Source organism: Nannobrachium achirus, assembly GCF_963921795.1.
Source record: "Nannobrachium achirus genome assembly, chromosome: 3".
In the NCBI taxonomy this organism is placed as follows: domain Eukaryota; kingdom Metazoa; phylum Chordata; class Actinopteri; order Myctophiformes; family Myctophidae; genus Nannobrachium; species Nannobrachium achirus.
The window spans coordinates 60,313,409-60,457,587 of record NC_137812.1 but is presented as its reverse complement, the minus strand read 5'-3'; the positions used below and the strand labels follow the sequence as shown (position 1 = coordinate 60,457,587).

Below are 144,179 nucleotides of genomic sequence, written 5' to 3'. Positions count from 1 at the left end.
TACAGGTAACCTCACTGAAGCCAATATCCAGCTACAGACCAGCTATGCCAACCTGACTGCAGATAAAGACCTGTTGCAGAAGGAGGTTGACAGACTGCATATTGAAGCCACAGGTACTGTACGAGAATACGGTATAATCCTAATGTCTGTCATCTCCCATCATAGGTTTAGTCATCCATACGAATTTAGATGGACTGTTTGCTCCATATTTTGACACTGATATTTCTCTTTTGCAGACAGCACTAGCAGACTTACAGGTCTTCATGATTCCGAGATGCAGCGTTTGAGAATCCAAATCGGAAACCTTACTGAAGCCAATATCCAGCTACAGACCAGCTATGCCAACCTGTTTGCAGATAAAGACCTGTTGCAGAAGGAGGTTGACAGACTGCATATTGAAGCCACAGGTACTGTAATGATCCTAATGTATGACATGTCTCATCATAGGCCTGCAAGTGAACTGTGAGTAGTGTACACACACACACACACACACACACACACACACACACACACACACACACACACACACACACACACACACACACACACACACACACTTGACAAACCTTGACAAACCACTTACAGTTTCGATACTTCTGGAGAGAAACTCAAACAATAATTCAACAAAATGTGTAACTGTAGGATTAACGCATTTGTGTTTTTTCTTTTTTTCTTTTTTTAATATAAATTACAGGTCTTCGTGATTCCGAGATGCAGCGTGTGAGAACCCGAAACCGTACTGAAGACTATATGCAGCTACAGACCAGCTATGCCAACCTGACAGAACGGTTCAACACCATGTACAAAACCCTGACTGCTGATAAAGACCTTTTGCAAAAGGAGGTTGACAGACTGCATGCTAACGCCACAGGTAAGAGAATACTTTATACAGACATAAAGTTTGTGGCGACTGAACCCAAACCAAGGCACAAGAGAGCAAAGGCAGTGTTGCCAACTCGGGCATTTATTGAACAGTTCTTATTTTACAACAGCATTGTAATGCAACGCAGCATGAATGAACAACATAAATGTGAATAACTGAAATTGTCTTTTAATAAATCAACGCAAGGTTTTCCCCGGACGGGGGCTGTCGTTTCTCCTCTTCGTGGGGGGGCCAGGGGGGTAGGTAAGAGTTACTTTAAAGGGGTTTCCCTCCACAGGAAACAGGTGAGTATAATTCCATTGTATAGTCTTTCTTTCCCACAGGCGCTAGGTGAGTATAGCTCTTCTTTACAGGTGACAGGTAAAGTATCTCTTCCCCATAGGTAATAGGTGAGTATAGTTCTTTTCCACAGGTGACAGGTAATAGGTGAGTAGGTGCCCGCTCTTACACAAATCCGTCTAATTCTCTATCTTCTAAATAAAATGAACACGGGGTATAATGGGCCTGGGGCCAGAGAATTTCCGGATACTAGTATGGTTTTAAGGGAAGTGAGATATACTCAACAAAAATAGGAATAGGGGTGGCTCGCTGGGGGTCCGGAAGGTAAGGCTGTGGTCTCCTTTTCCAGGTCCTTCTCCTCAGCTCGCCGAGTACACACTCTCCAGTGATAGGTACACACTCCACAGTGAGTCAGGTTTGCGCTCCTCATTGATCCAGGTACACACTCCTCAGTGTCAGTCCGCTCCCAGTCCATGCCTAGAAGTAATGAGTAGAAGGAACATTACTATAATGCACTTTACACAGTACCATGCGGTGGAGAGGGAAATATGGTGGCTCTTACCGCCTGTCTGCCCATGATCAGCTTGTCAGAGACTCCCAGCACAGACTGAAGGGGAGAGCGAGCTCAGTACTTATGCACCCCTGTGTTGGGTGGGGCCCACAGGTGCATACGCTTGTGCCTGATGAAGCGTGTGGGCCGGCAGGTAACGCCCGTCAATCACTTGGCCCACACAGTGTGTTGGTCTGCTAGGGCTCGCTCTCCCATCCAGGGTGCGCTTCTTTGACATGCAGGGCCTACCTGGCGGGCGGTGTCCGAACGAACCACCACACATCCCCCCCCTTAAGTTTGCTGCTGGTTCGCAAACTTGCCGCTCTTCCTCATAGAGCCTGGACAGGGCATCGGCATGGGGAATATCCTTCCCTGGTTTATGCTCCACCTCAAAGTTGTAATCCTGCAACTCCAGAAACCAACGTGTTATTCTCTTATTAGTGTCCTTACTTTTAGCCATCCATTTCAATGGTGCGTGGTCCGTTATGAGAGTGAAACGCCTTCCCCACAAATAATAGCGTAGGTGGTGTATGGCCCACTTAATAGCAAGAGCCTCTTTCTCTATCGTTGCATAATTAAGTTCATGCTTTAAGAGCTTTCTGCTAATGAAGACTACTGGGTGCTCTTCGTCATCAATGACTTGCGAGAGCACGGCCCCGAGGCCTGTGTTCGAGGCGTCGGTGTGGAGTAGAAAATTCTTACCGAAGTCCGGGGTTTTTAGGACCGGCTCATCGCAGAGCTTCAGTTTGAGGCCTCGGAACACGGCCTCGGTCTCCTCTGTCCAGCGCAGCATATTGGGCCGACTTTGTCGGGTCATCTCGTACAAGGGAGCTGCAAGGGTAGCATAGTTATTTATGAACTTGTTATAGTAGGACATGATTCCCAAGAATGACTTTAACTGCTTCTTGTTGACGGGTTTGGGCCATTCGCGTATACGCTCCACTTTGCGTAATTGGGGTTTTACGCACCCGCGCCCAATAGTGAAACCCAAATATTCGGCCTCATACAGACCTATTCGGCACTTCTTGGCGTTGGCGGTCAGACCCGCTCGTCGGAGAGCTCCCAGGACTGCTTCGATGTGATGGAGGTGATTCTCCCAGGTGCTGCTGTGGATCACAATGTCATCTAAATATGCGGCGGCATAGAGATGATGGGGCCTTAATACTCGGTCCATGAGTCTCTGAAATGTTGCGGGGGCACCGTGTACCCCGAACGGTAAGACAGTATACTGGAACAGCCCTTCAGGGGTAGAGAAGGCTGTTTTCTCTTTGGTTTCTTTTGTAAGGGGCACTTGCCAATAGCCTTTTGTCAAATCGAGGGTGCTTACAAATCGAGCGGGGCCCAGCCGCTCGATTAATTCATCTACCCGGGGCATGGGGTAAGCATCAAAATTTGAAATCTCATTTAATTTACGGAAATCATTGCAGAACCGGATTGTGCCGTCCGGCTTGGGGACCAGCACAATGGGACTCGACCAGGCACTGTGTGACTCCTCTATAACTCCCAGTTGTAGCATATTTGTTACCTCCTCTTTTACGGCTCCTCGCCGGGCCTCTGGGATACGGTACGGACGTTGTCTCACTATTTTCCCCGGGGTTGTTTGGATGTCGTGCGCAATAGCGTGGGTACGGCCCGGCAGTTCTGAGAACCGGTCCGCATTCCTGCTCAGAAGCTCACGTATATCTTGCGCCTGAGCTGGGGACAGTTCCTCTCCAATAGGGACTGGAGGCGGGTTCTGAGAGGAGAGAGTGGTTAGTAGGGCCGGGAGAGCGACAGGAGGCACAACGTGCCACTTTTTCAGCAGATTAATATGGTAAATTTGCATAGTTTTCCGCCGCCCTATTTGGCGCACGCGGTAGTTAACCGGGCCCAGTTTCTCCATAATTTCGTATGGCCCTTGCCATTTTGCGAGAAATTTACATTCGCTCGTGGGAATGAGCACCAGCACTTTTTCGCCCACCTCAAAGCTCCGCAGCGTGGCGCCTCGGTTGTACACCCTGCACTGGGCGCGCTGCGCTTGTTCCATGTGTTCACGAACGAGCGGCCAGATTTTCTTGGCTCTCTCCTGTAATTGTTCAACATGGTCAATGACAGAACGATGTGGGGAAGGTTGGCTTTCCCATGTTTCCTTTGCTATATCCAACAGCCCCCGTGGCTGCCGTCCATATAGCAATTCAAACGGGGAGTACCCCGTAGACGCTTGAGGCACCTCCCGTATGGCGAACAACACCAGCGGAATCAAGCGATCCCAATCTTTGCCATCTATATCTATCAACTTTTTTAACATCTGCTTTAAACTTTTATTAAAGCGTTCCACTAATCCGTCCGATTGCGGGTGAAAGATAGAGGTCTTTATTTTATCTATTTTAAGCCATTTATAGAGTTCGGTGATGACGTGAGACATGAAACATGTGCCTTGATCCGATAAAATGGCATCGGCTATTCCGACCCGGCTGAATAGCATGAAGAGCTCGTGCGCCACTGCTCTGGCTGTAGCGGCTCTCAGGGGTATTGCCTCGGGGTACCGAGTTGCATAGTCTAGTATTACCAATATATATTTGTGTCCCCGAGCCGATTTGGGGAGGGGGCCGACTATATCCATACCAATGCGGCTGAATGGGGTGGAAATGATAGGCATAGGTATGAGAGGGTTACGTTGGAAAGGACGGGGTGCGGTGAGCTGGCATACACCGCAGCCTTTGCAAAAGTCCTCTACTGCTCGTTTTATGCCTGGCCAATAAAACCGTGCATTGATGCGATCGGTGGTTTTCTTCACGCCCAGGTGCGCCCCCAGCTGGTGCGTGTGGGCCAAATACAATACTCTGGTGACATATTCTTTTGGCACGAGCAGCTGTTCTATCACGTCCCCAGTGTTGTTCCGCCACCCTCTATACAGTAAATCCCTCCGCACAAAGAAATAGGGGGAAATTAATTCACTCACCCCTTCACATAGTTTCCCATCAATCGCGCTGACGTTTCTCCGAGCATTTTCCAGGTTCGGATCGTTCCACTGTTGTGTGGCGAAGTCCCCTCTGAGCGGAGAGCTCTCATCCTCCTCTTCGGGGAAGTCAGGCCACGCCACCGGCTCTGGCTCTTCTGACGAGGTGCCCCGCGGCGCTTCCTCCGCCTCGGGTGCATCTCCCTGCAGCTCCTCGTCTGGAGAGGGTTCGCTCTCTGGTCCCTCTGATTCGGCGCGGAAGACCGGGCACGCGGGCAACGAGTTCCTCCAACGGGGGCCCGGCCGGATCTTTCTTCTTCGCCGCGGCCGCGGCGGTCCTCTGCCCCCCGGGTTCCAATGCCTCTCAAACAGCACACAGTCCGTGCCGATGAGCAGGGGGACCGGTAGGTTAGGTACAATTCCAGCTTCCACTTCGACATCTCCTTTGGTGGATTGGACGCGTATCAGCGTCGTTGGGTAGGAGCGCACATCCCCATGCACACAGCTGACCGGCATACGGCTGGAGGTGGGACGCCCGGCATGCTCAGCGTGTACCAGCGTGACGACGCTCCCCGAGTCGAGAAGAGCCTGGGTGTCCACTCCGTCAATTCTCACCGGCAGGTTGGAGTGGCGCCGCCGCTGGCTCCCGGAGTGAAGGCAGGGGCGTCGGCCGTCGGAGGCGGCGGTGGCGGATGGCATGGATACGTCCCGGTCCCGGTCCCGGTCCGGGCAGGACCATGCGATATGATCCGCTTTCCCGCAGACGTAGCACCGGCGTGATGTCTGCGGTTGGCTTCGGGCAGTCCGCTCTGTGGCGGCTCGTCTCGTAGTAGTAGGCGACAGGGAAGTAGCCGGAGGCCGCGAGCGGTCCCGGTTGTAACGTGCCTCCCCCGTCCCTCTGGGAATCTCTGACTTTGTGCTTCTCATCATCTCTGTACTCACTTGGTGATTTTCCAGGAGCGCAACCAGGGCCTCCACGGAATTTGGGCTCACCTGTGAGGCATAGCGGCGGGCATCAGGCGGCAGGGAACGTATACATTTGTCTATGACAATTCTCTCAATCAGTGGCGGGTCACCGGCCGTAGTCAGCCACCCATGAGTTAGGCGGAGGAGAGCGGCTATTTGGGGCCGAGGCGGCAGCGCCGCTTGCATGTTCCACCCATGGAAGCGCTGGGCTCGGGCCGGCATACTATAACCTTGACTAGCCAAGATAGCTGGTTTCAGGCGCCTATATTCACGGGCCTCTGCCAGGGGTAGGTCACGGCACACACGTTGGGCTTCTCCTGAGAGGAAAGGAGCGATGATGCTGCCCCAGTCGGGGACGGGCCATCGTTCCCGGGCAGCGGTGCGCTCGAACACCTCCAGGAAAGCTTCAATATCATCATCGGGGGACAGTTTCGTTAACACTTCTCCAGGCGGACGTGTGGGATTAACGTCTTGGTCAATTTGGATTTTCTCTATTAATTTAGTCACCGCTTGCTGTAATTCGGCCTGGCTCTGTAACAGAGCGTTTAGGGCCGGTGTGGTTGTCATATTGCGTCTAGGTGAGGTTCAGTACCCGTATTCTGCACACCATGTGTGGCGACTGAACCCAAACCAAGGCACAAGAGAGCAAAGGCAGTGTTGCCAACTCGGGCATTTATTGAACAGTTCTTATTTTACAACAGCATTGTAATGCAACGCAGCATGAATGAACAACATAAATGTGAATAACTGAAATTGTCTTTTAATAAATCAACACAAGGTTTTCCCCGGACGGGGGCTGTCGTTTCTCCTCTTCGTGGGGGGGCCAGGGGGGTAGGTAAGAGTTACTTTAAAGGGGTTTCCCTCCACAGGAAACAGGTGAGTATAATTCCATTGTATAGTCTTTCTTTCCCACAGGCGCTAGGTGAGTATAGCTCTTCTTTACAGGTGACAGGTAAAGTATCTCTTCCCCATAGGTAATAGGTGAGTATAGTTCTTTTCCACAGGTGACAGGTAATAGGTGAGTAGGTGCCCGCTCTTACACAAATCCGTCTAATTCTCTATCTTCTAAATAAAATGAACACGGGGTATAATGGGCCTGGGGCCAGAGAATTTCCGGATACTAGTATGGTTTTAAGGGAAGTGAGATATACTCAACAAAAATAGGAATAGGGGTGGCTCGCTGGGGGTCCGGAAGGTAAGGCTGTGGTCTCCTTTTCCAGGTCCTTCTCCTCAGCTCGCCGAGTACACACTCTCCAGTGATAGGTACACACTCCACAGTGAGTCAGGTTTGCGCTCCTCATTGATCCAGGTACACACTCCTCAGTGTCAGTCCGCTCCCAGTCCATGCCTAGAAGTAATGAGTAGAAGGAACATTACTATAATGCACTTTACACAGTACCATGCGGTGGAGAGGGAAATATGGTGGCTCTTACCGCCTGTCTGCCCATGATCAGCTTGTCAGAGACTCCCAGCACAGACTGAAGGGGAGAGCGAGCTCAGTACTTATGCACCCCTGTGTTGGGTGGGGCCCACAGGTGCATACGCTTGTGCCTGATGAAGCGTGTGGGCCGGCAGGTAACGCCCGTCAATCACTTGGCCCACACAGTGTGTTGGTCTGCTAGGGCTCGCTCTCCCATCCAGGGTGCGCTTCTTTGACATGCAGGGCCTACCTGGCGGGCGGTGTCCGAACGAACCACCACAAGTTATGTCTTCTACAACATAAAAAAAACATAATCCTAATCTCTTTCCTTCTCTCTAACTTTTAACTCAATTCTAATCGGTAGGATCCACATCAGAAAACGGTGTCTGGAAGACCTATAACGGCAAAAGCTACTTAATCACAGGCATTCAATTGAAAAATTGGTCGGAGAGTAGACAGCACTGTCAGAGTAATGGAGCTGACCTGGCGATCATAACCAGCAAAGAGGAACAGGATTTTCTCGTGAAGACTCAGAAACTCGGGGCTTGGATCGGTCTGTCTGACCAAGCATCAGAGGGGAGATGGCAGTGGGTGGATGGGACAGTCCTGCAGGGCAAACGGTTCTGGAGGACAGGAGAGCCTAATGATAGCAACAAGAATGAAGACTGTGTGACACTCCAGGATGGAACCTGGAATGACGGGCCTTGCTCTTGGAAGCTCAACTGGATTTGTGAGAAGTAGGGTTTAAATAGTGCAAGAGGTTTTGAAGTGTTTCTGCTGTGGTACAGTATTTATTTGCATTTATTAGTAAGGAAACTTAAACCGTTGGTTTTAACCCAGGTTTGGTGAGGACTATGAGGTTGAGTAATATTAAATGTAAACAATTTAAGGCTAGAGTAGACCGTTCTTCCATCGTTCTTCCATCTGGATACTTACAGAATAACAGTATTTGTATCTATTTGTTGGTCAACCGCATGTTTTTCTGTGGATTGCGTGGAAAATAATTTCTATTCATATGTTTTGCTTGCAAGGAAAAGCTATATACAATATGCCTAGATCATGCCTGATATTGCTTAGTTTATTGTCTTTAGATATCTAATCTTAACTGACGTTTTTGTGTAATTGTAATGCTTTTTCTAAAGAAATCTGATTCAAAATACATTTCTTTTAAGAACAGTCATAACACCTATTTTATTGCTGACTAACTTGTAGCCCAGAGTTTTACATCTGTAAACCTGTGATGTGACAATAAAGTTGATTCAGATTCTACTTGGTTGTGATTGTATGAATAATGTATAAGATAATAATTCTTTCAAACTATGATCTGTTTTTCTTCCTTCCTTTCTTTTTCTTTTATTTACAGTTTTTATTAATATTCATTTTTTTACGCAGCTTTAAACTTTTAAACAGATCATTTTTCATCAAGTCACTGCCATAAAGTCATGAGAAAGTCTCACATTTTTACCTCTGAGATTCAAGAAATGCTGGTAACCCTTTACTTTCCGGTACAGTAATTACATGGTAGTTACCACATAATTACAAGGTAATTACTTGGTAACCACCCCGTATTTACTGAGTAATAACTAGGTAATTACAAGGTAATTACAATGTATTTTACATAGTAATTACCTGGTGTTACCTGGTAATTCCCAGATGCATTCCTGATAACTACCAGGTAATTACTAGGTAATTTAAAGCATGTACCTGGTAATTCCATAGTAACTACCTGGTAATACACTTAGCAATTACTTAGTTTATTACCCGGTAGTTCCCTGGTATTTTCTTAGATACTACAAGGTAATTATTAGGTAATTATAAGTATTTTATTATGTATTTAGCATGTAATTATACTGTAACTACATGGTAATACACTTAGCAATTACTAGGTGTATTACCCGGTAGTTACCTGGTATTTTCTTGTATACTACAAGGTAATTATTAGGTAATTATAAGTATTTTATTATGTATTTAGCATGTAATTATAGTGTAACTACCTGGTAATACACTTAGCAATTACTAGGTTTATTACCCGGTAGTTACCTGGTATTTTCTTGTATACTACAAGGTAATTATTAGGTAATTATAAGTATTTTATTATGTATTTAGCATGTAATTATAGTGTAACTACCTGGTAATACACATAGTAATTACAAGGTATATTGCCTGGTATTTACCAGGTATTTTTTTTTGATACTACCAGGAATTTATGAGTAGTTGCTTATGCAATTACTATATAATTACATGGTAACTACCATGTAATATACCTATTAATGTCTAGGTAATTCCTATGTATTTTCTTAGAAATTACTAGGTAATTACCGTTTAATTTCATGTTAACTATCATGTTATTTACCTGGTCCTTACCTTGATAGGTAACCCATTATAATCTGTGCATATACAAAAGTACTTACCTGGTATTTACCCAATAACTCCAAAAAGTATTTACAGGGAAATTACTTAGTAGTTACTGTTGGTTTGTACTGTAAAGTAAAGCGTGATCAATTCCATGACCTTACCTGGTAATTACTCAGTATTAACCCAATAACTACAAAAAGTATTTACAGGGAAATTACCCAGTAGTTACTGTTGGTTTGTACTGTAAAGTAAAGCGTGATCAATTCCATGACCTTACCTGGTAATTACTAAGTCCTTACCCTGTAACCAGAATAATTATGTGCCTTGCATTTAGCCAGTGTAAGTGCAACTACTGAAAAATAAGTACTTCTTTTTGGGGACCAAATGGCATCATGGCCATGGGTGGATAAAATAACCAGGCCTCAAAAATGACCAGTGTCGTTCATTTGTGTTCAGTGCATGCTTCTCCGGTGTCCGTGAGTCTGCTTCTCCCCTGGACAGCACACTGCATCTGAAATCCAGTTCCCACCCCAAGCACCAGCAAGCAACCCCACCATAACCAAGGCATGATACAACACAAATATAAATTCATTACATTAACACCTCCTCAACCACCACCAACCTTGACATAACACGCAAAAAAACAGATGAGCTGGCAAAGAGATTTCTTTATAAAATGCTGTAATGCTTTTCAATAAACAAACAAAAAAAAATCACATGTTCGACAGTGCAATACTATAAAAAAACTATTTACAAGAAGTACACAAAATGACAGTTGATTCTTCACACATTGGTTGCCAACCCCGAGTGCCCCGAGTTTATAATGGTACCCCCCAATTGCCAACCCCGAGTTCCCCGACCAAAAAAGAAAAAAACATTTTTGGACCTCTAGAAATGTATTAGGCATGATCGCGATTTTGCATGTTTAACCCCCATACAACCCCCATACAACTCAGGTAGCAGACCTCCAAGCTCACAACCGTGTAAAACATAATGGCTGCTATCTCATGAATGCCTGAACGGATTTCCAATCGGATTCTTTTGTTTGAAAGCTGGGAGCATTGTGCACACACATGGTGCATGATCTAGGCATGGGCGTGCATGATCCGTGCACTATGAATTACATGGAGTCTATGGAGACCTTGGCAACTTGGACCCTCAAGAGATTTTTTTTTTAAGGCAACAAATGTGTTCATATACATATGAGTCGAACCGCTGAGATAATTTTAACACGGTTCTTATATGAAATATATGAAAAGGGTCTAGGGGAATTCAGAATGGGGGAAGAAAATGACGAACCAGCTAGGATGGGTAAATTACGTCACGCTTTACTGTTCTAAGGTTTAAGGCGCTTATGAGACCAGATGAGACCAGATGCAAGTCACTTGAGTTGGCCGGCTCAATTTTATATTGAATGAAATATAATTAGTAGGAGTAGAAATAATAGAAAATAAAACAATGTGCACAAACATACAGTACAATAATGAATGGAGATAGGTATACCATGACTCAGTGAATCCGGTTTTCAAGATTTTCTTTTCTGAGGGTTTTAATTCCTAGGGTGCACCCAACTATACTGTATTACTGACTGAATAATACCTCTCTGCCCCTGCAGAGCAGAGAGAATGTGAGTGTGAGGGTACTAATTGAACCACTAATTGTCCAGTCCTGCACTGTTCCTCACAGGGCAGTGTATGTGGTGAGTATGCGTTTGTCAAAAAGTCCAGTTCTTCTGTGTGCAGTCTGTGTGTATCACCGACCAGTACTGCACTGCCAGGGCAGTTTGTGTGTGATAATTTCCTACCACGCTGGGGACACAGACTCTGGCTCACTGACTATGGCTCTGGGTCTGCCCAAGGAGAATTCTTAGATCAGGTCTGGGTCCTTCCAATCTTGGGTTGCTTGCCACTCCTTGGTTGACCAGAGTCAGGCTGAATCAAACAGATGTGTAAAAAAAAAAATGACCTGCATAAAGCAAGGCCAGAGGCATCTCTGTGTTAATGTCTAAAACAATATCAGTGACACAGTTGTCGTTACATAAGGTTTCACTTCAAATACTTAATACATAAATTCAACAGTTGTTCAAACAACAAAATAAAAAATAAATCTTCCTGTATTGAGTGGTAATTCTGTAAACAGAACAAGACAATAGAATCATTACTTAAACAGTACTTACATCATTGAACAGGCTTTAAATGCATTAGTATTACAGATTACAGAATGCATTACATTAGAGAAAGAAATGCTTTACAGAAATGCATTAAAGTAAATTGCATTACACCAGGGAACTAGCATTCCATATTATGATAATGGCATAGGACAATCTGCTCCAAACTAGCTAGTTAGGCTAGCGAAAATTTGCATATGAACTAAACAACACAATAGCAACCCAGCAATTGACTACACATTGTAATGCTCCCAGCTAGCTGGCCAGGCTAGCGAAATTAGCATATGAGCTAAGCAACACAATAGTAGTACAGAAATTCCCATTACCTGACCTCTGAAACACCAGCACAAGTTAGCCACCTAGCAGCTAAGGCAAAACACTGCTTGTCACTCACCAAGGCCTGCACATGAATTCAGCACCAGCACACCAGTGCTATTCAGATGACTATGTGTTGCTCCTCACAGCAAGATAAAGTCATTAATGTTGTGCTTTCCTGCACACAACTGACAAAATAATACATAGTCTTAATCTGAAATTTGAATGCTTCTCAGCAGCTTCTCCTCTGTGCTCTGCTGTGATCTCTGCTCTCACTCTGATTGATTGGCATTAGTTTCACCTGGTGTCCCTGCACAGGCAGCAGGCTGTCATTCAGGGCAGACAGGTTTGGGGAGGCCCCTTCTGGTTGAAGGATCATTTAGCCCAGTTCCAGAAAATGGGTTAAAATGAACGGAATTATACCCTTTACAATAAATTAGTAAAATGGGCTATGTTATAAATTCCCCTCCTTGTGTCCTCAGTTTATTATTATTATTATTATTATTATTATTATTATTACCCTTATTATGTTTATTTTGTTCAGGCATTTTTTTGGGCAGCTCAGTTTTCTACTGAGTGTTTGGGGGGCCTGATGTTTCAGAGGTCAGTGAGGAGTGAGGACAAGTCAGGACATAAACACTGTGCCTTAATCCTGCAACTTTCAATAAGAGTGTGTTTGTGAAGAGTAAGTTCTTACTGCATTGTTTTCTATGTGCAGAGAATGCTGTATAATGTAATACATGACGTTTTGGCCATAATGTGTCTAATGGGAATTTCTGTACTACTATTGTGTTGCTTAGCTCATATGCTAATTTTGCTAGCCTGGCCAGCTAGCTGGGAGCATTACAATGTGTAGTCAATTGCTGGGTTGCTATTGTGTTGTTTTAGCCTTACATTAATCCTCCCCTGTAGTTGCTTCCGCATTGATGACGTGGGATGGCTACAGGGGAGTCTTAACGCTTTGACTGACAGGTCGGGGTATGGTCTGCAAAACTGCTACTGCGGCTCTACACATGCACGCATGCGAGACATATCTTCCTTACAAGTTCTGCAACGTGTATGCGACTTGTAGGGTAGCCTTGTTTATTGTATAAGTCCGGATTGTTAAATAAAATGAGTTTTTACCAAGTCTGTGTCTTTTCCAAATCGAGCTGCTCTGGTTTGGTTAAAGATGGCTGCACTTATCACGTGACGTTCATCCATTCCCCCATTCGCTCATACAAGGACATGACGTAAGTGTATACGGAAGAATGCACAATAATGCTTCCAGCCACCAACGGGCGCTGTTGCAGCTAACATTGTAGCAAACGAGGAAAAGTTGTACACTTGGTAAAAACTCATTTTATTTAACAATCCGGACTTATACAATAAACAAGGCTACCCTACAAGTCGCATACACGTTGCAGAACTTGTAAGGAAGATATGTCTCGCATGTGTGCATGTGTAGAGCCGCAGTAGCAGTTTTGCAGACCATACCCCCGACCTGTCAGTCAAAGCGTTAAGACTCCCCTGTAGCCATCCCACGTCATCAATGCGGAAGCAACTACAGGGGAGCATTAATGTAAGGCTAGTGTTGTTTAGTTCATATGCTAATTTTTGCTAGCCTAACTAGCTAGTTTGGAGCAGATTGTTCTATGCCATTATCATAATATGGAATGCTAGTTCCCTGGTGTAATGCAATTTACTTTAATGCGTTTCTGTAAAGCATTTCTTTCTCTAATGTAATGCATTCTGTAATCTCTAATACTAATGCATTTAAAGCCTGTTCAATGATGTAATTTTTTAAGTACTGTTTAAGTAATGATTCTATTGTCTTGTTCTGTTTACAGAATTACCACTCAATACAGGCCTGTCACCTGTACTGGAAGATTTATTTTGTATTTTGTTGTTTGAACAACTGTTGAATTCATGTATTAAGTATTTGAAGTGAAACCTTATGTAACGACAACTGTGTCACTGATATTGTTTTGGACATTAAAGCTGGTTGCACACTGCTGCGTTTTTCGGGCCGAATATCGGAGTGAATTTCGGAGCACGCAAATAAAAAAATCAACCTCACGTTATGTCAGTCACGTTTGCACACTGCCGCCCGTTTCGCGCACCACTCGGTCCCTTGCTCTCTCTATCTCCCTCTCTCTCCTTGTCCTGAAAAACGCATTTCGCAACGAAAAACGCAGCAGTGTGCAACCACCTTAACACAGAGATGCCTCTGGCCTTGCTTTATGCAGGTCATTTTTTTTTTTTTTTGATTCTGTTTGATTCAGCCTGACTCTGGTCAACCAAGGAGTGGCAAGCAACCCAAGATTGGAAGGACCCAGACCTGATCTAAGAATTCTCCTTGGGCAGACCCAGAGCCATAGTCAGTGAGCCAGAGTCTGTGTCCCCAGCGTGGTAGGAAATTATCACACACAAACTGCCCTGGCAGTGCAGTACTGGTCGGTGATACACACAGACTGCACACAGAAGAACTGGACTTTTTGACAAACGCATACTCACCACATACACTGCCCTGTGAGGAACAGTGCAGGACTGGACAATTAGTGGTTCAATTAGTACCCTCACACTCACATTCTCTCTGCTCTGCAGGGGCAGAGAGGTATTATTCAGTCAGTAATACAGTATAGTTGGGTGCACCCTAGGAATTAAAACCCTCAGAAAATAAAATCTTGAAAACCGGATTCACTGAGTCATGGTATACCAATCTCCATTCATTATTGTACTGTATGTTTGTGCACATTGTTTTATTTTCTATTATTTCTACTCCTACTAATTATATTTCATTCAATATAAAATTGAGCCGGCCAACTCAAGTGACTTGCATCTGGTCTCATCTGGTCTCATAAGCGCCTTAAACCTTAGAACAGTAAAGCGTGACGTAATTTACCCATCCTAGCTGGTTCGTCATTTTCTTCCCCCATTCTGAATTCCCCTAGACCCTTTTCATATATTTCATATAAGAACCGTGTTAAAATTATCTCAGCGGTTCGACTCATATGTATATGAACACATTTGTTGCCTTAAAAAAAATCTCTTGAGGGTCCAAGTTGCCAAGGTCTCCATAGACTCCATGTAATTCATAGTGCACGGATCATGCACGCCCATGCCTGGATCATGCACGCCCATGCCTAGATCATGCACCATGTGTGTGCACAATGCTCCCAGCTTTCAAACAAAAGAATCCGATTGGAAATCCGTTCAGGCATTCATGAGATAGCAGCCATTATGTTTTACACTGTTGTGAGCTTGGAGGTCTGCTACCTGAGTTGTATGGGGGTTGTATGGGGGTTAAACATGCACAATCGCGATCATGCCTAATACATTTCTAGAGGTCCAAAAATGTTTTTTTCTTTTTTGGTCTGGGAACTCGGGGTTGGCAATTGGGGGGTACCATTATAAACTCGGGGAACTCGGGGTTGGCAACCAATGTGTGAAGAATCAACTGTCATTTTGTGTACTTCTTGTAAATAGTTTTTTTTATAGTATTGCACTGTCGAACATGTGATTTTCTTTTGTTTGTTTATTGAAAAGCATTACAGCATTTTATAAAGAAATCTCTTTGCCAGCTCACCTGTTTTTTTGCGTGTTATGTCAAGGTTGGTGGTGGTTGAGGAGGTGTTAATGTAATGAATTTATATTTGTGTTGTATCATGCCTTGTTATGGTGGGGTTGCTTGCTGGTGCTTGGGGTGGGAACTGGATTTCAGATGCAGTGTGCTGTCCAGGGGAGAAGCAGACTCACGGACACCGGAGAAGCATGCACTGAACACAAATGAACGACACTGGTCATTTTTGAGGCCTGGTTATTTTATCCACCCATGGCCATGATGCCATTTGGTCCCAAAAAAAAGTACTTATTTTTCAGTAGTTGCACTTACACTGGCTAAATGCAAGGCACATAATTATTCTGGTTACAGGGTAAACACTTAGTAATTACCAGGTAAGGTCATGGAATTGATCACGCTTTACTTTACAGTACAAACCAACAGTAACTACTGGGTAATTTCTCTGTAAATACTTTTTGTAGTTATTGGGTTAATACTGAGTAATTACAAGGTAAGGTCATGGAATTGATCACGCTTTACTTTACAGTACAAACCAACAGTAACTACTGGGTAATTTCCATGTAAATACCTTTTGTAGTTATTGGGTTAATACTGAGTAATTACCAGGTAAGGTCATGGAATTGATCACGCTTTACTTTACAGTACAAACCAACAGTAACTACTAATTAATTTCCCTGTAAATACTTTTTGGAGTTATTGGGTAAATACCAGGTAAGTACCTTTGTATATGCACAGATTATAATGGGTTACCTATCAAGGTAAGGACCAGGTAAATAACATGATAGTTAACATGAAATTAAACGGTAATTACCTAGTAATTTCTAAGAAAATACATAGGAATTACCTAGACATTAATAGGTATATTACATGGTAGTTACCATGTAATTATCTAGTAATTGCATAAGCAACTACTCATAAATTCCTGGTAGTATCAAAGAAAATACCTGGTAAATACCAGGCAATATACCTTGTAATTGCTAAGTGTATTACCACGTAGTTACACTATAATTACATGCTAAATACATAATAAAATACTTATAATTACCTAATAATGACCTTGTAGTATACAAGAAAATACCAGGTAACTACCGGGTAATAAACCTAGTAATTGCTAAGTGTATTACCATGTAGTTACAGTATAATTACATGCTAAATACATAATAAAATACTTATAATTACCTAATAATTACCTTGTAGTATCTAAGAAAATACCAGGGAACTACCTGGTAATAAACTAAGTAATTGCTAAGTGTATTACCAGGTAGTTACTATGGAATTACCAGGTACATGCTTTAAATTACCTAGTAATTACCTGGTATTTCTCAGGAATGTATCTGGGAATTACCAGGTAACACCAGGTAATTACTATGTAAAATACATTGTAATTACCTTGTAATTACCCCGTATTACTCAGTAAATACGGGGTGGTTACCAATTAATTACCTTGTAATTATGTGGTAACTACCATGTAATTACTGTACCGGAAAGTAAAGGGTTACCGAAATGCTCTTAGAACCTGACTTAAGTTGTAACACACATACGCTAAGTGGGTTACACTTGCTATTTATAAATTAAATAAGAGATCAGAAATAAGAGATCTGCTCACAATTTTGGCTATGGGGAACAAACTATTTGTTAGATTTATTAGTTTATTTGGATGGGACACAAACTAAACAGGCAGACAGTGGAGTCCACTACATTTATTACTCAGGAAAACATGGCATAAAATGTAAATATAAGAACAAGGCTACAAAGGTGCAGCGTATAGCTATTTAAGGCTAAGAAGACTAAATCGAGTGGAGTTCCACTTGGTCATGTGGTATTGCACAGGGTGATTAGCAGCGTTTTTAGAGGGCAAAACATATTAGTAGACCTATATTAAGTGAGGTGTGTATTAAGTGCAGTATTAATTTCAAGTAGTACAGGATACATTGTCAAAACCTTGGGCTATTTGTTTTTTCGGGGGAAGGCTGAAACTGAAAGGTTATGAAATAGATGTCTGGTTTATCTGTATCTGAATGTCACTGTAAAAAAAATGTCTTTTATTTAGCATACTGTTTTTGTTGTTGTCACTTCCTCACTCGTTCTCTAATTTCCCTTCTCACATGCTGTCTCTATCTTACTCGCTAACCCCATCCATTAACCCCACCCACCATAGTATACAAAATACTTGGCAAAAGCTTTCTAGTTCAATTCAAGAAATGCGTCCATGGGTTGCTTAAAGGGCCCAAATTCATAGCTGACACAGCACAAATACATTTGAATGCAGAAGTGGAAGTAAACACCAGCACTTCCAGATAATATTGAAGATAATTCTCTTTAATGCAAGGGCAGCAGACAAATGGTACAAAAGAACAGAATTGCACAAACATACAGTATGTGTTTCCGTACAAAACCATCATCAGCTTTCCATACATAGAGACATTGAGAGTTTCTTCTACCCTCTGTTTTCTGAACTACTGTTTCCTGATTTGTTGAAATATTATGTTTTGCACTTCCAGGCCACTGTAGACACGAGGAATTTCACTATTTCACAATATTCGAGACAGGACTATGGAGCAATAAAGTGAATATCAGTGAGGAGGGATCAGGCACTCTGCAAAAACGTGTCCAACATCTATGACACTGTAATTAAGAAAAAGAGAATTACATCAAGATTGTTATGTTGTTAATGTGTTAAGGTGGTGATAGTATGACTTATCACTATCAAAGGTTATAGTTAGCAAAACAGTGAATTCCATTTGATATTTCCATGTTAAGATGCAATGGTACATTTCTAGAAAAATGTGTTTGAAAATACAGTTGCTGCCAGATGTGTTTAATCTGTGATTTTCTGTGGCCTAAATGTATGTGCATTGTGTGGATATATGTTTTATATATGTTTGTATGTGAATTTATCCCCTTGACATGGTTGACTTTAAAACGATCACTTTGTAGAAAAAGTCTATACTCACAGGTGATTGGTCCAATGGTGAGTGGTTTGAAAGCAAACGATTTAGGGGCAGACCGGGCTTTCCTTTTACTGCAGGCCTAAAGAAATGAAGTTATTATGTTCAGTACATTGAACTACTTCAAAGTAACCATATTCATGTGCATTAACTTTGTTGTATTAGAAACACTGCACACTGCAAACCAAACTTTGCGATTTGTGATTAATCAATGTTTCCCTAAAGAAAGTTGAACATTAAAGTTGCAATCCTCAAAGTGTAATGGTGGAAAATTAGGTTGAGTCGGCAGATAAAGTTAAATAGCTATTCAAAATCTCTCGACTGGAGGAGGCATCATGTCATCTTAATTTGCCCAGAATTTGGAGGAAGTGTGTGCCCTTTAGAAAGATTGACTCATAAAGACTTACAGGAGAGCATGAGGAGGTCATCTGGTCACACAGGTTGAGGCTGCAGTGAAGGAAGACATCTCTGTAGTCTCCCTGGAACAGGAAGAGCAGAGCAGAGAAACGAGCCTGGAGGGACGATCCACTCTCATCCACTGTCACCTGACGACGGTCGCTAGGACACCTGGAAGAGCATTCATTAACACAAGGTTAAAGGAGACAGAATCGCACTTGATCACATGACTGTAATGTCACCAACAACGTACTTGTTCTGAACGAGGAAGTATCTCATGGGGTCATCGGGGTTTGAGGAGTGAGTGGCGTAGCAGTCGTCCAGAACGACCACAAAGCGATCTGTCTCCGTCTCCTCTACAGACACTCCTACATGCATGGCAGAACCCAGTGGCAGGGTGACCTTGCCTGATGGATAAGGCTCTGTGTAGTTGGAGTTCTGGAACAGAGACATGGAGGCTCTGGCTTGATCACCAAGTCCTACAATGCTCCTTCCTTCCAGCCTGTAAAGAGGTGAAATGCACTGTAAGAAATGACAAAGTAACTCATCCAATCCTGCTGTTTTAATTGAACGATTATGTCGTCACAAAGAACTGGGTCCCAGGTCTTCAAATTTGAACCAGGAGACACTAGTTTCTAACCCAAACTAAGAAAACTAACTAACTGAATAACTGACTAACTGACTAAGTAACTAACTTACTAACATACTAATCAACTAATCAACTATGAACACAAAATGTAAGTCCTTACCATATGTCTTACACTAAACTGTATGCTATACTATTTGCATTATTTCAATGATCAGCACGAGCACACACGCTGCTGTAGAACCTTAAACATTAGCTGCTACAACTTCTGCTGAAGTCTAGAAGTCAAATATGGTGAGGCTACGTTCCAAAAGTCCAGTGTCAAATTCTGTGTTTGATGATGCTGTGTGCCTGCACTTACTCCAGGTAGGGTTTGATGGCCACATCCAGGCTAGCGTAAGTATCCATGGGGTAGACACAGGAGAAGGGGACGTCCACGGGGGTGCTGAAAGGTCTCTGACCAGCAGGGTAGATGAACAGAGTGTTGGAGTAGGTTGCATGGGTGCCGTTGGTCTGAGTTTTAAACACAGAGAGGGGAGAAGGACAGGAGGACTGGTTAAGAGTTGGGCATCATATCACATAATAATACTGTTCAAACAAACTGTAATACAATCCCACAAAGCTAGTTAATTTAAAACCACGACTATACTGCTATACTATACCAGCTCAGTGGCGTTGTGTGGTTAGAAGTGACCGGGGTTCGATCCCCGGCCGGGTCATACCAAAGACTATAAAAATGTCTTCCAAAAAAGTCCAGGGGTAACTCTGGTCCATAGTATTAGTATTAGAAGGAGTTAAGGAGAACTCCTTCTAACGCTATGGACCAGAACTACTCCAGGGGGTTTAATTGTACATCAAGTTGCCTCACACAACTACAGAAACGGCTCCTGCATGCAATATGGGCCGGCCACATGGCCATACACCAGTACACATGTTTGTGTACTGGTGTATGACAAATTGTGAAAAGAGCTGATCTAAAAGCTCACAAGATGTCGCATCGCATTGTGAGCTTGCAGTTCTACTATTTTTGAAATATATATATATTTTTTTATCTTTGAACAGATTCACCCATAATGACACCAGATCTATTTCATTTAGAAACGATTCATTGTGTTTGATGGTGTTTGTCAGGTAATTTTCTCAGTCCCTGATATGAGAGAATGGACTCTTTTACAAGGACATTTGACTGAGAGTATTGTACTGTGTACCTGCAGGGTGTTTCCACAGCTCCCCTCCTTGCGCTCCACCTGGTACCACACGGTTCCGTTGTGTTCCTCATGGGTGGAGCAGCGATGGTCAGCCAGGTGAGCTGTGGAGGCGTCCAGACCTGCAGGCTCCAGGCTGGACACCAACAGACCAACCTCCAGGTAGTTCCTCCCACATGACAACTCTGGAACTGGAGGCACAAACCCAGCATGGGTGTATTAAGTGTTATACATGTATGATGAACGTTCTTTGCAATGTGAACACAAATATTTGTTGATGTATGTACAAAGAAAACCCCTAAAATTATAAATACAGAGACCTAGTTCTCCAGTAGGCTACTTCATTTGGGTATAGCTTTTTCTGAATAGTATTCTCTCTGATTCATGTGTTGATGCATTTTGCATCTCTGAAATATTGGCAATATTGTCACAAAGACATACTTTTAGTTTGTTTCTGACTATGATTTAAGCAATGGTGATGACTACAACTGTGGTAACGTTCTGTAGCAGAACGGGAGAATGTTCTTCACTGAAAATGAAGAAACTTGACCAGATCTTCTCACCATATTTCCCACAGCTCCAGGTCACTCCATCTCTGTTCAGCAGACACATCTCATCTGCCTTGCAGGTGTCACAAGAAGGCAAACCAGAGCCCTCTTCTATTTCTATAGCTGAGATCAGCAGCACCAGAACCAGGACACCACATGACGTCTTCATCTTTCAGTTGAGTGAGTCACAGACTGTAAAAGACCACATATGCACATTTTGCTTTAAATATGCATATTTTGTCTAGTTTTCACTTCAAAACATATCATTCTCTTATAGACATTTTCTTAATATGCAAAAAAAATCATAAACCAAGTTGCATACAGTTACCTTAACGTGAATAAGTGTGGCTGATGGAATGTGAGGTAGATGTTGAACCAGAGCTCAGAAGAAGTGTGAATCTGTGCTGGAGTTGTCCCTGCTTTTAAAGGGTTAGCAGGTAGTAAATCATTAAATCACAACAAAAAGAAATACTTGAGGTTTTTGATCATTTTGTGTAATAATGTCGGCAAAGTTGACATGCAGGCACTCCTGAGAGGCCAAGAGTTCAAATGCCACACAAGTATTGTTTCTCAAGGTACGGTCATCAGTCCTTCTTTCAAGATGACAAGGTCATTAAGGCAACATAATTAATCAGAAATATACACAACAAGCTGAATGAATGGTGAGGGTCATCACATTATGTAACCACTAGCAAAGTTGTACAACAGCTTTTGTTCCATATCACATTAATATCACAATATCAGACAGTATTTACATAGAGGTACCGGTACTGTTTAGTGTGTGCTGTGCAATCCGTTCAGTGCATTGTCCATGTCCATTGGCTTTAACCTACAAGAGCAAAACCACTTTTAACACTGGGTAACTGTTATCTTTAGTTCAGCCTTTGGTCAACAGGCCTGTATGGTAACTAAGTCAGGTCTGGGGTCAGGTGTATGTACTGTAAGGTGGGTGCAGGGGATTACATAATTACAACCCACTTTACTGTACATGTACACCTGACTGTGGTCAGTCATTAGATACAGAACCCTTTGCTGTATGTGGGGAATGGTCTTAATGCTGAATATAGGCAATACAGTATTGTACCAAAGATCACAAGACATCATTATTATGTCTCTATAGCTTTGAGATTACACTCACCTCATCAGTGGTTAATTGTATGATTCAAAATAGAAGAACCATCAATTTCATTAATCCCCCCCAGGTTATTAAAGCCTTTGCTGGTTGATTTCTGTTAGTTTGTGACATGATGTGCTGTGAGCTTGTATATCTGCAATTTTTGAGTAGCCTAAAAACGGCACTGATGCGTTCCCTTCCCGGTTTATCTGGTTTAAATGTAGATTCATGCAGATGCAGGTCAGTAGGCCTAACGTTTATTCATTACATGATGTTTTGCTAGTGAATAGCACATGCTGGTGATTGTGGCCTTTGTGGGTGATAACAGAGGTGACCTGTGCATCTCTAGTGTGTGAATGCTTCCACATCTGAGCTTATTTTCATTTCCATATTTTCATGCAGCCCAAGGACTTGTACGCAAATCAAGGTGAAGATGCTATCTACCAAAACACACAAGTGGCATCTGAATGCCAGAAGCCCAAACATACAGTATGATGTGGAGAATCGTGGATTTAAGCTTATTCTGGTGGCACATGTTACCTGGAGCGCTTTTTGATTATTTTAAATTGTAGCTTTCTGTATTCTTTCATCTCGCAAATCAAGATTTGGTGTGCACTAACACCTTTCAAGGTGAAGATGCTATCTACGAAAACACATCTGGCATCTAAATGCTAGAAACCCAAACATAATGACGACTTGTGCAGAATAGTGGATTTTTAAGCTTATTCTGGTGGCACATGTTACTGTATCTGGACGTCTTTTAGAGTATTTTAAATAGTATTTCTGTATTCTTTCATCTCTCGTTTGTAATCTCTATTTCTCCTACTTTCCTTGTATCACTATTGATGCCTGTTTAGATGCTATGTTAACCAAAATGTGTATACTGTATGCTGTTTACTTTTCAAAGCAAAATATGTGTGTGTGTGTGTGTGTGTGTGTGTGTGTGCGTGTGTGCGTGCGTGCGTGCGTGCGTGCGTGCGTGCGTGCGTGCGTGCGTGCGTGCATGCGTGTGTGTGTGGCCAAATGTCCATTGTGATTAGGTGGATATAACATTTTGAAATAAAACTTACTGTATGCCAGATTGCCAGTTCTTGCATAATGGAGTGCCACATTCTTTGGAGGGGTGACATGTACTACTGAGCTGTGGCAAGCACTAGGCTATAGGCTTTTTTATGTGATATGAGCGTTTACTTGGTGAACTACAGGGATTAGTCGAGGGCCTTAGGGAGATAGAATGGTATTTCGTGCTAATCAGTCTAAAAGTGCTTAATTTTGCACAGATGTATCCCAGGGCATGCTCTAATGATTTAGCTGGGGCGCCAGAGTCGGCGACCTTCGGGGTCGCCACAGCGGCCAAATCAAGTTGGGCTCCCATCGACTTTCTATACAGGAGGAAAATACCAATTTATGGGTATTTAAGTAGGGCGTGAGGGGTCAAACTAGGGGTTTGTCATGATGCTGAATCCATTGCAAGCATTTGTTTTTGCACAAAAAACATTCCTTGGGTTACAAATGGCCCCAGAAAATGATGGTTTAATGATGAAGAGTGATGAAAAGTGATGAGTCATCACTTTTCACAGTTTTCTGGGCGTTTTCTGGGGCCAAATGCTTGCAATGGATTCAGCATCATGACAAACCCCTAGTTAGACCCCTCATATCCTACTTAAATACCCAGAAATGTTCCTCCTGTGTGTGTGTATATATATATATATATATATATATATATATATATATATATATATATATATAAAAAATCGATGGGAGCCCAACTTTGGCCGCTGTGGCGACCTAGCTAAATCATTAGAGCAAGCCCTGGGCTACATCTGTGCAAAATTAAGCACTTTTAGACTGATTAGCACAAAAAATCCCTAAGGCCTCCGACTAGATGCCCTCAATTAGTGCCACATTCTTCTGGTGTAATGACAGAATTACTTTGGATCTTAGGAAATTAAAAAACTCAGATCAGATCAATGGTGATTCTCTCCTCATGACATACTGATTGCAGACCAGTGCATTCAAACCATAATACTTTCCAACTAAGAAATGCTTTTGTCAGTCAAAACCCGTAAGCAGTATTAGGATGGAAAGACTGCCCCTCAGTGGCAGAATTCCATGCATGATACAGACAAGTACTGGGCCTTACAGTATGTCAGTGTGTACTGTAAATAATAGGACTTGATTGGCTATAAGTTGCCACATGAAACATAGGACAATGACAAGACAAATTTAGACACTTTACAAGATAAACAACAACACTATTTAGACAGGGCAAATAAACCTTCTCGGCCTGTATGTCCTGCTATTGTATACAGACTAGTACTCTTATTACAGATGAAATACATAAATAAAATAATACAGATTAACCATAGTAGGTGATAGCTTTCTAGTTCTGCATCAAGTTTTCACCTGGAGGAGCACATGTTGTTAATAGGGTGATAATATGCAGTGTGACATGAAACTCTCCCACTTGATCACATGGCAAACAGTTCAAAATCATTTCCCACTGCTGCTTCTGTTTTAGTCGAGTTTCTTCTCACTTCTTAAACATGTCGAGCCTACAAGACCTAATGCTTTTCATCTTTGGTGGTAAGTGCTTTAGCTTATCACTAATGGGTTTTTATTTCATTTTAAACCAATATGATCTGGTCATCCGTGATCAGGCTGTCAAGAGAGTTGATAGCATTGTTATATTGTAATACATATATGCCATTACAGTATGTACTCATTTTGGGCTGTAATGCATTTATTGTAGCATTGTCCATTTTTCTCATCATTTCACATTTTGGTGGACAAGGCCCCTTAGTTTGTATTTGATAGACTGACTGATCAGCCTCAATGGACTCATATCCTCAAGCAGATAAAAAAAAATGTTTTGGTCATGATTAAACAAAACAGTTAAAGATAGAGAATATAGTCAACAAACTATGCCCACCTTATTAATTAATCATCATCGTCACTATAGAAAAAGGAAACAAACATGGACGGAAAAGATGACAAAAAACATAAAAAAGCAAGTTATAGATGCTTTTGATTTTTATCACCAACTCCATGTTGAAGTGTTACAGCAACAACAACAGTAAGTCATCCAGTAGATCATATCTTATACAAAACTTTGGCTCGGAATATCTTAAAGGTGCTATATAATATAGATAAACCTTATATAGAACCATTAGAGGTGCCTAAACTAAGCTGAATAATTAGTAGAGAAGTGTTAAAGAACCATACAGCAGTTGAACAGGTTCTTTGTACAGCAGCCGTGCTACATGGTTGCGTAGCGTTGTTCCGACATGTCACCACCACTGTGTTAGAATGGACAAAAAAGTGGCAAAAATGATTAGCCAAGGCAAATACAAGAGATTAAATTCAGTGTAACTAATAAGGTCACAAAGCAAGAGTGTGAGTGGAGGACCTGAGGCAGTCTGTAAGCATATTTATAACACTTGGATTCTGAAATGGGTCTGAAAATAATCAGAGACCCCTCTCATCCAATGAACTTTTTGTCCTGTAACAGCACATCTCCTTAACAGTGGGCGCCCTTAAATTCGGGTCATTAAGTTCCCTTAGTGCTATGCTATTCAACCTATGCGGCCCCTGCGGCATGTCTTTGCGACCCGTCATGGTCATACCAATACAAATATATTTTGTCAACTTTAGAGTGTGGACAAATCCTTTCTGAAGTCATTCTTCAGTTTTTCTCCAAAACCACTATAGGAAAGACTTTTTTTGTGCTATTTTGCTTGTTCCAAAAGAAGAAACTTCATTTCATTCTTAATCATTCCATGACAATCTTTTTGTTCAATGAGGTTTGGCCTTATAGATGGAAATGTGTCTGTTTTCTGTGTGTTTCCTTCATTTGTAGTTACAAAATCATTGTCTAACCGTCCAAAATAGGACCGTCATTTCTAGCTTGTGGCTCTTGGACTTTTTGTATTTTGCCGAGTGGCCCCTGAGCCATCTTACGTTGATTAGCCCTGCCTTAGTGTGTGCATGTTTATGCTGTTGTGTATTTGTATTGTATTGTCTTTTGAGCACCAAACACCAATTTAATTTCCAATGTTTCATTGAAATATTAATACATTGAATTCTTGAATATTCTGTGGCAAATTCCCCTACTGGATTAATTTGTATTCTCTGCCATCAGTGATGTCAGTAAAGCAGACACTAGATATGTTGGGGGTAGAGGTTGGGAAAACATTTAACACCCCATCCTACATCTTTTCTTTTGCGATTTTTTCTTTTTCTTTTTTCTTTTCTTTTTTCTTTTCATTTTTTGATGCAAGACATTTTCTGATTTCATGTCTGTTCTCTCCCTACAGCTGCTGTGTGTTGTTTAAGTGCAGCAGAAGTGATTCGTGTTGCTGGATACCGAGGGGGTGAAGTTCAAATTCTCTGTCCCTACCAAGCGGGCTATGGTTCTGCATACCAGTTCTACTTATGTAAAGGAAGCTGTAGCGATGCTGATGTTCTTATTGAGACCAAATATTTGTATAGTAGTGGGCACTATTCTAGCTACAATAATAAGGGCAGATACTCTATTAGTAATGAAAACAGAGGCTATCAGGTCACCATCAGAGGCCTTCAGCTGAACGATGCAGGACAATACTGGTGTGGAGTGAGCAAGAGTGGGAAAGACCTCTACACTGAAGTACAGCTGTACGTAGCCGTAGCCCCAGGTAAATATCATGATATACCGGTAACCTGAGTCATATGACAGTGCTTCATTAGCATTGATTACACATGTGAGGTTGCAGACTAGCCGACACCAACCCTCTCACTCCTACCCAGCATCAGTGTCCAGAGCTCTGTCTGCATGTGTTGCTGGCTCCACTGTCATCCTACAGTGTGTCCACGTACTGGGCCACCTTCATCTTTTGATTGCAATTAGTGCAACCATAGTCTGGTTGCACTAATAGTAGTACTCTGACTTTATTTCTGGATATGCTAAACATTATTTTGCCACGCTACTCCTCCCACAGTTTTGGTGGCACACACGACTTGGGCCATATGTCAAATCGTCTGCTTGCATTTTGCTAAGAGATACTGTACATTATATATATTTTAATGTATAATATATATAATGAATACATTTTCTCCATTGACTTGAATGGGAAAATGTAAAAAAAATAAACTTTTCCAAAATATGGAGATGACTGACACTGACATCATAGATGTCTGAAGTCATAGGCCACATGATACTGACACAGTATGTCCATTCAGTATATGGGCTTAATATTGATGACAGGGACATAGCCGCCGCCGCCTATGTTGCCAGGGGTGGGATTCTAACTCAAGTCAGGCTGTGCATGCCAGACAGTTCCTCTTGAAAATGTTCAAGTGGCATTTCTTCCTCGGCCTTGTGGGAATGTGTGTCTAAAATGTCATGGAAATCGCATGCCATGTTCATGATTTGATGCATTTTGTTCAAAACGGAGCACTCCTGCAAACTTTGGAAGCCATTACCCGTTTCAGAATCACTGAACAGTTAAAATGAGTTTGTAAACAAGGCTGTGTTTAACATTTCATGACAGTATTTACATCTGGAGTGATTCTGTACAAACTAATTTAGCTGGCGACCCCTCAAGGCCCCCCGAGGGTCCCCAGGCCACACTTTGAGAACCCACTGCCCTACAGTACCGTGTGAGGTGCAATTTACTTTAAGTCATGGGTATTCAACAAGCGGCCCCTGACCCATAGGGGGTCCTCCGAGTAGACTAACTGCAGGGGGACCACCAAATTATTATTTGATAGGAATGTTTTTTTTTACTTTTTTAATTTATGTCAGACAATCTGCATGAAAATGAATTAAACATCTATACTATAATTTTGCGAATGTCTGAGTGAGTGAGTGAGTGTCTCTGAAACAGCGTTTCTCCTCAGTGGCTGGAGCAATTGATCTGAAATCGCATCACCATTAGCATATGAACACACATGGCATAACTGTGAAGCCCGTTTGTCACTTTCACAAATCATATGCTGTATATTAGCATTTGTATGGTGTATCTACTATCTATTCTGCATCTAGCATGAGGCACATCTATTCTGCATCTAGCATGAGGCAAAATGTTTAACCAGCTCTGTGTGTGTGTGTGTGTGTGTGTGTGTGTGTGTGTGTGTGTGTGTGTGTGTGTGTGTGTGTGTGTGTGTGTGTGTGTGTGTGTGTGTGTGTGTGTGTGTGTGCAGGCAGGCGGGTGTGTGTGCAGGCGGGTGGGCGGGCGGGCTGGGGAGGGGGGGGGGGGACAGTATCTCTGTAGCCATTAAACTAAACGGGTTTCTTACATTGATGCTCCTACATCATGCAAGCACCAGTTAAAGTTACTTTCCATCCCTCATATACTGTGTGCACAGTGCACATCACATAACCCACACACTGCACATAATTTTGGAGCTCATATCTTTGAACGGGTAAGGGCTAGTATTATTAACTCATCTAGTGCCGATCCCGGACTAGTTCGGCTTTATTTCAATCCAATACAATCTTTTTTTTATTAATTCACTTACCCCGAGCTGCTTGTAGAGTCGTGGGTGGTCCTGGCTCGCTAGCCGCTAGCCAGCTAGCCATTCTACTCTGTCCGACGATATATTCCATTAAAAATGGTTTAAAATACATTTTTGAGCTCCCCAATGTTCACCCGATGTTCGGCGCCGCTTCCGATGAGTACACGAGAATGCCGATCCCGGAGTAGTCCGGCTTTATTTAATTATATGAATAAAATGATAAGAGGCCTTCTGAAGCCTGGCTTGATTTTTGTAGCTACTAGCCGAAAGCTAACAACGTCCCGGCCGTCCGTAATTTGCGAACGCAATCGCCAATCTCCGCCTAATCCAATGAAAGACCGCATCTTTAAAGGCTTATATCTCTTTTTTGTGTTTTAGGAAAGCGGCGCGAGGTTTATTTACGGCGAAATCGCCCAAAAATGATCTTTTAGATGACAAAATGGGAATAGCCATTCTGTTAGCATCTTCATCCGGGACATTTCCATGCAGTGCATGAACGTGAGCACGTCAGGTCCTGGAAGCTGAAGTCCTGGAAGCTAAAGCGCTCGCCTATGAGAGATGCGCTGGCATTCTTTGGCCCCTAGAGGGCGCTGGCACGCAATGAGTTAACTCATACCCTGCCAAACCCGAGGAACCCGAGAATTTCGCGATGTCCCTCCCTGCCACGCCCGAGGAACCCGAGAATTTCCACCATTTTGAAAAAAAAAATGTTTTGGGACCCCAAAAACGTTAGTAGGCATGATAGCGATCGCGAAATTGCTTGTTTAACCCCCATACAACCCCCATACAACTCAGGTAGCAGACCTCCAAGCTCACAACAGTGTAAAACATAATGGCTGCTATCTCATGAATGCCTGAACGGATTTCCATTCGGATTTTTTTGTTTGAAAGCTGTGAGCAATGTGGACACACGTGGTGCATTATCTAGGCATGGGTGTGCATGATCCGTGCACTATGAATTACATGGAAGTCTATGGAGACGAATGGCAGTTAAAGAGTACGAAGGTATTGTTAAATGGCAGCATATGAGTTAATAGATGAGGCAGTATAAGCCGGTAAAAAGCCTGTCAGCAGAACCTACTGTAGCAAATTCACACTTTGAAGTGTGACTTGCATGATGGCGTATATTATGAACCACACTTAACACCCTTATAAATGTGTCTATTTACTTCTGCTGACAACCTAATTTGTTACTTTAGGGGATTTTGTTCTTTTCAGTTGAGCGCGGCAGTTTTCTTGTTTCTGGTTAAAAGCACACTTATCTAGCCTAGTTCCAGACCCTGAACCGCCGTACCGTACCGTGCATCGCGTCGCGGTAAAATGGGGGTAAATTGCGGTAAATTGCGATCGTATCGATTTCGCTATGAAACACCAGTAGCAGGCATTGTGTTTGATTCCTAGTTCATAGTGCTCCTATTCTGCCTGTTCTTTGGTTAGCAAGTAGCACTAGCAAGCAACAGGCTTGCCACTAGCCACTAGCCAGCCACACATAACAACGCGTGTTTCCTAAACCCACCAGGCTTGAGTTAAGACCCGCCTCGCGGAAACGCGAGAACTTCCAGGAGTGGCTGAACTCCTTGCCGGACACATGGAGGGTGGATAAAGTCAGACCTAGTAAAGACATGTCACATGAAGACATCAATCTTGTACTGAAAAAAGCCTGCATTTGCACAATGCACAGCTATTAATTTGTCACTACAGTGCTCAAAATAAACTGTGCTAAAAAAAGGGAACACTTTGTTTTAACTTTGCTAAAGAGAAAAACATACTGAGAAAGCTATTAATTTGTCACTACTGTGCTCAAAATAAAAACTCTTACTGATTATCAGTTAAATTGTTATAGTTTGGATATGGCTTTGGGCATATTATGCTGCTTGTATTATTGTACTGGATCAGTAGGTAGTAGGTAGGCTTTGCACTAAGAGCACTATATGTACTTTCATACTTAAGATTATTGAGAGAGGCGTTTCCGCGAGGCGGGTGTTAGCTCAAGCCTGGTGGGTTTAGGAAACACGCCATAAACAACACTACGTCATGTGCTTTGCTAGACGGTGAACCAATTGCAGAAGACTGCCTCTTTGGCAACGCCCATCCCAGCCCTGGGTGGAACCAACTTCAGACTTAATAATGGAGTGAAACGAAATGTCAATTCAGGCTCAGTGTCAGGCTAAAGGCCCATTCCCACTGGGCCAGATAACAGATAAAAAAAATCTCTTTCTCCAGATATTTTTCCATTCAAAGTGGATGGTAGATACAGATAAAAAATATATCTGCCACAGATATTTCTTTTATCTGTGGCAGATTTTCTTTTTTTATCTGTATCTACCATTCAATTTGAATGGAAAAATATCTGGAAAAAGAGATGTTTTTATCTGTTATCTGATCTGTATCTACCATCCAATTTGAATGGAAAAATATCTGGAAAAAGAGATGTTTTTATCTGTTATCTGGCCCAGTGGGAATGGGCCTTAACACTTATCAGGAAGAATAAATAAATGATCTAAACTGAAGAGCATGCAGGACGGAATGCAACTCAGTCAGTGGACCCCTGGGGGTCCGCGGACTTCGGCCTTTCACGGCAATCGGACACTGCATGCATGATTTTGTTCCAAAAATGTGTTTTGCATAAGTCCACCTGCTGGTGGCGCTATAACAGGCCAATGTGAAAAGCGAGGAGCGAAATCGTCTGAGGTTTTTGCCAAAGTTGATGAAAACCTCAGCCGATTTTGCTCCTTGCGCGTGAAAAGGGTGGCATTTGTTCCTTGACCTAGTGGGGATGTGCGTGCAAAGTTTCACAGAAAGCGTAAGCTGCGTTCATGATTTGCAGAAAATAGCTGATCTAAAACTCACAGCGTGAGGCGTTGTGAGCTTGTGGATCGGCTATTTTTGGCTAAAGTTCTCAGAATATGGATGCTAGGGTTCAGGTGGTTCACACAAAGATTTGGAGGACCCCCTGTAGAAACTCTGTGGACCCCTAAGCGTCCCGGACCCCCTATTGAAGATCCCTGCATTATACTGCTTGTGTTATAATGTATTGTAAACAAGGAAAGGAAGTCACTGAGAGAAAGGAGACATTTAGTGCGAAAGTTTTCATAATAAGTATATATTTTTGTAATATGTTTTATAGAATGGTGCTGTGTAAAGACGGTGGAGCTGAAAGGAACAGAGGGACAGCCTATACATATACAGTGTCCTCATCCACCAAAAGACAGGTTCAAAGCCAAGTTCTTCTGTAAGGGAGAACACCGCCACAGCTGTGGGGATGTTGTGACCAGCGAAAGGACACCTCATGACCTCAGGTTCTCACTGCAAGATAACAAGTCTGATTCCAACCAATTCCTGGTCACCATCACAGCGCTGAGAGCACAGGATGCTGGGACATACTGGTGTGGTTCAGATAAGGGATGGAGCACTGGCAACCTCTATACCAACATTCACCTGTCAGGTATGAAGACAGAGATATAGCTATTCAGACTGTGTGATCAGTCCTATATTGTGTGACTGGTGTGACTATTGTGGTGTAGTGTGTGAATCAGAGCAACGGTGTGCCTTGCCAGTCAGGATGTTACGTTTGCAACGACGTCCACCGTTCTCCATCTGTCCACCATCCACCAAACCTCTAGGCAATGTGTATGTGGGATGTAGTATCTAAATTAATCTATGTGAATTAAAATGTAATGGGTTCAGTCATATGGATTTAAGAGCTCATTTATATTCACTGTGTGTTCACCCAAAACAACAGGTTTTCAAATTATAAACGTAACACAATGTGTCTGTTCTCCAACAGTCTCCTTAGCAGAGACTACTACTGTGGACACGACCTCTTATGAAGCCTCTGTGACACCTGTAACAGGTACACTGTACTCGTTATTCTTTGTTGTCGTTCATTTTGTATTTATCTTTTGATTTAAAATAGTGAAAATAGACGATCGACAAGCACACTGCTTGCAGATCTACCATTTTCACTAGTCTTGTGCAACAGTCTTGTTTGATGAAGCAGGGCTTTACTTTTACCGGTACTTGTAACCTTGGAGATACTATACAAGGTTACTGCCCGACAGTGTGAGTCACCAGTCAAAAAACTTTAACATTTAGACTCCCAGGAAACCACATTCAAACCTGGCGTCAGGTTACGGATAAGACGTCAAATGAACGTCATTTAACCCTCAAATTGCTGAAAGGGCAGTAAGCTGGGTTGTACAGCACGTGGCCCTCAGGGGCCCCTGACACAGCAGAGTTGTACAATGTGGTCCCTGGTGTAAAAATTCTCATAGCAGACCTCTGAACAGTGTCTGTGCCAAGCTTGGTGCGGATCAGAGCAATGGTGCACCTGGACAACATGTGGCCCCTGACACAGTAACCTGGGTTGTACAATGTGGCCCCTGGCATGTGACTATTATCATGGCAGACCTTTGCCCTGATAGTGTTAGTGCCAAAGTATATTTGTATTTATAACTGTGTGCCCACTGAAAACAACAGGTTTTCAAATTAAAAACGTGACACAATGTGTATGTTCTCCAACAGTCTCCTTTCCAAAGACTACTACTGTGGCCACAACTTCCTATGAAGCCTCTGTGACAGAGAGGGGACGTCCTGGGACTCGTCGCAGGACGGGGACGGTCTCGGAGCTCGCCCCTGCTGCTGTGACACCTGTAACAGGTACACTGACTGTACTGGTCATTATTCGTTGCTGTTGGAAGGAACCCTTGTATGTACAAAACCGTTCGCTTTGGATTTATCATTTTAAAAATGATTTAAAATAGCGAAAATAGCCGATTGACAAGCACACAACGCCTCGCGGTGTGTAGATCTGCTATTTTGACACAATATGATTGTTCTCCAACAGTCTCCTTAGCACAGGGGTCTTCAACGTTTTCAGGCCAGGGACCGCCAAACTGACGGTGAAATGGAGCAGGGACCCCCTACCACCTCGTAAAGGTGGAAAATGTTTTAAAAATATTTAAAGACAAATGGACAAATCTTTTGAATCAACTTTTTTTTCCCCAATCAAGCAACAATTTCACAGACCACCTGCAGTACCTCTGCGGACCCCCTGTTGAAGACCTCTGCCTTACCACAGACTACTGTTGACACCTCCTATGAAGCCTCTGTGACACCTGTAACAGGTACTCTGTACTAGTCATTATTGGTTGCTGTCGGGTGGAAACCTTTTATGTCCCAAACTGTTCACTTTGTATTTATCATTTTAAAAATTATTTAAAATAATGAAAATAGCCGATCGACAAGCAGACCCCTGCCCTGACAGGGTTTTTGCCAAGTGATATTTTCATATACAGTATGACTGTAAGGATCTCAATGGAAATAAGCCGCAAGGCTAACCTGAGTTTCCTTTTAGTTGACCCTGTAACAGTGAACTCTACTGTCGTGAAATTATACCTTTCCCTTGTAATAAATACTTCAATCAATGTGTGCTCGCTCAAAACAACAATATTTCCTAATTAAAAAAGTGACACAATGTGTATGTTCTCAACAGTCTCCTCACCACAGACTATGGGCACAACTTCCTATGAAACAGGTACAGTATGTCTTTGTACTAGTCATTAGTGTGTTTGCCTAAAAGACAACCACAATCGTATAACCTGGGTGGAGGTTATGTTTTTTGCTCCATACAAAAAGATTAGCACGATATCTTGATGAAATGTTTGTCATTGGAAAAATTATATTTTACTATGATGACTACACTAAATGAATACTCTATATACAACTTAATCATTACAATTTATGTCATTTATGAACATAAATTATTAACATTTAATTACATTTAACCGGCTTTCCCAAAAGGAAAGGTGGCCTCCTTTGTAGAGATCTGTGCTGCACTGAGCAAATATTTTCTAAATGTACTTATTTTATATTATGTTTGTCTCTGGGTTATAGGCCTTAGTTAGTTTAAAGTATTGTCAGTGAACCAACTATTATCTATTTCCAGATGGTCTGCACATGAATTATGCAGCATACATAGTTCCTGCTGTTGTTGCTGCACTGGGTGCAGTAGTGACACTTGCCCTGGCCATTATATACAAAAAGAAATGTAACACGGTCACTGATGAGGGTATGTTTTATTATTATTACACACACACACACGCACGCACACACGCACAAACACGCGCGCGCGCACACACACACACACACACACACACACACACACACACACACACACACACACACACACACACACACACACACACACACACACACACACACACACACACACACACACACACACACACTCACACACACACTTGTTGCATGTGTGGTCTAACATTGTTTTTTTTTGTTTTTTGTTTTTTGTTTGTTTTTTCAGATGAACCAGTCTATTTTAACACACCCAGGAGAACTAAGGTATGATGCAGTGATTGGTGTGGCTTATATATGTTATCAAAATACTGTTGTCATAACGTAATGTTCTTTAACACAGCCTAAGGTTGACAAATCCACGTGTGGTCTACAACTTACAAACATGCAACTTCTACAGACTCAGGTCAGAGCAATGTAACTTTCTCAATAATTGTTCATTGACTATACATGTTCTTATAAGTACTTCATAACCTTTGGTTACATTGGCATAGAGTAGTTCCACATTATGTTTATCTGGTTTAACCCTTTAAGGCCAGAGGCTGATTCTACAAATGCCTTCTAAACCAGTAGTTTCTAAATCTAAAAACGGCACAGATGTGTTCCCTTCCCGGTTTATCTGGTTTAAATGTAGATTCATGCAGATGCAGGTCAGTAGGCCTGACATTTATTAATTTCATGACGTTGTGTGAGGGAATAGCACATGCTGGTGGTTGTGGGTGATAACAGAGGTGACCTGTGCATCACTAGTGTGTGAATGCTTCCACGTCTGAGCTTATTTTCATTTCCATATTTTCATGCAGCCCAAGGACGCAAATCAAGGTGAAGATGCTATCTACCAAAACACACGAGTGGCATCTGAATGCCAGAAGCCCAAACATACAGTATGATGTGTAGAATAGTGGATTTAAGCTTATTCTGGTGGCACATGTTACCTGGAGCGCTTTTTGATTATTTTAAATTTTAGCTTTGTTGTATTTCTGTATTCTTTCATCTCTTGTTTGTAATCCCTATTCCCCCTACTTTCCTTGTACAGTATCACTATTGATGCCTGTTTATATGCTGTATTGTGTACTGTATGCAGTTTATTTTCCATAATGCTATACTATTTAGAAATGTCATCTGTAACTTAAAGGAGTAGTTCACCACTTTTCAACCTGTCTTCATATAATAGGTCCTCACTAATGTTCATGATAAAATATCACAATTTTTTTCTACTCAGTCCAAGTATCCTAGGAGAGCTGTGGGAAGTTCAGAATCCACTGTCTTGTGACATCATCATTTTCCAAAAAATAAATAAATTAATCAATATTTTTGAAAAGAATATTTAGATTTTTATTATCGCCAGGAATAGAAAGCCTGCAGTTTCTATAATCTAATTGGCAATCGATGATGTCACAAGACGATGGGTTTCTGACCTGCCCACAGCCCTGAGGAAAAAAGAAAAAAAAAGCTATTTTTGAGTGAGGACCAATTATATGAACATAGGTTGAAAAGAGTGCCCCTTTAAGTTTTATTTTAGTTGTCAAGAATGTTAAGCTGCATTATCTAGAATCTTACAAGCAATGACAATGTTTTGGCCATATACCATTTCAAAGCAAAATCTGGGCAACATTATGTCTTTACATACAGTATGTCTCATCTTACTGTATTCAAGTATGGTTTTAGTTTGTTGACATGGCAGTGTCAAACGCAGATGAAGAGTCATGGTTACAGTTCATAAATAGGATCGGAAGGAAATAAGCTATGCACCTATTGCCTATTTTAGAGTGTCTTTGACACAGAGCCCTAAAAGTATGATGTCAAGGCATAGAAGCACCTTTGCCAAATTCAGATGTTGTGGAGTTGCTCCTTTAGCTGTTGAAATCGGTAGATACACCAACACCCCAGCTGTCATCTGATAGTTGTGTAGTGTACTGTGCAATGATGGTACTATTGAAGCACATGTTTATTTTAGAATAATTTCTTCACCTATCAAAGTATGTTAAACATTTTAATTGATTTTGATGATATAAATAAACTGTGTGTAATTTTAGCTGGTTGATATTGTGCCAAAGCCTGCCACCTCATCCTTAATAGACGACTGCCTTCTATGAGTTCCGGAATATAATTATAATCTTTTTGGTACTATAATTTATGTTTTATTATTTGTTTGTCTCACAACTCCTTGTGAGTGGTCCTCAACTCATTTACTCTGGTATGTGCATTTTGTATTTCAAATTTTAATCTGTGTTTTGCAGAGTGAGACTTTAATAAATATATCTATCCATCTATCTACATTTATGTGGATTTTACATTCAACTGCATGATACAGTAACGGTAATGTTATAACATTAGAGGTTTGACTCGGTTCAATAACAGGGTTCTGTGGAGACCGAGCTCTTTAATAAACAAAAAATACATTTTCAGATGTGTTGCCAATTTCATTTAAACTCTCAGGAAGATTAACAGGTGGTATCTGACCCTCTGACCAATCAGCTTCCTCTACTTATAAAACAAAAGTCTAAAAGCTCCTTCCGGCAGCAGGCTATTATAGTTAAATGGTAACTCAAGACATTTGAATGCAGAAGTGGAAGTAAACACCAGCGCTTCCAGATAATATTGAAGATAATTCTCTTTATTGCAAGGGCAGCAGACAAATGGTACAAAAGAACAGAATTGCACAAACATACAGTTTCCATACAAAACCATTGTCAGCTTTCCATACAGAGAGACATTGAGAGTTTCTTCTACCCTCTGTTTTCTGAACTACTGTTTCCTGATTTGTTGAAATATAATGTTTTGCACTTCCAGGCCACTGTAGACACTAGGTACCCAGTGGCCTGTAGACACTTGTGTGGAAGGTTAGTCCATAGGCTATTACAGGTTTTTCAAATCTGTAATAGTTAGTCATCCCCAGAGAAAGAATGATAAAAATGAAATCTGAGAATGATTTCACTGTTTCACAATATTCAAGACAGGGCTATGGAGCAATAAAGTGAATATTTGTGAAGAGGGATCAGGCACTCTGCAAAAATGTGGTGAGTCCAACATCTATGACACTGTAAATAAGAAAAAGAGAATTACATCAAGATTGTTATGTTGTTACTGTAATGTGTTAAGGTGGTGATAGTATGATGTCTGAATCTTATGGCGGTGAGCTGGAACTTTGAGCTATCAAAGGTTATAGTTAGCAAAACAGTGAATTCCATTTGATATCTCCATGTTAAGATGCAATGGTAAGTTTCTGGAAAAATGTGTTTGAAAATAGTTATTACCATGTTGGCAGATGTGTTTAATCTGTGATTTTCTGTGCCCTAAATGTATTTGCATTGTGGATATATGTTTTATATACTGTATATGTTTGTATGTGAATTTATACCCTTGACATGGTTGACTTTAATACGATCACTTTGTAGAAAAAGTACTCACAGGTGATTGGTCCAATGGTGAGTGGTTTGAGAGCAAACGATTTCGGGGCAGACCTGGCTTTCCTTTTACTACAGGCCTAAAGAAATACAGTTATTATGTTAATCCGTACATTGAACTACTTCAAAGTAACCCTATTCATGTGCATTAACTTTGTTTAGAAACACTGTACACTGCAACCCAAACTTTGCGATTTGTGATTAATCAATGTTTCCCTAAAGAAAGTTGAACATTAAAGTTGCAATCCTCGAAGTGTAATGGTGGAAAATGAGGTTGAGTCGGCAGATAAAGTTAAATAGCTCTTCAAAATCTCTCGACTGGAGGAGGCATCATGTCATCTTAATTTGCTCAGAATTTGGAGGAAGTGTGTGCCCTTTAGAAAGATTGACTCATAAAGACTTACGGGAGAGCATGAGGAGCTCATCTGGTCACACAGGTTGAGGCTGCAGTGAAGGAAGACATCTCTGTAGTCTCCCTGGAACAGGAAGAGCAGAGCAGAGAAACGAGCCTGGAGGGACGATCCACTCTCATCCACTGTCACCTGACGACGGTCGCTAGGACACCTGGAAGAGCATTCATTCACAAACGGTTAAAGGAGACAGAATCGCACTTGATCACATGACTGTAATCTCACCAACAACGTACTTGTTCTGAACGAGGAAGTATCTCATGGGGTCATCAGGGTTTGAGGAGTGGGTGGCGTAGCAGTCGTCCAGAACGACCACAAAGCGCTCTGTCTCAGTCTCCTCTACAGTTACTCCTACATGCATGGCAGAACCCAGTGGCAGGGTGACCTTGCCTGATGGATAAGGCTCTGTGTAGTTGGAGTTCTGGAACAGAGACATGGAGGCTCTGGCTTGGTCACCAAGTCCTACAATGCTCCTTCCTTCCAGCCTGTAAAGAGGTGAAATGCACTGTAAGAAATGACAAAGCAACTCATCCAATCCTGCTGTTTAATTTAACGATTATGTCGTCACAAAGAACTGGGTCCCAGACCTTCAAATTTGAACCAAGAGACACTAGTTTCTAACCCAAACTAACAAACTAACTAACTGAATAACTGACTAACTGACTAAGTAACTAACTAACTTACTAACTTACTAATTAACCAACTATGAACACAAAATATAAGTCCTTACCAATGTCATATGTCTTACACTAAAATATAGCGTCGTTGTCGGGACTGTCCAAAACCGTTTGTTTTGTATTTATAATTTTTTAAATGATTTAAACTCGTGAAAACAGCTGTTTTCACTACTTTTGTGCGACGGTCTTGAGTGATGAAGCAGGGCTTTGCTTTGCGAAAAAATGTACACTTTTGAAACTTGGAGATACGAGGTTGCTGCCCGACAGTGACGATATGCTATACTATTTGCATTATTTCAGTGATCAGCACGAGCACACACGCTGCTGTAGAACCTTAAACATTAGCTGCTACCACTTCTACTGAGGTATAGAAGTCAAATATGGTGAGGCTACGTTCCAAAGGTTCAGTGTCAAATTCTGTGTTTGACGATTGCTGTGTGCCTGCACTTACTCCAGGTAGGGTTTGATGGCCACATCCAGGCTAGCGTAAGTATCCATGGGGTAGACACAGGAGAAGGGGACGTCCACGGGGGTGCTGAAAGGTCTCTGACCAGCAGGGTAGATGAACAGAGTGTTGGAGTAGGTTGCATGGGTGCCGTTGGTCTGAGTTTTAAACACAGAGAGGGGAGAAGGACAGGAGGACTGGTTAAGAGTTGGGCATATCAGATAATACTATTCAAACAGTGATAATTTGTAAAATAATCCCACAAAGTTTAGTTAATTTAAAACCACTTGAGCACTATACTGAACCAGCTCAGTGGCAATGTGGTTAGAGTGGCGATCCCAAGACTATAAAAATGGGACCTGATGTCAAAGGGTTGGATTAGAGGTAAGTTCCTGCGACTAGCGTCATGTCCAGGGGTAGCTCAGGTCCATAGCGTTAGAAGGAGTTATGCCCTATGGGCCACATGGCTCGGCAAGGCTTAATATAAACTGTGTTTGTGTACGTGAAAATAGCTGATCTAAAAGCTCACAAGATGTTGCGTCGCAGTGTGAGCTTGCAGTTCTACTATTTTCAAAATGTATATATTTTATCTTTGAAAAGATTCACCCATAATGACACACGGTTGGGAGTGGTTAACTCTACTTTATTTAGAAACGATTCATTGTGTTTGATGGTGTTCGTGAGGTCCTTTTTCTCTGTACCTGATATGAGAGAATAGTCTCTTTCTTTGTACTGTGTACCTGCAGGGTGTTTCCACAGCTTCCCTCCTTGCGCTCCACCTGGTACCACACGGTTCCGTTGTGTTCCTCATGGGTGGAGCAGCGGTGGTCAGCCAGGTGAGCTGTGGAGGCGTCCAGACCTGCAGGCTCCAGGCTGGACACCAACAGACCAACCTCCAGGTAGTTCCTCCCACATGACAACTCTGGAACTGGAGGCACAAACCCAACATGGGTGTATTAAGGGTGTTATACATGTATGATGAATGTTCTTAGCACTGTGAGCACAAATATGTGTTGATATACAAAGAGAACCCATGCAAACATAATAAATACAGAGACCAAATAATTCTCCAGTAAGCTACTTCATTTGGGTAGCTTTTCCTGAATATTATTTTCTCTGATGTGTTGATGTACAGTATTTTGCATCTCTGAAATATTGGCAATATTGTCACAAAGACATACTCAACAAAATCCAGAGTGTTCGTTTAAATCTTGTGAAAACTGACCCATAAGTATCCATTTAAATTGGTAAAGTGCTAATTTACAGTGAATTTTGTTTGTTACTGACTATGATTTAATCAATGGTGATGACTACAACTGTGGTAACGTTCTGTAGCAGAATGGGGAAAAACATGTTCTTCACTGAAAATGAAGAAACTTGACCAGATCTTCTCACCATACTTCCCACAGCTCCAGGTCACCCCATCTCTGTTCAGCAGACACATCTCATCTGCTCTGCAGGTGTCACAAGAAGGCAAACCAGACCCCTCTTCTATTTCTATAGCTGAGATCAGCAGCACCAGAACCAGGACACCACATGACGTCTTCATCTTTCAGTTGAGTGAGTCACAGACTGTAAAAGACCACATGTGCACATTTGTTTAGTTTTCACTTTACAAACATACATTATTCTGTTATGAACATTTTCAGTCAGAAACCAAGTTGTATACAGTTACCTTACTGTGAATAAGTGTGTCTGATGGGATGTGAGATGTTGAACCAGAGCTCAGAAGAAGTGTGGATCTGTGCTGGAGTTGTCCCTGCTTTTAAAGGGTTAGCAGGTAGTAAATCATTAAATCACAACAAAAAGAAATACTTGAGGTTTTTGATCATTTTGTGTAATAATGTCGGCAAAGTTGACATGCAGGCACTCCTGAGAGGCCAAGAGTTCAAATGCCACACTTGAGAAAGTATTGTTTCTCAAGGTACGGTCATCAGTCCTTCTTTCAAGATGACAAGGTCATTAAGGCAACATAATTAATCAGAAATATACACAACAAGCTGAATGAATGGTGAGGGTCATCACATTATGTAACCACTAGCAAAGTTGTACAACAGCTTTTGTTGTATATCACATTAATATCACAATATCAGACAGTATTTACATAGAGGTGCTGTTGAGTGTGTGCTGTGCAATGCGTTCAGTGCATTGTCCATGTCCATTGGCTTTACCCTATAAGAGCAAAATCACTTTTAACACTGGTTAACTGTTATCTTTAGTTCAGCCTTTGGTCAACAGGCCTGTATGGTAAATAAGTCAGGTCTGGGGTCAGGTGTATGTACTGTAAGGTGGGTGCAGGGGATTACATAATTACAACCCACCTTACTGTACATGTACACCTGACTGTGGTCAGTCATTAGATACAGAACCCTTTGCTGTATGTGGGGAATGGTCTTAATGCTGAATAGGCAATACAGTATTGTACCAAATATCACAATACATCATTATTATATGTCTCTATAGCTTTGAGATTACACTGTGGTTAATTTTATGATTCAAAATAGAAGAACCATCAATTTCATTAATCCCCTGCCCCCCCAGGTTATTAAAGGCAAGCCTTTGCTGGTCGATTTCTGCTCTACAGGAAGTCTACTTTAGTCTTACTGTAGAGATCCCACATGAATCTGGAAGTCAAACAGAAAAATGAAAGGTAATTTGGGCTTCTTCTAGGGGAATCATAAATATGACTTTAAATACGTAAAATCACAGTACATCACCCCTTTGGGACTGTATTTCTGTCCTCTCAAAACGAGCAAATTACAGTGTAGACTGACCCACGTAAAATAATATGGTCTGAAACAAGTGGCAGTGAGCTAAATTTGGACTCTTGTTGTTGTCATACTTTTGCTGTGGTTCAACAGGGAGGCCAACAAAGCTCACGGTTTCGTTTGTTGACTTACACCCATGTTCTGATGTTGTCTTGAATCCAAAACGGACTCTAACTTAGGAGTGCTGCCCCAATACGCCCTTTGATTGCATGTCTTTGTTGATCTGACAGAAATATGAACTCCTCCAGGTTGTAAGAAATGAGAGTTGTAGCAGCATGAGTTGGCAGACCTACAGTTTATTGGGAGTTTGTTTGTTCGTTCATTCATATCCTTTATAATAACAAGGTCAAATTCTAATTGTTTGATAGATTATCAGATTATTAGTTCATATGGTTTGTCTTGTTTACTTGAAAATAGCTGTCAGAGCGTTTTAGTTTGTGGGTGTTACTGTAGCTTGCTGAGATGATGATGAAGTGTGAAGAGCCTCAGCAAAGCCGATGGTGCTTCTTCTTTCTTTTCTCCCTAGCATGATTTTGCTTAACCAGAAAATTGCACATTAGTGCTATAGCAGATTTGTTACATTAACGTGAACCAGAAGATGATGAGGATGATGATGAAGTAGGATGATGATGACGACAACAACAACAACGATATGTCTGATTTATTATTACAGAATTAAAATAAGCATTGCATAGTTGTCTTGAGGCATGATGATATAATGATTGTTAAGGCAAAACGGAATATCGGACACTTCACGTTATAGGATAGAAGTTAAATACATGAGCTCATGGGAAGTACATTGAAGTACATTGAACATTCATGGTGGTGGTACAATAGTTCTCTCGGGTAAAGTAGAGAGAGATAGCTTAGTTATTATATATACAAAGATAAGCGAGTCCAACTACTTGTGTCACAGGAGCAAGTTGTACCCTTAAACAGGTGTCTTCAACGTCTTTCAGGCCAAGGGACCCCTACTACATATTGTATACAAATTGTTTTGCATATTAAACATTTTAACCATAGATTTCATATATAGTTTCACAGACTTGTTTGACAGCAAGAATATAGGAATGCTGGGGTTCAAGTGGTTAATGCAAAAAACCCTGAGGACGCCCTAGGGGCCTGGGACCCCCTGTTGAAGACCCCTGCCCTAAACAACAGATACCAGGCCTGTGCCATGGAGTCTTGACTCCAAAAGGTGAACAATATATAACAATATAAAATATAATTCTACCACAACTCCCCCTCACCCCTCAATATATACGGTATTTTTAGTAGGCCTATCATCATCATCGTCGTCGTGATCATACTCCTGGTTCAAAATGGTACGTCAAATGTGCTACATTTTTGTTATCGGGCTTTCCTTGTTGATACACTCTGCTGTTTTCGGGTGCCATATCATATTAGGGAGAGACAGAAAGAGGAAGCACAATCATTTGACCAGAGCGCCTCATGTCTGTCACTCAAAAGCATTAGCAGTGGTTCTGCACACTTGTCAGTCATCTTTAACAAGTTGACACCCGCAAAACTATAACACTGTGACAGCTATTTTCAAGTGGAGTAAACAAGACAAGTGAAGTGAGGAGAGCTGAGTGCAGCACTGTGAGTGAGAGACAGGGCTGTCTCTCACTGTGAGTGAGAGACAGTGGGCAACAGTGTGACAACACTAAAACCTTGTTGTTGCTGCACACAGTGGAAGTGAGTATAAGCGCAATGCCCACTGAAAAAGAAGTGGGCCTTAGATCTGTCCATGAGATGCAAATAAAACCATGCAGAAGGACATCCATTGTGTGCTGGCTATTTCCTCACTTTCATTAAATTTTTGTCTACTCAAATTATTGGCTTAGGAATGCAACAAAACACAAAGACTCTCCATGACGTGAGCAATCGATAGAAAAAGTCAATTTGGGGGTGAACTATCCCTTTAAGACTTTTATTGAATCTGGAGTGTCGCGGGCTTTCCACTTTGCAGTCATTCCTCCATTTCTCTCTGCCTATAGTATATACCTTCAAGGCTACTACACCATGATCTGGGATCCGAGACATGCTATACCTCTGCACAGTTAAACTTTAGATGTAGTTGAACATGTTTCAATAATAAAGTATCTGTCAACTCAAAAAGTGATCTCAGATATTGTTACTTCTTATACCAAGATTCATTCAGGCTCACATGTTGCAGAAATGCTTTTGAATAGTTCCAGATGTGAATACAGTATCCAGGTAACATGCAAAAGTGAACTAAAATGGTTTAGATCAGGGCAACTTAACATGGTTCAGGGGCCCCAGCAAAAACAAAAACAAAAAAAACAAAAAAAAAACGCTGTGTCCAAGGGCCTTAACCTACAATTTAATTTTTTGTTTTTGTTTCAAGAATCAAGACACATGGATTAGGGATGTGTTCAGCTACACGACTAGTCTAAAATTAAGGAAACACATAAAACAGCCACATTTTGATATAAGGCTAAACCTCGTTGGTCAAAAATATTGTCATGACTGAATGATATGAAATGATTAGGTTACAAAACGAGTAGGCTTTATTCTCAAAATGTGAAACGAACAGAACAGTGGGCACTGGGCAGATTGCTGTTGCAATAAATCAGAGAACATTATTACCGGTATGCTCAGGACACCAATTTTGTTCTGGCCAAAAAGGTAGCTCACAGGCATGTTATTTACCTCCAGAATGTTTGTAATGGTGTAATGTTCTTTAATCATTAATGTTAATGATTTTTCTGTCCATGAAAGGTCCATAATAAACAATTATAGAGGGTATGCGCATGTATAAAGTGAATGGCAAATCGAGTGGCAAATCGAGTGGCAAAGTGAGTGGCAAAGTGAGTTTAATGTCGTTTAACATTGTTTAATGCAATCAGAGGACTTTTCTGTTGGGCCCATACGTCCCAACAGAAAAGTGTAAAGGCCAGAAAGTAGTTTTTACCACTCAGTAGGTGTCACACAAAAATGTGCTAAACAAGCACTCTTATCTTACAGTATATTGATGTTATTGGTTTAGGCACTACAGTAGAAATGATTTTCTTTCTTTTTGTATTTTTTAAGCACAGTTATTTTCTCATTCATCCAAAGCATGATAACAACTCTTGCATAAGGTTCCTCTTTCTCCATATTGACAAAGGGCTGTGCAGCATTTTCTTGAAGTGCCCGGTTTTGTTATAATTTTGAAAATTATGAGCGTTCTCAGTTATCAATTAGTAACTTAAAGCCATGACAGTAAATACTAAACTGTGTACAGTGGTTATGTAATTTCTCTCCCGTCCAACTTGCGTATATATATTCAGGGATTTGGAGCTGTAATGTCACTCACATCGACTTGGTGGTAAGGGAGCACCTCTTATTTCACTATAGTGTGCGTACTGCAATTTAAAGGTGTGAATTGTTTGTATTATCTTATTATTATAATTATGTTAACGTTATATTTCTTCCTCAGGTTTCTGGTGAAGCTGAATGATGCGGTGCATGATGACATCACAGGTTCTTCTGCTTGTCCTTTTGGCATACTCCATCAGAGGAGACGACATCTCTGGTACGTTGCAGTTTTATCCTACAAAAAAGGGGGGGGGCATTGCCCTCACAGTATGATAGAGTCTGGCAACGAGAGTCTACAAAAATAGCAGATCTACAAGATCACTGTGAGCTTGTAGATCTGCTATTTTTGGTAAATGTTTGCCCATTAAAAAAAATTGGATGCTGGGTTTAAGCAGTTAATAAAGGTTCCTCAAATAACCAATATTTTCTATTTATCTGATTGAATCATTTGCTTTTGCTAAACAGGTTTCAATATTCTATCGGATCACTTCATTTTTTTATATTTAAGCAAGCAGCTGCACTTTCATGCATTTGTAAAAAAATATATATTTCAAGTAGACGAAACAAAGTCCCTTAGGTTTAGTAATTTCTGTACCCAATGCAGTGACAAATATATGAAAGTCACAGCAACTGCAGCAGAGCAATAGAGTTGGACACATAATGTCACAGTTGTTATTGTTCTTCTTTCCTTGATGGATTGGCTAATGGCTATGAGCTCATATATTCCAAAAATAGCAGACTTAATATAGCTGACTCAAGAACACACCATGACATCAGCTCACAGGGGATGTGCTTGCTCAGCATTTCAGACATTATTTCAACATAATGTATTAATTATCTAACAATATTTACAGTCACATTGTAGCCTATGCTCACATAAATGTACAACCCACTAACCCTGGCACCCCTGTTTTAGGCATGCAAACATTTCCCAAACATTTTAAAATAAATATATGTTCTACTTTACAGGCTCACAATGTTTTACAACAGGGGTCTTCAACAGGGGGTCCGGGACCCCTAGGGGGTCCTCAGAGTTACTACAGGGGGTCCTCCAAATCTTCCAATCCTTTTTTATTCTAACAACTTGAACCCTAGCGTCCATATTCTGAGAACTGTAGCCAAAAATAGCAGATCTACAAGCTCAGAACGCCTGTGAGCTTGTAGATCGGCTATTTTCGGCAAAGAGGTTTGTTGTAGAGGGGAAAAAGAGCAGACTAAGTACAGAGTGAAAGGTCAAGTTTATTAATTATTGACGGTTCAAGTGGTTACATATCTGAAAACACAAATTGACATAAATCCAAAATACGATGACACACTATATGCCATGGTATCTATGGGTTGTGGGGGTCCCTACTTCATATCTCTCTCAACTAAGGGGTCCTTGGCCTGAAAACATTGAAGACCCCTGTTTTACAATGTTGGGCTTGGTCAACAATTTACAAACACCAGATAATCGCACACATTCATATGTTCATATATGATTCCTTTGTCAATTGGTATTCACCAGACATGTATATTATCCATCTCTCTAGCTTCAGAGGACATGGCAAAGCAGCCTGCACCCCGGACTTCAGCCTTCTATTGCCAGGCACAGAACAGGTACTGCGACTATGGGCAAGACTGTCTCCTCGTCAACGGGACCAAGGATTGCGTCGACCCCTGTGAGCACCACACGGTACTGGACGACCCAAGGCGGTCCGTCACCTTCGAGAGGGACCCGAGAGAGCCACTCAGCGACAACTCCTTCGGGTGGAACGGGTGGTACCGGCTCAGCTTGGGAGGGGTCAACGCCAAGATGCCAGAAACCTGCGTGGAAGAGTCCATGTGCGGGGCCACCGTTCCTCTGTGGCTCAGCAACACTCATCCCCGTCCCAACGAAGGAGTGGTGCGATCCAACGTCTGTGGGGCAGGGAGGGGCAGCTGCTGCCGCTACAACGCTCAGCAGATCCACGTCAAGTCCTGCCCCGGTGGCTTCTACATCTACAAGTTTGTGTCGCCCAAGGTGTCAAACTCAGCTTACTGTGCAGGTAAGCTCCTGTACCAGGAAATATAGAAACGCACAGGACATTGGATTGTTTTCTAGTAGACCTATGTTCCAGACAGTGGAGACCCCTAGGGCTATGGTGAGGTTTGTCTGAGTGAAAGAAATGAGATGCACTGCTAAATGTATAAGTACAGCAAGGGTCTTCAACAGGGGGTCCGGGGCCCCTAGGGGGTCCTCAGCAGCTGTTGTTGGGGGGCGAGCGGCAGATTGAGTTTCAGACTATTTCAGACCCTTTTCAGAAAGACCACGTGACCTACTGTATCATACTATTATAATTTCGGGGCGTGTCAGCGGGCCTTTAAGTAATCTCTGGAGGATTTTAATTTGCAACACAATTTTATACAATATTTTTTGCGGGTCCCTGCTTCATCTATCTCTCATGTAAGGGGGTCCTTGGCCTGAAAACATTGAAGACCCCTGATGTACATACAGTATCACAGAAAAAGTAAAGTTGCCTTTAAACAAACTTCTTATCTTCCAGATATCGCAGAACTGGCAACCACAACAACAACCACCACCCCGCCCACAACAACAACAACCACCCCACCACCCACAACTACAACAACAACTCCAACACCTACTACAACCACAACCACCCCCTCACCACCGAAAACAACAACACCCACCACCACCCTGAAACCCAAGCCCACCACAAGAACAACGAAGGCTCCCGTTCCAGATGCCACAACCACTGCAAGAAGACCAAATCCTGGCACCGCCACCAGTGCCACCACAACTGCCGTCGGCGTCACCCACGATCCCGAGGCCTTGGTGCCTGAGCTGGTTTGTGGAAGGCTTGTCATGGAGCTGGGTCTGTCCAGCTCTCGGCTGTCTGCCGCTGGCCTGGACGCCTCGTCTGCTCACCTGGCCGACCGGCTGTGCTCCACGCGCGAGGACCGCGGCGGGACGGTGTGGTACCAGGTGGACCGCAAGGAGGGAAGCTGCGGGAACACCCTGAGGGTAATGATGGATGTCAGCCGCTGCACTGTAAAATAAATACTAAGTGTTCATTTAACCACCGTATATCCTTTGTATAGTTTGGGCCAACATAGGGTCGGCAGGGTCAATCTGAGTGAGTCAAGAATTACCCATAAGCAGGCCTAGAACTAGTCTTTTTAGGGGCAAGGCCACTTGGCCTTTGGTGTTGTCCATTTTTTGAGGGCACAAAGCCCAAATGCCAGGGCAAGAAGGCCATCAAATAAAACAAGATTTTAGTCCTTTGAAATAATTAATTGAATTTAAGGGTTAAAGATGATAATAAATTATGGTATATTTACAATCTGATCCATGCTCGACCATGCACCAATCACTGGTTTGGTTTAAAGATGTCGACTCAGGGGAGTTAGGAGTTCAGAATCTCAAAAGAAACTGGTGTCTATATATTGACCAGACAGAGACAGAGGAGAAAGTAGTACAAATTAACACTCAGAATTTCAGCTGTATAGCAGCCTAGTACCATTATTATTACGCAGGAAGAAATAAAGAACTCTTTCTAATTGCACTGTTTTCCTCTCTTTACATTCCAGACAAATGGTTCTCACGCCATCTTCTCCAACAACATATTTGTGTACCTGCTGAATCTGACCTCTGGCTTTCTGCCACTACCAGTCAGAATTCACTTCTCCTGTATCTATCCAATGGACACAGAGGCCAGTCTGGACGTCACCATTGTACCCCACCTGGCGTGAGTACATGTAATAGGCTGATTCAAAAGCCTTATTGGTCCAAAAACAAAATGTGTCAAATTACTCAGTAATGATGGCAATATGACCAGACATTTGATTATGAGAACACATTAATGATCACATATTTCATTATGTAACTAATTTTGTTCATTCATATCTTTAGTCTTGTTTTAATTCATATTTGTTCATGACAATCATATCGTCACTGTCGGGCAGAAAAACTTGTATCTCCAAGTTTCAAATGTGTACGTTCTTTCGCAAAGTGAAGCCCTGCTTCATCATACAAGGCCGCCGCACAAAAGTAGTGAAAACAGCAGATCTACAAGCACCACAACGCCTCGCGGTGCGAGGCGTTGTGTGCTTGTTGATCGGCTGTTTTCACTAGTTTTTAATCATTTTTAAAATGATAAATGCAGAACGAACGGTTTTGGACGTATAAGGTTTCCACTTGACAACAACGATATGTGACATCATTCAATACGGTTATTTACCCCAACACATTCCCCTTCTCGGCAGGCTGGAAGGACAGGGCGTTACAGGAATTGGCAACCAAGCCAGAGCCTCCATGTCTCTGTTCCACAACTCCAACTACACAGAGCCTTATCCATCAGGCAGAGTCACCGTCCCAGTGGGTTCTGCCCTGCACGTAGGAGTATCTGTAGAGGAGACGGAGACAGAGCGCTTTGTGGTGGTTCTGGACGACTGCTACGCCACCCACACCTCAAACCCCGATGACCCCATGAGATACTTCCTCATTCAGAACAAGTACGTTGATATTGTGCTACCGAGAGTGTTTTGTGAAAGCATGCAGTGTTTCTTTCACTTATTTGTATGTATCACATGGCTCTTAGACCAGTGGTTCTCAACCTTTTCAGGCCGCGACCCCCAAAATAATCATATTTTAACTGGGGACCCCCCCAACCCTACAAGCACTAAGAGTTGAGGTATTACATTTTGTTTAACTTGGTTCTATTGTGAAAATAGTCGATCTACATGCTATTTGTACAATTTCTGGCTCTAATATTTTACAATTTGGCCAATGTTTAATTTGTCCTTTTAGAAGTATTAAAAAGTCCTTAAATTGTCACTTTAGAAATGTGCAGATACCCTCTATACTCTTAAACTTTATGTTGGTTTGTTTACTGTTGAGTGAGAAAACAATGTTGCACATTAAAGGGGAAGACCACCCATTTTCAATATTGAACTGTGTCATTAATTTACCTTAGAGGAGTTGTGTGGAAATAGAAATAAAGTCCCCCCCCCCCCCCCCTTTTGTGTTGCCTAGAACTGGAGGATTGATTTTGGGGTTTGTATTGTAAAGTACAACTTGATGACATCAAACATTGTACTTTACAATACAAACCCCAAAATCAATCCTCCTGTTCTAGGCAACACAGAAGGGGGGGAACGTTTTTTCTATTTCCACACAACTCCTCTAAGGTATATTAATGACATATTTCAATATTCAAAATGGGTGGTCTTCCCCTTTAAGCTAATCTTCTGGGGACCCCCAAAATAATTTGGGGACCTGTCTGGGGGTCCCGACCCACAGGTTGAGAACCACTGTCTTAGACTGTTGAATGCGATGTTGCCTGTCGTTTTATTTTGTGCCTGACACGAAACACAAGCATGTCGGTCTAACTTGTCCTGGACCGCTATAACCCCCCAGGTGTCCTAGCGACCGTCGTCAGGTGACAGTGGATGAGAGTGGATCGTCCCTCCAGGCTCGTTTCTCTGCTCTGCTCTTCCTGTTCCAGGGAGACTACAGAGATGTCTTCCTTCACTGCAGCCTCAACCTGTGTGACCAGACGACCTCCTCATGCTCTCCTGTAAGGCTCACTTTACTTTGTCTCTCTTTTTGTGATCGTTTACTTGTTTATCTGTTGCTGCCTCTAGCTCAGTGGTTCTCAAAATGGGGACCCCCAGGGGTCCTTGCCGGAGTCCACGGCAAAATGAGTTAATATAGCATCAAAATCAGTTCAACCACTTTAGCTCTATCGACTATTTGAAAATAGCAGAACATTTTAACGACACACACATCCTTTATGGCCATGGTTCTCAAAGTGGATTCCAGGGACTCGTTTAGTGCGTCTAAATTGACCCAAACAAGTCTGTAACTGTAACTCTGGCAGTGTACAAACGGAACTTAATGAACCCTGATGGGTTCATTTGAAATTTGAAAGTTTGAGAAACCCTGCTTTATGGGCCCCCTTATTGGCAGTACATCTTTAAAGATGGGAGTCGGCATATTAATTTGGAGGTCATTGACATGAAATGTTTGAGAATCACTGCTCTAGCTGGTCTGTGTTCAACGTCTCTGGTTTCTCTCCACAGATGTGTTCCAGAAGAGCAGCTCGTTCTGTGGCCAGCTCAGTTCACATCAAGCCCATCACCATCGGACCAATAAACTGTCAGTACACGATCTACTCTATCTGTTTGTCCTTTATCTTACTATATCTGTTTTAGTTTTAGATTTCAACAGCAATCCATATTACAAACCACTGAGTGCACCATTCTTCTTTTTCAATTCCAGGGAACTAAAAACTGGACAGCAACTGGAGATTCTGGGAGTCTTAAACCGATATTACGACTTATTTGTCATCTTTGTCATCATACTGACATCATGATATCCTTGGCAGTGACAATAAATCGAAACTTCTTTTTTGCAATCTTGTTTCAATCCATGACTCATAAGTCCCCCCCCCCCCCCCCCACAAAGAACCACAGTTAAAACAAAAATGTCTATATGTGTAATATTCAAATATTATAGGCCTACTTCACAAGTTTGCACGAAATTGCAAATAAATATAATAGGGGAACATTGGACCAGTCAAACAATGGTGAAAGGTATTACAAAGAGGAACATGAACGATATGATTCAATGGCTATTTATTTAGAGTGTTTATTTAAACTTCAGTGGAACGCTCTTAGCAGTTGTAGTTTGCATCTATGCCACTAGAGTGGGCTCATGAGCCTCAACTTTGGCTGAACCTCAGCTGTTCACAGTTCAACCTCATTACCAGGCTGTTTGCACACCACACAGGCAACATAAAACGTACTGTAAAGCTTGGGATCATATTTTTCCTTCATGATTAAAACAAAGAGCTTAGAGCAGTGAGTATCTTATATAAAATCCATTCTGAGGCTTGTGATCACATGTTTCCATTTTAATTTAATAAGCGCTCATGTCAGAATAGTGAAATGTTGTAGGCCTGCAGGAATACATTTTATATCTATGCTAGGTCTATAATGAGACTGTGGTTAATTTAAACCCACTTGGAAGTCAGGTCTCTATAGAAAAGAAGGTAAAGCTGACTATTGCAGACAGTCCATCATAAAGCAGGCCTATAATACACATTATGACTGGTAGCATATTCAATTAGTACGTTTTGGAAGGTGATTTTGTAGATTACATAATCCGATATTAATTTAGAGGTAGCTCTGTTAATAAATGACTAATTTGTGCAACATTTGCGAATAAATCGTATTTTAATCCTCTAATAAGTAAGTGCAAGCTGGCGGGACCGTCAATTGAAGTGAAAGTGCCACGAGTAGGCCTATGGCTGTTATGAAACTTTACATTATGCAAGATGGAGATGAGAGAGAGAGAGAGAGATGGAGGGATGGAGGCCGGGGGAGAGAGACAGTGAGAGAGAAGGGGAGGGAGACAGACAGACAGACAGACAGACAGACAGACAGACAGACAGACAGACAGGGAGTACTGTACAGTGCACTTTATTTCATGACCACTAATTGTGGGTACATGAAGTCGTGCCCTAGGGTCTGCCATTACAATTGTGTGTGTGTGTGTGTGTGTGTGTGTGTGTGTGTGTGTGTGTGTGTGTGTGCGCGCGCGCGCGCGCGTGTGTGGGTGTGGGTGTGTGCATGCATACAGTATGCAATATGCATGTACAGCCTATTCCATGAAATCAGCGGCTGTCTCTGCCATTACAAATGCGTGTGTGTGTGTGTGTGTGTGTGTGTGTGTGTGTGTGTGTGTGTGTGTGTGTGTGTGTGTGTGTGTGTGTGTGTGCGTGTGTGCGTGTGTGTGTGTGTGTGTGTGTGTGTGTGTGTGAGAGAGCACACGTGTGCATCCATGTATGCATGTACAGCCTATGTCCAAATCTTGCCACCTCTCACAATAAGGCTTACTGTAACATCCCATGTACTCCTGCAAAGCTTGGATCATCAGACCTGTTTCCCAAGCAGACTGTACAGAGAGGAATATTCTGGGTTAAGTGCTAAGGTTAACTATAGATTGGCTAAACTAAAGGATATGGTAAGGCTTGTTCAATCAATGTAGAGTAAAAGTGAGTGCATGAGTTTGAATTGAGTGTGATGTCATGTTTGGTGGTTGCTCTGTGTTTCTATTATGTTGTGACCGTGTTCAGTCCAACTGTGGCTCCTCCAGAAAGTGGTCATCCATGAGGAGCTTTTAATGAGCTGTGGTCAGAATTAGCACTGGCTTTAGTATATGGGTAGCCTACTGGGAGGAGGTTGGACAATATAGATCAAGACAGAGAGTCACTGACTGAGAGAAAGAGAAAGTTGAGTAGAGAGAGTAGAGAGAGAGGAGAGGGATGTGTGTGTGTGTGTGTGTGTGTGTGTGTGTGTGTGTGTGTGTGTGTGTGTGTGTGTGTGTGTGTGTGTGTGCGCGTGTGTGCGTGTGTGTGTGTGTGTGTGGACATCATAGAAAGAATGGTATAGGAAGAGTAGGGCCTACAATCACAGTCCTCTGTAAGTTGCACTCACGTCAGTCACGTGTCCCAGTGGACCAGTGCACGTGAACAGCTTGTCTAAAAGCAGAGCGAGTGGTTGACCGAAACAGGTAGGCCTACACTACACGGATAACAAGCACCTACAGTTCAATATGGTTCACATAGGTTACTCTCACTGCATATTGCATAACAGCTCTAATTGGTTGTCAGGGCTGACAGTGCACCACAACCTAATTACCGGTATGTCCTTTTCTTAAGGATTTGAGAACAGTGGTTCTCCACCCTCCAACTTTTAAAGTTCAAGGACTGAAGAGTGTACATGTTCAATTTGTGCTGACCTGCGAGGATCCCCTCAAGGAACCATGAGGGTCCCCGGACCCCACTTTGAGAACCTCTGATATTTCTTTCCCCTTCTTCTTCTGCTCCTTTTTCTTCTCCCTCTTCTAATTCTGGTAGGTGACTGGTTGACTGGTAGGTGGCCAAAAGGACAAAAGTGGCAACCCCCAAAAAAAATAAAACAATAAAACACTTTACATAAAGGGAAAGTGGGAGGGACGAGGGAAGTGTCAGATGTGAGGGAGTGACAGAGAAAGAAAGGAGGAGAGTAAAGAGGAGAATAGGGAGACAGAAGGACCAAGTCTCACTGCCTTCTTTTCCCCTGGCTCTCTCTGTCCCTGCTTTTCTCCCAGTGAAGGGGAGGTACTGACTCTGGCCTGAGATCAACAAGATAGGTGAGTCCCACTTTAAACCATGTCTCTTTGCACTGATTTCTACCTTTTCCTCACGCTTTGTTATCTTTTTTGCATTGCAACCCAGATTTCTCTAATGTACTGTACCACACTGCAAAACCCCCAGTTTTCATTCATTTAACAGTGATTTAAATGTGGATGCTTACAGGTAAACCTTTTACACCCTCAGAGTTAAATGAATGCTGAGGATTTTACTTCGTATAAATAATCCAACTCAACTTTTCTCCGCTGGTGACCTCTATGCTTCACTGCAGCCATTACCACAGTATATTAGAGCGTTGGATTCCAGGGACTCTGTGGGTTCCTTTAGTTGGGTCTAAATTGGCCCATACAAGTCTGTAACTCTGACAGTGTAAAAATGTTGGTTCCATTTGTACACTGTCAGAGTTATGGGGAGACCTTGACTTTTGAAAGTTTGAGAAACAACCAGGGACTCTGTGGGTTCCTTGCAAGTCTGTAACTCTGACAGTGTACAAATAGAACCAAATGAACCCTGACGGGTTCATTTGGTTCCATTTGTACACTGTCAGAGTTATGGGGAGACCTTGACGTTTGAAAGTTTGAGAAACACTGTATTAGAGTAATTTATATTTGTTCTTAATTTGACTTGTTTGAAGTGTGAATATGCTTTGTGTGCGGAGCAGAAATTGACCTACCATTGAACCCTCGTGGGTTGAGACTTTCCCACCCCCCATATCGCCTCTCTCCATCTCCTCACTGTCCTTTAAAGACATGTTAAAGTTGATGCGTTAAGGAGGATATCATATCAATATTGGATGTTATCCAAAATGCCCCTGCAGGAGCAGGCCCCCTGTGGCCTTGTTTACGCGTGAGAAACATTTTTTTTTTTATTACGCTGGTGTTTATTTGCTTGTGTGTCTGCAGACTTAAATACATGCAGCGATGCCTGAGGCTTTGCGGAGAGCCCAGATTTCCATATAGGCTGGACGGAGGTGCTACTTTTAGCACTGGTTGTTACAAGTGCTCCCGGCTGGTTGAGACTAAAGGATTCATTCTCAGTTATTTTCTCTCTCTCTCTCTCTCTCTCTCTCTCTCTCTCTCTCTCTCTCTCTCTCTCTCTCTCTCAGTGGTGTTTATGGCTACAGAGCTTAGTATGAGCAATGAAACAAAAAAAGAATCATCTTATCAAATTGTCGTTCTAGTGTGGAATGTCCCTTTAGGGCTGCTAGGGTAATTGCAAATTATAAGTTTTGTCAGGAGCTGGAATGTAGCTTTGTGGCTTTGCATGATTTCTGGAATGTCATTTTAGAGATTGCATATTTATTCACGGTACACTGAGGGGAAAAGATCCTGGGAAAAAGGTTTTAACACCATATTACGAGGATTGTTTGTGGTGTAATAAATTTATTCCTATAAGAATTCATTTTGATTCATTTATATTTAGTTTATGAGTAATTCAGTCCATTGTTTCTCTTTTGACGTTCTCTTTTTGGTTGTCTCATACAGTAATTTGTCTCATCGTGTATTCATGTTAGTGGAACATACTCTGTGACTTTGGCTCACCTATGTTAACCGTTGTTTATAATCCCATGGTGACTTGACTTCTATATCTACTTCAATTGACAAGATTCTCTAAAGAAAAACACATGAAACTGCCATGCAAAAGCTAAAGGAGCACTTCACCAATTTTCAGCCTTATGTTCATATAATTGGTCCTCATAATGCCCATTATAAGATGTCAACTCCCTCTGTGTCTCATTAGTGGGATATGGACAGTTCAGAAACATGCCTACCAATGACATTATTGATGGGGATTCCAAGCTGATAGAAAATGTAGTCTTTCTCTTCCTGGGAAGTTTAGCGTGCTGACATAGAAGCCATTGTTCATGCTTTTAAACAAGAAACCAGCCTAGTGCCTACCAATGATGTCACTAAACAGGTTTCTGAACTAAATGATGCCATCTTATATTGAGCAATAGCCAGGATTATGGGTGGGCGATATGGTGATAATTATCGTTGAGACGATACAATGTCTACACGATATGCATTTTCAGAGGTATCGTATATATCGTGATACAATTGAGGGAGCCTTGTAAAACATCCTGTTTAATCGGTCAGTGACGTGACGCCCCAAAAAATGTGTTTTTAAAAAAACTTTAAATTGCAGGCATAAAAGTTATTTACTTTTGTTCTACTCACTCTCAACCTTATGGAAATACATTTTGTTTTTAGATATTTTATTGGAATCAGACTTTATTCAGCAGTTTGTTGTACTTGTGCCTAAAATCGTCATATGGTGTGACATGAAAATAATTGTTCATAAAATGAAAATGGAGTACATCTTTCTTAAGTTACTCACTTTATCAAAGTCCTTTATCATAACTAACCAGTGATCCACTATAGTTTTTTGAAAATTAATTATATCTGTATATTTTTTTCATAATCGACACTCTGTGTGAGGCCCATGTTCATGATCTTACAACATATTTTAAATGTATTCTGTCAAAACTTTCTCTAAAATTACACAAATATTTGTGACTCTTCCTGATAATATTCTCTATGTAATCCATAAACATTTTTTTGGTTTAATCATTAATAAAGGTATGATTTCTCACTATTTGGAATGTCACACCAAATGATTTAGTGTCACACCGTATGATCATATCTTCATGTGTCAAAGCAAACTGTGTTTTAACCTACCTATTAGTGAGTACTGAACTTTACTGATTGATTAAACAATTACCCAGGATAACATGGCCTTAATATTTCTGAACAGGATATTATTGTAGGGCTTTAACATGGGATAAGAAAGAATTGTAGTAGTAGATGGATGATGAGGATGTGCACAGGAATGCTACGCACACCTAAGTCTTCTGCCGGCCCACGGCAGAAGGATCCTAAAGGGACAATAAGGCGCATAGCCACACTTGGAGCCAAGGCATTGAAGGCAACATTTTATTAACACCAATTAGTGGAAACAGAACTCAGCATTCAGGTAAATTGCTTTTTTCCGAAGTCTCCTGAACTTGAACACAGCATTTTGTGTTGAACAAATGTAATTAGGAATCATGACATTACACCACATCTCCACTAGCTAAAGAGTGCTGGGTTGCGCAACTCTGAAAATAGCTGATCTACAAGCTCTCGCAGCACAACGTGTTGAGAGCTTGTAGATCAGCTATTTTCGCTAGTTTTGTCTCGGGTCCTACCTTAACACTGTCCACTGTCCAGTCCAGTGAGTCAAAGTACAAAAGTATTAGATCAGATTAGATTATACATTTAGACTGTATTGTACATCAGCCAGTCGTATTTGGTGAGGGTAGCAAACCGGCTGCCTTGTTGCGGTTCTGCTATGCCACAGACAACCTCCTGCTCTTCGTAGAAAATGCAGTCTCGCCCCTTTGGCTCCTCTCTCCTTGCTGGGTCATTGTTTAGTTTCTCCCTGTACTTTCTCGTTCTCTCAGCACTTGTCATTTTCCAGCTGACAAAAGAAAATGGAATGTATAGTTTAAGACAAAGAGAAAATATTGTTTAGATTGAAACAATATGTTAAGGTTTCTGTGAAGGGGTTTCTGCTCTGTCTGATGAATTTGAAGTATCACTGAATGAAGCTAAATTACATTTTATGTAAAAATGTTTAAAACAAATGTTTAAATGTACAAAAGAAACATGGAACTTTGTTATTTGTTGTTATATCTGTAGTTAAATACAGTATAAATCATATGGTGTGACAGTCAAGTCATATGGTGTGACAAGCAGACATGTCACACCATATGATTAAGTGTCACACCATATTACTGTTTTCTCCATTTAGGTTTACCTTGAGGCTACTATGTACACATTAGCATGCTAACAGCATGCTAGCTATAACAAAGCAGCCTAGATCTACATGGAAATATGACCAAAACTTCAAATAACTTAAGCTTTTTTTAAAGAAAAGGTGTCACACCAAAAGACATCCAGAATGGTGAGTTTGTCAACGTTTCAACAAGATGGCATTTCATGAAAATGTTAAAATCATAACTCACCTCAGACACCTGTCTTGCAGTTGTGCTGGGAGTGCTGAATAGCCTTACAGAAGAAGGACCTCTCTAGCCAATAGGTGTCCAAATAATTGCCTGTTTAATTTTTCCAAACTAGTGTCACACCAAATGATTTTGGGTTGGGGGACAAAATGTTTTTGATCAGAAATGACTGAAAACATTATGCTTTGACTTTGAAAAGATATAGGCTCAAAATAGACATTTTTTTTAGCCTAAATTCATTTTCAAATGATTTTTAGCAATTCTTTTTCTTAGTTTTATTCAAGTTCCCACTTTGAGAAACAAGGTCAGGACAGTCACACCATATGAGTTTTGCCATGTTTGGTTGAAGATTCTGAAGAAATGAGGAATGAAATGTTTTAATCTTGAGTAAGTTCACATAAAGCTTAATGTCCTGCACAATATTCAGAAGGTTTTTGACAAATATATTTTTTATTTATACATGTTTGACGCCGAGGACAGCGAAAACGTTACGTCACGTCACCCACCCAACAGAGATTCATTGCATAATTCAGTTTAAACCTGCATTTTGGTCTAAATCAGTAGTTCTCAAACTTTAAAATGTCAAGGTCTCCACTTAACTCTGACAGTATACAAATGAAACCCAATGGACCCGTAAGGTTTCATTTGTATACTGTCAGAGTTACATACTTGTAAAGTTCAATTTAGACCTCCCAAAAGGAACTCAGAGAGTACCTTGAAAAATAACCATAAAAACCAACGTGAAAAAGAATGTGATAAAATCGTGTATCGTGATACAGCTTGGGAAAATATCGTGATATTGTATTTTTCCATATCGCCCACCCCTAGCCAGGATCAATTATATGAAGATAGGTTGAACATTGGTCAAGTGGTGCTGGCACAAGAAGGTTCATCAAGGTGCAAATCAAGCAATCTGATGTGTTCGCATCTTCGGGTTTCTGTGCCTTTACAAGATCTCCATTGCTGGGATTGCCCCATCCATTTCTGCATATCTGACATTTCCGTGCCCACGCCACATCTCCCCCCTCCCTGATCTATGTTTGTCCAGGATGTTGGGTCGCCTGCTGTGCGTGAGCTCCCTGTCCCCGCTCCTCCTCCTGCTCTTCCTCCCCCTGCTGTCTGCCCAGGAGGTGCTTGTACGTCTTGCAGGGGTTGGCCGACGCGGTGCCAACGAAGGGCGAGTGGAGGTGTACTACAACGGCGTGTGGGGCACGGTGTGTGACGATGAGGTGGACCTCAACCTCGCCAACGTCGTGTGTCGGCAGATGGGCTTCGCGCGCGGCTACACGTGGGCACACAGTGCCAAGTTTGGCGAAGGACAGGGTATGTCCTAGAAACACGACAGTCTTTGAACTTTGGTAGTATCTGCAAGACCATAAGTATGTTTTAGAGTCTCAGTCAAAGATTTGATATAGCCACAATTTGAATTATTACACAACAGGAATTGAAAAACTATTTGCTGTGGATGACTACTGCAAACACATGTCTACTTCCATACAAGCAAAGCACTTTGTCTGACAGTTCCTGGTCATCTTACAACTATTGTTTATGCAACATCTGTGGTCGTGAGGACTGAATCAGATGCGTTGTAGGCCTACTGACTGGAATCTCAGCGGGTGAAGGTTTTCTAATGGAGTGGAATTAACCACTTAAACCCTCTATATTTAGTCATTTAATAGTAGTGGCCAGGGTCTTGCAACACGTGGTGAGCTTGTAGATCGGCTATTTTCTGGGAATGTTCCCCAGAGAATAGGGATGGTAGTATTCAAGTGGTTAACCCATTAATTTACTGATATGGGACTGTGGTAACTGATTGTGTTTTATGACTTTCCTTTCCTGTGCTAGGTATGATCTGGTTAGACAACGTGCGCTGCAAGGGCACCGAGCTCTCCCTGGCAGACTGCCGCTCCAACGGATGGGGGGTCAGTGACTGCACCCACGGTGAGGACTTGGGGGTCATTTGCAGCCCTGAAAGGAGGAGTGGCTTTGCCCCTGAGGAATCCCACTCACATCCGGCACAACAGGCGAACCAACAACCCGCGAGAACCCAGCAACCCCCAGCACCTGTGGCTCAACCGGAACCTCAACCGCCTCCCCGGCCGGCCCACGCCCCCCCCTCGCCCGAGAGAGGCCACGCGATCGCCCTCCACCGCGGCCCCGCGTCCTCCGGCCGGGGCAGCAGCATGCCCCGCCGCGACGGCCACGAGATCCAGATCCTGCGAAGGAACCACGGCCGGTCGAGTGCGAGACAGCCGGGATACGCGCCTGTCCCGCAGGGTCACCAGCTGCCCTCCCACCTGGTCAACGGCGCAGCCTACAGGCAGAGACAGGAGGCGGCCAGGACTAGTCCACAATCAGTGAGACGAGAGGCCGAGCCCCAGCCTCAACCTCAGCCTGAACCTCAGCCCGAGCCTCAGCCCCGGCCCCAGCCAGAGCCCCGGCCTCATCCCCAGAACGAGAGGCGCCAACAGCCCAGTGGAAACCATGCTGACTTTGAGCCAGATTTCCCAGATCAAGGATTGGAGAGTGATGCCCACTACACCCAGGTAAGAAAGCTTTTGTTACACGCAAACATGCATATAATAATATCGTCGTTGTCGGGTGGAAACCTTGTATGTCCAAAACCGTTTGTTTTGTATTTATCATTTTAAAAATTATAGTGAAAACAGCCGATCTACAAGCACACAATGCCTCACACCGGGAGGCGTTGTGTGCTTGTACTGTAGATCTGCTGTTTTCACTACTTTTGTGCGACGGCCTTGTACGATGAAGCAGGGCTTTGCTTTGCGAAAAAATTTACAAATTTGAAACTTGGAGATATGAGATTTCTGCCCGACAGTGACGATATGTGTGTGTGTGTGTGTGTGTGTGTGTGTGTGTGTGTGTGTGCGCGTGTGCGTACGTGCATGTAATTTTGAATTATATCTGCATGTACGTACGTGCACACGCACGTACAATGTACACACACATCCACACAAATATATTCCGTATCCAATACTGCACTGTCCCTGTGTTGTCTTATGTTGTTGTTCCATACACAAATCCCATTGGTGGAGCCACAGGCCAGTAGACAAGCATAATTATAGACAGACCTAAAACCAAGCCTCCTCCGGATTCAATTCATATTCGCTCGCAGGACCTGGAGTTTGGGACCCAACCACCAGTCGTTAAATAGCCCCAGCTCCTCAAACATGCCACTATTTCAGGCCGAGGCCTCTATACAGTGGAAATAACAAGACATTTATCACTCTTGCTAGGCTCCCCAGCATGTAATCTCGCTCAGTTTACACTTTCGTTAACCATTTTGTAATCACTATGACACTCACCACGGCCCACTGAACACACACCCTGTTTCTATGTTTGTTTCCTTCCGGATGCCTATGTAATATGGATGATTAGAGAGGGACATGTGCATGATTAGAGGCGCACCATCTTGTCTTATATTGTTATTCTTATCCTAATTGCGGGCGCTCTGGCACGATGTGGGTAAACACTAAGACAAATTTGTTGTTACAACGGCGGTGAGGTGATCCTTATCAACCAGACCCCCCTATCAGAGTGTTGGACAAAGCCTTTATACCCATGAAGAGGATGGGGGGGTAGGATTGGATTTTATTTGAGATACAAGAGAGTTGTCAAAGCAGAAATGCAGCAGGGGATGAGACACCCTTTGTATAATCAAGAAGAATCAGAGAATCATGAATAATTTATTTGTCACTTATTGGTACGGGGTACAAGCAGCTGAATGTTGTGACATGTTCAGCTGAGACTATGGTAATGCAAAATATAACAATAAATAATACCATTAAGAAAAAACAATATTTTAAAGACATTTGCCGTGATTTTTCCCCCCTACAACATAATCGTCAGGTATTAAGATACGTTTCAAAAAAGTGTAAAGAAAGTGTTAAAATTATGTTTTTATGTGGGCACACCCACCTGCTCATTAAGTATGCCTGGTTGTCAGGTGGGTGGTGACCCAGCTGAAGTTAGCCACACCCACAGTGTTGTTGAATGGTAAAAAGGGGAGGGGATGATATTATGATGTCATTGTAGCAGTGTATTTCAGTTGGGCCTTTTGACCCAAGAGGCTGTCAGCTTTCAGGAAGTAACCAAAAATACACAGGGAAGACATATTTGCGTGTTATAACCACATCTGGGGGTCTATTAGAGCAGTGTTTCCCAACCTTTTTACTGACAGGGCACACTTTTCATAGCCAAAGGCACACCTAAATATACGGTGTGTGTGGCTATTTTCAAAATGTTTTCCTCTTTCTTATATTATTTTACAATTTGGCCAAAAGTTTTTATATAGATTGTTGATTACTTTACTACATTTTTCAGCATCTCAAAGGGCACACCAAAGGTCCACGGCACAGTGGTTGAGAAACACTGTATTAGAGTAATGTTAACTCCATAGACACATACAAAACAGAAAAAGCACATAACTATGGCACCACCTCTTTAACCTCTCCCAGCTATTCTATTGAGAAATTCTGACCATGTAGTCGTCTAGAACCTCTGCTGGTCGACGACTTCGACAAGTGGTATTGCATGAAGCTCAAAGTTTAATATCTCCCCTACCTAAACAGGCTTTCTGTCTTAGCTCAGTAGTCAAATTTCCAGTGCTCATAAGGGGGCACCCGGGTTGGAATTCCGGGCCCTGTAGGACAGTGGTTCTCAACCTGTGGGTCGGGACCCCCAGGGGGGTCCCCACATTAGTTTGGGGGGTCCCCAGAGCTAAATGTTAACATTGTTTTCTCACTCAGCAGTAAACAAACCAACATAAAGATTAATTGTATACAGGGTATCTGCACATTTCTAAAGTGGCAATTTAAGGACTTTAAAGACCTTTTTAGTACCTGGTGAAACATTGGTAAAATTGTCAAATATTTGAGGCAGTAATTGTGAAAATAGACGATCTACATGCTCACAACGCCTCGCAACGTAGATCGTCTATTTTCACAATAGAATAGATCGAGTCAAACTAAATGTAATGTCAACTCCTACAATTGCTTGTGCAAATACAAGTGCTTGTGCTGGATGGGGGGAGAACTAATGCTGTAGGACATAAATGTTACAGATTCCAGCTTTAACCCTGTTTTATACTGAGTGCCACGAGTATACATTAGGCCTCCTGAAGTTAAGTTGTGCGTCCATTCGGCAGGGCACGGACAGGCTGCGTTTGGACGAGGTGCGCCTGAGGCCTGTGCTGTCCAGCAACGACGGTGGTCTGGTCAGTGAGGGTGTGCTGGAGGTGAAGTATGCTGGGAAGTGGCGTCACGTGTGTAACCAGGGCTGGGATGAGAGCAGCAGCCGCGTCGCCTGTGGCATGCTAGGATTCCCTAGTGCGGAGCCATTGGACCAATACCCTTACAGGTGAGTGTGTGTGTGTGTGTGTGTGTGTGTGTGTGTGTGTGTGTGTGTGTGTGTGTGTGTGTGTGTGTGTGTGTGTGTGTGTGTGTGTGTGTGTGTGTGAGAGAGAGAGAGAGAGAGAGACACAGAGTAAGAGTGTACATACTGTATACCTTTATTTGACGTGTGCGTGCGTGCGTGCGCATGTGCATGCATGGGTGCGCATGCGTGCCTGTGCATGCGTCTGTAAGGTGCATATAAATAGATATTAAAGAAAGACAGAAGAGAGAGAGAGAGAGGAAAAAGAGAGTGGTGAGAGGGGTACTAAAAGACAGAGAGAAAGTGTATGTGACAGAACACAAGAGAGATGGGAAAAAATGGAAAGGAGGTAAGGATTAAGCATGGGAAAGTAGGAGGGTGTGTGTGTGTGTGTGTGTGTGTGTGTGTGTGTGTGTGTGTGTGTGTGTGTGTGTGTGTGTGTGTGTGTGTGTGTGTGCACGCGCATGCGTGCATGTGTGCGTGCGAGCGTGAGTGCGTGCTTGTGTGAAATAACTGGAAAAGTGATGCTTGTGGTCTCACATCCCACACAGCCAAAAACGGGTCCGTTTTTACCCTGTCAGAGTTAAGTTGACACTCAGGGCTGTGCCCGTGCGCCGTGGCTTATATAGGTGGACCTATGGGGTGGACGGCCGTTCCACTCTGCCCTGTAGTAGAGGTTAGCCACAGCGGCTGTCATTAGCGCAACCACACAGGGCAGCTAGCGCTCTGATCCCGCGGTCCCCAGGACACACTGTGGCATCGCCAGCCAAGCCAGGACGCCTGCCCATCCCGCCCGTCTGCCTCGACGGGCACAGCGGGGCCTCGTCACAGACTTCTAAAATAGTTCCAAAGAGTATGTTATTAAGCCATTTAGAACGGGTACACAACATTATAGTGTATCATTATTTTATGCTTTAACTATTGAAAAATAGCAGATATACAAGCTCACAGCGCGGCACCGAGTGCCACGCTGCGAGCTTGTAGATCTGCTATTTTTGAAAAAGTCGTGAAAATGTGTGCAAATCTTTGAATATATGTATTTTTAAAGCAAATGTTTGTAACTCAAATTTTGCTTCTGGGTGGTCCCTGGAACTAAACATTTTGAGATGCGGGTCCGTGGCCAAATAAATATCAGTTTGGGGGTCCTTCACATGAAAAGGTTTGAGAACCACATGGTAGTCTCTCAAGATTAAGAACAGACTAACTGAGCTCCAGTTAAGTGAAAAGGACCTTTTCTTTGGCGATGGCTGGCCAGATTGCTGACATAGAAACATAGGTTTTACAAAAAACCTTAGAAGGATTCAAAAGACACTTATAAAATCGGGTCAAAATTCCAATTTTCACGATTTTTCTAAAATAGCAGATCTACAAGCTCGCAGCGCGGCACTCGGTGCCGCCCTGTGAGCTTGTATATCTGCTATTTTTTAATAGTTAAAGCAGGGGTCGGCAACCGAAAATGTTGAAAGAGCCATATTGGACCAAAATAACCCAAAACAAATCTGTCTGGAGCCGCAAAAAATTATAAAAGCCTTATATCGTCGTTATCTGGTGGAAACCTTGTATGTCTAAAACTTCGTTTTGTATTTATCATTTAAAAAATGAACAAAACTAGTGAAAACAGCCGATCTACAAGCACACAACGCCTCGCACCGCGAGGCGTTGTGTGCTTGTAGATCGGCTGTTTTCACTACTTTTGTGCGTCAGTCTTGAATGATGAAGCAGGGCTTTACTTTGCGAAAAAAAAACATACAAATTTGAAACTTGGAGATACAAGGTTTCTGCCCGACAGTGGCGATAAAAAAATATTTTTTTCCCCCCCATCTTTTTCCATTTTCAATTTAAAAAAAAAAAACTCCAGGGAGCCACTAGGGTGGCGCTAAAGAGCCACATGCGGCTCTAGAGCCACGGGTTGCTGACCCCTGAGTTAAAGCATAAAATAATGATACACAATAATGTGTACCCGTTCTAAATGGGTTAATGTCAGACCCAGACATTATCATCATTATCGTCGTCATCATCATCATCATCATCATCATCATCATGGACGTGGGTCATCAGATGAAGCTCTTGTGGAATGTCCTCCAGGATCATGTCATTACGAGACGAGACGCCCCGTTGAAAACTGCCTGCACCAGCAGTCCTTGATGCAGCTTGCTGCAGTACATGCTGCGGTGGAAGAATTACTCACGTTTCTTAAAGGACAACTTTGGGTTTTTACAACAAGAGTTCATATTTTAGATTGTAATTTGAGAAAAGAGAAGATGAGTGTTATAATGTTTTCATTTACTACTTTCTATTGTTTTAGCGATTTTGATTTCAGTGGGTGGGGGCATGCGTACAAGTGGCTAAATGTGTATTTTTAGACACAATAAGACGGCAATTTCTTTGTTACTATTTACACCAGCCCCCATAAGTCACATCTGCCCATGACAGACTGCGGTGCATCTTGGGAATGGGCTTATTGTGTCTAAAAATACATAGTTAGCCACTTGCATGCCCATGAAAGATTGCGGTGCATCTTGGGAATGGGCCTATTGTGTCTAAAAATACATATTTAGCCACTTGCATGCAAATCAAAATCGTTAAAACACTTTTCTTTTCTCTAATTACAATCTAAAATATGAACCCTTGTTGTAAAAAAACGAAGTTGTCCTTTAAGTAAAACTATCAATGCTGCAATGTAATACTAGTAACAAGTAAAAGTCCTGTGATACATATTTACTTGAGTAAAAGTACAAAAGTATTGGCATTACAATTTACTAAAAGTACCAAAAGTAGAAAGTACTCATTATGCAGAAGGTCCTATTTAGCAAGTTTCCAAATGTATAACAAAATGTATACAAATCTTTTAAACATAGAAAAGTCGAAAATGTGTGCAAATCTTTGAATATATCCACGAGTTTCCAACGCCCCATAGTGCATTGCGCAGACGTCTGTACCGAGCTTCCGGCGCCGATTTACAAGCTCACAACGGGTTGCATCTGCGACGCGCCGTGAGCTTGTATGTCTGCTGTTAAACCCGGAAGTTTGGTCCCGATAGTCTCCAGTAAACTCCCGCGGAAACTTGTGGATATATTTTTTAACATTTTGAGATGGTGGTCCGTGGCCAAATAAATATCATCTTGGGGGTCCTTGACATGAAAAAGTTTGAGCACCACTGACATGGAAACATAGGTTTCTGGCACACATTTTCACAAACTTTCTAAAATAGCAGATCTACAAGCTCGCAGCGCGGCACTCGGTGCCACGCTGTGAGCTTGTATATCTGCTATTTTTCAATAGTTAACATTCATGGGGGGCCTGCAGTGAATCCTTGTACCCAGGGCCCAGAATTTGGTGTGACGTCCCTGGCTACAGTCCTCAAAGTATTCAACCATCAGACACCCCCGATCCCTTGCCAAGTCCCCCACGGCCACCTCTGCCAATTGCACTACAGGTGTGCGCAAAGATTGCCATGTCAACAGTGGGCGTTTTGTACTCCCTGTCTAGTCTGTGGTCACTTGTCTGCTCGGCTGCATGCCCACTGGTCACCTACAGGTGTTGTTTGTTCTAATCGTCAAAATGAGAACAAATTACATTAATTTACGGTTAATCAAACTAAGTGATTTAACTGATCTAAATATAATTTGATAATTTAATAAAATAATCGGTTAATAATCAATCCCTATTTGGGGCTATGTCAGCTTGTAGATCAGCTATTTTCACTAAGTTTGCTCGACACCGTTGTGCGACAAAGTATAAAACCAGGGTTAAAATGGTTAACTGATACATTCTAATTAAGTATCTTTAAAATAAACTTCTTGATTATTCGATTAATCAAATCATCAATCAAGTAATTGATAGAATAATCGCTAAGAAAAAACAATGGATAGGTGCAACCCTACATTCATTAACCTGATATTGTCTTGCAGAATTAGACCCATAATTACTTTGTGTTTGTCACCAATTACCAATTCAGCGATTATGAAATGGCTAACTATTTCATCAACATGAATGTGTTCATGAAAATTATACGGATGAATGATTCTCTCAGTAAGGAAGGAATGGCAAAACAGTTCTTCCACATGACATTTCTCTTTCAAAGGGTAATAATTTGCTCTTCTAATGGAAGGCTGCTATCCTGATGATGATCCAGCCCTGTCCGTCTGACCCAAGCTGTAAATAACCTCCAAGGCACACACACACAAACCCTCAAAGCCCTAGCACAAAGTACCTCAAACCCCAATACACACACAGCGTGTGCGCGCGCGTACACACGCAAGTGTGTGCACATGCAAATGACAGTTTACACATACTGTACAATATCCCTCCCTCCCCTCACACACAGGCACGTGCACACATAGACATCAAGGGGCTCAAGCTCCTGCCCTTTTACCCATCTGTAAAAAGTGCCCTCTCCAGACCGTAAATGCAGTTTTCACTATGGTGAAAGAAATGCAAATGCCTTCTTTCCATGCCATACCTGAAGGCAGCATTCAAGAAACTTGAACTTGAATGCAGCATAATATGTTGAAAGAATTGCCCTTTCTGTGTCGAAATTATGCGTATGAGTGGCATAACGCACCGAAGAAAGCTGACCTCCAAGCTCACAACGCTTGGAGGTCTGCTATTTTCTATATCTCCATCAAAGACCCCTTTAGAAAGTTCAGCCCCTGCATCTCTGCACGTCCCTGCTCACACACTTTTACAAACACACAAACACACATGCACACACACACACACACACACACACACACACACACACACACACACACACACACACACACACACACACACACACACACACACACACACACACACACACACACACACACACACACAGCCCTCCTCTGTGTGTCTGCCTGTCTGCCCCAGTGCCCACAGAGGTCTTTTTATGGGCTGGCTTAACAGGACGGCTGTACTACTGACCACTGGACTGCCCTGCACCATCTGTCCCTCCACGTGTCTCCAATAATTACACCTACAGCCTGGCCTCTTCTCCTCAGCTGCCCTATTCACTGTATCAGTGCTTCTCACAACGTTTTCATTTAAAGGATCCCCAAACTCCCCCAAAAGGTTCCAGACCTGTATTGGTCAATTTGGAATCCCCCTGCCTGAGGGTCCCTGGATGGTCCCCACTTTGAGATCAGCTGCACTGGAACAATCATTCAACCATTAACCTTTACATCAATATCGCCGCTGTCGGTGGAAACCTTGTACAGCAGGCGCGTGCACACATAGATATCAAAGGGGGCTTGAGCCCCTGCCCTTTTATCCGTCTGTAAAAAAGTGCCCTCTGCAGACCATGAATGCAAGTAGTGAAAATAGCCGACCTCCAAGCTGGAGGTCAGCTATTTTCAATATTTTCACAAAAAGGCCCTTTTAGATATTTCAGCCCCTGCCCCTCTAACATTCTCTGTGTTTCCCTGTTGTAGAGTATGTCCAAAAGTAAGTGTAACATTGAATGTAATTATGCTTTCAACTTGTCTCAACTTATACAAAACCCACAGCTTTGACCACTTTCACTTTGAAAATGTTTCACAAACAGATAAAATAGCTGTTTTAAGCTCAGCCAGTCACACCGACCATGAGACAGTGTGAGCTTATAGATCAGGTATTTTTGCCACTGTAAATGTACTGTTGTAGTAGGGATGAATACGACATTAATTTATGAAAGAAAAAAGGCTTATATGGAGATACAATGTTTCTGCCCGACAGCAATGATATGTTATTAATAGTTCTCCAATGATTTGTATCTACATTCATTCATTTTAGTTTTAGTGTGTGAGCAGGAAGGGATTCAGTGTGCCAGGGACACTTCAACAAGACAGGCTGCTACTGACAAAGCCATCATCATGACCTTATAAACCTTTAACCTTTATTGGCCAATTACTCTGAACAGAAGGCCTTCCAATTGCGTTTGTTACAGCGCCCGGCCAAGTCGGAGGCATCAAACCTCAGTTTTGGGGTGTGTGTGGAAAATAAGGGGAAAACAACCAGTCTGTCATGCGACAAAGTATGAATTAGCCGTAGCCATCCTCTGTGGGTGAACGTAGTGCTAATCTGGACACCAACAAATATTGAGAGTATTCCAACATCCCAAGGCCAAGCCCAGGACCAAGCAACAGGTTGTTTAGAGACTGGACTGGTGTCAGGAGAGTCTTGTTTATTTTTTGTCTACCTCCACCTACAGTAACCACGTACAACACGAGCTCGGCAGCCATTTCTGTCTCCATAGTAAATAGCTGTGGGCGGGGGGGTGTGGGGGCTGCTTTTTTCAGCAGAGAAGGAAGCAACAGAAACCTGATGTGTTGCATCCGGCGCTTCATGTATGGAGAAAGTATTTTGAGGCTGATATTTGGGTTTGTGACCTCCTCTAAAAATATTTAGAGAATCTACATGCTATTGAACGGGGGAAAAAAAGGCTGAGACTAAAATGGGCGCTACATGGAACATGTAGTAATGTTTCCTCTTCACTCTTGCCAGTTGCCACCATCTATTTTAATGAGTTACTTTACCAAGGTATAAATGTTTACGACAGTTACTTTACTAAGTCGGTCTTTATTAATAAAAGGCAAGACATCTTTTGTGTAATGAACTAACCATTTGGCACACAAGCAGAAGTGCAGTACAGATGCACAAGTGAAGTGAGCATGTGTTTCAAATAAATGACAGATGAAATGATAAATGAAAGCTCTTTGACAAAATTAACAAAGAGTCATGTCAAATAACTAAACTTGTGCATAGCCAGGGCATAGCTTATAGTTTGCTCCAAAGAAATATTTCAGTAGGAAACTTTTTTTTTTTTTTTTTTTTATAATTTTTATCCCACAATTTTGTAACCCATTTTTTCACCCAGTGCCAATTGCCTATGTAATCCTGGGCTCTGCTCTCCCTCTGCCAACCTGGGGAGGCAACGGACTGACCTCATGCTTCCTTCTATGCATGAGGAGTCCAAGTTGCTTCTTTTCACCTGACAGTGGAGATTTCCCTGGTTTGGACGTAGCGCGTGGAAGGAACACGTTATTCCAACCAGTTCCTTTCCCCTCCATCAGGCGCCCCGGCTGGCCAGGGGGAGGCATTATTGAGACCAGGATTACGTGCATGTTTTTGTGAGGGTATCAACCCTAGGAGACACGGGGAGAACATGCAAACTCCACACAGAAAGGCCCTATCGCCAACCCCACCTAGGGTGTGGGCGCTGATGACGCGGAGGAGGAACACGCCGCCAGTGCCCACAGCGTCCCCCGGCGGGAATCGAACCCAGGACCTTCTAGCTGTGAGGCGAAGCGCTAAGGAAACTTTGATCAGTTACAGAATATTAACAACTAGTATAAGACGCCTCAGGGCGACAAGCGACCTCGCCCTAAAGCCACAGAGATGTGGACATCAGGGATCTCCATATATGGGCATAAAAGGGATTTGTTCCCCTTGCATCACAGGAATCTCTATATCTCCATATATGGGCATAAAAGGGATTTGTTCCCCCTGGCATCACAGGGATCTCTCTAACAGGGCATCATTAATATTGATGACATCAGGGAACTCCATATATGGGCATAAAAAGGATTCTGTGTGACATCACAGTGAAGCTGGAGCGTGATGTCAGAGCGGAAAACCCATTCTGTTAGAATGGTTCCCCTGACATCACAGTGACATCAGAGCATGATGTCAGAGTGACAAACCCATAGACCGTAAAAATTTGTACAAGTCTACACGTCCGGACGGACACCGACAAGCTGTGCCGTTTATCATTATATTAACTAAATGTAAGGGGACAAAAAAAAGAGACTACAGCAGACCGTCTTGGCCAAAGTGTGAGCATGCCTAAATGCAGAGTTGCCGCCATGTAATCGACTGGTAGGAAATCTTTCGTTAGCGTGCAATTGGACAGACAGGCGTACCCGATAAAGTGACCAGTGAGGGTGTAAATACTCGTGTTAGAGAGTAACACACTGGCCCAAAACCTGACCGTGTGCGCCTGGCCCCCCTGCACGCCCTGTCCCTGTCAAGAAGCAGCCACTATAATTATGGTCTGGACCTAGGAAGAGCAGGGAGAAGCTCTTCTAATCTTGTATAGTCCCTGGAGTGGACGTGCTACACACCCTCTGCTGCGTCAGCACCTCGCTTATTGGGCGGCTGGCTCTTGGTGTGACTGCCTTTGTCTCAGCCTGTTAAAATGCTTTATGTAGTTTTACAGACATTTACAGTAAATACTCCCCCACTTTGCTCTGCTTGAAAGAATAGGCAAGTGCTAAAGCCATTTGCACTCCTTTCACTGTGACCCTGAGAGTCATTTCTTGAGTTCACTTTCACCCGCTGACCCCATTCCTCTCATTCTAGTTCTAACCTCCTCACTTAATGCGTTGTTGTTGATTTGTTGCTTTTTAAAGGGCCCTTGTATGCCTTTGTAGCAGTTGGGACGACCGCAACATCCTAAAGAACAATTCATTCTGTGAATTCATTTTAACCACTTTCAACCTGGTGTTCCTATTTTGGACATGTCATTGTAGGGGAACACTTTTGAATGTACAAAATAATGTAGGGCTTAAGTGTTTAAAAGTAAGATACAACTGGATATCTCATAATGGAATGAAGTTCAACTTATCACCTCACAAAGGCAAAGTGTAGACTATTGGCTCACTCTGTTTCCCTTTGTTTTAAAGGTTTATTAAAAGCCCCCATTCCACTGGAAAGAACATATTATGTGGCTGTGACTTCTGGTAAAATGATGATTTTTGGGAACTGGATATATAAGTTAATGTTGCTAGCACAGGAACCTGAGAGAGCAGATTGTTCCACACATGCAACTTTCCATCGTATAATGACAGGTTCTCTCTGACAGTCAATCACCCCTCCAGGCTCCAGTGTGGCTTATGGAACCATACAGGAAGAAGTGCTTCTGAAAGAGCTGGTGTCATGGCCCCCAAAACATCCACAGAAACAAGAGAGGGCCTTGTGTTGGTGAGGAGGATACAGTTACAGTCATAGTGAGTATAGGATAAAGTTGTAGAGTGTAGACTGAGGAGGACACAGTAAGCCACTAGTGAAGAGAATACAGTGGTCTAGTGAGGAGGATAGTTATAGTCAGGAACGTGCACACATAGACACCAAAGGGGGCTCGAGCCCATGCCCAAATGCCCTATTTCCATGCCATACCTGAAGGCAGCATTCAAGAGAATTGCCTGAAAGAATTGCCCTCTCTGTGAAGAGGTCCATGGTGTACGCCATATCTCCAGTATTCACTTGATTATGCTTAGTTCAGTGTGGCAATAGCCGACCCCCAAGCTAACAACGCGTCTCAGCGCGACGCGTTGTGAGCTTGGAGCCGAGGTCTGCTATTTTCGATATTTTCACCAAAAGGCCAATTTTAGAAATGTCAGTCCCTGCCTCTCTAACATTCTCTGCACGTCCCTGATATTGAGGAGGATAGAGTAGTGTTGTAGTCAGATACGGATTATGGTGCAATGTATTTCCTCTAATCTGAAAGAAGCTTTCCCTAGGTCACGTTATACTTCATCAAAATAAAAATATAATCCTTATATCAAAAGTATATTTCCAAAACGCCATCCATTTGGGGGCAGACAATTATGTGTTCATTATTCAATTATTGTAAAACATAAATTATCTCATGTTACAAAATCATCATTAGCTTTCATTTTCAAGCAAGGTATCACTTTTTAATGTTTTTATGAATGTAATAGTTGAAATCTAATCTTGGGACAAAGCTCTCCAAATGCATCATACAGTAGCACAAAGGAAAACTGTGATACTTAAAAGAATATTTGTTCCGCCTCGTGTGAGGTTATAAAAGCCTTGTAAAAGTTGTCCAGTTTGCAGAAACTGAGCTCTTGCATCACTTGCTCCCTCTCAGCGGTCATAATGTCGGCTCACAAAGCAGGGATTAGAGAGGAGCCTTATTTTACAGTAAGGAGGCAGGGAAAGCTGATATGTACGTGCATATTTCCATGTCTGCTGTGTGTGAACCAACATGCTACTGCTCGACCACACCGCAGACACTGCCAAGCAATTCGGGCAATTATATGGAAAGCATGTCTCTCTCTCTCTCTTTCTCCACTTCCTCCCCCATTCACTCACACCCCCATACAGCCTGACTCTCTCTCTCTCTCATCTTAATTCACCACAGATTTATGAAGCGTGTTCCCCTCCTGCATTTTCACACAGACACAGAAGGTCACATTCAGTGATGAAAGAAGTACTCTGACTAAAGGTGGTTGCACACTGCTGCGTTTTTCGGGCCGAATATCGGGGTGAATTTCGGAGCGTGTGAATAAAAAAATCAACCTCACGTTATGTCAGTCACGTTTGCACACTGACGCCCGTTTCGCGCACCACTCGGTCCCTTGCTCTCTCTATCTCTCTCTCTCCTTGCCCTGAAAAACGCATTTCGCAACGAAAAACGCAGCAGTGTGCAACCAGCTTTAGTGAGTAAAAAGTAGCAATACCATAATATAGAAATACGCTGTTGAGTAAAATTCCAAATTGTGCTTGAGTAAAGGCATTAGTGTCAAAATATAAACTACCAAACATAAAAGTACTCATGCAGATTGCAGAATGGTCCATTTCACAATCAATATTATTGGACTGTAAATAGTAATGCATTCATTAAGTGTTCATCACTTTGATGTTGCAGCAGGTAAAGGTGGAGCTGACTGTAATTGGGTTCATGTGCTGCTATGTAAATTTAACTAGAATAATGATAATATTCATTTATCAGTTAATGTTTTGTAGTGAAAATCTAAATCTTCAACTATCTTCAAAATTAATTTAATAAATTGTGGAATACAAATGACAGTACTGGCCTCTGAGATGTAGTGGAGTAGAAGAAATACTAAAGTCAAAGTTTCACAGAACTGTACTTAAGCACAGTACTTGCGTAAATGGACGTAGTTCCGTTCCACCATTTGCTCACGTTCACATGAATGCTCACTGCCATTGAAAACAAACGTTATTTGTCAGGACAGAATGTTCCAAGAGTCTTCCTGCTGCCTCCGTTCACTACTCTGCCTCTCCTCTACCATTTCCATTGTGTCTGCTTTTCTCTACAAACGCTCCATAGCAGGCACGTGCACACATAGACATCAGAGGGGGCTTTTGAGCCCCTGCCCTTTTATCTGTCTGTAAAAAGTGCCCTCTCAAGACCATGAATGCAGTTTTTACTATGGTGAAAGAATTGCAAATGCCCTCTTTCCATGCCATACCTGAAGGCAGCATTCAAGAAAATGACCGTGTCCAAACTCTCCTGAACTTGAATGCAACTTCCCAAGTTGAATTATTGAAAATAGCTGACCTCCAAGCTCACAACGTCTGCTATTTTCAATATTTTCACCAAAAGGCCATTTTAGAAATGTCAGCCCCTGCCCCTCTAACATCCTCTGCACGTCCCTGCTCCATTGCTGCGCTGGCTTGGCCTTCCTATTGTGTGGTTTCCCTCGTAGGGCCCTAGTCAGCAGGCATTTGCTTGGCCCATGCCGTAAATGAGTACAATGAGCTGTGGAATAGTAGGGGGCTGGGGTTCTCTTGGAGAGGACGTGTGTCTCCAGATTTAGCACGGCCAACATTGAATGCAGCGGGCTCTTTGTCTTGCTGTCTGTGTACAGTGCTCGGATGATGTGACTCATTTTCATTTGGACACGTTCATAGAGGGCGTCACTCACACACTGCACCTGTCTGTGGTCACACTGGGTGATGCAAGTGGTCAGAGAGAGAGAGAGTGTGTGTGTGTGTGTGTGTGTGTGTGTGTGTGTGTGTGTGTGTGTGTGTGTGTGTGTGTGTGTGTGTGTGTGGGGTGTGTGTGTGTGTGTGTGTGTGTGTGTGTGTGTGTGTGCGTGCACGTGTGCGCGTGTTGGCGCGCGTGTGTGTTTATGTGTATATGTGTGTGACAGAGAGGGACACTTCCCAGACACTGCCTGGTTTGTGAATCATGGTTTTTATTGAATTCTACCATTTTTTCCTTTAGCCCCTTTAGGTTTTAGTTCATCCGTTTGCGGCCGGCTTGTGTGGTGTGTGTGTGCATAGTGCATGCGTTTGTGTCTGTGAGAGTGCACATGCAGTGGGGTGTGTGTGTGTATGCGCACGTATGTGCACCATTGACCGTATATAAACACCACTTTGTGTGTATGTATGTGTGCGCGCGATCATCATGCACTGCAGATCTAAACATGGGCTCGAGCTCTGTAATCCATACGTTAGTTGGCACCCGTCAATAAGGCCTGTTAGCTTGGGCTATAGCAGTGTTTCATTTACCGTATATTTATAGGACCTTTCCACACATATGTCCCAAAACGCAGACATCTTCTGCAGACATATAGGCAGACTTCTGGACGGAAATACCCATGAATGGAGGGATGAAAAAGACACATTGCGCGAGGAAAATTACGATGGTTTGAGTGGGGGAGAGGAGATGCAGAGTAAAGGAGACAGACAGGGACAGAATGTTACCGTCGTTGTCGGGTGGAAACCTTGTATGTCCAAAACCGCTTGTTTTGTATTTATCAATAAAAAAATGATTCAAACTAGTGAAAACAGCCGATCTACAAGCACACAACGCCTTGCACCGCGAGGCGTTGTGTGCTTGTAGATCTGCTGTTTTCACTACTTTTGTGCCACGGCCTTGTATGATGAAGCAGGGCTTTGCTTTGCGAAAAAACATACAAATTTGAAACTTGGAGATACAAGGTTTCTGCCCGGCAGTGACGTTATGTAATATCATTATGAGACAGGGAGTCTGTCTATCTCTCTTTCTATCTACTACTTTCTTACGCTCGCGATCCCTCCCTGTCTGACTCTCCCTCTCTCTGTCTATCCCTCTCTCCCATGGGGATTTGTGTTTAACCACAAAACCACAGGCTCTCTGTGGTATTTACTGCCTGGTATTTACAGCGTTCTGTTTATTTACCTATGGCCAGAAGCCCGGTGAGATAGGGGGTGAAGTGAAAGGAGGGGCAGGGGAAATAAATGAACGTGCCGAGATTAAATGAGTAGTAGCTGGGCTTGAGAAGGAGGGCGCGGGGTCATGTCAAGAGGGAAGGGGTTTTCATGATTCCTGCATGCGCACACAGGGAACAGGAGAAGGATGTGGTTGGGTCTAAGATGAAGATGTCGAAAAAGCAAATGAGAGACAGTATGGGATATATATATGACTGTATAGGATAAGTGGTTGTTTTGTCAGAAGCAGACAGCCCTAAATGGGAGGGCGTGAGGCATTCCGTAGAGTTATGATATCATAATCAAAGTTCTGGGGAGTCGCTCTCCATTCCGACATGTCGCCACTCCGAAATTGACTTCTTATTGTCGTGACTTCTTAGTGGCGACACTTCCATAGAGGTTAAGTTTAGGGTAAGGGTTAGAGATAGGTTTAGTGTCGGAATGGAGACATGTCAGAAAGGAGACATGTCGGAGTGGCGGGGTGTAACCAAAGTTCTGATGCGTGACATTGTCTGTGTCTTTCAGGAAACTGTGGGAATCTAAGCTAGCAGACCCTTCTTCAAGGTAAAATGAGTTCCATTCTTTTGGACATGTCATGATATATGTTACACACACTGACGAATGTGACAATCATCCTAATTTCAGTGGTGGAAAAAGTACTCACATTCTTTACTTAAGTAAAAGTATCAATACTGCAGTATAGAAATACTTTGTTACAAGTAAAAGTCCGGAATTCAAAATGTACTTGAGTAGAAGTATGAAAGTGTTGGCACCAGCATGCACTTAAAGTACCAAAAGTACAAAATGTTTGAAAATAGCAGATCTACAAGCTCACATCGCGTCGCAATGTGAGCTTGTAGAGCGGCTATTTTCAAATAGCCTAGGTATAAAATAGGGCTAAAGTTGTTAATGTATGTTTTGTGAGATTATAATTTATAATCTATATCTGCAAAGTAACTATAGTAACTAAAGTGTTCAAATAAGTAAAAGTACAATATTTGGATCCCAGGTGTAGTGGAGTAGAAGTCAAAGTATTGAAAATTGGAAATACTCGAGTAAAGTACAAATACCTCAAAATTGTACTTAAGTACATTACTTAAGCACATTTACTTAGTTACTTTACACCACTGCCTAATTTCATAATCACAGTTATGATCATGATTGCAATGCCACTTGTATCGTTTACCCATGTTCTACACCCACTGCCAACCCGGCCCCCCTCCACTCCACTCCACTCCAAAGGCTGAGGTCACTGTCCAGTAAGAAGGCTTACTGGGTGGAGAGGGTGCGGTGCCAGGGCCTGGAGGTCACTCTGTCCCAGTGCCTGACGACACTATCCCTCGCCAGGAGTGACGTACCCTGCCAGGGAGGCATGGGCGCCGTGGTGCGCTGTGTCCCGGGACCCCAGTTCACACGCTCCGGCAGACCCCCTGCGCCACCCGCCGTGCAGGTCAGCATAAGATCGAAACTCATTTAAAAAAAATGAATACCAGCCACACAAAAAAGGCTCAGTTAGAAGAGCAGAGTGGGTGTAGAGCAGGGGTCTTCAACGTTTTCAGGCCAAGGACCCCTTAGTTGAGGGAGAGACGAAGCAGGGACCCCCACAACCTTTTCATAGATTCCATATAGTTTCATTGTTTGACAGCACGATCATCAGTGTATTTTGGATTCATGTCAATTTGTGTTTTCAGATATTTAACCACTTGAACTGTCAATACTTAATTAAACTTGACCTTTCACTCTGTACTTAGTCTTTTCCCCCTCTACGCCAAACCTCTTTGCCGAAAATAGCCGATCTACAAGCTCACAACGCCTCGCAGTGCAAGGCGTTGTGAGCTTGTAGATCTGCTATTTTTGGCTAAAGTTCTCAGAATATGGACACTAGGGTTAATGGTTGATATAAAAAAGGAGAAAAATAGTTTCAATCACACAAAGATTTGGAGGATCCCCCTGTAGGAACTCTGAGGACCCCCTAGGGACCTGTTGAAGACCCTTGGTGTAGAGCAGGGGTGCCCAAAAGGTAGATCATGATCTACAGTACCAGTAGATCACCAAGGGTGTGCAGGTAGACCACATGACATGCCACTAAAAATATATAATTAAAATATAAAAAGAATATGTCAATATGACATCAAGAAGGGCCTGTCAGCTCCCATCATGGCTTCTAAAGTAGGCAAACCTCCAATGCAATACTTTGTTCAAGACCAAGAGTCAGTAGCATTACAAAGAACCCCAAAACCTAGCACTTCCATACAGAATGGGATGAAGACATTTCCCATTTATTTCCCCCTTACAGTAAGTGTGTTTGTCTAAAATGTAACGCCAGTGCTGCTATTCCGAAGCCCCCCTCAGGCCCTCAGCTAAAACATTTTGGATGGGTAGATCATGTCGAGCGAGTCATTTTGAAAGTAGATCACACGTCCAAAAGGTATGGGCACCCCTGGTGTAGAGGTTGAGGAACATAGCTTTCCAGCCCTGTTCATTTAGAAGAGTACAGTATGTTGATTAAGTGAAGTTATACTTTGATCTCAACTGTCTATCCTCATCCTTTCCTTGACACCCTCCATCCCTCTCTATCTTTCTCCTCCCCCTGGCAGCCAGTGGTCCGTCTGAAGTCCGGGCCGCGGCTGGGTGAGGGCCGCGTGGAGGTGCTGAGGGAGGGGAAATGGGGGTCCGTCTGTGACCACCTGTGGGACCTCGGCGCTGCCAGTGTCGTGTGCAGGGAGCTGGGCTTTGGAACGGCCAAAGAGGCCCCCATCAGGGCGCAGCTGGGGCAGGGTAACCAGATTTCACACTTGCATAATGCACACACACACGCACACACACACGCGCACACACACACACACACACACACACACACACACACACACACACACACACACACACACACACACACACACACACACACACACACACACACACACACACACACACACACACACACACTCACACACACGCACGCACACACACATACACGTTAGGGCATTCACGAATAGTTATTTTTAGTATTCGAATTATTCTACCTCAAAGTATTCGAATAGTCGAATATTCATATATTTTTTAATACAATAAAAACAAGCAATTCTCGGTCTAGTAGTGACAGTTGCATTAGCTGGCTCTTCCTCCATCATGACATCGAGTTTGCCAGCTGGCCGCTGTTTTTCCCACTGATAATTAGTTCCGGGAGACGAAACGTGACGCATGACATAAGTATAGAACATTAACCAATTCATCCACCAGGGTCATTGAAAACTCATTCTTATGACTTCTTATCTAGCCAAGCTGTATAAACCATGAAGAAATATATATATATATATATATATATATATATATATTTCTTTTTTAAGAGATAATAATATATAGTTCCCTCCATCACACACCCACGCAAACACACTCTCACACACATTTGTCATTCTCACTCTCAGCGGTGGTCCTCTGGCTCTGTAAGCCTTGATTCCCATGACCAAAAGCTGGGTTATACGGTCGAGGATTGGTTCTAGGCTATGGTTGGGGAGAGTGTGTATGCCCCAGGCAGCAAAGCATGCAAACCTATCATTAGGCTTTGCCGCTTTCCACTGTCCCAAATGATAGCATCATTTCATTCAGGAAAATAATATCCTGGGTACAAATGTGAAAACATAGGATTTGGTACCAGAGGCATAACACTGATCAGTGGAGTACCAGAGTTGACCATGAGAGTGAATTCCAGGTCATCGCGTCTCTCCAGTTTAAACATATCGTCGTTGTCGGGCAGAAACCTCGTATCTCCAAGTTTCAAATGTGTACGTTCTTTCGCAAAGTAAAGCCCTGCTTCATCATACAAGGCCGTCGCACAAAAGTAGTGAAAACAGCAGATCTACAAGCACACAACGCCTCGCACCGCGAGGCGTTGTGTGCTTGTAGATCGGCCGTTTTCACTAGTTTAAATCATTTTTAAAATGATAAATGCAAAACGAAAGGTTTTGGACATACAAGGTTTCCACCCGACAACGACGATATTTTATCAGGCTACGCACCACACAGCCCTCACAGGACCAACAGCCGAGTGGACAAATAAACCAGACTGAACATGTTTACAGCCTGCTCTCGGGCTCCTATCCGAGAAGCCGATTGTTGTGGATTTCTACCCATGACCAATTAAACAAGTGTAAACTGTGCTACCACCAGTTGCAGTGACACTAAATAACTGCATGTGTCGTTGTTGTCAAAAAAAGAAAGAAAAGAAAAGCGAACAAAGCTTTGAAACCAAGATGTCAAGCAATCAGCCGGGGAGCTTATTTGGCAAACCTGAGTGTTTGGACAGATTGTGACCATTTTGGTGCTATTCGTGGACATGAGCACGTAGCCACTTAGCTGTCTAATAATTCTACGTATAAACATACTCCTAGGCCCAACTTTCACACACTCTTTCTGTGCCGTATTTTGTTTGCTCCCAGCACCTTGGCAGTACCTCTGTAACCACATTCATTTCCCCACCATTATTTCAATGCCCCAGCGAGCACACAGTACGTCCTGTAAAGGTGGTCGCATTTCCTCCTCTCCGTTAGTCTCAAACAAGTGGCTCATGGAAACAATTTTGGTGTTGCTTTTTAGGGCTCTATAAAAGAAGGTGCTATGGTGCTATTATGTCTAAAAAAAGGACATGAGTGCATGTCAGATGGAGGATTTGAGAGTGATTCAGACCGTAGGCAAGCCTCACGTTAGGTGTAGCTAGCTACTGACGCTGGGTGCACAACATTAATGGAATTCCACGATCCCCTTTCATGCATAGAGCCGATGCTCTATCGAGAGCGACAGGCAACTAATGCAAATAAAGTATAAAGCCAACAACGCATCACTGTTGTAAATCAATCTTTGATGAGCGGCACGGCCGTATAGCAAAGTGTACATTTTCTTTAACCCTAGTGTCCCTATTCTGGGCTTGGGATAACAGGCACTTGTGATAGGAGGCAACATTTGGCAAAAATAGGCAAAGCTCTAAAAGCTCACAACATGCATTGTGAGCTTATACATTGGCTAATCTTGCTAATTGATGTGGAAAGTTAAGTACCGGCATATAGAGTTTAAGGGGCTAACCAAGTCGTATACCCTAATACCTAGTATATACTTAGTTGACCGAAGGTCTCTATAGGTCTGCACCTTTTTTTATTTTAATCGTTATGCCAATTGATTCCTCCCCACACACATTTCTGTGCTGTCACTGCTGTTGTTTCATACTGACTCACGTGCCAGTGAGGAGCCCCCACCAGGAGGACGTATAGAGCCTTCGAACTACTCCTCCTGCCCAACATTCCCCACTGACAGGTGCAGCCCCAGCCCAAAGGAGTACATGACCATTATCACCGTCCCATCCGGCTTCCCTCCCCCGAACATGGGCCAATTGTGTTCGCACAGACGCCCGACAAAGCCGGCTGCACCCCGGTGGATTCGAATCCACAACCTCCATGGTGGTGCATGGGCAGGGACTTCCCCATGTGCCACTCGAGCGTCTAGGTCTGCAACTTTTTGCCCCCAACATCAAATCTCTTCGACAAAATCGTATTTTCTTTTCTTTTTTGCCAAAGGTTCACCCCAGAATAGGGATGCTATAGGCTCAAGGTTGGGTCACCATCATCATAATGAAACAACAGCTGTAAATCGTAGATTATAATCCTTTGATCCTATACTTGTCCATGACAGAGCAAAGAAGCCAGTTCAGGAAGCATACCACATGTACGGTATGTGGGTTTGCACAGAGCTAACTGTACATGAACACTATACTGCACATGGAGACTGACACGGAGAACAGTAAGAAAAGATGGCTAACGGACGCCAACGACCACAGTGACACATCCTTGATGACATCATTAGCTATTTGTGCCCCAAATTACAGGGCCCGGACCCGAGGGCCCTCGCACACAAATACATGGCACAGGCAAACTCACATAGGCATTCAAGCTTTTTTTCCCCGTAAAGGGCAGCATCTATATTTGGTGTATTAAACGTAGCCCTGATGTGCAGTGTGTAATATACAGTGTAATTTGGACAGAGAGCCCTATGCTGCTCAGCTGTCCCACAGCCACATCACAGAGCCTGATCATGTCTGGCCTTTTAATCCCTCCCTGCGGTGACGCTGTGTGCCTGAGCTGCCAGGAGGGCCCCAGGAGGGCCCCATCCCGTACTCTATTACACCGTTTACCAAACTAGGAGTCGGGACCCATTTTTGGGTTGCGGAACCATTTTTATAAGTCTCAGAGAACTATATTAAAGAAGAAATTTCCTACATAAAATAAATATAATATATATATATATTTCTAAACATTCTAAAGAAAAGCAGACATTGGGGTTTAACATTTACCCACTCCCCAGCAGCATCCATATACAGCTAAAAACCTTCGCAGAAAATATCAGATTGACAAGCTCACAGCGCTCTGCTTTTTTCAGCAAATATATTTAATGTAGAGTGAAAACTGAAAATACACTAGTATAGAGCTACAGTCAGCCATATACTGTAGGGTTTAAGTGGTTAAAAAAATTTAAGAAATGTCCATACATTTTCAAAGATTTAAACGAATGATGAACATAGACAGTCCACACGCGACGCATTGTGACCCATAGATTGCCTATTTTCACTATTTTTGTGTGGTGCAAGTGCTCCCATGCTTAGAGTGTGCATGTCCCTATGTTTTCAGTATACTCATATGCCTCGTAGTAGTAGCAACCAAGTAAAATAGGCCTTCATAATGTATTTTTTGTAAGTTTGGGTCCCGGGAAGACACCGAATGTATCTTTTGGAGTCTCGAGCTGAATATGTTCTATGACCAACCACTGGGAATGAGCAACTTGTGTGTGTTTGCTGTGTGTGTGTGTGTGTGTGTGTGTGTGTGTGTGTGTGTGTGTGTGTGTGTGTGTGTGTGCGTGCGTGCGTGCGTGCGTGCGTGCGTGCGTGCGTGCGTGCGTGCGTGCGTGCGTGCGTGCGTGCGTGCGTGCGTGCGTGTGTGTATGTAATACTGTAAGTCTACTTACATGCTTGTTTAATGTCTTACCACCAGGCACGTGAGTGAAAGTCTTCCCTCTTCCGTAGGTACTGGCCCCGTGCATATGAACAGTGTGCAGTGTACAGGCAGGGAGAGGTCCATCATGGAATGTGGTTTCCGCGAGGTTCCCTTGTACACCTGCAAGCACAGCCAGGATGTATCAGTCCGCTGCAACGTTCCCGACACAGGCCTCCAGGCCACGGTGAGACACAATGACAGTCAACATATATTCTCCATACACAGAAGCATGCACAGCACACATGGCACGTTTCCAGTGTCTTCTTTTCCGTTATGTAGATCTCCAAACATGTGCAACGTATTCATTTTGATGAGTCGGGTCGACAAGAGGTTCAGGAAATCAGATGGGATAATAATGAATGAATGATCTATGCTGGCTTGGATATACTGTGCCAGATGTTCATGTATATCGTCATTGTCGGGTGGAAACCTTGTATGTCCAAATACAATTTGTTTTGTATTTATCATTTTAAAAATGATTTAGACCACGAGGCGTTGTGTGCTTGTAGATCGGCTGTTTTCACTACTTTTGTGCGACGGCCTTGTGTGATGAAGCGGTTGCCTGGCGTTGCCAGCCTCTATCACACACTTCGTTTTGGGAAGAGAGTCTGGGATTTCAGGAAGAGTTTATATTTCTGGGGTTTGCCCCAAACCACATGCCCCAAGCCTACAGAAACCATGTGCCCCAAGCATACAACCCTGATTGGCCAACCCAAGAAGCTGGTTGAGGAAATAGAATCTCAATGGATCGGGGCCAGACCGTACTACAACACCACTACCGCCAGGGGTTGTTGTTGTGTTCGGTCTGGTTTTAACCAGGCAAATGAAGCAGGGCTTTACTTTACGAAAATACACATTTGAAACTTGGAGATACGAGGTTTATGCCCGACAGTGACGATATGTTATATACTTTAAAAGTACAGTATGTTAAGTGATGATGCAAGGCTTTTGAGTAAACTGAAAATGCACTGACAGACACACACAAATGGCATCTCTTCATAGCACTGTTTCCCCCTCCCATTCCCCATCAGGTGCGGCTGGCAGGAGGCAGGGAGCAGGCGGAGGGCCGCGTGGAGGTGCTGATGGAGGTGGGGGGAGTGAAGCGCTGGGGGTCCGTCTGCAGTGAGAACTGGGGCATCAACGAGGCCATGGTGGTCTGTCGACAGCTGGGCTTAGGATTCGCTTCCAGAGCTCACCAGGTGAGGGGGTGAGGGAGGGAGGGAGGGAGGGAGGGAGGGATGGGTGCAAGCGATGGATTTTCTGTGTATCTAGTTCAGTGGTTCTCAAACTTTTCAGGCTGTGACCCCCAAAATAAACATATTTGAACTGGGGACTCCCACCCTGACAAGCACTTGGAATTGTAGGTATTACATTTAATGTGACTCGGTTCCACAGATAAATATTGTGCAAATAGTGTTGCGCACAATGTTCGCCTCTTGCTTACTTAATATTTGACAGTTTGGCCAGTTTGGTATTTAAACAGTCTTGAAAGTCCTTAAATTGTCACTTTAGAAATGTGCAGAAACCATTGTATACACTTATACTGTGGGTTGGTTTGTTTACCATTGAGTGAGCTGAATAAGAAAAAACTCCACGCACGTCTTCAAATGCACAAGGGGATTTAATAGGGAATTACAACGTTTCGGTCGTATTTATACCATTGAGTGAGAAAACAATTACATTAAGCTAATCATCTGGGGACCCCACAAAATAATTTGGGGACCCCACTTGGGGTCCCGACCCCAAGTTTGAGAACCACTGATCTAGTTTAATGAGGCACTACACTGTCTATCTGCATTCTATAATGCGTGTGTGATAATTACCTAAATTCTAAATTGTAATTGTAGGGGAGTGAGGTGATGAAACTGTGGTATATTTTGTCCCTACTCTTATCTCTGGCACCGTTGCCCCTATCCATGCCAAACTTTGCACACACACTCCATGGCTGCCAAACCACAACCCCCGCCCCTGATTTCTTATATGCCCCTCTTCTGGCGCCACAATGAGGTTGCTTTTTGCAGACACCATATCTCCGGCACCGTTGCCCCTATCCATGCCAAACTTTGCACACAAACCCCATGGCTGGCAAACCACAACCTCTGCCCCCTGATTTCTCACATGCCCCTCTTCTAGCGCCACCATGACGCTGTCGCTGTGTGTAAACATGTGACCTGACGGTCGCTTATACCCCCCGATTAGGGAGTCTTACTGGTTACATTTTTACATTATGATATTATCAAACATCAATATCAAACATGTCAGAGAGTCAAATATTTATTTTGCTATTTGACCACAGAAGCAAGGGTAGAAACATGGGCACCAACCAATATTGGTGCATACCACATACTAGGGAGCATACCACATACTAGGCTATGATGCCTGCTGGCGTCGCCGGTTCGATTCCCGATCCGGACGACCTTTGCCACATGTCATTTCCCATCTCTCTCCCCACTTCCCGTCAGTCTACTGTACTATCAAATAAAGGAATAAAAAGCCCAAAAAACACATCTTAAAAAAAACTTGAAGTAACAACATTGGACAACGCATGTTAGGGCGTTGGAAGGTCGGAAAAAAAAAGTCATTGATGTGTTTGACACTGGAGTTTATTGCTTCAGAATCAACAATATTATCATATTGTTGGTTTCTGTCAGCTTTCTCCCTTTGTTCTCCCTCCGTCGGCCATTCTCTCTCTCTCACTCTTCCTTCCCCTCCGTCACGTTCTCTCTGCTGCGCTGCTGTTTGTGTGCCTCTGCTGTGTTATTACCGAGGCCTGAGGTAATTACAGGCTTCTCAAACGTCCACTTCCAGCAGAACCAAAATAAGAAAGGGAAAGCGAGGCGAGTAGAGACGGGGGGGAAAAGGGAGACTTTCGGCGAGCAAACAATCTCAAAATAGACCGTGTGCTTGGAAAGGGCAGTGTGAGAGTATTGTGTACTGTATGCCTTGAGGGGGAGTTAGCGGGGACCTTTCACAGGGAATTTTAAAATGTTGAGATGGTTCAAGGTTCAAAGTTACCAGGGGTGTAAAGTAACGAAGTAGATTTACCTAAGTACTACTTAAAGGGGGCCTGTCACCTAAAGGGTTACTGTCACTTTAAGAATTATCATAAAAACAAGTTAATATTTTTATGATGTCATTGTGGGGATGCGCAATTATAAGCTAATCAAATTTATTGTCTGTATAGCCTGACTGTATGACTACTTACTGTACTGGTCAGCTGTTGTTGGGGGGTGAGGGGCAGATTACACTGTGACATGAGCTTCAGACTGTTTCAGACCGTTTTCAGAGAAGCTCATGTCACAGTGTAATCTGCCCCTCAACCCCTTTAGGTGACAGTACCCCTTTAAGTACTGTAAGTACTTTAAGTACAGTTTTGAGGTAACTGTACTTTACTTGAGTATTTCCAATTTCCTTTACTTTTACTTCTACTCCACTCTATGGGTGCCATCACACCAAAATACCTGTGAGAGTGGAATCCGTGTTCTGCCAATGCATTTCAATGAGAGTGAAGCGGTTTCCGGTTTCATGCCAGCAGAGGATTTCTGCAAAAAACGCTCCCTTATCATTGAAATGCATTGACGGAACGCGGATTCCACTCTCATAGGTATTTTGGTGTGAGGGCACCCTATCTCGGGTTTTGCTCCACTACAATTATTTGAAACCTTTAGTTGCTAGTTACTCTACAGATATAAATTATAACATTATAAAACGTACATAAACCACTTTAGCCCTATTTTATACCTTGGCTATTTGAAAATAGCCGATCTACATGCTCACAACGATGCGATGCGTTGTGAGCTTGTAGATCTGCTATTTTCAAACATTTTGTACTTTTACTTTCGTTACTTTAAGTACTTTTTGATGCCAATACCTTCGTACTTTTACTCAAGTACATTCTGAATTCTGGACTTTTACTTGTAACAGAGTATTTCTACCTTGCAGTATTGATACTTTTATTTAAGTAAAAAATATGAGTACTTTTTCCACCACAGAAAGTTACTTTATGTGCCTCTTAGGGACATTTATCATCACATGGGCTACCACATGAAAATACACACAATTATATTGCATAACAGACATAACTTGTGTTAAAAACAAGTACGGTACATATGAATGCATTCAAGTACAGCCCCTCATTTAACACCCGTCTAGTTTAGAAGATTCACTTAAAGGGATGAAAGGGCGTTTAGACCTATATTTAGGTATCTTTCCCTGTATTTAAATAAAACCTGATGGACAAATTCCATATTCTCAGTACAGGACATATAACTACAGTATAAGGGGCAGCGATCGTTTTCCTTGCCTGTTTAACTAATGTCTTTTTGAGCATTTGGACAAAGAGTGATCATGTGCACTAAACCACTTTAAACCTGGCATCTCTATGTCATGGTCTGGTGCAAATTGTCAATAAGTGTGAATGTGATAGGTTTTCACCTTCACCTCCTGCATTGTTTCCAGTGGTGGAAACTAAAGTGTTTTTTTTAGGCCAAATTGTCAATATCTTTGTACTTTTACTCAAGTAAATTTCTAATTCTGGACAGAGTATTTATGCATGGCAGTATTGATACTTTTACTTGTAAAACAAGTAAAAACATTTGAGTACTTTTTCCACCACTGGATGTTTCCAACGTCAGCCTGACTGTGTGGGTGTCTCTCGGTGCAGTAGACTTGGTACTGACTAGGGATGAGACGATAAGCGATATTATCGTTTATCATGATAAAAAAAAAAACACTCACGGTAATCGTGGAGATTTAATTTATCGTGAAAAAGTCATGCACTGGGATCAATTTACCTTTTTATTTGCTGAGCTGCATATCCGGGACCTTTTTTTCACTCTCTACCAAACCTCTTTGCCAAAAAATAGCCGATCTACAAGCTCACAACGCGTTGTGAGCTTGTAGATCGGCTATTTTTTGGCAAATGTTCCGCCCCAGGATAATAGATGTTGGGGTTATTTTGATTATCACGATTTCTTTGGCCACAATAATCGTGATATGACATTGTCATATGGTCCCATCTCTAGTACTGACTGTGTGGGTGTCTCTGTGCAGGAGACCTGGTACTGGCCCGGCAATCCAGATGCTGCTGATCTGCTCCTCAGTGGGACCCACTGCATTGGTACAGAGTTGTCCATCCAACAGTGTCGCCGCAACACCAACCTTTACTGCCCCAGAGGAGGAGAGGGCAGGGCCGCCGGAGTCACCTGTGTGGAGAGTGAGTGTCGTGTGTGTGCACCCAAACATTTGCCTTTCTCCTAGCATGTGCTTTTTTTGTTGTCACTAGTCAGTGAAGTCTCCGCCTCAGAAGCTCCAAAGTGAAGGGAATCCTAACATTTACGTTTATTATAAATGTTCAGCAAACATTTTAACATGACATTCACATTAAGGCTGGGCAATATATCGGAAATTATCTATATCGAGGTATCAACATGCAAGGTATACATATCGACGAAGACAGCTTGAAATGAGGTATTGGTGTATGTGTCAAATTAACAGACACACTATGTATGCATGTAGCACATGTAAAAAAGCAGTCCATCTGTAACCAGGTGTGGTTATTTCAATAAAACCTACCTAACCCTTCTGTGTGTACTGTGCAGTGTCCATGCATGGATATGCTATTCTGGGTTAGGCAGGCAGTGGACCTAAAGCAGAAAACATAAAAAAATATATAATGCTGTTGTTTTTACTAATATCGCGAGTAATATCGATATCGAGGTATTCAACAATGTTATCAAATATCAAGGGTTTTCCTAATATCGGCAGCCTTAATTCACATGCATTATATGACGTTGATCCCATGAACCCTAGTGCAGATCTCGACAATGCAGCTGGTAAAGATGTCCACACTCATAAACTCAACACCAGCAAACAAGTTAAACAAGCAGACATGTTATATTCAAATATACTGTAGGAGGCGGCAGTGTTATAGTGTCATTGAGAGTCCCAACTGCTCCCAATGCTGCTGCCCTGGCATGGTTTCCTCCACTGTCGCTGTGTGAATGTAACACACATTGTAAAGCACTTTGGAGAAAGGCACTACAGAAATGCACCAATTTCCATTTATATTCATATCCACATGTATATCTGTTGAACAGTCGGGTCCAGTAAGGGCCAATTCGTATAGCCTGGCATGGCCAGACTAATATCACTGCATAGATATTAGTCTGAAATCTCTACTCTGTGTGGAGTAGTCCAATGGGGATAAATAAATAAAATGCCTCTGTTGATAAACTCGCAACATATTTGCATACTGGGCCCTGGTTGGTGCCCCACAACTTCGGTGGCAGGGAAATCCAGTCCCAACCGATCGGGCCAGACCACTTTTTTTTCTTACACTCTCTTAGTATATGGAGTGTACCTGAGTACTTTGTGATCCTGACCTGAACGAACCCCTTCAACGTTCAGCCCAATGCAGCTCTTAAAGGCATCTAGAGATCGTTATGCATTAACAAAAAATTTATTCATACATCCCTAATTATCTCTTTTTTGTATAAATACTAGGGATGGGACGATATGAACACTTCATATCACGATTATTGTGACAAAAGAAATCGCGATTTACGATATTTTCACGATAATCAAAATACATTATCCTGGGGCGGAACATTTGCCAAAAAATAGCCGATCTACAAGCTCACAACGCATCACAAATGTGACGCGTTGTGAGCTTGTAGATCGGCAATTTTTTGGCAAAGACATTTGATAGAGTGAAAAAAGACTGTATCAAGTAAGTATATTATAGTGCCCTTTACCAATTATTGAGGGTTTAAGTGGTACCAGCTCGGCAAATAAAAGGTGAATTGATCCCAGTGCACGACGGAGGACGATATCACGATAAATTAAATCTCCACAATACAATTATCGTGAGTGTTTTTTATCACGATAAACGACAATATCGCGTATCCTCCCATCCCTAATAAATACTACATAAAAGTGGTTAGATAAGTAGTACAGATATTCTGTACTATTTATCCGTGTTAACCCCCGATCCCTTGACCTCTTGCAGCTGCCCCTGACCTGGTCTTGGACGCGCAGCTGGTCCAGGAGTCTGCCTACCTGGAGGACCGTCCCCTCCACCTGCTGACCTGTGCCAACGAGGAGAACTGTCTGTCGTCGTCCGCCGCCAGGATGAACTGGCCCTACGGCCACCGCCGCCTCCTGCGCTTCTCCTCCCGCATCATGAACATGGGCCGCGCCGACTTCAGACCCAGGGCCTCGAGAGAGAGCTGGACATGGCACGCATGTCACAGGTACACTGACACTAGAGGGAAAAGTACTCGCATGTTTTGCTTAAAGTGCCGGTGACACGCCCCACGCAACCATGGTTTTCCCGGTGAACCTGAGCGCAACGGTGGGGGCCAATGGGCAAGGAGGGTTGCGAGCTTATGAGAAACAACTAAAATAAGACCTTAAAACCTGGCGAAAACAGTTGCGTGCCTTAGCGCAAGATGACGATAAAAGAAATCATTAAATGGAAAACATTAAATTAACTTCTGAAAAGCCTACTAGGCTTTTAAACCTAAACAGCTGCGTGCATTTGCGCAAGATAGATGAGGATAAAGGAAATCATTAAATGGAAAACATCAAATTCACTTCTGAAAAGGCTTCTAAGCCTACACTAGCCTACAAGTAAAACTAGTGGAACTGCGATCTTTCCACACGTGAATAATTGTGGTTGTAAACAATAACACAAACAATATAAATCCTTAAGAAGAGGTTATCTTCATGGCCCCAAATAACTTTTAAATATCTTGCAATTGGCGACGAGTCTCTTACGAAATCGGCAAGAGTGGCTCTCATTTCATAAAGCTATATAACCTCTCCATCATCGGCAATAGTCAGTGGTGTGTTCCCCACACTCCCGCGTCTCCACCGTTGCGCTCAGGTTCACTTGACTTTTTGACTTTTAACAACGCCAGGTTCGGTGTAACCACAGCGCTAAATCAAACAGTCCAAATACTGTCCCACAGCATGCAAATACAAAGAAGGGCCATGAAATAATGAATGATTTAAAGACGTTTTAGAATGGCATGAAACACCTACAGTACGTACATTGCTCACAAAAAGGCGTAATATTCAGGAGACACATTAAATGAAATGGAGACATCAAATAAACAATTGAAAGTGCAGCAAGCGACCCAAGTTGACGGGGGTGGTATGGGCTGGGGATTTGGTTCCAGACGAGTAGGTTTAAAGTATGTTGGACAAATGGGAATTTCAGTCTGTTAGATTCGACTTGGTTACAGATGAGTAGCTTTAGAGTATTTGGACTGTTTGATTTAGCGCTGTGGTTACACCGAACCTGGCGTTGTTAAAAGTCAAAAAAGTCAAACTCAAAGTGAAGGGTTTCATCCTAAAAATGCCATAGATCCACTTTGAGAAACATTGCTTAGCGACTTTCATCAATCAATGTTCCGCAGCACAGATGATTATATTGTCAAACATAAGACCAACTGTTACTATTTTGTAAGCAAAGATTTACAGATGACTCATAAAGTAGCTTTCATGTCAGACATTATTTTGTGGGCATCTATTTTTCACAAGTGGTGGATATTATTAGACTAAAAGTGGGCTCTAAGAACAAAACATTGCTATTCTTGAAAGTACTGTAATGTTCTTTGGTTAGTACTGTTTATCGTCGTTGTCAGGCAGAAACCTTGTATCTCCTAGTTTCAAATGTGTACCTTCTTTTGTAAAGCCCTGCTTCATCATACAAGGCCGTCGCACAAAAGTAGTGAAAACAGCAGATCTACAAGCACAACGCCTCGCGCCGCGAGGCGTTGTGTGCTTGTAGATCGGCGGTTTTCACTAGTTTAGTTCATTTTTTAAATGATAAATACAAAACGAACGCTTTTGGACATAAAAGGTTTCCACCCGACAACGACGATATAGTAGGTTAACCATTTTCAAACCGACATTCCCATTTGGGCATGTCAATATGTCAAAATATTTGAACTTTCAAAAAGAAAAGTCAAGTTCAAAATGCGTCACTAGGCGATTATGTTGTGAGCCTGTTGATTGGCTAAGTATACAGTATAGGGTTTAAGTGGTTAACAGCATAGGGAAAGTACATTGCTATACATGAGGAGATCTGTACGGTATGTAATCAAACTCCTGACACGCAGATGTCTGTAATTTAACTGAGATAAATTGGTCCCCTCATCCACCAAAAACAACGGCTTACAATAAACCGTCTTTTCGCTGGTCACCCAGTTGTTACCGTCATCACAGTCATGACAGCCATGACAGCATATGGGTTCAAACTGGTGTGGCTGATCTTATCAAAGTGGGTTCTGTGGTTCTGCGTCCCAAAAGGAGCAGCAGAGTTCGGCGTTCAGAGCACTCCTCCCCACAACGCTATCGCCACCTCCTTAAACAAATACACGGTTTGACTTTCACTTTATTGCTGCCCTTGTCCATCTGGCGCCCTCGCAACGGTAGCAAGAATTATGGATGTCATATGTACTGTATGTACAGTACACATATTCTGGGCTTTTGTGGTTTTGGGGCCAGAGTCAATTGTTATTCCTAATTTCCTATGGGAATCATTCAAGAAAAAGAAAATGGGAAAAGGAACAGTAAAACAGCCATAACCACTGTCTAATGATTCAGTCAATGGGGAATATACTTACTAGTTACTTTGACCACTTCTTTCTGACATATGCTTTCATATCCTTTCCCTCTATCTTTATCGCGAGGAGCTCAATCGGCTGAGGTTTTGGACAAGGTTGACGCCCCCCTAGGCTCGTGATGCAGAAGGGAGAGGGAGACTGGGAGACCTCTTGTCTTGTGTCAAGCGCCTCTCTGCTGAAAGCACAGTGGTAGCGGGCGACGTGAAAATAAAAAGAACACTTCTTTGGTATTGTCCCCCTTTTTTCCTGCATAGTACTGCGTTTCATTTGTCATTGTCATTCTATGTTAAATGCGCGTCTCCGGCTCCGAAGAAATCACATTGGTAGCGAGCGATTTGTAAAAAAATTTACTTCTTTTGTATTTTCCCCCTTTTTTCCTGCATAGTAGGCCTACTGCATTTTATTTGTCTGTCATTCTATGCGCATCTCCGCTGAAAGTACAGTGGAAGTGGGTGACATGTAAATAAAAAAAGAAACATTTCTTTGGGTATCTTATGAAAATGTTGCTACACTCAATGTTCCCTGCCATGAAGCTTCAGCATAGAAGCCGCAAGTGGGCGTCAACCTTGTCCAAAACCTCAGCCGATTGAGCTCCTCGCATCTTTATCACATTGCTCTCTTCTCTCTTTGCTGCTCTATCCTGTCCTGTCCTGTCCTGTCCTATCCCACCCCGTTGTCATGTCCCCATCTCATCCTCTCCTGCCATTTCCTCTCAGGCATTACCACAGCATTGAGGTCTTCACCCATTATGACCTTCTAACCTTGAATGGAACCAGGGTGGCTGAAGGTCACAAAGCCAGTTTCTGTCTGGAGGATACCTACTGCCCTGATGGTAAACGTTCATTCAATTATACATGTTTTTTTATCTATCCTTTATTTATCTGAAGAGTGATTTGAACCACTTTAGACAATAATCACATACAAATCATACACACAAATAAATGCAATGCCAAGTCAACCTTACCTATATCTATATATATATAACTTATATCTATATCTAATCTATATCTACTGCATAGTACTGTGTTCTATCCGTCTTTCATTCAATGTTATATAAGATACTTCAGTGGTTTCCTATGGAAATAAGCTTAGTCTTTTCTAGGATCTCCTTTTAGTAGACCTTGTACCAGTGAACTGTACCGTCGTGAAACTGTACCTTTTCCTATGCAAACTTCTAATCAAATCAAACCACCACACGTAAGCACAGGCATGTCCCTGGTGAGTCTCAAGACAAGAGCCTTCATTTTTTAATTCACAAAGAGATGCCACACTGTCTGTTTTAAATGACATTACAACAGGGTCCTTTGCAGTGGCAGAAAATGGAATCTCTTCTTATTTCACTTTATTCTTGAAGAAAACAAAAACTATAGAAACATATTACCCATCAAGCCTTAACGATTAGCTAAATCACAGTCTTCCAAGGTAAAAGTATCTGTTGTTGTTTGTTCTTCAAGGACTAAGTAAGAGGTATTCCTGCTACAACATGGGGGAGCAGGGCATCTCAGTGGGCTGCTGGGATACCTACCGCCATGACATCGACTGCCAGTGGGTTGACATCACAGACATACGCCCCGGTGAATACATCTTCCAGGTGAGCTGGCGGGGGTTAAAGACTGATTTGCAGTACGACAGTCTGACGTGTTGTGAGCTTGTAGATGTGCAATTTGCAGCACATGACACCATCGTACAACAGAGTGTAAATTAACCACTTGAGCCCTATATACGTACTTCATCGCGACAAATAGTGTAAATAGCCAATCAACAGTTTCACAGGTCAGCTTGTACATCGTCTATCTGAAAACATTTTAAGACATTTCTTTTTGAAAAATCTACATTTTTGACACTAAAATAGTGACTCCAGGATTAATTCGGTAAACCTTAATTACTGAATCCTTGTGCAAAGCAACAATGTATTTGAAACCAAAATTAATTCCTCAAAGGCAATTCTGAAGTCAGCCATAATAAGTATTTAGTTAAAGTGCTGCTTATTCTGTCACAAGCTACTTAACAAAAAACGTTAATGATAAGAAGTTAAATAAACTCATCAAGGTGAAATAACGTCCACTATTTAAGAAGGGCGGCTGCGTCTTAAATTAACCGTGAAATGCTTTTAAAGCCAAGAAGGTGCAAAAAAATCACAAAAAGGGAGCAAAAACAAAGGTTAGCGTTGCACCATTTCGAAACGAACACAAGATAAAAAGCAATGATAGAGACTGTAATTTCAGCTAAATGGGTCTTGGCTGGGCCTGCAGGCGTTTACGTGTATGTATGTAGTTTACGGGTGTGTGCATATTTAAGAACAGGGGATTTAACCTGCATTTATAGCGAAAGTAGACCTACCATTAGTCCAGCAGTTCAGAGAAAGGGCTGACTTATTGACAGTGGAAAGAAACCTGTCAGCATTTCCCAGTCATATAGAACAGTATGGTTCTCAAATAGTTTTACGCCAAGGACCCCCAAATTGATTGATATTTGGCCGCAGACCCCCGTCTGAAATGATTTTGTGCGATTCCTGTGCCAGGGACCCCCATAACAGAAGACTTTCAAACTATTTCAAGCCTGGGCTGATCTAATGATCTCACTCACAACTTCCAACTATTCGAAAATATCCAATCTGCAAGCACACAACTGAGCGTGTAGGGTTAAAAATGCTTAAACTGATTCTGATGATATAGAATGCATGTGGAAGGGTTTGTTAGAGCAGTGGTTCTCAACCTTTTCAGGCCTCGACCCCCCAAAATAATCATATTTTAACTGGGCACCCTAAGAGTTGATGTACTTAGATTTAGTATAACAAATTGTGAAAATAGCAGATCTACATCTGCTTAAACTGATTTTGATGATATAGAATGCATGTGGAAGGGATTGTTAGAGCAGTGGATCTCAACCTTTTCAGGTCGTTGCGAGGCGTTGTGAGCATGTAGATCGGCTATTTTCAAAGTTTCCGCCCCTAATATTTGACAATTTGGCCAATGTTTGATTTGTCATTTTAGAGTTATTAAAAAGTCCTTACATTGTCACCTTAGATACCCTCTATAAACTTAAACCGTGTGTTGGGTTGTTTACTGGTGAGAGAAAAAACAATGCTGCACATTAAGTTAATCATCTGGGGGACCCCCTGGTGTCCCCGACCCACAGGTTGAGAACCACTGTGTTAGAGAGGCTCAGGTCGGCTGCCCGGCGGTTGAAACGTCCACTGTGCTTTCTCCTCAAAGCCGCTCTATTTCACTCTGCTCAAATCTTCACGTCACATCTGCTGTGTCACAGAGCTGCGTGTCCCCTCTCCACCCACCGCTGTGTTCTATTTGTGTTCTGATAATATGATGATGTTGTTCACCACCCCTCATAACGTTATATATACACAACGGTTTATGCAGTATATATAGAAGTTTTATTTGTGTGCGCGTGCGCGCGTGCACGTCTGTGTGTTTTGCAAGAATGTAACTCTCAGTGCTAAGCTAGCATTGAGGATTCTGCAGGGTACACGTGCATTTGCATGCACGTGCATAATTCGTCACTGTCTGGCCAAAACCTCTTATCTCCATTTTTGAGGTTTTAGATTATTTGGCATAAATCAGGGCTATTGAACACCCTTTACATCTGAGTGTTGGTTAAAACAATATTGAACCAATGGAAAATAGTAAAAAGCCCTTCGGTCAAAACCTCATAACTCCACAATGTTCATTTTCCCGAAAATGAACATTTTGGAGTTAGGAGGTTTCGGCCCGACAGCAGAGATATACAGTACGTGTGTGAGCGCTCCATCAGGACTATATAGGGCTCCAGTGAAACATGCTGAGTCATGTCCCAGGAGACAATCACATGCATGTCAAAAAACCAGTGATCCCTTGTTGCTGTGGCAACCGTTTGCTCCGACACCCTTTTGTGGTCGCGGTGGAAAATGTGGTGCAACAGTAGTTAAGTTGGTCATAAATTTGCATTAGAAGTGTGCGATTGAGGGGAGGGAGAGTGCATGTCTGGTGGAAAAAGTACTCAAATGTTTTACTTAAGTAAAAGTATCAATACTGCAATGTAGAAATACTCTGTTAGGGTTAGGGTTAGGGTTAGTATAGGCTAAGTAAAAGTCTGGAATTTGAAATGTACTTGAGTAAAAGTACGAAAGTATTGGCTTCAAAATATACTTACTACCATTAGTAAAAGTAGAAAATGTTTGAAACTAGCAGATCTACAAGCTTGTAGATCGGCTATTTTCATATAGCCAAGGCATAAAATAGGGCTAATGTGGTTTCTGTATGTTTTATAATATTACAATGTATCCACGAGTTTCCAACGCCCCATAGTGCATTGCGCAGACGTCTGCACCGAGCTTCCGGCGCCGATTTACAAGCTCACAACGGGTTGCATCTGCGACGCGAGCTTGTATGTCTGCTGTTAAACCCGGAAGTTTGGTCCCGATAGTCTCCAGTAAACTCCCGCGGAAACTTGTGGATATCTGCAAAGTAACTAGTAACTCAAGTTTTCAAATACATGTAGTGGTGCAAAAGTACAACATTTGAATCCGAGATGTAGTGGAGTAGAAGTAAAAGTATTGGAAGTTGAAATGTACAAATGTACAAATGTAAGTAAATGTATTTAGTTACTTTACGCCACTGGCGTGTCTTTCGTGCAAACCGGGCGTCTCTCTTTGTCTCCGTGCCAAGAAGAAACGTGGGGCAGCAGCCATTTTTAGGTGCCGCGCATTTAAACCAGTGAGTCACGTCCACCTCAAGCTTGATTGCCCCTGATTGCGCCGTCATTTTAAACATCAGCGACGCGACCTCACAGCGTTTTTTATATGACAGTGACAAGCTTTCATTGTGCTGTAAAAAGAGACTGCAGGCCTTTTTGTTTCAGATTATTGCCTGAAACGTTATAGCGGGCATCTTACTGGAACCCAGTTAATATTGTGCTTTTAACACCGGGACAATAAAACTAAGCGCCAAAAAAATCATGGGGTCCCTCTAAACACACTGTGCGGACACGAAGCTGACCGACACAAATTGGCCAGAAAACATGATGAAATGAAAAAAGATGATAATTATGAATATTTTAACGACTTAACTCTCTCTCTCTATAAATATGACCAGAACCGCAGAATTCATATATGGAAAATGAAAGACAGTAGCTTTATTGAAAAATGTGGTCAGGTTATCTGTTTGATGTGTATATCAGGAAAAAGCATTTACGTGTGTGTGTGTGTGTGTGTGTGTGTGTGTGTGTGTGTGCGTGCGTGCGTGCGTGTGTTTTTATGTACGACAGACAGACAGTGTGGAAAACAAGCAAACATAGCAACCAACCATCGGCCATGACTACATTGCAATCATAGGCTGGAACAAAACAAAAGAAAAGTGTCCCCCAACCCCCCACGTCTCTCTAGGAGAAAGGATAGGATTAGACAGTGATGTCATGTCATTCCAGAACACCCACCACCCCCCAACACACACAATGTCTTACACAACCCATGCGGTGGCTTCTAAGCTTGTCACATGGCTAGCTGGTTCCTCGCTTGTAATTCAGAAGGACTGTTTAGAACAGTGTTTCTCAAACTTTAAAATGTCAAGGTCTCCCCTTAACTCTGGCAGTGTACAAATGGAACCAAATGGACCCGTTAGGGTGCATTTGGTTCCATTTGTACACTGTCAGAGTTACAGACTTGTACGGGTCAATTTAGACCCCCATAAAGGAACCCACAGAGTCCCTGGAATCCACTTTGAGAACCACTGGTTTAGAATCTAGCTTCGTTTCTCATGACGTTGCCAAGGGGAACGGTACATTCTCCATCAGTGAGCTCTGTTGACTGTTAATTCCAGGTTTGTGGAGGACCATACTGAGCACCTGTTTCTGAATAAAATAGAAGAGAAGAATAATTCGACAAATCACTTCTCAGTCATGAACATTATATGAATCATCATAAGTAATCTTTCTTTATCATCATTGATATAATCATTCTTTGTTTATGTAAATAGCATACATTGGAATTGGATCTGCTGGGATGCTGGCATGCTGTAGGTCACATACATAAACAACACTAATATAAAAGCGGTATAAGGAAAATAAAAGTCAGAATGAGGTGTGTGTGGAGTGTGCGCAAGACAATTGATCTATGCATCCTGTGTCTAACATCTTGCTATGTGTCTCTATGCAGGTGGAGGTGAACCCATCCTTGGACATGGCCGAGTCAGATTTCCATAACAATGTTGTGCGATGCCGGTGCAAATACGACGGAGCGCGAGTCTTCATGTTCGGCTGCCACGCAGGTACAAAGACCCATGTCATCTCTGTTTCTAAAAACCACTCCAAATTCGGGCTAGTCCCAGTTGGGCGGTGTCCCAGTTGGGCGAACAGACTGTAAAGCAAGCGATCTTCATCCCATTCATGCGTTTATCGTGCGCTTGCCCAGGCCTTACGGCCTGGGCATAAATATAACGATTGCATTCACCACGGCTTCGTAACTCGCGCGGCGCTCCGCTTGCAATGTCGTGGACAATAATTACAGTCTGTTCGCCCAACTGGGATTTTCCCTCCAAATTCCACTGTGTCTTGTCTGCTCAGCTGAACCATCTCTAGGGCTGTTACGATTAGGACATTTTACGATTAATTGTCACTCTAATAATTGCGATTAATTACATTTCTGTTTGGCTTGTAGGCTTTGAAATTGGACATGGCAATCATGACACATAACTTAAATATACAAAGAAATTACTGACATATTTGACAATTTTATACTTAAAAAAGAACATCCATCCATCTTCAACCGCTTATCCGGAATCGGGTCGTGGGAGTAACTGAGATTTCCAGATTTCCTTATCCCCAGCAACTTTCTCCACTCCCTCAGGGAGTATACCGAGGCGTTCCCAAGCCAGTTTGGAGATATAATCCTTCCATCTGGTCTTTGGTCTGCCACGGGGTCTCCTCCCAGTGGGACGTGCATCGAGGACCTTCCTAGGAAGGCGCTCGGGGGGCATCCGTAGTAGATGCCCGAACCACCTAAGCTGATTCCTTTCCAAGTGTAGGAGCAGCGGTTCTACTCCAAGTCCCTCTCGGGTGACTGAGAGGGACTGATTGTGGAAATAGCCGATCTACAAGCTCACAGCGCGTCGCATGGCGACGCGTTGCGAGCTTGTAGATCGGCTATTTCCACTACTTTTTGAAAGTGTAACTATATTAATATTTCTCAACATGGAAACGATTATGACGATTATGCAAAATAATTGCGATTAGACGATTATGTCATAATCGTGACAGCCCTAACCGTCCCATTATCTCTCTCCATCCACTCCATCAGGTGATGCTTACAGCGCTGAGGTGGAGGACCTGTTCGAGCACCGGCGCCAGATCTCCAATAACTTCCTCTGAATGGAAAAACACACTGAGTCAGAACTCAGAGCAACTTAACATCTGAACAAGCCCTCGTCACCCCTCAGCCAATCAGGAGGACGTACTTTCAAGCACAAGGACTATTCCAAGAAATGAGGAAGGAACATCAAAAAGACTTTCAAGGCGTCTGCCTTGTCCTGCTTTGAACATTTGGTAACAGTAGATGGGGGAAAATGGGGTTGAGCGGTTGGGGAATGGGAACGAATACGGGAAGGACACTGAGGGATTTCATGAATACGTTTTAAAAACACAGATCAGATCACAACCATCTACTGTTTCTGTTAGAAAGATTCGGAGAGAGAGAGAGGGATGATGTATGTAGAAATAGGAGACAAACAAACAAAGGAGACTGACCACAAAAGGACTTACAGGAAGTGGTCAAAAGCATCGGACGTCACCATGGTAACAAAACCTAGTAGTAGTTTACAGTTTTAGAATGTTTTATTTTTGAATTTTACTTTTTATTTCTGAACCCCGTTTTAATTAGAATGTTTTATTTTTAATTTTACTTTTTTATTTCTGAACCCTGTTTTAATTTCCCTTGATTTAAGTGTAACCACAGTTATAAAGTAACGACATGAAGGCACATGAGTACAATACAATACAAGCCATATGTTTACAGTACCGTACATGCCATCCATTGAAAGCTTAATTTACAGTGTACTCCATTGCACAACAATGCTTGCTGGTTTCGGCAAGCATTGTAGGCCTACCACAGAGTATAAATTAGGCTTAATAAAGACACTTTCTAGACTATACAAACTCTCAGTTTCACTTGTTTTTAGACTGTACTTCCTGTGCTTTCACTGTTCATTTTACAAATGCAGTGCTGTATTTACTGTAAAGGAAACTGTGTGCTTTATTTTCAAAGAATTGAGACTTGATAGTGTTTCATGGTGCTACTTGGCTTCATTTGAATAAATATTGTAATGTATTGCAAATGTATTGTCATGTACAGTTTTATATGACCTCTTTAGGCCAATAATTTATACAGAATTTCATGTACATCTTTGACTTGATACATAGCTGTGTTTTGTACTGTTAATTTTATTATGGCAAATATTTTTGTTTGTTCTTTATCTGTCATACATCAACAACTTTAGATGAGATCTGGTTGTACCACCGTGTTGAGCCTTCAACACTACTTTGCAATGGTAGAGAAAGAATAAACATCAGATTGTCAAACGATATTATATTTGGGGCATGGTTATTTGACTGTATAGTGTTTGAGGTAGCACCGTAGGGTGGAAAAAAAGTCTGTTTTGGTTTCTTCCGTCAGTCTTTTTGAAAGAGAAATAGCTAGGGAAAGGTTATTTAAAGAGGTGGTGCCATAGTTTTGTACTTTTTCTGTTTTGTATGAGTCTATGGAGTTAACATTACTCTAATAGACCCCCAGGTGTGGTTATAATATGAAAATATGTCTTCTCTGTGTAACTTCAGCTGGGTCACCATAAAACATAATTTTAACACTTTCTGTACACTTCTTTGGAAAAATCTTCCTCCTAGTATAATCATAATACACCTGATCATCATGTTTAAGGGGGGAGAAAATCATGGCACCCCATCTTTATCTGAACAGTAAAAAGAATACTATGGAATTAAATCATGGTTTTACCTATCGCAAGTGGACACATTGTTTTAGACATTAACTGCTACAGCATATGGCAGTGTTTCTCAACCTTTTTTCTGCCAGTTTCAAACGTGTATATTTCTTCGCAAAGTAAAGCCCTGCTTCATCATACAAGGTGTCGCACAACAGTAGTGCAAACAGCAGATCTACATAGATCGGCTGTTTTCACTAGTTTAAATCATTTTTAAAATGATAAATACAATACTGGCTTTCAAGCAGTTTCAAGGGGCACACTTAACCCTTCTCAGGGGCACACCAAAGGTCCCCAGGCACAGTGGTTGAGAAACACTGGCATATGGTGGACACTGAGGGCAGTCTAATGCTATCCTTTTTCCCTCAAAATGTTTGCACATTTACTCTACTGGCTTCAATTGGTTCAAAAGGCCATGGTCTTCACCAGCAACTCGCTTCCCCATCCTTTCCTAGGGATCCTGAGCCAACAAGTGTTTTATGGTTATTTCCAACCTCATTCCCACTCTGACGAACACACACAAACACACACCACACTGTGGAAACTCTCACAGCTGCCTGCCGTTGCTAAATAAATGCGTCCACGCTGTAAATATGCTACTTATTTTGGTCTCACCCCCACCCCCCCACCATGTGTGACTTGGAATGGAATGTACAAATTGATATTCACAGACGAGACTAGAGGTAAATGGCAGTGTAAAGATTTGGATTGATCATCTCACTTCCAGAATACCCTAAGGCAGGGGTCTTCAACAGGGGGTCTGGGACCCCTAGGGGGTCTTCAGAGTTACTACAGGGGGTCCTCCAAATATTTGTGTGATAGAAACCTTTTTCTCCTTTTTAACCACTTGAATCCTAGCGTCTGTATTTTGAGAACTTTAGCCAAAAATAGCAGATCTACAAGCTCACAACGCCTCGCGCTGCGAGGCGTTGTGAGCTTGTAGATCGGCTATTTTCGGCAAAGAGGTTTGGTGTAGAGGGGAAAAAGAATGTCAAGTGTATTAAGTATTGATGGTTCAAGTGGTTAAATATCTGAAAACACAAATTGACATGAATCCAAAATACACTGATGATTGCGCTGTCAAACGATGAAACTATATGGAATCTATGAAAAGGTTGTGGGGGTCCCTGCTTCATCTCTCTCTCAACCAAGGGGTCCTTGGCCTGAAAACGTTGAAGACCCCTGCCCTAAGGAAAGGTGACGTCATTTCTTGTTATTTTGAAGCTGCAATCATTGTTATTTTCATGCACAGCAAACCGTTGGCTGAACTCTTGTGTCTCGTTTAAAGGGAACATACAGTATTATCCTGAAACCACTCTGACGCTCCCACTCAAAACAGTATGCATGGTATTCTAACTCAGACACTGAGCATAATTACGCATTTACGCCTGATTTATACTTCAATCATGACAAGATTGGAGATCTGCTATTTTTGTCGAGCCACATCATCTCGCTCTTGCTGCAAAGTATAAATTAAGCTTTCTACTGTACTTCGTAAGCCCAGACATTTTGAATGTAATCCACTCTACCGTGTTTCTTGGCTGTACTGTGAAACAAAGAGAAACTCTAAAACGCTCTAAGAGCGAGCTTTAAAAAGTAACACATAAAGATAATCACATAGGATTGATCATTTAAGAGTGGTGAGATCCCATGCCAGCAGTAGGGATGGGACGATATGAACATTTCATATCACGATTATTGTGACAAAAGAAATCACGATTTTCCAAAAAATAGCAAATCTACAAGCTCGAAGATCGGCTATTTTTTGGCAAAGACATTTGATAGAGTGAAAAAAACCTGTATCAAGTACGTATAAAGAAAGACTGTATCAAGTACGTATATTATAAGTACCTTTTACCAATTATAGAGGGTTTAAGTGGTACCGGATATGCAGCTCGGCAAATAAAAGGTGAATTGATCCCAGTGCATGACGGAGGACGATATCACGATAAATGAAATCTCCACGATACGATTCTCGCTTATCGCCCCATCCCTAGCCAGCACATGGACCACTACAGAACCACCAGAGCTCTTCCTTGTGGCAGGATGTTAGATTTATGATGCCTTCAATTTGAGAATGTGTGTGTGCGTGTGTTTGCGTGTTATCCTAAGCTCCTCAAATATTTCATTTGCTCCGTGACACAGCAGCACCTTGGGGCGGCTCTTCGTTTTGGGCCACGCTGGCACTTGAAACCGCCATTTGCTTGCTTGTGGTTTGTGTCTGTGTACTGGTCTAATGATTGTGTGTGTAGCACCCAGGCAGGCAGCGCTGTGGTACATCACCTCCTCATGAAGCCACAGTAAAGCTTGAGATTATGGGAAGGGCTCAGATCTCACACGATGCTGGTTAAGAGCAGTCAAGACTAAAGAGCAACTCTGGGCGGGAGGTTGGGATGAGGCTGGCTGGCTGGCTGGCTGGCTATTTAGTAGACCTACTAGTTGGTTAGATATGCGTCCACTAGAACCGTGTTTCTCAACCTTTTTTCTGCATGGGCACACTTTTCATGTCCCAAGAATCCATGGGCACACCAACATAATACGGGGGTGTAAATATCGTCACTGTCGGGAAGAAACCTTGTATCTCCAGGTTTCAAATGTGTACGTTTCTTCCCAAAGTAAAGCACTGCTTCATCATACAAGGCTGTCGCACAACAGTAGTGAAAACAGCAGATCTACAAGCACACAACGCCTCGAGGCGCTGTGTGTTTCTAGATCGGCTGTTTTCACTAGTTTAAATCATTTTTTAAATTATAAATACAATACAATACTGGCTTTCAAGCAGTTTTAAGGGGCACACTTGACCCTTCTCAGGGGCACACCAAAGGTCCCCAGGTAGTGGTTGAGAAACACTGCACTAGAACAGTGGTTCTCAACCTGTGGGTTATTTTGAGGGGTCCCCAGATGATTAACTTAATGTGCACCATTGTTTTCTCTCTGAACAGTAAACAAACCAGCTTAATGTTTAAGTGTATACAGGGTATCTGCACATTTCTAAAGTCACAGTTTAAGGACCTTTTAATTAAGCTTTAAAATGACAAATTCAACATTGTCATTGGCCAAATTGTCAAATATTAGAGGCAGACAATTTTAAAATAGCCGCTCACATGTTGATCTGCTATTTTCACAATAGAACCGGGTTATACAAAATGTAATCAACTCTTAGTGCTCGTCAGGCCGGGGGGTCCCCAGTTAAAATCTCATTATTTTGGGGGTCACGGCCTGAAAAGGAAGAGAACCACTGCACTAGAAGGACACTACAGCGTACAGGAAGGTCCACTTCTGTGAAATCAAGGGCTGAACTTGGAAGAGCACATGCTCAGCCTCAGATATTCCTTTGGAAGAATGAGATAAGCTTATGCAACAGAGTTAACCACGTCAGCGTTGAGACCTACCAGCTGGATTTTGTAACTTTTGAATAGACCAGGAGTATTCACAGGATCGTCAGTATTTAAAATGATTTATTAAATTACAATTGACAAATTATAGGGACACATCTGACCACTTGTTATTGTCAGACAATTAAAAAAAAAGAGACAAACACATAACACCATCGAAATGTTTAACAAGTGTTTGGTTTCCTCTCTAAAGTTAATACCCGGTGATCAGTTTGAGTTGTATTCATAGTATCTGGGGGTCAGGTAGCTAAACATAATTCATAATATAAAACAGACACATTCCTTAAATGCCATATCTAGCCTTAAATCAATACAAAATTATTTAAAAAAGAAGGTATGCTTCTAACATAATTTTCAAACACATTCCCAAATGCTTTATCAGCTGGGTCTGCACGCAGAGAGACCCTAAACAGTACATATAAAGAAACAGTGGTCAAATGACAAAAAAAAATGACCATCTCTGGGTTTCATTGTGACTAGGGTGCTGGCTGGCTGGCTAGGGCTGCCTAGTGGCTCAGCTACTGTAGTTGGTACACAGATAATATACTCCTAGTGAGCACGAGGATCCGTGGTTGCCTCCAACGCGCCTTGTCTCGCGTCTCCCTACACCAGGGTTCCCCAATTAGTTTTCCCCAAGGGCCAAATTATGTCTATAGGGTACCAAGCCGAGGGCCACAGCATTGCAGGGGGCGACCGTGGCGTTCCTGCTACTCCAGAGACAGTTCAGATATCGTTGTTGTCGGTTGAAAATCTTGTATGTCCAAAACAGTTAGTTTTGCATTTATCATTTAAATAAAGAATTAATAATAATAATAATAACTTGGATTTATATAGCGCCTTTCAAAAAACCCAAGGCGCTTAAATTAATTAACTAGTTAAAACAGCCGATCTAAAAGCACTCCAACGCCTTGCACCGCGAGGCGTTGTGTGCTTGTAGATCTGCCGTTTTCAATACTTTTGTGCGACGGCCTTGTATGATTTGCCAAAGAACGTACAAATTTGAAGATACGAGATTTCCACCCGACAACAACGATATACTAGTGTTGTTGCTGCTCTTATACCACCATTATTACTGGGGTTGGTGTGGGCCAGACAGTAGCCCCTCACGGGCCGCCTATTGGGGAACCCTGGCCTACACACTGACCTATGTGAAATATAAATGACATAATAAATATTACATTTCACTGACTTAATCCGCAAATAGGACCCATATTCCAGGAAGAAATGTACATACAGGTTTTCGTCATGTTGCTACTAAAATTACTGTCCGTGGGATATATTGGTCTAAGAAATTCTGGTACAATCACAGCAGTTCTAGGAACTCTACACATCAAACAGGGTTATATTATTGTGAATATGGAATTAATAGTAAAAGTACAGTATCTAATATCCATCTTGAGGTTAAGTGATGCCATTGGACTATCATAAACACATCTAACTGGACTGCATATCATGCTATACACAAAAATGTCTTTGGAAAATAGTGCGTCCATTTTACTGTCACTAATGAAATGGGCATGTTCTACTTGATGGATTAAGGCAGCGTTTCTCAAAGTGGATTCCAGGGACTCTGTGGGTTCCTTTATGGGGGTCTGAATGGACCCATGCAAATCTGTAACTCTGACAGTGTAAAAATGGAACCAAATGAACCCTAACGGGTCCATTTGGTTCCATTTGTACACTGTCAGAGTTAAGGGGAGACCTTGGAATGTAAAAGTTTGAGAAACACTGGATTACGGAACTGGTTGATGCAAGGTAGTGCATCAGGGCTCAATAGTATTTTCTGTTTTTGTTCTACATTAAATGTCTTCTCTGAAAATTGCTGATTTACTTGTACTTGTATGCCCCTCGTCTCACGCATTGTGAGCTTGTAGATCTGCTATTTTTAGCTCAAGTTTCCACCAGAATATGCATGCTAGGATTTAACACTGCTCTTTGAGGATTTCCTGATTCCTCTTCCACTCAATCTGAATCATAGCTTTCAGTTCAAGAACTTCTCTATACTTGATGGGGAAACCTACATTAAAATCCGAAACTGCCGCAGATGTCTGATGTGCTGAAGCAGAAATCAGTTTCTAAATCAACCAATATAATCTATACCTGCGGTTCTGAAAGTAGGGTCCTCCTGGGACCCTCAGAGTTCTTGGGGGGAGGGGGGGCTAAAATGAACCCTTACAGTCCATCCGTTCTGTAACTCTCATAGGGATCCTGTTGAAATGAAAAAGGTGTGAGAACCACGGATCAATACCGTATACTGTGTGTGGCAAGCTTTGCACCAGGGCTCAGTGTGAAAATGCATGCAAATTAGTTCTTTAGAAGTTGACTTTAACATATAATGAAAACAACGTGGTTAAGTACAGAATCATAGACGGCGTGTCAAATGTGAAAGTGGCTCCGACACGGAATCAGCGTGGACAGACAGTGTAGCAGGTGACTGCAGTGTCCCTGTTGCATTTGGCTCATTCCTCCACAAGGTAGACATCAGCTCCTCAGGGAAGTGATGGGGAGATGAGGTTGAAAGAAGACTGGTGACATCTGGTGACTAAAGCTGGGCACAGACTGCAGGATCTGGGCCAGATTGACCGCACCGATTACATTTTATGATCGGGAGGAAAATCCTAGATCCAGGGAGATGATCCAGACGTTTGGTCGGGACCACGGCAATGTAAGCAGCTCAAGGAGAAGATGCAAGCTGTCGCCAACACGCTCTGTGAGGTTAAGATCTTTTTCTTTTCCACTGGATTGTGTGTGTGAGTGTGTAGTGGAGTTTTGACGTACGCCAGAACTGGGGTGCATGGCAATGGCACGCAGGGGTATTGTTTGATTCATTTTAAATACAGATTAGCTAATTGAGACCCTAAAGAATATACAAAATACATTGTGTGCATTAAAAGGAAATGACCCATCTCCAGCACCTCTGGTGTTACAAGCACCATTTCATAAGCCTAGTGTGTTGGCATTCTGCAGTCTGAACCCAGCTTAAGAGACTACAAGGCTGGACTGAAAGTGGGTGATGAGGTTGGTGGAGGAGTCTGGATGGATGGATGGGCGGGAGGGGAGGAGTTACTGCTACGGGGTTGAGAGAAACAATAGAGTCAGCAGCTCATTGTCCAGTGTAGAGGAGTAAACAGGGATCACTCTGGTCCCTGCTGGGTCCAGTCATCGGAGGAGAAACAAAAAGCAAGCAACCCTCATCACTCTCCTCCTTTCCCCTCCCACGCATCTTCCTTCTGCTTGGCTGCCAGGCGCTTTTGCTCTGAAAAGCAATAGATCCAAATAGATCACAATGCATTTCCATATATCCATCTGCAGATAGGGCTGTCACAATTATTACATAATCGTCTAATCGTGACGCGCTGTGAGCTTGTAGATCGGCTATTTCCACTATCAATGTTATTTTTTATGTAGTAAGTTGTCAAATATGTCAGTCATTTCTTTGTATATTTAGGTTATGTGTCATATCTACCATGTACTACTTCATAGCCTAAAAGCCAAACAGAAATGTAATTATCAACGACAAATACACAATTAAATCGTTAATCGCCAATTATTTGAGTGACAATTAATCGTCATGTAAAAATGTCATATCGTGACAGCCCTATCTACAGACACCCCCCCCCCCCCCCATCAATAAGCAAACAACTCTAAATCTAGTGATTGTCACCTCCCATGACACATTGCGAGGACTCGCACATGGGAATACTAGGATGTACACTGGCAACTTTGACAGATGTCTGTTAAAGATAACTGTTGACTTGAGTGCTTGTACACTACACATATTCACTCATAGCCTGTTTGATTGATGACTGTACATATCTTCATCCAGATTCCAGATACTCACTGCTGACCAAGTGACTAATACGGACACACACATCATGAGATTCAGTCACAAATACTGTACTTCCAAACTGACTAGTGTTTCAACAGAAATAGCGACAACTATTAAGCTTAAAGCTTAAGCCGTGAAACTTACCAGGATCTCCTTTTAGCTGACCTTGTACCAGTGATTTGTGCTGTCATTTTTCTATTGCAAACTGCTAATAAACTCTTCAATCACAACAACTGCATTTCAATCTGGGAAAGATAGGTAAAAGGGGTCGGAAATGCTATGGGGTTGATGATGCTCATGCATTAGTGCGATATGTAAGGAAAAAAAGGTGACTCAGAATGTCAGCAAGAACAGTTATTTGACAACTATATAGAGAAGGATGTTATAGCAGGGTTGCAATGCATAAACCACTCATTACAAAGACAAATGCACATTTAAGAGTTCAGTGGCGGAAAAACCATAGGCACTGGTCTTCAGAGATGTGGGGGAAAAAGTTATATGGTCAGATGAGTCATCCTTCACCATAATCTCCACAAGTGGGCGTGTGTGTGCATATGTGGCATATGAGAACGGTACAGGCCTGAATGCTTGACCCCTCCAAATCCAATGAAGGGGTCTGATGGCTCCGTTATGTTCTGGGGGCATTTTTAGACAGAGGATATTGAGAGTGATCACCTTTATTCTATGATGAAAATGTACATCCTGATTGAAGCGGTTACAGGATGACAAACAAATCCACAATAAATGAGGTGTCACAGATTGGTTTGACGAGTGCTGAAATTATTTGAATCATATTCTATGTAGGGCTATGTAGTCACGATATGACATTTTACATGTCGATGAATTGTCACTCAAATAATTGCGATTAACGATTTAATTGTGTTTTTGTCGTTGACAATTACATTTCTGTTTGGCTTTTAGGCTTTGAAGTTGCACATGGCAGATATGACACATAACCGAAATACACAAAGAAATTACTGACATATTTGACAACGTACTACTTAAATAGCCGATCTACAAGCTTACAACGCGCCGCATCGTGAGCTTGTAGATCTGCTATTTCCACCATTTCTGAAAATGTATGAACATTGACGATTATGACAAAATAATTGCGATTAGACGATTATGTAATAATTGTGACAGCCCTAATTCTATGGCTTTCACATCAATCAAATCTCAACGCTTTTTTTTTTGGACTGACATGTTCAGCGCTCCCTACCACCATCATCAAAACACCAAAGAATGGGGTTCCATCCCCACAGTGTACTTCCAGAGACTTTTACAATCTATGCACATTGAATCTGCTCTGGTGGCTTGTGGCGGTCCAACAACGTCTTACTAAGACACTTTGTTGGGTTTTCCTTGAAAAGATTCACTTCTCAGCATTCATTGTTGACAGACGGTACATCTATCATTCATATACTCAGTGTTGACAGGCCGTGCATAATCTACTGTATGCACCATAGATTTGTTGTTGTAAGACTTTCATATATTTCCTGCCAATTGATGTATACTATCTCTATATTCATTCAATGTACTGTGCATTTCTATTCATTCATAAACTGTACATTATGTTCACTCAAGCAGATATCCAAGAACGGCAGCATATCCTTTGTATTGCATCTTATTTACCTTGGTTTGGTTCGACTCTTTAGCTTTCCTGAGTTTAATTTTCACTACTGTTGCTGCTATGACACCAGATCTTAAACGCATCTTATCTTCATGGACCAAAGTGTCAGTTGTAAACCGAGCCCTGCGTAGAACTTGACGTGGCAAACGTGCCTAGCACACAATATTCATTTACTGTGTGTTGTGATCTCGCAAAAAGATCACACAATAGTGCGTGTTCCAGTGCCAGGAACAAAGGACCTATTTTTAGTTTGTTCTTTTCAAGGCCCTAACTTCAGTGCTGACTGGCTTCTTAGTGGACAGCCACTTGTGGCTTTCCGTGCCCCTATATACTTATGTTCCTTCTGCGAAGGGGAAATGACTGCTACACTGATTATAGACTTGCTATGATCTGCACAGCAATACAGAACAGAAGGGATGGACATCAATGTCTCAAAAGTAACAGCTTGCAATACTGCTCTCATTTTATCTGTTAAGGTTAACAACGGCTCCCACTTGTGGCAGAAAACGTGCAACACAAGTATGAGGGAAACGTGCAACACAAGTATGAGGGTTGTCAGTTGTACTGACAACTGCTTTGTATTTTTTGTGCTAACTGAGTGTGCAAGGTCTCGCTACCTGCTTCACATGCCTAGAGCAATTTGGAGTTAATGCTTTTGTTTGTTTGTCACTGAATAGAATTGAAAACCATCCAGTGACAGGCCCATGTTGCCAACAACATGTCTATTAGATTCCGGGGGTGACTGTACACAGCCTGACAGTATTTCATTTGACTGCTGTTGACCACGGTGCAGTCCCAAGTGCTAGCCAACATTCTAACACATAGACATCTAAAGGTAGACACCTCCTCCGGCTCTGGGGCGTTGGTAAAAGAGGACTGGCAAGCTTCCGGAATTCTGAAGGACGCTTCCTTCTGCGTCACAGAACGGGATGCTCGGTAGGCCAATCAGATGCGAGACTCCCTCTTTCCCACTACAGTGCCTTCCACAGTTCCGCCAGTTCTGTTTTACCAGTCGCGCCAATGAACTGCAGCGGCGGATGAGGTATCTAACTTTGTATATCTATGTTTAACATCTACCATGATATGTCTGTGTTTACCTCTGGCCTCCTGGAGCTTCTTTTTCTCAGACTCACGGTCCTCCTTGGTCTGGTTGCTCTTCACACCCAGGGCTCCGATCACCAGCCTGCGGGCCAAAGCTGCACTTGTTTGGGGTCGCTCCTTAGCAGGCAAGAGGTAATCTGGAGGTTGGTTTAAAAGACACGATTGTTTTTTGCTGTTAATACGGATGCAATAGTGATGCAATAGTGATGCAATAGAAATGGGCCTTACGGTCCCATCCACTTAGATTTTTCTCCATAGTATAGTTTCCCCATTCGCCCATTGAAAATCAAATGTATGGCCAAACTGCATCATTTATAGGTTCATAATCTTTGATACAGGAACAGATTACCGTAATACATTACTGTCACAACCAATACATTTAAAGCAACAATACACATAAGTCAATATGTAACCAATAGTGATGCTTTTTTTCATAGCCCGCACCACCCACAGACCGCACGGAACGTAACCCGCCCACGCCGCAGAACAATCTACAAATCAACGAATCCGCCCGCCCCGCAACCTGCATTTAAAAAAAAGATGGCATATCATCTCCACAATAGCTCATCTTTATATACGGCTCTTCTAAGTACCCAAAGTCGCTTTACAGAAAGGTCTACAGACAGTAGCACAATATTGTCATAGGCTAAATAAACAAACGTGTTGTTCAAATTCTGGGTTTAGCCTATTTGACAGCATAAAGACATTCATTCAAAGACGTTCATTCTCTCTAAATCGCGGGGGCATCGTCGGGGTAAGAATGGCGTTTCAGGTTTTATGTCAATCATATTTATACAGCGCCTCGCACTTCAAACAGACAGCAAAAGACGGACATTATTAAATCCTGTTGGTTATTGATTAATCACCAGATTGGAGAGATTCGAGGTGAGCGTGGTTCATTCAGAAATCCGTCTCACTAGTGAAAGTTGTGTTTCAAATCGTATCCGTTGACTGGCTGCCTGGTTATATAACTTGACTGACACAAAATATTTATAAACAGACTTAAAACTTGCTCGCTCATGCTCGTATTCAAAACGTTGTATTCTTATTCTTATAGGCCTACTCTTATTAAGAATAAAAAGCAAATAAGAGCAGGTGATTATTCTTATTTCTTTTTTGCACATGAGTGGTGATAACTCGCCCGCCACCCACCGAATTGAGTCTGAAACCTTGACCCACCCGCCTGCATGCGGGCGGGTGGGGGAACCGGGTCGGCCCGCGCATCACTAGTAACCAATCACAAGAGTGCAACAACTGATGTTTTGTTTCGGTTGCATGCCGTGGCGCCTTGTTCAAGCTGCGATTTCAAGCTACAAATTTCAACCTCCTGCTATGTGTTCCTTAACATTCTGCACTGCAAAGTACTGCATATTAGATACACAAAAGGCTGTCCTGAAGAAATTAAGTATTTCACCATAAAACAATGATCCACCCTCAATCAATAGAAACGCAGAGCCGCTCTGGACACAGGAGCACTGATAACATCATGTACAAAACCTTCTACCATCGCTTGCTCTTGACTTTCACTATTCAACCGTGGGCGGTGCCTAGCCGCAAATTGCAACACTAGATATTTTATAATCGGATGAATCTAGGGTTGCAATACCTCCCATAGGCAGCCAATGCATCAAAACAGTTTTTTGCTATCTGATTGTATTAAACGACTTCAAACTCACCAATATTGTGGCTCTATGGAAAGCTTGGAATTTACTCTTTCTATCTGCAAAGTGTTTGTTTCAGAAAAATCCACAGTAGAAATGTTATGAGTTACTTTCTATCCAAGAAATTTGCTTCAGGTGCTAATTTTTTCTAAGTCCTGGAGTTTGGAAGCGCTCGTGGAAAATCCCTCAATCTAGTGTTGCAATTTGCGGCTAGGCGGTGCCTACACTCAAAGCTATGATGCCTAAATCTAAGAAATTGTAGTCATCACCACCTCACTTTTGGCGAATAGGTAGTCTTGTGTATCCATGACATTTGGAAAAACACAATTCTTATTCAATTACCTGTACAGTTATAATCCCTGATCCTGTCAAATGTCAGAGCACTTGAATAAGTAAAACCAGGTACCTTGATGAAATGTGTCAAGGTCAAGTTTATTGTTATGTCCTAAACTGGGCAATTTATGTTACAGCAGATAATAGAATCTCTAAAACACAGTTAACATACTGGTACATAAACAAGATCCAGATGGTATTATTATCTGGATATTGTGACCATGTCTATGTATAGATTTTTGTTTTGTTTTAGTGTATTAGAACAGACATAATTCTTCCAGAACCACAAGGGTCTCATAATTATCACATGCCAATGTCTAGGTACGATGTGAGCAGAATATCACAGCATTGAAGGACCAATAACCATTAGGATAGTATACTTATAATACTTTGTTTTTTAAAAGCCTTAAACTCTATATAATGTTATTTAACACTTAAAAACATACTCTTTCCTACCAAAGTTGGCATAGAAATTAATCAATCTGAGCTAGCTCACAATATGCTTAGAGAGAATCTCTGAATATGTTTAAACCAATATGTGATGCAAACCTGAGCAGCTACGAGCTTTGGCCTTGGTAGTGGCAGACGATTTGGAGAGAGGCCGCACCTTCATCAACGGATGTTTGGACTTCAGGGCCTCACGAGCTGACACCAAGAAGAACAATTAATCATACATATCATTCAGTGATGTTAAGCGCCTCTCAATATAACGAGTGCATTTTGAGATCATGTACAAGTCTACAAGACTATATAATAGAAGAGAATTACACTTCGTTACATTCGAAAAGTAACTGTTCAGTCCTTTTTATACCAACCTGCTATGGGGCTGGAGAAGAGGCCCAGCGCATGAGAGTCATCAATCCATTGGATGTCAAAACCTCTCTGTCTACACACACACACGCACACGCGCACACACACACACACACACACACACACACACACACACACACACACACACACACACACACACACACACACACACACACACACACACACACACACACACACACACACACACAAAGAGGGCATAATTATGTAGATGTGCTTCTCCAACAGCAGTTAAGGGAATTCTGCACTTGCGTACACTTGAAGCCTTGTGAGACATGAATGCTTCGATTAGTACAACCAAATCATCTTGTACTTACTGGTAGGACTGAAATGACTTGATGAGATCGTCTATCTTGAACTCAGCTGGGAAGTCGTAGATCTCTATGATGTGAGACAGCTCGTCCTCTCGGAGGTCGATGTCTGCATCTTCATCTCTGTCCATGTTGTAGTAGTCAAACCTGGCCTCCTGGATTGACTTTTTCTTCCTGCCCTCCATCACACCCACCTGAATGAATGATGAGACAACAAAGGACAGATAATAATAATAATGGATGGCATTTTTTATTTTGCTTTTCTAAGTAAGTTGAGAATGAGCAAGTTGAGAAAGAGCTTTGGGTCCATTCATTCATTCATACATTGGGAAGTGAAGCAGCGAACAGTCGACCCCAGCGTCCTCTCTTCCCACATTCCCACACCAATGGTGGAAAGCTAGCACCGACCTACGCATTGGAGGTAATGTGGGGTTCAGTGTCTTGCCCAAGAACACTTCAACATGTGGACAGGAGGAGTCGGTATTCGAACCGCCGACTCATAGATCATTAATTGCGACTGTAGGTCGCAAGTTTACTATGAAAACCGGCACATCTTGTCCAGGTATCTCTGTCTGTATGTAGGTCACGTCTGACACTGTAGTTTGTTCCCCTGACACATCACTGTGTAAAAGTCCATATATGGGTATTCCCCAGAATACCTTTTATGCCCATATGCATATATGAAGATCCCTGATGTCATCGATATACATCACTGGCCAGATGGCCAAGACATAGCCCATATCTGTGTGGCTGGTTCATATAGGGATCTCCATGTATGGGCATAAAGGGATTGTATGTTGTGATGTCATGGGAACCACTCTAACAGATTCCCTTTTATGCACATATATGGAGATCCCTGATGTCATCAATCATTAAGCCCATATCTAACAGGACTTCAAATGGGAATGCCCATATATGGAGGAAGACAGCCCATATCTGTGTGGCTGGTTCAGACAGGGATCTCCATGTAGGGACCGTTTCGCTGTTACTACGTGACGTACGTGTCATCTTTTCGACACCCAACTCTAACCCTTACCCTAATCCTAACCTCCGTGGGGTGAGTCGTTAACCCTCCTGACGCTCCTTTGTCGAAATGACGGTTGTTCGAAAGATCAAGATTTCCCCCTCCATGTATGGGCATAAAACGTTTAGGGATGTACCATATAGAGTACATGGATCTCCATATATGGCTACCAGGGGTATATGGTTAACTGGTCCGATATACATCACTGGCCAGATGGCAAAGAATTGGCGCGACCTCGAGGTCGCATGTCGCCCTGAGGCGTCTACAGCCCTGGGGTGTGGGATAACGGGCCATGACATGTGTATGTGTATACAATTTGCAAGGATGAAGAAAGAGACAATGTTCAGCAAACCTCCTAACAAACCGTTTTCTACTAGTTTTACAGTCAGTTTTCTCTTCCACTTTGCATAAGTCAGATTGATCACTGGAGTCTTTCACCTGGCACCACTTAGTAAACTTAGGTAGAGCACTCACCTCTTCAAGAAGATGTGGCTCCAGACAGTCCCCATCATCGTTGAACAGCGTGTCCCAACTCTCTCCCTCCTCCTCTTCCACTTCCAGACGTGAGCTATCCTCCGCTTGTTCTCCCTCACCGGCCGAGGCGGTCTGTCTGGGCTCATCCTGTACCCGCTCTGCGTCCTCAGCAGGTTTGGCATCACCATTCTGCATCCCTCCCTGTTCTCCTGCTCCTTCAGACTCCGCTTTATCCCCAACCCCAGCCTTGCTCTTCTTATTCTTAGCATTCTTCCGCGCCTTGTCTGTGTAACGAGGTCTGGGTTTTGGTTTGGCTTCTCCCTGGCTTTGGGGTTTCTCCTTTGATGCTTCCTGGCGCTGTTTGGGCTCATAATACGCTTTATCTGGTTTCTTTGAGCCTGAGGGAGTCACAGCTGAGGGAGTCACAGTTGAGGGAGTCTCAGTTGGACCACTGTCTTCCTTTGGTGCTTGCTGCTCCATTGTCAAATGATGATCTATAACACAGCAAACAGTCAGTGGCCATTATGGGAAGATGGTGAAAACAAGGTATAGAAATGACGTCATTATATCTCATGTTACACAATTGTTTTTCTAACATTCTGTTCTAACTCGTTATGCTAGTCTTTACTTTGGTGTTCACATGTTTTACTTTCATTGAGATTTTACTATTTGACCGAAACCCGACGCCTACATTCGAAGCTGGAGCAGCAGAAATGACACATCATGCATGATAGCCGATTACAATGCTACGCTACTTAGCGATTTAAGATCCATCAAACACAAACGCAATTCATTTGCAAAGCACGTATGCTTCCTTGCGGGCTTGTGCCCTCTTACCGATTGTTATTTAGATTATTTCATTTCAAATCACAGGCATTTTACCAATAAATGAGGGAAGATGTGTGACTATCCAGCATCCACCTACCGCTGTTTGTTTGGAAGCAGATTTTTCCGTCGCGCTGCTGACGCATTTCAGGGGTGTTTCGCAATGGATTGTGGGATATGGTGTTATTTTAGGAAGTAGCCGGACTACAACATTGGGCATGTGATATTAATGGAGTCTATGACATTTTGGTGCAGATGATTATTTGGCCGTGCATAGAAACGAATACGTTTAATATCAATATTAACTATTCTAGTTTAGGTCTAGTATAGCCACACATCTGAAGCCACATGACTTTCCGCAATTTTGTCATCATACTTGTCTGTCCCACATCATTTGACATCCCATTATGTTTTAGATGCAATTTCATCCACTTGAAAAAAGACCACAGAGCCTACATCCCCACAGGCCTGGACACTATCAGTCCTCAATCAGTCCTTTTCATTAGCATTTATTACTTTATACATTTGCATGCTTGTTTCTTTGACTGAGAATGTCTACATCTATCTGGGTTTAAGCTGAACTTCAGGGTGGGGCCAAAGGTCATCTCTGAATTCAGCATTCACAGAATGATGTCTCTTTCAAAATCTTTTCTTTTTTTTTTCAGAGAGACAAAATGTACAAACCTTTGGCCTCCCTACATCTTCATGATGTCACTGATCACTGATCACATGACCCCACAAGGGCCACAATCAATCTTCCAGTTATAGGCTAGGTAACACTGAAGGGGGGGGGGGGGGACTCCCAATGTATGAATGAATGCAGGGACAGATTAAACCCCGCGAGGGCCCTTGGCCGATAATGTTTTAGGCCCCCCCTCCCTCCGGACACGCACTACCCAGCTCGGATTTTAAGCCATGATGATCATCTGTGGGCAAAGAAAGCACCTGTAGACAACAGAGGAGGGGCCCACACATTTGAGTTTTAATTAACTTTAGGAAATTGTCAATGACTACGTGGCCAAGTTCTCCCAAGGGCCCCTGAGAGCCAAGGGCCCCTGGAAACGGCCCCACCGGCCCAATGGTTAATACAGCCCTGAATGAATGGACCATTGTAAAGTGCAGGTGTCAGGCAAATTCTTCTAAAACGTATTCACCTAAACACATTTGGTCCTTTCGCCTGGCACTTTCGCCTGGGAGGTGAGTCTTTTCACCGCCGTTGAAGAGCCATTTCGCCATATACCGAGGTTCAATACTGCTGTCAGACTGTCCTAGTTGCATATTATCCCTTTGTCATTTAAAATGTATATTGGACCTTCACTTAATTCTCGCGTTGCAATGCTAGATTGCGTTGCTATGCCACGCGTTGTGAGCTTTTAGGCCGGCTACAGACCTAAAGGCACAAAAACGAGTGCGTGTCGTGTGGGGGAGGCGGGGGGCAGGCACAGCGCAATGCATTCCGGATGGGAGTCGAGTGGTTTGAAGTCGAGTGCGAGTCGTGTGGTGTTGTGTGGTTGCGTCCAACTTGCTCACGACTCGCACTAGACTTCAAACCACTCGACTTCCATCCGCAATGCATTGCGCTGTGCCTGCCCCCCGCCTCCCCCACACGACACGCACTCAACTTGTGCGTTCCAGTCTGAGTGCAGCGTTAGATCTCCTATTTTCGGCACACAACACCCAAGCAGACAGACTGTGTGAGAGAAAGTGGATTAACCAACACTGCTGCCTAGTGGTTAAAATGAGAAAACATCTAAACGTGTGCTGTTATAGGTTTCCACAACTTTCCAGATATCTGTTATCCATTATTGCAACATTAACAGAGATCACACTGATGTGATGCCTCCCCTGCAAACATAATATCCATGTGAAAATATTTGTTGTGTATTATGAATGTTGTACCAAACCTTGATATACCACCCAAAGTGAGTTCGAAAACATGACCAACGACAAAAAAAAAACTCCCATACCTACGAGAAATACAACAATGTGCAAACATAGCAGCAAGATGTGTGAACTGTTGCGATAAATGAAGGCTAGAGACTGGAACACAACCACCCAAACCATTGATTGACAATGACATCTAGACCTACTGCACATACAGTATTAAATAAAGCTGCTAGCTTTAAACACATTTTAAATCAGAGTTTTTCTTTTTCTTATACTACCGGTATTTAAATCGTATTGAGAAGAAAATCTGCTATTTGTTCCAAAAGCTTTATACCCTGTATAAAATGACAATGCGACATAGCTCTGTTTACACATAACAATGCTGTACCCCCTCAAACTGTATATATGTTCCCCATTTTCAACTGTTTTTATTTTATTTTGACGCTTGCTTTGGCAATGTAAGCAACATGTGTTGTACATCCTTTTTTCTTGTTGGTTTGACATTTTTAAACATCTGTATGGGGTCCCTGGCACTAAATATGTTCAGATAGCACAGGGGCCCGTGGCCAAACACATTAATGTTGGGGTCCGTGACATAAATCAGAATCACTGCTGTACATCTTTCTGTCAGTCCCTTGCTGCTTGTCCCTTGTTTTGCCTGTCTGTCTGCTTGTCTTTGTTGTACAGTACATGCATCTTACAGCAAGTATTAAAGCTGTTCCTGTTCTCTATTAGAACAGAAACGTATTTTGGAAAACGTTTACATGATTATAGAGAGTGAAGGAGCAAAAACTGGAAAATGCAATAGAGCTGGCCAATGCCTCTGTCTGAAATAAAACCTGTGAAAATTGTAGTTTATTATGCTGAAACCTTCATATGATAACATGCACTTCTCACTTGTGGAAGTAGAGTGAATCATAACTTGATATTTTTATCCAAGCAGTTAATCCTGGAAGATCTTTTTATTCAAATTATTTTATTTGAAGTTAATACTAAAATAAGAGCACACTCAGCACAGTGATTGCTTCTTCCATAGATCTCACATTATATTAATTATGTTTGGATATTAATGTTAGTACATTCACTATGACTCCAAACGCCAAATGAAATGAAAAAGAAAAAAATAAATAACTTTGTTTAAAATATATGCATTTACAATATGTACATAATGTATTAAAAATGTACTGATTTACATGACATTTTGAAAAAAAATATTGAGAACTGAAAATGAAATGTGAAAATTAAAAGTCAAAGCCATCTGTTGACAGGACAATAACTTGCCTTTTGGCTGAGGGAAAACAGCTCTTCCATCTGCTCCTGCAACATGTCCAACAACTGCATTCTGCGCTCACTCTTCCTCAAGCCCATGTCTGCTGACTGCACTGCTCTCCATCTTGCCATCTCCTTGTTCAAGAGGGTAGAGAGAAAAGACGTTTTGGGTCAGCTAAACACAAAGGACCCCAGAATAGGACATTGATGTAGGGGTGCAACAGTTAATGGAATATTTCACCATGAAACATGTTTGGGTCATTTTAACAACTACTCAGGGTTTTGTGTGCACCCCAGACAGTTTTTAAGTTGCTTGATTCAATATTTAGATATTTGATATTGATTTTTATCAGACAAGCCCCCTTCCTATAACCCATAATTCAAACTCCATTTTAACCATGTTGGATTCACTGAATAACACACATCCTTGGTTCTGTTGACTGATATGTCTTTCCAAGTAATTTCTTTGTTTATTTTAGTAACAACACACAGGTCCCTTAAGTTAGAAACGTTATAAGCCAAGACTCACCCTGAGAGCTTTCCGACCAGCAATGGAACCCGTCTTTCGTACAGGCATCAACCAGAAACCTGAGAAAGCACACACATGAAAGGAAATTTGCCAAGAAATACAACTTTTTAACAGGAACATTAACAGACATCATTTTCTGCCTTTTTAAATACGCTGTCTCCACTTACCTAGGTATGTCCCCATGTGTTCAGTATTATACTGAGGTAGGCTCTCTAGTGGTACTCTGAAAACCTTCAAAAATACATTAAAACAGAATTTTAGACAAAGACAACTGGACAAATTATATAATCAATCACATTGATTGAATGCGCAATTGTGCATTTTAGACTCTCAAGCCCAATCAAACATGTGATCTTTAATTGCGACCGCAGATTAGCATGTGAACGGTCACAGCTTGTCCGTATGTAGGCCTATATATCTCTGTCACGCCTGACACTGTAATTCTAAGGGTTTGCCGCTCTGACATCACGCTCTGGCTTCACTGTGATGTCACACTAACAGAATCCCTTTTATGCCCATATATGGAGTTCCCTGATCATCAATATTAAGCCCATATCTAACAGGACTTCATATGGGAATGCCCATATATGGAGGCCACATCGGCCACATACCACACTAACAAAATCCATATATGGCCAAGACAGCCAATATCTGTGTGGCTGGTTCTACAGACAGGGATCTCCATGTATGGGCCTAAAAGGGTATGGTGTCAGATGTCATGGCCTGGACACGGAACACCATATGTGGGCATAAAAGAGAGACAGGCAGACAGAAACAAAAGTGCTCCATATAATGTATGGGCATGAAATAAATCAATGCCCATGTCGGGCAGAATAGTCCTATATAGCTCAAAACCAGCAGTACTGTGGGTCCTCTCCTCATGATAGGAAGAAACCCAGCAGCACGTACTGGTGGTCCAGATTGGCAGATTGTTATCACATCAGTTGAGTAAAAACCAGTATGCTGTGATCATCGTTGTTCAACAACTAGTCTTATTACTCAGTGTGTAATGCAAACTAAACGTTGAGTAAAGTAAAGCAAGCATTGTGAGCTTGTAGATCTGCTATTTTCAAAAGATTGTTATACAATGTATTGAAAACTTGAAATGGGACATTCTGCATAAATTAGTACTTTTTAAAACATTGGGTAGGCCTAGCCGCAAATTGCAACACTATATTTTTTTATACTCGGATGAATCTAGGGTTGCAATACCTCCCATAGGGATCCAATGCATGAAAATTGTTTTTTGCTATCTGATTGTATTAAACGACTTCAAACTCACCAATATTGTGGCTCTATGGAAAGCTTGGAATTTACTCTTGCTATCTGCAAAGTGTTTGTTTCTGAAAATTCCACCGTGGAATTGTTATGATTTATTTTCTGTCAATAAAATCCGAGCAGCCATGTTTTTTTTCTAAGTCTTGAACTTAGGAAGCGCTCGTCTTCTATAACACCACGTCCCGCTGCCTCCTGCATTAGGCTATGTGACAGAACCAGCTGGTACACAGGACTGCTGAGTGACTTCCCACGAGCGCTTCCAAACTCCAGCACTTAGAAAAAATAATCACCCGAACTGAATTTCTTGACAGAAAATAAAATCATAACAATTCCACGGTGGATTTTTCAGAAACAAACACTTTGCAGATAGCAAGAGTAAATTCCAAGCTTTCCATAGAGCCACAATATTGGTGAGTTTGAAGTCGTTTAATACAATCAGATAGCAAAAAACAATTTTCATGCATTGGATCCCTATGGGAGGTATTGCAACCCTAGATTCATCCGAGTATAAAAAAATATAGTGTTGCAATTTGCGGCTAGGGTAGGCCTACTTTTACCAGTGAAAATGACAGTTGCTGGTCACTGTCATCTATTAGAAGATTGGAATAGAAACAAGTACAGTTTCATGACAGTACAAATCACTGGTACTGGTACTGGTACTGGTACAGGTACAGGGTCAACTAAAAGGAGATCCTAGAAAGCTGAGGCTTATTTCCACAGGAACCACACTTTAAGTATCTCATATAACATTGAAAGACAGACGGATAGAACATAGTACTATATCTAGACTAGGATAATATCAATTTCAAAAGCATACAACATACAACTCACTTGGTATATCTTGACACGCATTTTAATCCCAAGTTCTCTGGGAAAATATATTATTACTACTACTAATAATGGCTAAACAGTGTTGTCAAGTGTTGTTAATGTTGACGAACATCTTCCAGTTGAAAAGTACCGTGCTATATGCTAACCTGACTCCGCCAGATGGGGAGTGTTTTCTGCTGGTGTTTCAGTCCGAGTGTTAAAGGGTGCGTTCGGAAATGCGCACCGGGTGTGTGCTCAGTGTAGTGAGTGCCTAAACGCTAAACCTAACCCTAATCCTAACCCTAACCTCAGTAAAACTATATGCCTAAACCTAACCCTAACCTCAGTAAAACTATGCCTAAAACTAACCATAACCCTAACCCTCACCCTAACCAGAACGGGTGCGCATTTCCGAACGCACCCTTTGATACACTCGGACTGAAACACCAGCAGAAAACACTCTCCCCCGCCGGATGGTGGCAGCAGTGCGTACCGCCCTGGTAAGGAGCGGTACGCACTGCTGCCACCTGGCGGAGTCAGGTTAGCGCTGTATGCATTATGGGAAACAACCGGAAACAACATGTTGCATTTTAAAAACAAACATCGCGTTAACTGCGCCGAGAACACAAAAACAGCAGATCTACAAACTCTCAAAGAGGTGCAGGTGCAGCACGTTGTGAGCTTGTAGGTCTGCTGACTCGCTCTAGTTCTCTCGGCACGCGACGGGGGCGGTTCCAGATGTGACTGACCAATCACAGCGGGTCGTAGCTGTCAAATGGACCAATCAGACGACGGGTCGTCTCCAGCGGATAATATTAAACTGTCAGATCTCTGGTGTTTCCTCAGTCTAATAGTCTATCATTTTGACACCTGCGGACTGGACGTTCATTTTTTCAAGCAGTTGGCAACTGACTAGGCTACTTTTCACCACTACTTCTACTTCTCCTCTTACTACTACTACTCCTACTACTACCACCACCAGCACTACTACTACTACTACTACGAGTTCTTCAACGACAACTGAGATCACGGAGATGGTTTGTTAACGTTTATTATTATAATATGTACTGTAAACGTGTAATTATGTTGTTTTTAGCGCACGTCGTTGTTTAGACAGACGGTTTGTTTAGGCCCTATCTGGTATTAGGCTAATTTGAAACTTAGTTAGCACACGGTATGCTAGCAGAGACGTTATGTTAACATAATATAGGCAACAGTAATGTAAACGTGTAATGTTATTTACAGCACGTTTTACAGACGGTTTGTTTTGGCCCTATCATCTGGGTACGGCTAATTTGAAACGTTAGTTAGCATGAGGTTGTTTTCGTTCGATGTCGTTTAGATTAATGTCGGTTTACCTTTTTCGTTTACTAAATGCCTTCCTACATTGTAAAATGTAATAATGAGTCGTGCATCTTGTACTGCATCTTTCAAGTGAGTGTTTGCTCGTTTCATTCAATGTTAATTTAACTCTGGAAAACAAATTTAGCCAAAGGGACTGTCTGGTTCAAACATTAATGTTACCGAACGTAAACGGTTACATTAATGACTCTTCCGGTTTGGAACCGATTCACTCGGCTGTAGAGTGAGGTTCAAACGGCTAACTGACTGACTCTCATTGTTACAAACGGCCATTTATCACCGAACGAGGATGTTACCATGTCCTGTCAACGACCCCCAGATTATTATTAGGCTATGTATTTGGCTATGGACCTCCCCATCCGTAAATATGTTGGGTTTATTTTCAAGATTTGTGTTAAAATTCATCATTTCTTTCAAGCTGTCTTGAAAATAGCAGATCTACATGCTCACAATGCCTATAGCAGCATACTGAGTCATGACACATAGTGAGTTTGTACATCAGTTATGTATTAACTGATTTTGTTTGGCCTACTATATTGTGCTGGGGACCCCTTCAAGGACCCCTACAGTTCTAACCAATGGACCTGTAAACGTTTACAGTTACTGACCCTCTCAGAGTTACAAATGAACATGAGGATTTTACTGTGCAAATAACCAACTGTATAATGTTCTATCCATCTTCAACTGCTTATCTGGAGTCGGGTTGAGGGTGCCACAGTTCCACCAGAGAGTTCCAGACTCTTCCCTGGCACCATTCCCAAGGTTCCCAAGGCCAGCGTGGGGATATAATCTCCTCATCTGGTCCTCACCTCGTCTTCTCCAGGGTCTCCTTCCAGTGGGACATGCCCAGAGCAGCACCCTAAGGAGACCCCTCAGAAACATCCATGCCTGAACCTTTTCCACCTGAAGGAGCTTATGGCTCCTGGCTAAGTTTCATTCATGCATTCTTTCTAATCATTATTGTTAAAAACAAAAATGCTGTCAGTCAGAGTCCTCTTAACTTTTAGTTTTTTTACCCTACTTGATACAGCTTCACACGGAACCGAAGAATCAAAAATAGCAGATCTACAAGCTTGAAGAAGCGGCGTGTTTGATACATTTATCTATCTATCTATCTACATTTGAATCCTGAGAAGTATCACTTTTGGACATTGATTTAGTACTTGAACTCAATTTACTAATGTCTCCATTTTCTCCCATAGGATGCTGCAGCAGCTACCAGCTTCACCTGGACGTCTGCCCTGATCCAGGACCCCAACAACCCATCAAACACCAGGGTGGTCCTGAAGAGGGTTTGGACCCAGCGCCGTCAGGACACTCAGGACGACAGGACGTGTACCCTGGTTGATGACCCCCGGAATCCCAGGGTGACACTGAGGAGGAAGGAGCCAGAGAAGGATGCCTCAGCAGGAGCAGCAGCCAAGCCACAGGTGAGTTGGTTTCCGTGTCTGACCGACAGTTCAGACACGGAAACTGACTCTCCTCTTTCTTCTCCCCCACAGGTCACCACCAGGAGGAGAGTTGCCGTGGCCAGGAAGAAGCGTGCACCCATGACTGGCTGGTTGAAGTAAGTTCATATGTTTCGGTCACTTGTTCTCATGGTTTTGTTATTCTTGACCACATGTTTAAGAATCATGTTTAGATGGTATTTAGCATGTTGTATTGACAGATGCTGGGTTAATTGGTTACCTGAGGCACTACATTGTTCTCTCTGTGCTAGTCTGGGATCACTTCACTTTTCGAGGTTTGATCCGGTTGGGAGAGGAAACCACTTTAAGTCATGTTGTAGTACTCAAAGGACTACAATTTGCCGGAACTATCAAACCGGATTCAGTTTTAACCCAAAATAATTCCCCTGCGCTCAAGGACATACTTTTAGGGCCTACCTAATAAACTCCTTGATGCTGCGTAGTTTTGCTTTTGAAAAATGTGTTTGGGATATGCATCTTTTATTCCAACTCGTAGTAGCCGGGGAGCCACTGGGCCAAAATGAGAGAGGACCTGTGATGTCATGACATACTCCAAATTTTTGTTTGTCCTATCAATTTGGTCAATAAGGTACACAGAATGAGAGGCCTGCTCTGCCGGAAATCCTGCGAAAAAAAGTTTCCCATTGACTTCACTATACTGGAAAAAAACACACCAAAAAAAGTAGCATGTGAGGGGTCAAACTAAGGGTTCTTCATGATTCTGAATCCATTGCAAGCATTTGTTTTGCATGAAAAACATTCCTTGGGCTAGATTTCAGCCTCTCAAACCTGTGAAAAGTGATGAGTCATCACTTTTCACCGTTATTTTGGTCTGTTTTCTAGCCCAAGGAATGTTTTTCATGCAAAACAAATGCTTGCAATGGATTCAGAATCATCAAGAATCCCTAGTTTGACCCCTCACATGCTACTTAAAGCATATTTCTTTTGGTGTGTTTCTTTCCATTATATTGAAGTCGATGGAGTGAATATACAAATGGCCATAACTTTTTTTCGCAGGATTTCCGGCAGAGCAGGCCTCTCATTCTGTGGACCTTGATGACCAAATTAATAGAAAAAACAAAAATTAAAAGTATGTCATGACATCACAGGTAACATCCTATTCTTTGAGCTTTTGGGCCTGTGGCTCCCCAGCTATGCTATGAAGATAAACTAGTAAGACGCCTCAGGGCGACAATCGACCTCGCCTGCACCATGTCTTGGCCGTCTGGTATTTGGACCAGTTACCCGATATGGAGACCCCTAGTACCCATATATGGAGATCCATGTACTGTGTATGGAGATATGCTGTGAGAGCCCAAACATGCTTACTCAGTTCTTGTGAAATAAAATCTTGTCAAACAATCATCAAGGATGATGATACACGAAAGAAGAAGAAGTAGTTATTCGTTATGTGAAAGTCCTATGATGTCTATGACATCCGATCTGACATCATACCCTTTTATGCCCATACATGGAAATCCCTGTCTGTAGAACCAGCCACACAGATATGGGCTGTCTTGGCCTTATATGGATTCTGTTAGTGTGTTATGTGTCTGGTGTGGCCTCCATATATGGGCATGCCAAATAAAGTCCTGTTAGATATGGGCTTAATATTGATGACATCAGGGAACTCCATATATGGGCATAAAAGGGATTATGTTTGTGTGACATCACAGTGAAGCCTGAGCATGTTGTCAGAGCGGCAAACCCATTCTGTTAAGAGTGGTTCCCTTGACATAACAGTGATATCAGAGCATGATGTCAGAGCAACAAACCCATAGAACCACAGTGTCAGGCGTGACAGACAGACAAGACACACACATACAGACAAGCTGTGACCGTTCACATAATAATCTGCGACCTATGGTCTCAATAACATAGGATTGGACAAATACCCCAAAATAAGCATAGTTGTTGTTATATTAGCTATGCCAAGGCGATGATCTAAAACATATTATAGACAAACATCAGTGGCACACTGGCAAAGAAGCAGCGGGCAGCGGTGGCCTGTCATAACACAAGAATACAGTAGAAACTAGTATGACGCCTCAGGGCGACAAGCCAAGACATGGCGCGACCTCGCCAGTGATGCATATCGGACCAGTTACCCATATATGGAGATCCATGTACTGTATATGGAGATGCCGTGAGACCCCAAACATGCTTACTCAGTTATTCGCAGTGCTGTTCTACCTGTCAAACGGGTATACAGCGTATCCTGTGAAGATTTCTTTTTGTTGAAAAAGTGTATGCCCTCATGAAAATGTCAAAGTAGCGTATCTGATAGGCATTATGCACTGGTGTATGCGCTGGCCACACTAATAGCTGTGGATCATAGGTTATAGTATGCACTCAAAAAAAAAAGTCTAGAACTCACCATTGGTTGTTATAATTGCGACACCATCAAAATGATTTTTGTCATCTGTCTATGAAACTGACCGCTGGCCTGTATGTTCCTCAAATCAAATCAAATCAAATCAACCTTTATTTATAAAGCACATTTACACAATCGAAATTGACCAAAGTGCTGTACAATGGAACACAAAACCATCACCAACATTAGTGTAAACAAAAACAATGTTAAAAACAATAGAGACAAAATGTACACATCAGAAACAATAAGCAACTCCAACATGAGTTTAAGTGTGAGTAAAAGCTAGAGAATAAAAGTACGTTTTAAGCCGGGATTTAAAAGACTCAATGGAGTTTGCACTTCTAATAGAGATGGGCAGGCTGTTCCAGAGCCTCGGGCGGCTGAGGCAAAGGCGCGGTCGCGCCTACTTCTCAGCCCGTTGGGCCTATTTGGAACTTCTAAGAGCAGCTGGTTGGCTGACCTCAGTGCTCTATTTGGGACGTATAGATCCACCAGTTCAGACAAGTATAAGGGGGCCAGGCCGTCAGGGGTGACAGCACCAACACCAACCTGCAGAGCATGGAGCCGGTCTGAGGCCGACCAGGAGCAGACACCAGAGGACCTGGGGAAGCTGACGGTGGTCGACAAGGCCCGCAGTTTTTCAGATCTTCTTCAAAAGAACTCACAGTTCTTTAAATAAACATTTACTCATCCCTCTCTTTTCAAGATGCAAAACTGAACAATTTGAAATGGGCAAGACAGAGTATACCACAGGAATTCTCCACCCAAATATTTGCACATTAGCTGAGGTCGACTGGTGTTTTTGTTCTTCTCTGAAACAGGTGAGGTTGGAGATGTACATGGAGTACTTCAAGACCATTGGGCTGGCCCTCATCGTTCCCATGCCTTCCAGCAGGGTGCCTCGCTGTCCTACAACTACTGGCTCAACCTGTGGGCTGACGACCCCATTGTCAACGGCACCCAGCTCCATACAGACCTGGCTGTCTTTGGGGCCCTGGGCTTTGCACCGTTGCAAGGTTAGTATTGGAATCACAAATAAAATCACAAACAGAAAAACACATTAGGTAGTTAGAATAATATTATCCAACCTTGCGTCCTTATTGTGGGCACAACAACAGTCGAACATTCTGCAAAAAAATCTATTAACTCAATACGTCATAACGCTGCATTGTGAGCTTGGCTATTTTTCAACTAAGACATTTGGTGTAGTGAATTCAGAATTGTTTTCATAATGCAAATTATGAAAATAAAGTCTCAAATTATTTAGCTACTACAATATATAGTCAAGCCTCTTTTTTACAGGAATAGTCTAGCGGGAAGATGCTGATTTCAATGCATGATAGTTCAGTTGGTGATAGAAGCATGACATTTGGCACAAATGACCTTCATATGACCCTAATTGATAATCAACCTATGGCCACGCAAAATTCCAACATTTTCAAGATGGCCAGCCAGTTTGAAAAATGGCTGCAACTGGACCTACGTTTTGGACAATATCACTTTGCTTGGGCTGTAAATCTTTGATTTTCCTCTCATTTTGATATAAGAGAATGTTCTGGAGTTATTACAACCAGGCAAGTTCAGAAATAATATTAGGTTCCAATATGGCGGCATATTTTCCAATATGGCTGCTGATACATTGCATAAATGTACATCTGCTCATAGTTAATCCACAGTTGGTGATACAACCATGAAATCTGGCACAGATCACGTTTATACTACCCTAATTGGTAATCAACCTCTGGCCACGCAACATTTTTACATTTGCCAAGATGGCCAGACAGTTTGCTGCAACTGGACCTACGTTTTGGACAATATCACTTTGCTTGTGCCGTAAATCTTTGATTTCCCTATCCTTTTGATATATAAGAGAATATGTTCTGGAGGTATTACAACCAGGCAAGTTCAGAAATAATATTAGGTTCCAATATGGCGGCTTATTTTCCAATATGGCTGCCGATACATTGCATAAATGTACATCTGCTCATAGTTAATCCACAGTTGGTGATACAACCATGAAATTTGGCACAGCTGACCTTTATACTACCCTAATTGATAACCAACCTCTGGCCACACAAAATTCCATAATTTTCAAGATGGCCACCAGTTTTCAAAATCGATGCCCAGTCTAATTGACCAGGGCACACTGGTTGGCACTATAGCACACTAGTCGCATGGGGTTCGATGTTAGCCATTAGTGAATACATTTTCTAGGTTGCACTTACAAGGAAGCTGACACAAGAATGTTCCTTTATGCAGCCTATGCTGCGAATCATGGAGTGTCAGCTGCCATCATCTGAAGCTCAGATACTGACGTTCATTGTCATAGCAGTTTCAGCCATAGCTGAATGGTTAGGGAGCCCGCCTGGGGAACCAGAGCCACTGTTTGTCCCAGGTTCGATTCCAGGCCAGGCCAGCAATGTCGATCTGTGTCCTTGAGCAAGACTCTTAACTAGAGGATGACATTTTATTCCCGTTCCCGTGGGTCCTGCGGGATTCCTGTGGGACAGGAGTCAAATTTGTATTAATGCCAGGATCGGGACGGGACAGGATTGAAAATCAACAGGAGTGGGCAGGAGCGGGAATCATCCCAGACCAGTTCATCAAATCACAGAAATAAATTGCACAGGAAAGTGAGGTCTTTGAACTGCGAACATTATAAGATTATACATTATATAATAATAAACATGATATCAAATATAATATGGATCAAAATAGAAAAACATCTGCGCGATTTTATTTTTTTATATTTTTTTAGGGAGCGGGATGTGAACGGGAGTGATTTTGACCAGGAGCGGGATGGGACCAGGAGTCATTTTACAGGAGTGGGACAGGATGGGATTTTTTTCCCCACTCTAGCCCAGGATTGGGATGGGACAGGATTTTTTCTGCGGGAGTGGGACGGGACAGGAGTGAAAATTCATCAAAATGTCATCCTCTACTCTTAACCCCTAATTGCTCACACGCTCCTTGTGGGCAGCGAATCAGCTGGGTTGGGCTGAATTTCCCTCGCGGGAGGGGTAGGTAACCATTATAATTATTATTTCACTTGTTCACTTGGCTTGAAAAATCTGTGGATTGACTTTGGAAGGGGGAAGAACCACAGATCCCAATTCATGAAATTGCATCAGCTATGGGATCAAATTCATCAGGTTCTTTCATGCATTCAGCGAATGCAATACAGTTTCGTCCTTCCATGGACGGTCAGCATGGCAGACATGGAACGTGTTTGAGAAGATATCCCGGATCTTCACCAAATTAGATTCAACACCTGTTGCAGTAACTGATGAAGACATGGAAGTCATTGAGGAGTTTGTAGTACTCATGTACGATAGAAGTAGTTCCTACAAGGAAGTGAATGAGGCAAGGCTGCACGAAAGCAGCGATCATATGACTGTATTCTACCAACATGCTGCTCTGAAAGAACACTGCAAGAGATCTGCATTCCAAGCAGGACATATACAGTATGGGGCCTGTCACTCTAATGTAGTCCTGTTTTGCCAAGTCCAATTCACTTGGGATAGCACCAGAGGGACAGAACCTGGCTTCCACAATGGATGGATCTTCCAGCAATGGCCAAATCATGCCAGGAGCTGACGCGATGTCAATGTAAAAAGGATCTTTCTGGACGCTGCAAAAACTTTAAGTCTGGACTAATCTACACACCCCTCTGTGGTTGCAGTTGCTAGCACACAGGCCTGTCACTTTCCCAGCCACCATTATAAATGAGAATGTGTTTATAATGATTTGCCTGATAAAAAAAGCAAAAATAAATAAATAATAAATACAATAAAAAATAAAAAAAATGCTAAGTTTTATAGGATCTAAGTGTGTGTATGGTGACCATATTTAAAAACATGTCAACCTATTTGAACCAATAGGTCATTCTAAAGCTACACTATCACTTTAAAATGTGCCATAAAGGGATTCCATGAATGGTAATTTACACTTACAAGCTTGTGTGGATTAACCATAAGCAGTAAATGTCAATTTATTGGCAACCATATTGGAAAATGTGCCGCCATATTGGAACCTAATGGTATTTTTTATCTTACTTGGTAAAAATACCTCCAGAACATAACTCAACTCCAGTCTCATATCAAAATGAGGGGGAAATCAAAGATTTACTGCACCAGCAGAGTGATCTAGTCCAAAGCGTAGGCCCAGTTGCAATGCAGCCATTATAAAAACTGGTGGCCATCTCGAAAATGGAGGAATTACATGTGGCCAGATGTTGATTATCAATTAGGGTAGTCTAAATGTGATCTGTGCCAAATGTCATGCTTGTATCACCAACTGTGGATTAACTATGAGCAGCTGTACATATCTGTAATGTATCTGCTGCCATATTGGAAAATATGCCGCAATATTGAAACCTAATATAATTTTTTATCTTGTTTGATTGAAATACCTCTAGAACATTATTCTTAGATCAAAATGAGCTGAGAATCAAAGATTTACAGCCACATCAAAGTTATGTAGTCCAAAACGTAGGTCCAGTTGCAGCCATTCTGAAGACTGGCGGCCATCCTGAAAGATGTTGGAATTTTGTGTGGCCAGAGGTTGATTATCAATTAGGGTCATATGAAAGTCATCTGTGCCAAATTTCATGCTTCTATCACCAACTGAACTATCATGTCAACTTTCTGCTAGACTAGAAAGGAATACAATATTTAACTATACTGTGAAAATAAATCAGTTTTTTGTAAGAAACTTTTGTGGCCACTGAACCCAAAATGTGGCCTATTTTTGAAAAAAAAAGCTCTTTGTATTTACAATGTTTTTCAAGTGTCTTTATGCCTAGCTCCATTTTCAGCAGACATGTGTTCTTCCTGTCTTCAGGTGTAACTAGCTACCTTTGGTACAAGGGTCGCTATCTCCATCGGTGGGATCTTAGCCTCTCGCCACCTGCATATGGAACTGTTGAACGTGCTCCATTCCCCGATGTCCTTCTTCGAGTGCACGCCCAGTGGCAACCTCCTCAACCACTTTTCAAAGGAGATAGATGCCATTGACTGTATGATCCCTGATGGACTGAAGATGATGCTGGGCTATGTCTTTAAGCTCATGGAAGGCTGCATCATTGAGAAGATGGCGACATCCTTTGCAGCTGTGGTCATTCTTTTTTCATACATCCTTTTATCTTGACCATTATATTTATTAAAATGTTTCCTTTTTATTCGTAAACATACTTTATCGTTTTAGTTTATTAATGGCCAAGCGACGCAGTGGCGAAGGCCACTCATTGATATTGTACTTTCTCCCTATTATTATTCTTCCGACACTTTTTCTCTAGTGGCTTGACCGTGCAGTCGCTTTTTATGAAACTCTGCAGTATGGTAGAGGACTATGCCAAACGGCTAAAACACGAAGATCGCAACAATTGACCAAAGGTGGTGCTGTAGCAAACTTTGAAAAGGTATAGCTCATAATCTGTTTGAGATACAGCCATGAAACCTGGACACACTTATGAGTCTCCAAAGATATTTAATTTATGAAGATAGTTCAACCTCATTGGATCCACTAGAGTGCAACATTGTACACAAATCCTACAAATAGACTCCTAATTGGGCACCGGCTCTGACGACAAATCTCGCGCAAGTCCTGTTTACCGGTGCTATAGATCCCGCGAAAGTGTTGCTGGGACAGCTAAAGAGCAATTTTAAAGTTGATTTTCTCCTTTGTTGCATCGCTGAAAAAAAGCCACTTTAGTATGACAATTTTGTTAATATTATGTGGCTTGTGATGATCAGGTCCAATATTTACTTCAGTGAGCATAGCTTCTGAACTATTATTTTGCTCTATGTTCACGTTAGCGCTCTCATTGTAAATGAATCAACTCCAACCTGCTTCCGCCTCCTAAAAAGGTATCCACCTACGTCATGCAGAAACGGGAAGTTTGGCGTCTCCTCATGCCAACAACTTTTACCCTCTGACTTTTGACCTCTGACCTTTAGTTCTCCCACCATTTTAAATATGAAAAACAGTAAAAATCTATCTCCTCCTGGGATTTTCGCGTCACATGCACAAAACCTTTTTTACATGAACTTTGGACCAATACAGTCAGATTTGTCTTGGCGGATTTCTTTAAAAGTGAAACATTATTTTTTAACCCATTTAGTGCTCCAGACATGAAACTCAATCCAAGCTGCCATTCGCCTGCTCCGTCCGCGGCCAGTCTCTTATTTTGAAGGCCGGAAGTAGATTGCGCAAACAATTCCTTTTTAACAACCTTTTTTTTTACCCGGAAGTCTTGTCGTCCAAAGCGTACACAGCGGATCGATCCCTTTCAGCTTGTACTATTTTAGCGAGAATCCAATGCCATCCTTGGCTACAAAAGTGTTTTTTTGGATATGGAAAATGGATATCAAAGATGAGAAAGACCGTTGGCTTCCATGTTACGGGATCACTATTGTGTGCACGTGGATGCGCGATGATGATGAATTGACGGCGCCACCCATGCCAGGGCTTTTCAACGGAACGGTAAATAGCCTGCGACAACGCGGGATCGGCACTATAAATAGTAGCGTATATTTCGCGAGATATCTCGGGATCGGCTACAAATGAGTTAATAATTCACTGAATATTGCAGTTTTATGCAAATTATTCTTCTGCCTCTAAATCATACATGCAAAGTGACATGTTCATGGCATTCTGCAAAGATGTAGAGGGTTAGTCTAAATATAACTGAAACAATATTATTCCAATTGGCCAAAGGGGGGGCGCTATAAGAGGCGTTTGAAAATACAAACTTCAAACAGGCATAAGTCATGACTCGTTTTGTTTGAAGACATGCAACTTACACGCGTGCATTGACTCAAGCAGAAGACATCTGTGTCTTTGTTAAGTAAGCTCCGCCCTTAGATTTTCTGCCATTTTGAGCAGTTTGTAAAACGCTTAAACCTGCTTTTTTTCTGGAATGTTCGCATCATGTGCACAGAACCTTTTTTTCTACTTGAACTTTGGACCAATATCTAAAGATCTGTCAGATCGGATCTTTTTTAAATTGAAACACTCTTTTTTAATAATTCAATGAATATTGCAGTTTTATGCAAATTATTCTTCTGCCTCTAAAACATACATGCAAAGTCACATTTTCATGATGAAATACTGTAGAGGGTTAGTCCAAATATCACTGAAACCAATCATACACCAATTTGTCAAAGGGGGCGCTATATCATTTTCAAAGAAAATAAGATTTACTCAGATTATTTTTACTCAGAGCCTCCAAAATATGGAAAAATCATTAACATATTGTGGCTATTAAATCATTGTTTAATCAAAGGCATTACATGAAACTTTTTTTTTAAACATGACTGGTCAATTTTGTGTGGCAGCCATAGCACTCTTGACATGTCTGATAAGGTTTTATATTAAACTGTATGGGGCTGGCGCGAGTGAAGAGAAGTCCGGTTTCCCTATAGAGGCCAGTGTTATGAAATTCACAAAAGTGTATTCATCTCGTAATCTAACTCCAGATCACGTTCATGTTTAAAATGAGCCCTTCTCTACCAGCCGTAATTTTTCTGTTCTGAGTGAAAGAAAATATGATCACTCAAACGTTTCAGAAATACTCTGATTACATTTACTCAGATTACTTTCACCCCAAGCGTCCAAAATATGAAAAAAAAATCAATAAAATACTGTGGCACTTGGTGATTAAATCATTGTTTAATCGATGGCACTCAGCCCCCCATCTCTTGAACATAGAATGAAGTTCTGGTCAACAGCCATGGAACAGTTTAATATGGAGACATTAATATGGCGTTGAGAGAAGATTATAACATCTAAAACCCCAAACCCATCCCATCCCTGTTTTGTTTCCCTCCCCAATATCAAATCCCGAGTTTGCACAAAAACATGCATGTAATCAAATCAAAATATACGAAAAAAACGGGGTTAAGGCCCCACAACATTACCCAGATTTCTCTATCTTTGTCTTATCTCTCTTTATCTTTCTCTTCCTGTACCTCCTCTTCCCCTGCCTTTTCCACCTGTGCTCCTGCCTGTACCTCCTCTTCCTGTTTAACTTCCCGTACCGCCTCTCAATATCAAATCCCATAAATCAAATCACATAAAAATATAAGAAAAAAACGGGGTTAAGCCCCCACAACATTACTTAGATGTCTCTTTCGGTTTCCCTTTCTTTTCCTGTACCACCTCTGCAAATGCCTTTTCTGCCTGTGCCTCCTCTTCCCCTGCCGTTCCCACCTGTGCAACTTTCTCTTCCTCCGTAACTTCCAGTAACTCCTCCTGTTCCTGTACCACCTCTGCAACTGCCTTTTCTGCCTGTGCCTCCTCTTCCCCTGCCGTTCCCACCTGTGCAACTTTCTCTTCCTCCGGAACTTCCGGTAACTCCTCCTGTGGACCTGCTATGCTTAGCACCCCTCCCGCCATCGGTCGAAAACCATGAAAGGTATATAAAATTGTCTGCACACCAGGTGACAGGGATCCGAGGAAGTTAGTTATCGGCCCCAGAAAGGCGGCAGCTTCTGGGGCTATCTCAATGAATCTCTCGTAGCCCGCAAGAAGAACAACACCCATCCCAAGTATGCGATGTGCAGTCATCAGGTTGTCATACCTCCTCCACAGCCAGGTACCTGGAACAGACAGAAATACAAAGTTACCAGTATGACTCCCTAATCGGGAGATAAGCGACCGTCAGGTCACAATATACACATAGAGGCCTGTAAGTGGCATAGGTTCCACCCACACGTTTATACAACAAACGGTTGATGAGTAAAGCCAAATAAAGTTTCGGCCAATCAGAGGAGAGGCGGGGCAAAGTTTAAACAATTAAAGTGAAGGACTGTTAATGAAGTTAATTGACACCAGATAGATAGATAGATAGATAACTTTATTATCCCAAGGGGGAAACTCAGTTGCCCAATGGTAGCACAGCAGTATACAGTTATATACAAAGTTACAGAGAAGTAAGAAAAAGGTAGGTAGAAACAAGAACAGTACTGTAACAGTAAAGAGAAGGTGCATCAAGAGAGGGGGGTCGTTGTTCTTCTTACATGCAATAGGCCTACAGATATTATAATTATCATCACATTATAGCTTATACACAATCCCTATTTACGCCGACAAGCGACGGCCAATGGAACATAATGGGCTTGGTGCATTCACAGTGATAAAAAACGGCTTTAGTTAAATACTTCTATTTCTTACATCCCCTAACCCCATATGCAGTCCCCTTATTATTTATCGGATGTAGGATATACAGTAGGATATTTTGTTGGTGGTTTCTTATGCTATTTATGATCGCTAGAAGACAATAAAGTGGTGTTTCCAAAACTTTCCTGGCCAGGTCAAAGACGCATAGGAGGATAGATGCACGAGGACGGGGTGAGTAACGTCCAGTCGCGGTAGAATCTCTCTCTCTCTCTCAAATTGGGACACATACACGTGTACGGGTCCATGTGGTTCCATGCATTTGCGCTCGTTAGGTTTTTGGGTTGGTGTGTTAATTAATCCCTCTCTTTTTCGCGTTGTGTGTGGCTACTTTAATGAAGCATATCACTCTCTCTGTATGTCTGTCCGCACTGTCGCGCCTCTAAGCAATTATGCATCCCAAGTTTAGAGTTGATCAATCTGTCGGACCAACTCGGATGGCGACGTGCTCACGTAGGCTACACAGATATCCTTCCTTTGATCGGGTTGTAAAAAGGTCTAGACCACCCCTCTACACCAGATTAGCATTTAAATCGGGTGGGGCATGGTCAGGTTTATTTAAAATCTTGTTTTAACCTGATTAACTCATTGACTGGACAAGTCTTTCAATGCCTGGCTTCTCTTACCTTTTAACGTGGGAGCTAGAGTTTCCATCGTGCGAGATCGGACATGGACTATGCATCGTGCGTGTATTTCATCAGCTTCGAAACAAAAAATATATATTTTTAAAATCCGTCCAGTGGTTGCCTTTTTGTGAGCTGTGTTGTATACACAGAAAGCTAACGGCTGGAATAGAGGATGGACCATCCTGCTTCCGGTTTCGGCCTCAATTTTAATCGGTCTGTCTCCATAATGGGTCCGTGTTGAAACTGATCGCGGAGGATTGGTTCTGGCCCGTTTTAGTTTTGCTGCGATAAAATAAATATTTTTTAATTAAAGCTTATTAAAACCTCTGGTTCCTCGGGCCTGGTGGAGAAGCAGTACAAAAGTTTTTTTTGGCAGGAGTTTTGGCAAAGTGTCCATGTAAACGGGGCTACTGATTAGTTTTAACGTATCATGATTAGTGAACACAGGTTTTATTTTTTAAGTTCATCCACATATCCATATTTAGCATTAGCATTTGTCAGCATTTGTGTTAGCATTAGCATTTTTACCTTAGCTTTAGCGGTTAGCTGTTGGGACTGTGGGACCACCCACCGAGTTTGAGACCAGTAACGTGTCGGGAAGCTGAGTTATGGCTGTTTAAAGCCCAGTCAATAGGAAGGCAGAGGGGGCGAGGCTTAAACAATTACAGATCATTCCTATTGGACATCTAACAGGGTTCCCACACATTTTTACCAATGAATTTCCAAAACTTTTCCAGAATATTTAACGCAATTTCCAGGACTATATAACAATCAGTAGGCGCAATAACAAGTCTCTATGTGCAGTGCCCAAAGACAGGTAGTGTAGCAAAAATAAAGCGTGCACACTACGAACAGACCATGGCGCGCATACGGATCGCTCTCGAAGGACACACACACACCCACGATCACGCCCACGTTAAAAGGTAAGACAATTGTGGCAGGGAATCCTCAAAGTCGATTTAAGGTGGCAGTAAATGAGTTAATAGGCAAAAGTATGGCAGAGTAATGTGTCGCCAAAGTTTCTGTTTTTATTTTTTTGTCCCCCATTCAAAGTCAATGGGGTTTTTGGGCATTATTTTTTGCGAATTACGTCTCCATGGTAACGCGGATCGGAAAGAAAAGTAATAGCACCCCATATATATATGGCGGATTACAATAAGTGTTTTGCCATTGTAGGGCAGGCACACTTAATTATATACTTACTTACTTACTCCCCCTTCTCAAGAAGGTTGGTAGAAAGGAATAAATACCTCGACCTGTTACCAAGTTTTGCTGTTATCTGGAGTTAACCAAACTAGAGTCCACACATTTCAGGGGGTGTAACATTAGCGCTAGTTAAGTTAGAGCCTGCATTATATCCAGCTGCAGCCCAAAAGAATTAACAGCAGCTGTGTGTGTGTGTGTGAGAGAGAGAGATTGCGTGTGGCTAAAATGAAACTGTAAGTGTGTGTTTGTGTGTGTGTGCGTACGAGTGGCTAAAATGAGACTGAAAGTTACTTCCCAAAATGAATTGCAGGTCTAATATTAACTAGTAAAGAACATTTCTAAGAAGTTTTAAGTGTGCCTGCAGCTCGACAAGTGTGTGCAACCTTTTGTAGTGGTAGGTGTTAGCATTAGCATTTTTAGCATTAACATAAACATCAGCATTAGCATTAGAATCTTTTTCATTAGCATTTTTATCATTAGCTTTAACATTTTAGCATTAGCATTTTATTAGCATTAGCTTTAGCATTCTTTTGCATTATTATTATGGGGACGGCTGTAGCTCAGGAGGTTGCGCCCAGTGGGAAATGATGTTCTCATTCCAGGTCTAATTCAGAGTCTAAATGGGGAGCCACCCCATTGGTCAGGGCTTTGGAGTGATGCAAGGCGGTCGTGTCGCCCCATTGGCCGGCCTGCCTGTCAGTCAAACTCCCTCTCTCTGGCTTTCAGAACACTGAGAGAGGCCATGTTGGATTTTCCACTGGAGTGCAGGCTAATTTAATTCATAAAAATATAGCTGTTAAAATTTTAAATGTTTTATCTGCCAAGGCCTGCCAAGATAAACCCTCGTTTTGTTGCCTGGCAGCATTTGCTGCATTTTTTAAAGAGTAAACTTGTCATCTATTCTAGTGCTAGTGTCTGCTCTCTCTGCAGTGTAGAGATGGGATTTATGTCTCTTTAAAGTGAGCCGGATCTCTGGAATTCGTTCATTTCAAAGAGCCGTTCAAAAGAATGGCCCATTCAGTTACTATATGCGAACCGGATCCCATCGTTCATTTCAAAGAACCGTTCAAAAGACTTGATTCGTTCACAAACGTCCCATCTCTAACACAGAGCTAACAGGAGAGGAGGAGGAACTGTAGCTGCATTCTTTTATTCACAGTAAATCGTGGAGGGCACCAAGAGCATAACCACAGTATCAAGAGGTAAGTGCACAGTCTAATGATTAGAATTTGCAACGAAAAACAGGTCCAACATTGTGTGATTAATAGGCAGGTTTGAATTTGTCCATATGATTAAACAAAAGAATACAGTAGCCTGCTGTTAGCATGGTAAATGGCTAGAGTAGCCTGCTGTTAGCATGCTAGCCTCGCCTTTTTCAACATGGAATTAAATGACATGTTGCTGCTATCAAAGTCAAAATTCTGACAGGACAGTGCCTTAACTCATTGAGTGCCAGCCTATCACCACTAGAGGGCGCCCAGTGACCAGAGAATAATAGAGATATGCTGGTAATGCATGCCCAAGCCCTGGAGCCCAAGCCCAAGCCCTACTTGCCTGAACACTTTCCTTTGTGCATGTACAGGAAGAGGATGAAGTTAGCTTGAAGTTAGCTATTGGCTACCAAGCATTTTAGAAGCCTTATTTTCGTCAACTTAGCCATGATTAAACCTTGCACACCTCATGCATGGGAAAAAAACAGAGAAGAATGAGCTCTAAAAAATCCAATGCAATCCTGGATTGCATTGGAGTGGATTTGTGCAGTTTGTTCACAGCTTTCAAACAAAAAAATCCGATTGGAAATCCGTTCAGGCATTCTTGAGATAATCGCCATTATGTTTTACATGTAATGTAAACAAAAATGGCTGCCCTGTATGTTAGATGGGGTTGTATGGGGGTGGAACATGCAAAATCGCGATTGAAATCATGTTCACCAGATTTGATGGGGTCCCAAAAAAAAAAAAAAAAAAATTCAAAAAAAATGTTTTCAAAAAAAAAAAAAAATTTTTTTTTTTTTTTTTTTTTTTTTTAAAAGCCGAACTTGTTCGGGATCGGCACTCTACGATACGCTAATAAAGCCGAACTAGTTCGGGATTGGCACTCAATGAGTTAATTAGACTCAGGGATGTTTGGCTTATTAAGCATCATGTGGTGACGTTTTGTGTCCATTTGGAGTTGGGGAAACTAGTCCAGATGTACATTAGGAGTTGGCTTTAGAATGCAGTGTTTACAATAATGTACAGCCATGGCTCAATCTGACTATAATCTTTTAAGAGAGATGACAGTGCAACGTTTTTGCTCATCTATATCAGGGCAATGGGTGTTTTATTTGGTCAATCTGGGATATGTGCCATGACAATAGTGGATACTGAATGGAAGCTATAAGAATGCTAATGACAGCGATTTCCCCCCATTGTATTTATCATGAAAGGTCTTAAAGCTATACTGTGTAAGATTCTCAACTAGTGGTCAGTAGCCCTATAGCAAACCGCGGTCGCGTTCGCGTCTTTCGCCCGTTTTTCGTACCTTCACACCCCCGCGTCTGCCTCCACAACGCCGAGAGCTATCTTTAGAGGGGTCCCTGGTTCCTGTGCGTTCAGGCATTCCGGAGAAACGGACTACTTCACCCTGCCTGGTAGGCGAGATTACCTTTTGAGTAAAGAGACACACGGGCGACTACAAATATGGCGACCCCACTTCAAGATGCGCTGTGATCGGCCGGTAGTGTACCATGTGTGCATGATCGGCGATGTGATTGGGCAACGTATACACAACGTATACAGATGATGCAGATTACGTCATTTTCGCGCGAAATCCCGCCCCTGTCACTGCTAAGAAGAAAACATATAAAGAGAAGGCTTCAGAAGCTGAAAATAACGGAGTGGGTGTTCTAAAACTTTAGCGATTTAACAGCTAGGACAATTTTAAGATTTGTTTTATAAAAAAAGTTACATGGTACAACTTTAATATGTGGCCAATATCAACAGATCTGACACAATGTAAATGCTAATATTCAAAGCTTAAGGTGACGGTCGTTCACACGTAATTATTGGCGTGAACGGGCCGTTATTCTTTGTAGATATAATGAAAATAAATGAATGATCCCATATTAATTAAATATAACCACGTAGCCATATAAAGCAGGGGTTGTCAAAGTGGGACTCCTTTTAGGGGGTCTAAATTGACCCATACAGGTCTAAATTGACAGAAATGGAACCAAATGAACCTGTAAGGGACCATTTCCACTTGTACACTGTCAGAGTTACAAACTTGGGTCCATTTGTTTTAATATCAATCATTTTGATGGGAACCAAGTGGAACCCCTCACCAGAGGACCCCTGGGGGTCCCTAAAATCCACTTTGAGAACCACTGTCAGTGTGCAGGAAGAGTCATTATTTAATTCACTATGCAGTCATTTAAATTATTCAAGTCCTTCAGTAATACTTTTATCTATCAGCTACTTTTATGCTATCAAACTCCTAAAGGTGAACCACTGTCAGTGTTATTTCTGCTCCCTGTCTCTTCTGCTCAAGTAAACAGAAGATACATTTTCAAGTGGATTACTTGCAACACCCTTTTTTTTTTTTTATCTTTCAGAGATGTGATCAGCTGTTCTGCCTCCTCCTGCATCTGGCCTTGGGTTCCAGAGATGACCATAGCTCGTCATCGACGCGTACTTACTACTGCAGGGGTCTTCAACATGTTCAGGCCAAGGACCCCTTAGCTGAGACCGATCAAGCAGAGACCACTACATATTGCATAAAATTGTTGCTCCATTTACT

The 144,179-nt window shown here is 42.4% G+C and overlaps 2 protein-coding genes across 2 annotated transcripts; one reads left to right on the top strand and one right to left on the bottom strand.

Moving 5' to 3' along the window:
* Nucleotides 1–60,082: 60,082 nt before the first annotated feature.
* LOC308281604 (lysyl oxidase homolog 4-like) lies at nt 60,083–101,379 on the top strand (the record flags this gene model as incomplete). The annotated part of the gene is made up of 14 exons (XM_080721830.1): nt 60,083–60,356; nt 60,879–61,579; nt 64,201–64,412; nt 77,880–77,918; nt 78,597–78,804; nt 79,952–80,132; nt 84,418–84,572; nt 85,420–85,587; nt 89,441–89,603; nt 91,398–91,641; nt 94,740–94,855; nt 95,478–95,614; nt 100,169–100,280; nt 101,309–101,379. 14 exons carry the CDS (start codon nt 60,083–60,085, stop codon nt 101,377–101,379), a joined length of 2,781 nt encoding a protein of 926 aa, XP_080577956.1.
* A 6,718-nt stretch (nt 101,380–108,097) lies between these two features.
* r3hcc1l (R3H domain and coiled-coil containing 1-like) lies at nt 108,098–118,514 on the bottom strand. Its single transcript, XM_080721163.1, has 7 exons — nt 118,470–118,514; nt 117,588–118,081; nt 116,096–116,283; nt 115,766–115,836; nt 115,500–115,595; nt 112,953–113,093; nt 108,098–109,652 (listed from the first exon to the last, which is right to left on the bottom strand). The coding sequence occupies exons 2-7, from the start codon at nt 118,065–118,067 to the stop codon at nt 109,591–109,593; spliced, it is 1,038 nt and encodes a 345-aa protein (XP_080577289.1). The 5' UTR covers nt 118,068–118,081; nt 118,470–118,514; the 3' UTR covers nt 108,098–109,590.
* Between the last annotated feature and the right edge of the window lie 25,665 nt (nt 118,515–144,179).

Coding starts and splice junctions, on each gene's coding strand:
- r3hcc1l (XM_080721163.1), bottom strand. CDS start 118,067: ATGGAGCAGCAAGCACCAAAGGAAGACAGTGGTCCAACTGAGACTCCC. Junction 116,284..117,587: donor AGCCACATCTTCTTGAAGAG/GTGAGTGCTCTA, acceptor TCATTCATTCAG/GTGGGTGTGATGGAGGGCAG. Junction 113,094..115,499: donor CAAAGCTCGTAGCTGCTCAG/GTTTGCATCACA, acceptor ACCAACCTCCAG/ATTACCTCTTGCCTGCTAAG.